Source organism: Buteo buteo, chromosome 2, assembly GCF_964188355.1.
Source record: "Buteo buteo chromosome 2, bButBut1.hap1.1, whole genome shotgun sequence".
Lineage (NCBI taxonomy): Eukaryota > Metazoa > Chordata > Aves > Accipitriformes > Accipitridae > Buteo > Buteo buteo.
In genome coordinates, this window is record NC_134172.1 from 60,126,523 (window position 1) to 60,270,701 (window position 144,179).

General features: G+C 44.2%; 2 protein-coding genes across 8 annotated transcripts; one reads left to right on the forward strand and one right to left on the reverse strand.

The window, feature by feature from the left end:
- The first annotated feature begins 4,948 nt into the window (after nt 1–4,948).
- On the forward strand, nt 4,949–34,130 carry MATCAP2 (microtubule associated tyrosine carboxypeptidase 2). Of its 7 annotated transcripts, XR_012654313.1 has the most exons (9): nt 4,949–5,236; nt 12,342–13,024; nt 23,096–23,239; nt 25,354–25,486; nt 26,688–26,993; nt 27,521–27,618; nt 27,874–27,935; nt 28,606–28,642; nt 32,050–32,074. XR_012654313.1 is itself a non-coding variant. In XM_075056839.1 (8 exons), the coding sequence occupies exons 1-8, from the start codon at nt 5,212–5,214 to the stop codon at nt 32,058–32,060; spliced, it is 1,437 nt and encodes a 478-aa protein (XP_074912940.1). In that variant the 5' UTR covers nt 4,949–5,211; the 3' UTR covers nt 32,061–34,130. The 7 variants fall into 7 exon arrangements, 6 of the variants coding, with proteins under 6 accessions (XP_074912940.1, XP_074912932.1, XP_074912963.1 ...); XM_075056839.1 differs by lacking the exon at nt 27,874–27,935 and having other exon boundaries at nt 32,050–34,130; XM_075056831.1 differs by lacking the exons at nt 27,874–27,935; nt 28,606–28,642 and having other exon boundaries at nt 32,050–34,130.
- A 9,590-nt stretch (nt 34,131–43,720) lies between these two features.
- Nucleotides 43,721–108,818, reverse strand: EEPD1 (endonuclease/exonuclease/phosphatase family domain containing 1). The gene is made up of 7 exons (XM_075056888.1): nt 107,633–108,818; nt 73,116–73,167; nt 54,655–54,765; nt 51,355–51,489; nt 49,999–50,131; nt 44,332–44,526; nt 43,721–44,223 (listed from the first exon to the last, which is right to left on the reverse strand). The coding sequence occupies exons 1-7, from the start codon at nt 108,484–108,486 to the stop codon at nt 44,024–44,026; spliced, it is 1,680 nt and encodes a 559-aa protein (XP_074912989.1). The 5' UTR covers nt 108,487–108,818; the 3' UTR covers nt 43,721–44,023.
- Nucleotides 108,819–144,179: the final 35,361 nt, after the last annotated feature.

The window sequence follows — 144,179 nt, forward strand, 5'->3', positions numbered from 1 at the left end:
AAAGAACTCTGTCTTGGCTTGTGCTTCTCCCAGGCCTGAAGACTATTTCCATCAGCTGAATTTGTCACTAGTACCACTTGAAAAGGATTATTCACCATGGAGTAAATAAACATAGCCCCAGCTGTTTTATAGTCCCATCTAACCCCACAAACTATGCAGGAACCTGCAAGGTAAAGCTAGGTAGCAGTGCCAGGCGTGTACTTGGAAACTGGAAAAGGAGAGTGGGCTTACACCTTGGGTTCTTGCCCCTCGTTGAGTCCAGTTCTTCTCCTTGAAAATGGGATTTACCAGCAGACTACCTTCTCCAGGCCAGGCAAAGCCCCTTCTGCTCTACAGATCCCATCCTAAGTGAGAGGATCTGAATGTACCATGAAATGAAATGCTTTGATGAACAAGTAGATCATCGCTCTTTCCCCAGCTGCTGGGTCTTTGCCCACTGGGATCAACTGCAATGGGTGCTCTGGTCCCAGCACTGGTACTCCAGCTCTAGGACAGTGCTGGCCCCAGCATGCAGGTGAGGCCTCTTTCTTCAAAGCACCATGTAGTCATACCTATCCCTGCACAAGTTGCATCCTGTAAGAAGCTGCTAGGACGGCGTTTTGTGTTTCTTGGATATCCCTGTTTCATTTTCTAAGTCTGTTACACAGCCTGGACCAGTGAAAAACAGGGGATCAGGTAGGCGGTGTGGAAGAGGAAGGGATAAGGAAATGAATGGCAACAGGGAGAGGAACATTGTGCTTTTCTCAGGTTGGTTAAGGAGCAAGTGAATTCCCCACCTGATCAGCCAAAAAGGATGATGCATTACTGTGAAAACATTTGCTTTTCAACTGAAATTATTCCAGTACCACAAAAGAGTTGGCAGACTTCAAAAGGTCCAAAGACAAAGTATAAACATTTAAAAAATTCTCCTTATTTGGGGGCAGATTGTCATTAGCCCTATGCTGCCTGACCTGGTATCTGTGTTGCCACAGCAAGGTGTCTGACTCATCTGCAGGTGTTTGCGGTTCAGCAGACAGTCTGCACTCAGGCTGCCTGCCAGTCCTGCCTGCCACTGCTGACGGCAACATCCTGCCTTTCTCAGAAGAACCCCTGTAGTGACAAGGCATTGCTGCAGAAGTGGGCAGACGGTTAGAGGAGGAAAGGTCAAGAGGGGTGTATTTGTCCATCAGTCCATACTGTAAGCAGGTGCATGCTTTACTGTCACTAATGTATTTATATAACCCAGTTCTCTGCCACAGGAAAGCAGCCTCTTTTTTCTTAGTAGGTATAAGTGCATTTGTGAGTGTACAATAGACATTTTTGATTCTTTTCCCCATATGATAACGGACAATGGTCAACTGCACTTGTAGGTTCACATCACAAGGATCTTAGATTGCTTTCACTTCTCTGAACTTTACTGCAAGGTTTGCCTGCATTTTGTTTTCCCCTGTTGGGCTGAGTTTATGGTATTGAGACTCCTTAGCATAAAGAGGGAACAAATTCAGTGGATAAATCAATCTGAACACTGGAGCTGTATCAAGTTGTGCTCTTCAAGGCATCTTAAAATAGCAATCCCATTGAGTAAGACTATGAGTAAGCAGCTCCCACAAACATGTGCTGCCTTTGCTGTGTACTAGAAATGTACGACCCATCTGGAATCAGATGGCAATCTTAGACATTTCAGAAGGAGTTTCTAGAATGTGTCTGGAAGGATGGTCAGTTGGATCCACTTGGTCAATGAAATTGTTTGGTCAGAAGATATTCAGCCAGCTAAGAATCATTAAGTCAGGGAGGGGAGGCTAACCTTGCCACTCTGATGGCCCTGAAGTTGTGCCAAATTATGCAGAGTTATTTAAGGACTCTCATTCTCAGCTTTCCTAGTTCCTCAGGAATTCTTTCTTGTCAGCACACAAAAGCGGAAGAAAGATGTTGGTGTGAATATGGGGGAGGAACCAAATGAAACCAACGTTAAAACGAGTGCATGTATATATATATGTATAGGCATATTTAAAATCCAGATGCACATATACATATATATATTTATATATGCCTCTGTGTGTGTTTGAATTTTGCAGTGTTAGCTTGTGACAGATGTAGAGACCAATAAAATCTATCCCTGCTCTTCCAGACTGTACATGTTGCAGAGCTTATTGATGCTAATATTCCTATAAAGACACTCTTCTGCATGCAAGACATTGCAGTATATTTGACCGGGTGAATATGAAATTATCTCTGAAGTCATGACCAGGTAAATCTGAAATTATCTCTGGAAGTAATGTTATGTTGAAGCTGAAATACAAGATGCATGTCAGCTTTAATTCTGTCTCCTAACAAGGGATATGTGATACCAAGATATAGAACTATTTGTATTGTGGAACTGGATTATTTAAGCTGTATTCCACAGTGTGGCTCACCTAAACCTTACCATTTGTCCCCATGTGCCCTCACCTTGCTACAATGCGATCCATGCCAGCTGCACTGATAGCCTCCAGGATTTTTTTTTTGTGATAGAGTACCTCATCTTTTTCCCACTCTCCGTCCAGACAGACTTGCAAGCTAAGATGCCTTTGAGGTCAGAACTGCTAGAGGTACATTAAATATATATACACATATAGCATTCTTGTCACATTGAGATACTTAGTAATGTTTTTCTTGACTGAGCTTTCCACATTATGCCTTTAATCAACAAACGTGACGAAGCTTGCTCAGAGCCAAAGCAGAAAACAGGGGCAGGTGGCCTTTCAGCATCCCGCCTTTGTGCCTTCTGCTACTGCCTCTGGCATCCTCCTGCAAGAGCCAGGAGCTAGCATGACCTAACAAAACCGTCAAGCCACACTGCAAAGGAAAGAGACTAGCAGGAAAAGAAAAAATAAGATGGAGGCAGCAGATTCAGGGGTGACTGAATACCCAAGCACTTAGTGAAAAAGGACACACAGACACCAGAGAGAAGTAGGCAGGAGATGAGAAACATGGAGAGAAGGCATCCACTGGAGGGAGCAAGAAGAGGGGATATATGTGTAAAATACACATCAAAAGCTGGAGTTCCCGATTTCATTGTTGTGGCTTCCAAGCATATATGAAGTATCATCCCTAAGAGGACAATTTAGGGTCTACACAGCAAAAACATTGGGAAGTTATGGTAAAACGGTACATTGACTTCACATTGTAGCAGCCATCTATCGTTTCTTCATCAGCTGTGCCGATTATTTGCACTGTTTGAAATGATTCACTGTTTTGTGGTTGGTTTTTTTTTCTGTCATTGCCATGTACCACAAGCAAACTCTTACCCATTAGTGATAGCTTTGCCTCTCTAAATTTAGAAGTGTTTATTCAGTTCCTGCAATTTGAGATTTGGAGACAAGCCTGCAGGTTCCAGATACTACAGTATTAGCGAAGTACTTTAGAGGGTATTTTAGGTTAAACTTAGCATGTTGACAGAGCATATATCTTCTCTGTTCCTCAAAGAATTCAAGTTAAAAGGGACATAAAATTTGTCAGCTAGGTAGAAGTGTGTTTCATCACTAGCTCTTCATTAGCAGACTGAAAAAAAGGACACCTCAGTGTTTTCGTAGCTGGACTTAAGAATGCCTGTCTTTGTGTGTGAAGAAAATATGTGCTTTAAACTCTTTTTTTAATTATTGCCTGTGAAAAGTGCTATGAAAGCAGACAGAACTATCTGATCAGCATCCGCTCAGTCATATGATTGCATACATGCAAATATCTGTAAGAAGGATTCATGAAGGTCAGTAAAACTTTTCCAGGTAGGACACAGAAAGGGGTTCTCAGAAGTATCAACGAGCTGCGATCTGTGGAATTCCCATCCCTGCTACGTGATGATACAGCCAGACCTTATACTTTTTAGGACGATGTTATGGAGACTATCTATGTGTACAGCGCATTGCAGGTACGAATTTATTGATGGGAGGGAAGGTGGCAGACATTTAAGCTATTCAACCAAAGCAGGGCACAACTTCCCAGCTCTCCTCTCCCTGGCAGATCACTACATTCACATAATGTATGTTGAGCACTTCTGTGCTGTTAAGTCACTTTCAATTAAATTTCTTTCTCCGTTAAGTGTTGACCATTTAGAAAAGTAAATGCATTAACACACTAAAATGTATTCTTGTGTAATCTGACTTCAGTCATGCCCTTAAGTCTGCATGAAGAGTACAAAATCTTCCTACACCATGCCTACATTAGTTGGTTACACAACTGTAATTGCTAAGGTAGAATAACTTGTTCCTACTTGATGTTCAATAGGCATTTTAAAATGTGCCGATTACATTTCGAGGAGCGAAAGGTTTCACAGGCAAAGCAACAGATTGCACAAGTAAAGCAACAGGAGGGTGCAAGATAAAGTCTATCTTCTGCTGTAAATTCTATTTATTACTTGTCAATGTATGATAACCTTCCCGATTACTAAAGTCAGTCATTGCCCCAAGCTGTTGCTCTGATGCAATTCCAACCGTCTCTTCAGCGAGAGACAACAGCTCCTTGCCGTGCCCTCCCAGGGTGGCACGTACCCTGCTGAGCACCCCTGTCCCGTGCAGCCCTTTCTCTGCCTGCCTTAGGCCCGGCGGATAATTATCCATCATACCAATTATTAATCAGTTGCAGCAGTGGCGACAGTTGATAACTATCAGCATACTGCAAGGCAGACGCTGGATTCAGTGCAAGTTACGCCTGTGAGGCTCCTGCAACGGATGACGCTGAAAACCCGCCGGTGCTGCCGGCACCCGACGCCGAGCCGTGCCGGTGTGGTAAAGCCGGCTCTTTCGGCGACGTTGTTGGCTGCAGCTCGGCGCCCGCCTTGGCCGGCTGCCATCGCAGGACACCGGCCGGGCCGCCCCGCCGCCGCCCCGTCCCCTGCACTACAGCTCCCAGGATGCAGCTCGCCCCCCCGCCCCCCCGCCCGCTCACGGGCGGCGCAGGCCGTGCCGGGACTTGTAGTCTGCAGGTCCGGGCGGAGCGGCTCCTGCCTGCCGGGCAGGGGCCAGCCGGGCTCCCTCGGCCGCGGCGGCGCCGGGCCGGGCCGGCCTCGGTGAGGCGTCGAGGCCGGCAGAGCCCGCGCCGCGCCCGGCGCCGCTCGCTGCCTCCCTCCCCCCTCCCCACCCGCCTCCCCTCAGGGCTCCCCGCTCCTCCCCGCCGAGGAGGCGGGAGCCCGCCGCCCGCCCCGGCCGAGCCCGCCGCGCAGGGGGAAGCCAGCGGGGCAAGAGCTGCCCGCGGAGCACCATGCTGGAGTCCATCCGTGTCACCGGTGAGTACCGCTCCCGGCTCGGCAGCCTGAGGCGAGACCGGGCGCCGGCTTCGCCTCCGGGGCGGCTGGGGCGTTACCGGCTTGGCCGGGGGCTTGCGGCGGCAGGAGGAGGGGCGAGGTGGGGCCGCTTTCCCCGCGGCCCCTCAGGCGCTCGCCACAGCGCCCGGAGCGCGGGTGCTGAGGCAGGCGGGGTGCTGGTGGCTGCTCCGCCGCGGAAAAAAAAAAAAAAAAGAAAAAAAGAAATCAGCCGAGGGGTTCCCGTGAGAGTACCTGCTCCACGGGGACAGGGCGGGGAGGCGCTTCGCACCTGAGGGAAGGCGGCGAAGCCGGAGCCCCGTCGGTGAACGGGGACGGCAGGGTGTTTACCTGCGGGCCCTGTCCCTTCCCAGGGGCACTGGGGAGCGGGGAGGTGACACCCGCCTGCCTCTCAGCGGAGCGAGGGGCAGGAGATGCAAGTCAGAACGCTAATAAAACTCTTACTAACTACATCTGGTGTCTTTCACTCTTTGGCTCTCCTCTTTGCTGTGTTTTCACAGAAGTTATGTGTATATAAAACCCTGTATTATGACTATATAACGATAATATGGAAAAGTATTTGATACCACACAAAACTATTATCTTCAGTGCTGTGTGTCTGTGGTATGTAGGAAAACCTACAATGCAGTTGCTGCTGCAAAACAAATTTTTCACTCAGATGTGTTTCTTGTTTAAATTTGACGTCATTTCATGTGTCATTACTTCAGCTGCCTCAAGCCAATGTTACTTTGTGATGGGGAAGTCTATCTAGAAGAGATCCGGTGGAGATAGCTTCGTGTCCCTCGTACCATACTGTCACAATCATAATCGATATTTCTTACAGTTACTCTTCTCTGCGTAATTTATATGCTGTTCCGTCTGTGCATGGATATCAGTAGGGTGTTACTTCTGGTAATGGCAGTAGAAATAAAATTCATGGAATCAGACAGAGCATCCCTAGCGATGTACAACAGCAATTGTAATCTTAAAGGATTGAGATTTCTTAAAGGAGAGATAGTTATTTGGGGTCCATACTCCTCCACCAAATATTCCTGAGCACACCCATGCTGCAATAGAGTGAGCTAGAGATCTCCTTGGATAGGAGCTTTGTCCTGTGCAGGTCTGTCTATAAATCAGTGTTTTGTGATTATATCCCAAGTCTATTAAATCAATGGGAGTTTGTTACTTCATTTCATTAGGGCCAAGTCTTCACTTTTACTGATTATTACTGTGCTCATGTAATTTAATTTGAAGAACCTGAATTTGGAGTCACTTACATAATATATTGCAGTGTAGAAACATGCATGCAAGAAATTGCTTACGAGTCAGTTCATACTTTTTAAGGTAGAAAGAGTACATATTAAGTATCATTGTAATTTTAAAGAAGAAAAACCAAACTGCACAGTCCAAAATCATGCCAATGAGTCCTGTAAATGCTGGATGCTTCAGAGTTATTTACAAACACTGGCAGTTAATGAATCAGACCTATAAGTTGGCTCATAGTTGAAACTTGCCCTTGGTTTTGGAGCTCAGAATTAAAGTTGAAGGACAGATAACGCTGTTACAGAAGGAAAGTAAATAGGTGGATATTTGGGGGGGAAAAAAAGTCTTAGGTTAAATGTCAAAATTCACAACATCATACAGGCTGTAGTTAATAACTAATATGCTGTGAAAATAGAAAATAGCTCAATGCCAGTATTTTTACAGGAGCTCGCTGACTAATGCTATAGCTAAACCATTTTCAATCATTATAGACAGAGCTTCCAGTGCTGTCTAGTTCAAGTTGCCTGACACTTTCTGTTCAAAGTTTGAGTGTTTGTAAACCTTAAGGGTGTTTATAGTGGTGAGGAAATAGACCACAGGAATCTGGTCAGATTCTCTTGCGCCACAAACATAAGCCTGTAGTGTTTGAGAGGCAGTGGAACATTATAGATTCATATACAACACGCTCTGTTGCATATTTTTTGCAGAATATTCTTTCTACAGCCCTCTGCACCCACAAACCATACAGTCTAGAGCTCATAAACTACATGTGGTTGTTAATCTATTCATATTATCTGAGTATTGAAGATAAATATTTCTTTGTAATGTAATTGTACATTTGCAAAATGTGTCAAAGGAGAAATCTTACTTGTCACATCCATGTATTTTCTTCTCATCTCTCAAACTTCACTATTTTCACATTAGTTGTAGACAGATCACATACATTATCTGCATTTCTATAAATTTGAAAATTCAAGTCAAGCTATTGGAAGTGGTTTCTGATTTTATACATAAAAATTTCAAGTGTATTCTAACATGGTAATGGTGAACTGAAAACCAAAAGCAGTGGCTCAGACCATTACATTCCTAGGATAGGAGGATCTGCTCCAAGAACATCTTTGCTAAGCACCGTAAGAATCACACCTACAGTTTGGAAAGGATTTGTCCATTATGTGTACATAACCTGAGTGACAGCTGCTCGAAAACCGCAGGAGCTCTCTACTTTGTTTAGAGCAAGGCTAGCTGGACACAGAGATCTGTGCCCACAAATATCTATCATTAACCTCATTCCATCTATGGAACAGGTATTTAAGAAGCTGCTTGGATAGTAGCTACCCAGTAGCCTAGAGGAAGATTTTTCTATAACACTCTCCAAAGTCTGGAAAAAATCTTATGTTGGGATTTTACCACACGTATTATAATAAAAGATCAGCTCAATTCATGAGTTTCTAAAGGATGGAAATAACAATATAACCTACCTCCTGAATATAACATAAAGTCTAACTTGTTTTTCCTAATAAATAACCTCTGACAAGATTAGGCAGTGTCTGCGATACTACAAGATTCACAGCTAGTGACTGGGGTGCAACTTAGACATGGAAAGTATTTAATTAGTGCAGAATTATAGTGAGATTTGTGGTTCCCACATATCCTCTGTTAGCAGTCTTGGGCCACATCCCTTCTCCAGTACTGCTGTGACACTGGAATAGCTACATGTATAGAAAATGAAGTTACACAGGGGTAAAACTCCCCTGTGGGCAAAATCAAGCCTGTGGTATTTTGTGTTGTTCTGTGACACATGGTACATTTGCATCTGCAGGATGGAGTAAGTCCAGTACTGCCAATTCCAGCAAATATCTTGAGAATGATGGGATTTTGGCTACAGCATGACCTGCTCTCACATGAGATGCTTTAGACACACGGGGGAAGTTGCCACTGGCTGGCTGGCTGCCCTGCTAACCCACCTTAAGGGGTAGAAGAAACCAAACACAGTGGCTCCAAAGTGGGGCAGAGCTCTACTCCAGGCCAAGACAGAGCAAGTTTCCATTGAGCAGGAGGGTTTTCTGTCCTTCGGTACCCTAATGATGCCAACATGGGGACAGGCAGCTCTTCTGCCCCCTCCTTGCTTCTTTCTACATCATCACCTTCCACTCCAAACCTGATAGATTGTTTCATTTAGCAATTCAGCCATGTCTCTAGGACCTATGTTTTTATTACTGTGTTGTTGCAGAGAGAAACAAAATATAAATAAGTGGAAGTAAACATGATGGGAAATCTTTCTGGGAGAGACTATGCTAGGTTTTTTGTGTTGTTTTTTTTTTTTATTGCTAGTTTGTTGGGTTTTTTTTTAATTGTTGAAGGACTTGGGGCTTTGTGACTTCGAGTGTTTGGAAGCGAGACCAATGAAGAGAATCTTTGTACATAAATTCCATGGTTTTATGGAGGTTCTCGAAGGTAACTGGAGGTTTGGGCATATGTTCTTTGACAGTATTCTGCTGCAAAACCTGAAATATGTGAAGTCAGGAAATTCAAATTTGTACTTCTCAGAACACATGTGGATGAGATACAAAAGATAAAACCTATATGATATGTAGCGTGATATGCAGCATAGAATTATGCCATAGTACAGTGAGTTTCAATTTGCCTTTCTCAGACCTTTTAGAAGTAATCTGTTGACATCTGTCCTCTGGTATCCAGAGTTTAAAACCTGGAAATCACTGCTGGCCAATCTGTAATTGATGTGGGTTGATAATCCATTCTCTGCCTGGCTACTTTATAGCGGTATGATATCTCAGTACTTCGTGAAACACTGAAGCACGTTTCCAGAACACAGGCTGTGCTATGAATTGTTTTTATATTCAGAATACTAGACCTCTGTTTCAATCACCAGGCATTGCTAATCCTTGGAAACTCTTGGATATGTTTTAATAAGTTGAGTTTCCTAGAAGACAGTGTATTTTTAGTTTGGTTGATGCTGTCTGACTTACAGATGTGAGTTTAAAATGGGAATATTACAGATTAAACAAATGTACTAGATAAAGAACTTTAAAATTTGGTGTTTTGCAACATGATTTTGATGTTGTCTTAAATATTATTTTCTAGTTTATTTTGTAAAAAATAATGATGTTCCCAGGACCAATCCAAAAATTCAGACTGGCAGTTAAATGACTTGTGTGAAAAATGCCGTCTTATCTAATATAATCTTTCAAATCTGCTGGATTATCTGTTGATTCCAGGTTTCCAGAACAAATACGCGTGAAACAGTATCCTTCTTTCATCAGGAGAAAATTAAGGATAGCCATACTCAGTTTGGCAGCTGAAAAACCACTTTGCTATGAGATTGCACATATAAAGTAACTACAGAATTGGGGACAACTATTTTTTATGTCAACCACGTGCATGTGAAACCTGCTAGTGCATGTTCAGCACTTGACCACCATTTGTGACACTTGCAGGAGAATTCTGACTTGTGATGTTCAGAAATTATCCAGATATAAATGCATTTGTTACTGGCCAACTGTACTCTGAAAGCTTACTGTCATGAATTTTTGGTATTGAACTGACAGAAGAGGTTGGGGGCGGCTTAAGGTCATTTTGAGTTGTTTCTTTGAATTCTGTTTCTCTTTGTCATTTCTTAGATACATATGTGGTATTAATTCAGTTTATTCCCTATGTAGTAGCAATTTAAGGCTTCTCTGCTCTTTGTGGCTTTTGAGAATTGATTAGTAGAGAAGGTGAAGTGTTAACGCCGCTAGTGTTACATTATTATCTCATCTGTATTTTAAGTAGCAGCTGTGTAATTTCCAACTTCAATTTTGTCTACACAAGCCAAGTCACATGCTCAGAAATGTAATATTTCTGTGTTCAGACATTCTGGAAACCTTCCTTTTCATTTGCCCTTCTTAAAGGTAAGGATTCTCATACTCTAATACTTGGTACAGGCCTGAAGTCAACCTCAAATACTTGCCAAGAAACAAATACGTGAGACCAGCCATCCTGTTCTGTTATCTAAGAAATGCATCTCATTTTATGGTAGTTGTTTTGATGGTGTTTTACTTGTGATGGGTACTGTGGTTTCTCACCACAACAGCTCATGGTAAAGCAAGATAAGCCATGTAGACAGGTTGTCACGTATGTGATGAGAACAATCTGACAGAATTTGAACAGGAATGCCAAGAAGCATGTTCCTGCACCAAGCATAGAAAGAGGATTTGCAAACTTATTGTGAAACAAAACTGAGCTTGCATAAGATATGCATGCTTTAGTGGAAGAGAATAATCTAATGCTTTTATATCTCTCTCTTTCCAGTGGAGAAAACACCCAGGCTGCAGATTTCCCATCATATGTTCATGCAAGTAGGACCTCTGTCTTTTTACTTTTTAGAACAGCATCTGCAGGAGAACTGAGGAACACAGATTGACCTGGAACTGACAGAGATCCAACAGCATGAAATACATTGTCATGGTGCTTATGTTGGGAGCAAAACCTAAGTTTACTATGAAAATAAAGCTGAAATTAAACTACTACTGATTTTTTTTTTCCCTTGGAGGCATTTAATGATCTCTTGCTAATGTTCCATTCAGAGTATAATTACTCTGTGTAAAGTAATTACAGCTCAGCTATGTATAACTGTGGGCTGAAGCTCAAATCCCTTTTGCGGGCTTTAATCAGGCCCGGGCCATGTCTCCTGTTCCGTGAATCGTTTCTTTTTAGGTGCAGAAGTAGGAAGCATTTCTCTGTGGCAGGATTTATTTGTGCCCTTACTTTTGGCTCACCTAATGTTCTAGGATAAAGTGGTTGGCGAGAGAAGGGGATGGTTAGAACCAGTGAAGAGAGGTCACTTCTCTCTGACAAGCCAGCACAAATATTAAATACAGTTTTAATTCTCAATGACTTTTCCATGCAGCTGCTCTGCAGCAGGGACCTACCTCCCCCGAAGGCTATGCCAGGGGTCAGAGCAAGAAAGGAAGTTTCATTCATTAAAAGAACCTTATTCACTTCTTGCATTCAGTTTTGTTTACAATGTTTCTTCTCAAGCGTTTTCTTAAAGCCAGCTGTTTTTGTAGAACAACTTTGAATAGATGAAATGACAGTGTTGCCTTAAGGATTCTCAGAGGTGTGTTTGTAACTAGCTGATCTCTCTTCTCTCTCCTCTTTATAGCTTACTGACTGTATTAAGAAGGAATATGCGAAACTGAAATCTTTTAAACTTATATTACTATTCATATGGTGTTGTAAATTGTTCACAGTGGCGGGCCCATTCCCATGTTCTTATCCTTTCTGAGAGTAAATTCTGTGAATCGGATTTTGCAGATGAGACCACACCAGACTGCTTATATCACAGCACAGATCCCTGTGGGACTTCACTGTAAATACTGCTCACATACTCCTATACAGTTTCCTATTTTTTAAGTTAGTCTTTATCTATACACAAAACCTTCCTTGCATGATTTTAAAGGTCAATCAGATTTTGCTCAAAACTAAAGATTTATTAATGTAACAGTAAACATTCCTACAGTCCTGCACAGAGTCTTGTTTTAGACAAGTTAGTTCTTAGCTGCCAACGGTGCACTAACGCATGGAGTTGCAAGCATAAAATACTTGTTTAGCTGGATCTTCCAAGTCCCAGTCTAATTGTTCAAAAGTGATATACACACACAATTCTCCCATATGTCTAGAAGTCAAGATTAACTTGATGTGACTCCAGTTAAGACAAGTTCTGTGTTTCATTTATGTTGCAGTTTTGAGTCCTTAAGATTAGTATTGCTGTATGAAACAATCAAATTTTTCCTCAGCTTTTTTTTTTTTTCCCCCCCCCTCAATGCAGAAAAACTTCACTGGCCTAAGACAGAGCTTTCTAAAAAATCAGTCCTGAGTCCAGAAGAACATAAGCTGGACATTAATAATGAAAAAAGCCTCCAGCACCCACCTTCTGGGATCCTTAAGGACATTTTCACAACAGGAACCAGTAGCTACAATGTCCTTCTGCAGAGCAAAGAGGAGAAGAAACACCAGGCTCAAAAGCAGTCATCTGCTCACCACAAGAAACACAGAAAAACTGCGAAGTGTTCTACCAGCTTGCGAAGCAATGAGCACCGCAAAATCAAAGTCCCACTACCCTTGCTCAGCGGTGGGTGGTACTGCACAAACAGACAGCCCTCCATCATTGTCACTGGCCCAGTGTCTACCAGCATGAAGTTTACAAACAGTATTTCGGTTGCAGGGAGCAGCGTAGGACTGCCATCACGACCCAGAAGTAGAACTAAGAGGCATTTTAATCTAACAAAGCCAAAGCAATCCCAGTCCTCAAAAAGCCATGGAAAAGAAAGCGATGTCTCAGGCCAAAAACTCTGTTTACTGACTGCAATCAAGCCTTCCAATGTAGAGAAAGAGAAGATGAAATTCTTCAAGTCAGATTTCGCATACAATCCTCAATTTGAATATGCAAACCCCGCTCTGCCAAGCGTGTTAGCTAAGCACAGCCATGCATCTGACCGATTTCTTAAGCAGGTATAGTTACTTTTTCCCCTCCTTTTCCACTGGTTATTTTTTCCTATGCCTATTAAGGTGGTATTTGGCTTTGTTTCTAGCAAGTTGTTTCTCCTTATCATCCTCCCCTACTGTTTCAAAAATGCACGGAAGATGAGAATACAGTAGTAGAACTGAAAGAACATCCTTTTGATTAAAAAATTAAAGCCTTCCTAATACTTACAGGATTCTATAGGATAAAGGTACAGGTCCTTAAAAATGGGTTTACATGAAACATAATTTAAGACACGAAAGCTTTTTAGGCAATGAAGCAGAGTCCAATACAGGAAAAATACAATGCCTAAACAGGCTTTAATAAACAGAGGAAAAAAGCAGTGTAGAAGTCTTGCCAATCCTCTTGGTGACACAGGGATTGAGAGGGAATAGCGATTATTTGAGGTCATGGTTATTGGATAAGCATATGTTGATGTTCCTTGTTTTAATCAACTTTGAAAGCATATTTGCATATACATTAGGCTCAGCCAGCAGCAGACAATTCCATTCCAGAGAAAGGTAAAATTTAAAAAGACACCCCCCCCTTCCCCCCGCCCCCAATATGCAGCCACACTGGTAACAGAGCTACAGACATTCCCATTTTGTCTAACTACCCTGGCTTCCTGCCTGTCTTTGAGATACAACAAACCCCAAAACAACAACAAAACCCTTGCTTTCAACTTTGACCTAAGTGACAAAAACCAGTGCTTATCTATATAATAACAGAACCAGTCTTCTTCCCACTTTTGCTATTTTAAAATGGTTTAGAAGGATCTTATTTAAGTCTGACAAGCTTTTCTAAATAGAGAATCTCATGTTTAAAGTGATACTTAACTTGGGAATAGATCCTGCCGTTCCACTACCCATTAAGTCATTGTATTGTAAGGCTTGGTCTGCATTTTCACATTAAAAATATCTGTAAATTTTAAAAACTCAGTAGCTGGGTTTTCATTAAGAATTTATTTTCTTATGAGAACAGAGAACAGCCGTTCTGTTCTTAAAATCAGCTTCCATACTTCTAAACAACCAACTAAATCATACTGACACCAAATAAAACTACTCCTTGACTAAAGCTTTTTAGCAAATTTTCCTTTGATTTTTTATAGCAATATTAGCAACATTAATCATAAATTATGGCAAATCAACAATAATTAATTTGCCAAACTGAATTTAATACAAATTATCCCTTTCAGTATGAGGTAGCAGAGCCTTAAAAATTTTTTTATGCATGATGATTTTATGGAGCACACCTATCATTGATTTAACCTTCTTTTAATAAAAAAACCCACACCTAAATAATGAGTGTTTTAACAACGAATGATTCCTCAATATTATTCCAATTTGTAGCTCTACCTTTTTCCCTTTACATACAATGCATGGGAAAATAAAGGCTTTATAAAAACTTTATAAAAAGCAGCGAAGAATTTAATATTCAATTAAGTATGATATTTCTGAAACTTACCAAGGAGGCTGTAAATTGTTTCATAAGATGTAGTTTAAGTTACAGAAGTTCTTAGCAACAAAAACATTACTTCAAAGTTCCGCTCCTAAAAACACTGAACAACAGGATCGCACTTCATATAAATGACCAAAAAAGCAGCTTTAACACATTTCCAAACCCAGCAGGTGGCACTCTCTCTTTTTTATCTACAACTAGCTTTAGAAATTTTCATCTCCATGCAGATTTACTATCCAGAAAAAGCAGCATGAATCAAAATTTTAATCAGCAAATATTGTATGAGCACTTGCTTTTCCCCAGTGCTGTTTTTTTTCCATGCAGATTTTACTTGTCAGAAGAAACATGCAGGTATCTTATAAGAAGTGTTAAGTTCAGGAAAGATGTCTTCAGTTGCAAAAAAAGTACTCACAGTGTCAAAATTCAGGTCAGCTGTAAAAACACAACTGTGTATAGTTGTCCTTTTTCCTGCAACAAGGATAAATTTAATTTTGGGGTTTTTTTAAACATTTTTGGCTTTCATTTGTTACTGTACTTATTTTAGGAAGCTTTGCTTTCTGTGAACAGGAATGGAACTCTTCCTATTTTCTTCTATAAAAGTTGCTTACAGCAACTTAGACTTGCTTGCTTTTCTGTGACTAATATCTCTGTAAAACTAGCTTTTTACTGACAGAACTCACCAATTTTATAGGGGGCTTTTAGGGTAGTTCTGTGAAATGAGCTCAAAACCTGACATTTCAGAATTTTAGATGATTTTTAATGATTTCAAAACTATTTTTACCCACAGCTGTGCATAGTCTGCTAGGATATTAAAACAGATTGTGTTTTCTTATTGCCCTTTCTGCTTTTGTGTGTGTCTGTGGAATTGGTTAATATAGCATTACTGCAACATATCTGGAAGACAAGTCACACCTTGCCACCTTTTTTTTTTTTAAAGGCAAAGAACACTATTAATTTACAAACTATTAACACAGCAGTGCTCCAATGGGGAATGCACAGGCTTAGGAGTACCCACTTCACCCCCCCAGGCCTCTAGTCAAATCAAAGATTTTAAACCTTGGGCACAGCCCAACACTTTTATTGATTGACATTTCACAGACATAGTGTAAACATTTTTTAATTATTAATACATTTGAAAACAGTATTTTTTAATGTCCATCTTCTCATACTTTGTTCTGTTTGTTTCTTTCTTTCTACTTTATCTTGTTTTCTTCCTAATAAGGTTCTTTCATGAGTCACACAATATGTGCTTTTAAGGAAGAGAACTCGAGAATAAAAACCAGTATGCAGACTTGCAGCTTTTCACAGTGATTAACATATCTAATATTACAGAAATTAATTCTCTTAGTGCTGTGTTTCAAGGTCAGTGCAGCAACTGTGTATTCGTAAGTGCTATGCAAGTTTTCTTATTAGCACTCCTTCTGGCTCAAACTACTTGTCCTTCATTGTTAAGTTTTCTTAACATTTAACGTGTTTGTTATTTTTGCACAGTTGCTAGAGGTGGCAATACTTAGCTAGAAGTAATTGTCCGCAGTGTCTGCAAAGCAGATGACTTAACAGTTGCAATTTGCTGAACCAAAATCAGCAAGGAAATTGCAACTTCAAGTAACCTGTGTGTTAACACCTGTTTCTTTGAATTGTATATGAAGGCAGGAAATCTGTTTTTATATACATACATTTTTTTTTTAAATCATCCTTTTGTTGAATGAGTAATCCCCCCATGAAAGAGTTGTTTATTCCTTTTCCCTTGTCCTCCTAAAAATATAGCAGTTTTGAGATAGTAAATAAATGAATCAGTTGTGCCACATTGCAAGTGTTTGTATTACACACCTATTAAGTCATTAATACAAGCAGTCTACAATTAGCAAATTTATCAGATGTTGAAAAAATAGTTAGGTGGAGCTGGAAGGCTAAACAACATGACATTCAACACTGAGTAATCCTTTGCAATGTCCAGGTGATGTCACAGCTTAGGCATGTTGAAGATTCAAGAATGTGTCACTGGCTATGAAGAGCAGTTAATTGTAAAACATCTCATTCTGCACTGGTAGCAAATTCCCTCCTAAAGTAAGGTTTATAGGTAAGGGTGTTAAGACAAAGCATATCAGGCCATCCAAGTAGCGTAAGTTCTCAGAGTTCTACACAAACTTCTCTCTTCCACTGAAAGAGTCTAGGTCACGTCAGATGATACTACAGTAGGAGCATAGGTTTATTTCAGGACACAGTCTCATACAAAAACCAAATGAGTATTAATTTTTAACTCCTTACAAAGTATTTGAAAAGTTTCTCATTAAAAATATTTCTACCAGCTCTAAATTACTTAAACAATGGTCTTTATCACACTGAGAACAAGCATGCAAAAGAAAAAGCCACTGTAAACACTGAATAAAACTCAAAACACTGCAGCCTGAGTAGACTAGCCTCAAAAGTCTGCTCTCACCTCTCTCCTTCCTTTCCACTTGACCCCAAAAAGGAGGGCAGCCACCGTTTTATGGCTGTTGATTAGACTAACAAGTTCCATCTGGTACATCTTCATGTTACCTAAAGATGCACCTGGGAGGCTTCCAGCAAATAAGCTATGTAGGGAGGAAAGTAAAGTGATGGTACATGCAAACCTTGTCTGTCTTGCAAATCTCAACAGAGACTGTAACCTTTTTGTAGCAGGGCTGCTTCTGAACGTAGGATGAGCTGACTGAATGCAGGGGGCTGACGCCTAGGTCACTGAGCCCATTTTCTAACGTGGTTGCCTTAAATGATTCATGAGCATGTGTCTACAATAACTACATGTATCTACAATAACGCTCAAGTAACTAGGCTGTGTTGCTGTACATGGGTGACTTGGGATTCAGAGACCTTCTTGGCTGCAAATAATTTGTTTAAAAAAGCCACTACCATCACAACCTAAACATATCAATTAAGCAGATCCTTGTCTTGCTCTTGGTAGTGCTTCTGTGACATGACTTTCTTGAGTATCAGCAGAGTTTGCTGTGCAAGGGGACTTGTCTTGGGACTGCTGCTTCTTTTGGCACTCTTTGGTAGTGATAAAAGGGATTAAACCAGACCTTTTAGATAATAATGAAAATAACAGGAATTACTACTCCTAACCAGTAAGCTGGCACAGCCGCATAGTCCTTCTTTTTTTCCATTTTTTTACCTGTTGCTGAAGAGTTTACAGTTTGGCCTTAGGAACTCTGGCAATATCAGTACCTTGCTTTCTGCTGGCCCAGAGGCTGGAAAATAAGCTCACAGTTGGATGCTGGAATAGGCAAGAGCTGGCATGCTGGGCTGGATTTTGCCCTTTCCCAGCAAGTTCTTGCAACACCTGACTTTGAGTCATGTCACCTCAGAGACAGGTGCAGAACCCCAAATGAAGGGCTCCGTGTTGCATTCAATGCCTGGGATCCAAAAATATCCCAAACCTTTTCCCCTCAGGAACCACCACCAGCTAGGGTGCTTGTGACAAGAAGTGTCAAAACCAGTGACGTCACTGGCAATGGAGCCCATCTCAGTGCTGGGGCGATCTGCCACTCCCCAGAGATTTGTGTGCTGGTGGCAGTGTGTGTGTGTGATGGCTGTCCCTGTTTCAGTGCTTCCAGAGTCACACCTGCATGGGTTCAATATGCATGGGTTCAAACTTGCAACACCTATTTGGAGGTGGCTGGACTGCCAGGATATATAGGTTACTCAGCATGGCACATAAGGTAGAGGAAGCACCCTTCACTATCCCACCCTTCCTTTTGAAGCTGCAAACACTGCGCCGGGTTGAAATGGGAGAGGCCAGAGTGGGTCTGTGCTTCTTCAGGGGGATGTATCTGAAAACCTTCTATTCATGTTGTGCTGTTGATTAAAGTGTCTCACAGCAATTTAGGAAAAGCTTTAAACTGCCCAGGAAGAGTTCAGGAGGGTGCCTGCAGGCAGGCAGGCAGAGCTAGAACTTGGGCTTCCTGACTCCCAAACTCGTGCTGCCTCCCTTGGCACGCGTAGGTCTCAGCTCCAGGGAATTTGCTGTTACATACAGCCAAGCAGGAAGTTTTAACGCCCGTTCAGTGCTTGTTTTTTCACTGTTTATTGTGGTGAGGTGGTTTTAGAAAATACCTGCACTCTAAGGTAGGAGGGTCCTCTGGGATAACACCACCAAATAAACCTACGTAATGCTGCATCTCATAGGAGTAATGTCTTTATAAACAGCATCAAAACAGAGAACTGGTTAATAAAGTTTACAAGCCTGTCTCAAAACACCCTTATTTTTATGAGCTTTCACATTGAGAAGAAACTGCCGCCTTGCTCTCAAACAGTTTTGGCAGTCCTCTGCTTCATCGAACCTGCTCTCATCCACCCCTGCTCGACTTTGATCAGCACTCTAGATTTATCCTACTCTTTTCAGAAAGTACGTAATGTATCTTTGCTATTCTTCAAGCCTACTTCTTATCTTTTGCTATCTTCATTGGTTTCCTTCAGCCTGTGAATCACACTTGCCTGTTCTTCTCCATCCAAAGGCTTTGCCATCGCATTGTTGGAAAAGCTTTTTTTCATTGTTTGATGTGAAACTGAACTGGACCTGATGTTTGGTTTGCTGAGAGGTGGGATGGGCATCAAAATGTAGTGACCTTGTTCCCACTTCTGTTGGGAAGCCAACAGCCACATGGTCCTTTGTCTATAGCCAGGTGTTGCCTGAGAGAGGACTGTTGGTTCACCTAAGGCAACACTGTGCCTGGGGGCCAACCAACCGTTCAGCTCAATGGATGGACCCCTTCCAGCACTTGAGCCAATATCCTGGTTGTCTTTGATTTACTAGTAGAGAGGTATAGCCTGAGTGCTGGATACTTTCTGAAAGATGCCTTAAAAACCCTTAAAAAGGAAAGGACCAAATCCTGGTGGCTTTTGAAAATAACATCCATCCTTGCATCAGTTCCTGCAGTAAATAACTTCCAGAGAATTTAAAGCCAAATCTTTCTGCCCACAGGATCTACTGTGTTTTAAATCATATTACTGAAAACTTTTGAGGGGAATTGCCATTCTGTACAACTGTACATTTGAACATAGAAAGGCCTATCTCAGAAAGTGAGGGCTTGGGGGACACTGCATAGTGTAGCTCCTCCAGGGTTTGTGGTTCTCTGGTAAGCCCTGTTGCATCTTAATTCTTCATCTCACTGTGATTTTTATAAAATGCTATTAATTATAATGATTTTTTTCCAGAATTTATTACTGGGAGACAAAATTGGCCACAGGAAGAGATGGGGAGAAAAGGAAGAAGTTCAGGAGACGAAATGTGGTGCTGCTGGGCAGCAAGTCTCTTTAGGAATGGAAATCACTGGTGCACATTCAAAGAAACTGAAGTGTCCAAGAATTTAAGTGGGTACTTAGGGTGTTTAATCTAATAGACTTAATTGAAATTTAATATGAACAAGTTGTGAAGACAAATTTCATGCCAGAAGGTTAATTCAGAGATGACTTCTTTCAGAGTGAGCAAATGAAGTTAATTAATTGTTCAGAGAAACCAGATACACCAAACAACTAGTAGATAACATAAGTATCTTAAGGATCTGGCACCTTGCAAAGGAAACAGAAGAACTGTTATCATTAATTACTCAGAACTGCGGGCTGAGAATGAATTTCCTGGGATAGGGGCAGGAATTTTTGGTTGCTTCTTTAACCAAGGATTTTGTGTAAGGCAGGAAAATGCCTCAGCATTTGCAGACACTGAAAAACTTATAAAACAGCCAATGCTTTTAGAAGTTAAAAATTCATATGTAATTTAAAAAAAAAGGAAAAAATCCTTTGGTAAAATATACAAGCTATTAAACAAGAACTAGATTTTGCTCTGATTTGTTCTTTACAGCTAGCCCTTGATCCTAAATTTTGCTAGAAAAAAGTGTCATTAGTCTCCAGAAACATTAGGCCTTGCATGAGGGACTCGTATTCTTTTTTTTAATACTTAGACACTAACCTCGCTTCATTTATCTGAGGTCATTTTTAGGTGACAAGCAATGTTAAGACTTGACACCAAAATCCCATTTACCTCGTAGGTCACCAGTACAGATGTGTAGTTGTCCTTACTCATATTTCTGTGCAATAAGTTAATGGGAGTAACAGCAAAAATAACAGCACTGAACCTCTGTCAAATACCTACAGCAGTGGGTCAGCAAAATGACGCCAGAGCTACCCTGTTTGCACCAGATGAGGGTGTGTCCTCTATTTTTAATACATTCATCTTGAAAAACATGATTTAAGTTGCAGAAGGACATTGCAGTTTTCATAGCAGCAGTCCTATTACCTTTTGTCTTTAGGAGCAGTAGGATTTATTTTCTCTGCAAACAATCGAGCCAAAGGTCAGCAAGGTGCCTACTGATTCTCCTGGGAATTACCTTTGGTGCCAAGCGGGGCTGTGTAACACACAGCATGGAGCTGTGCCACCACGTGTGCTCGTTGCAGTGTTGTAACAGGGAGAGGCAAAGCCAAATCATTTGCGGTGCCTCAGGTGGTGGCACAGCATTCCTCTTTTTGTAATACCTCTCTGCAGACATCCTGACGCCTAATCTTATAAAGAAAACTTGAAAAAGAAAAGAATGTGTTCATTGTTGGTGCCTTTCTTCATAAGAACTGCTTCTCACTCCTAGCTTCAGCAAGTGCAAGGGCACAGCTGCCCAAATGGACCAGATCCTGAGAACCAGCCAAATGTCGCCAGGCTCCCAGGGGGTCCAGTACAAGTCCCTGTGAAGGCTGAAACTACTGCTGGAGTTAGCATGGTGGCTAGGGAGTTTCGGCCGCACAGGAGACAGTGAAAGGAGGCAGGGTTCATGTAACAGCACTGGGTGGCTTTATGGCGAGCCTTTTTCTACCATTCTTGTGAGGCCACGCGCACTGACTTTTTGGCCAAGTTCTGTGAGTAACATACTGCAGTGCTGCTGGGCTGTCCCTGAAGAACCAGTGGTATAGATCTTGGACTTTCCGATTCAGTATTAATGCTCTCCATGTAAATAAAAACTTACTGTGGAGACTCAGGTGCAGTGGCAATAGAGATCACAGCAGTAAGACACAGTAGGTAGGTTCTTTGCTTCTAGACTGCTTAACCCCCCAAAACAACAGCCTTCTTTAAGCTAAACCTTTTTTTTCTTTTAATCTGTGTTAAGGTAGTAATTTATGCTGCTTTCTTCATTCTTGAAAAAGAAATTCAGATTTGACCAGGAGGCCCTTCAAATTTAATAACAAATATTAGAGACAGACAAAGAAATGCTAAACATTAGGTGCAGTATTTCTCTGGCATTCAGGTAAGTGATATTTCTCTCATCAAAGAGCTGCAGAACTTTAAGAATACATCTAGCTAGCATTTATGGCTTTCAGTAGCAATTACTCAGGGTTTCTTAGTTTTGACTTGAAAAAAATTAGAATAGGATTGTTAGTAGCTGTGAGAGGTACAAAATTAATCCTATTTTTATGGACAATAAGCCAATCTGACAACGTCAGAATTACATAACTGGAAACAACAACCATCTTACCAGCTTTGTGCATGGATATAAGTGTACAACGTAAAAAGAGATTCAGTCTGCGAGATTTCCACCTTCATCATTAGTGGTATTTTCTTAGCAAGGACATTCATTTTTTAAGGTAATATCAGTAATATTTTTTTCTCCGTGAGATTCTTGGGAGCTTCTGTTACCATAATCTATGAAAAAAGCCATTCCCTGTAGCTGGGCTATTGCTGGACAAGAAGTTATTCTATACCACATTTTCTTTTAAGGGTGTGAAATGACATGTTGGGGAGTAGATTGCTGGGAATGAACATTTTGCACCCCACCAGTAACATCTTCAACATGCGGAGTTCAGATCACATTATAGGCATTGTGCTCTGCTTTCCACCCACAAGTGACTTCTTCTAGCAGCAATGTGTAAGAGCATTGTTGATGCCACTTTATTTGTCTAAAGAAACATGCCTCCTTCATTTTGGGGGGTTATAAAGAAGTATTGTGATATAAATGAAAGGTTTAAATGAAAGTTCTGTCAATAAAGTTCCTGTTCTCTTTCCTCCTTTCTGAAGCAGACACCCATGGTACAGAGGATTTCGTCGTGAAGAGACATTTTTAGTAGAAATATTACCATAAAAATTATAGTTACACATCTGCTTAATCGTGGTTCAGGATTCCTAAGTTAGAAAATACCAAGAAATGAAGCAAGATGACAGGAATAGTTGATCTTTGTAAAATTCTTTGGAAAGCCATAAAAAGAAACATGCTGACAACTTAAACTGCAAATGTCCTTGTGACCTGTTGTGTCTGATTTACAAGGCAGTTGTACAACATTCCCAAAATTAAAGAGAAAATGGGTATTATTTCACTAGACTGATAATCATCTGTGTCATGCTGATGTATGTGGGTCCAAGATGAGTTGATCAGAATTTTTTTTCAGTACTTTGGCATTAAGGTATGTCTGAAGATGGTATAAATTGATTACAAAGTGTGTCAGCCTGTATCTAATGACTACAGTTTGATAGTGACTCCCAATGAGTAAAAAAAGAAGATTAAAATGAGAGAGAGAGAGAGAATACACGTCAGTCTGACACAGGGGTCTTACTGCATTCATATTTGCTATGCTTTTGTATTTTATAGTCCATTAACATTATGGAGCGGACATTGCAGAAATACGGAAGCTATGAAAAATTTGAACAGGCCACTGGAGGCAGCTTGCTGACCAAAAGTCGCATCTGGAACCACGTCAGGAAATATATGGTGAAAGAAGGCTGTCTTGGTGAGGTAAGTCATACAATGGATCAGGAAAGAAACATTTATGCAGATCTTAGAAATTACCCATGGATGGACCAGAGGAGCCATTTGGGAGGCCTTTCCTCCATAATTACAAGAATATTCCTTGCATCATATTTTTCTCATGGCTGTGCCCAGTCTAATTTTTGAACAATTGAAATGATGCAAATTCCTTGTGAATGCTTCAGCCACCTCTGAGCTTGTTTTCTGATTCATATATGCTTGTTCTTAAACTCACCTCTTTTGGGAGTACCCAAGAACGACACCCTTCCTTCCCTCCTTTTTTCAGCTACTTGGAGACTAGCACATTTCCATTTATTCATCAGTTCTGCCATCCGTTCTCTTGTGTCAGATTATTTACACCAAAGGAAAGAGTTAAGAAAAGGCCAAGAAAAATAAGCAGCAGCCCAAGAGACTGATTTATAAGAAGCAACACAAATGAAAGTGACATAAGTGAATAAAAATGTCTGAAAGAGGTTGGTTTGTTGAGTTGGTTTGAGTGCTGTTTTTTCCTGACTTTAACCAGCTAATTTTTTAGAGCCCCGTGTGAAAATCTTACTTCCTATATTCGGGATTTAAGAAGTCCAGTTTGACTGAGTTACATAGAATTGCTTGGAAGAATCAGATGAAATTGAATGTATAAAAAGAGAATTATTCCAAATGAAAACACCAGCTGACAGAGTCCAAGACTTGGATGAGATCACTGGCAATGAGCAAGAAGAGTCTGGAATGTGAGCTCAAGAGACAAAAATTAGTTTCCCAGAAACTAGGTTTAATTAGTAAACATAATATTATTAGGAGAAACGGTTAAACTTGTCACACCTTTTTGGGAGACTATAATTTGACACTGATACTAGACTTGTGTTTCTAAGAGTGAGGGTATAAAACTACAGTTTAGAGCAAGCAGAAAAAATTATATTTTTGGGTTTTGCTGTGCTTTATCTCCCTTTGCATTCATTATTGTTTTGGTTTGTCTTCATGGAAGCAGGATCCTACACCCTCATCAAACATCCCATGTCCTTCTTAATGAAATGCTTTACTTTTTCTGCAAAAATAGGGGTAATACATCATACTTAGTATGGTCTAAAATATTATGAAAGTACTCTTTCCACTTGAAGAGATGTTAATAAAGCTAAGTGGTACCTGTGCTTTAAATCTAAATGCTTTGGGATTTACCTATCTTTCCTGTGTCTTAAATACAAATTTGATGGGACTGATTGTTTGCTGTTGAACTTGAAGCTGAATGGTGGGTTTTGAATACAGGGAAGTGTCACGTTAATGCCTTTGATCCCTGGGTCCTTTTCTGTTAACTTTGATATTTAAAAAAAAAGATCTCTCTTGTAGGTACTCTCCTTTGTACTCTTCTAAGCAGTACTGTTTCTTTAGGCATTACATGAAGAGGGAAAGGTACTTAGTCTTCAACAAAGAGAGTTTCCCTTCTCCCTCCCGCTCACTTGTTCAAAAAGTCTTTTTAAACTCAAATAACAAAATATATCAATATGCATTAATTTCCTTCTCTGGCAATTTTGGTTTTGATTACCAATTTTCCAAGAGAAAACATGAAAACAAGAACTACATTCCTGTATAAAACAAAACAATACCAGTATTTTAATAATATTTCAAGGCTGCATCATGTATCAGGAAACAAAGTACACAGTACTTCCCCCTCTCATTCATGTGGCTTTAGAATTGCAACTAAAAAGTTAAGCATATGTGTGCTTATCTAATATTTTTCAGTTCTCAGTAATACCAAGATAATTAGACACAGTTCAAAAAACAGAATTTCCTATGATTTACTCTGCATATGATTGCTCCCTGCCCCCTGAATCTAGTCAGTGTTACCATATTAAATTTTGCAGTCTCATGGCTGTCTATCTTAACTCTCATGCTGAGTCCTACTAAAGTCTGAGGTTTTGTCAGCAGCACAGATGACTGGGGTAACTCAGTGGAGTCAGAAGTGTCTCTCGTAGGTGATTGCTGGTAGCAAGGAAGAGTTGTGAAGGGCAAGGGACCAAAGAGAAGTGAAATAATGGAAGGGCCAAAGGAAAAAGCAGGAACAGGAGGGAGAAGAGAGGTCTTTGCTACCTGAACTCTCTCATCTTCAGATTGTGGTCCATCTCACGGAGGACCTGCTATCTCGAGCCTCAATGACAGTGGTGAATGGCCGCCCCACTCTCACTATCAATATCTCCACTGCACGAGAGCACTGGCTGGAAGGGATGCTGAGACATGAAATTGGTATGAGCATGACATCAGTTCTTCAGGCAAAGGGGAGTACTTGCATGCATTCTTACTTATTTTGCAATGATGGGCCAAGCACTGCACATATACAGAAGGAAGGAATGCCCCTGTCTAAAGAACCTATGCTGTAGGTGTGCTGTAGGGAAAGAGAAACCTATTTATCAGTGCAGCAAGCAGTAAAAGGAAGATAATCCACTTGAGGATTTGTAGGGTTTATGTACATTAGCATTCTAGGTCAGATCAGGAGCCAGCTTTTGAAGTGAGTCTACCAGCTAGTCCCATTTACTGCACTGAGGTTCACATGCCAGAGGAACCTTGGAGCAGGCAAAGTGTAACCCTTTCAGATGATGCTAGCCCAGAGGCTATGCTCCAGGGCATACCTTCTGTGCTGTCACTGTTCAGGGACATTTTGCTCATGAGAGCAATTTACAGCTAGTCTGGAGTAAAAAAAGGGAAATGAAAATAGTGTGACCGTTCAACCTCAGCACCAGCCATTACACTTTACAAATTTTCTTCTGTTATGCTGCACTGCTTGGAAATGTAGGCATGCTTTAGGTATGAATAATTTACCCAGCAACCCCTAAACTGGTGTAAGATTGCCTTGATTTTGCATTACACAAGGTTGGCCCAGCCCCGTACGAAATTTCTACAAACTTTTCAGTGAATCTGTTTTAATTAAGTACATCAAAAGTGGATAAACTTGGCTAGTGCCTGAATTTCAACTGAAGAACAAGACCTGCAATTGCCTTGAACCACTGTTACTCACATTGTAAAGGGATATAGCGTCTTCCAAGGGTGCAGTAGGGCTGTTTAATCACCTTCAAGAGGCAACATTTCTGCCTCCTTACTTTGATTCTCCTTCCTTCTGTTCACAATGCCTAGCCTATGCTAAAGGCATTCAGCATGAAAGACCCTTTTGAAAATTCCTTTCCACAGATTTGAGAACTCAAGTCCTGCTGGCATTTGTATTCCTTACGCATTTTCAGAAGTCCCACTTGCAGTCAGCAGGTGAATAATTGCACCATGTATCTAGCTCTGACAAAATTCTCTGTTGTAGACAAGGCTAAAGTTTGCACTTCTCCCAGTGCCCAGTCCTAGCAGTTCAGAGTTCTGAAATGGGCATCTCCTTCCATATTTTATAATTTTTTAAAAATCATTAGATGCTACTGTTCTAAGTCCCATATTCCTTTCTTTTCAGGAACTCATTATTTTCGGGGTTTTAACAACAACAGCCAGCCTTGGTGCAACTGGAATGGACGTAGAAAACACGGGTTAAAACCAATCAACCCTACAGAAGAAGGGCTAGCAAGCATTCACAGTGTCCTGTTCCGCAAAGACCCTTTTCTTTGGAGAGCTGCCCTGCTCTACTACACAGTGTATCAGGCTAGCCAAATGTCCTTCAGTCAGCTTTTCCAGGACGTGGGGAAATTTGTTAAGGACCCCAATACTAGGTGGGATTACTGCGTACGAGCTAAGAGAGGGTGGACTGACACATCACAACCAGGTGGGTTCCCTATTTGTTTTCTCTATTTTTGTACTTCAGGGAGGTTTTCAGAACATATACAGAGCTCCTTCATCATGTCACACAGTAAAACCTTTGCAAAAGGGACAAATGGGACTCCGTGCTTTCTGAAATGAGGTAGCAGGATTTCTGCTCTTGAAAAGAGGGCTGAAAATGTACATCCAAGAGACTTTCAAACTGAATCAGTAATGGATTTTTTTTTTTTTTGTTGGGAGTGGGTATGTAAATTGCAAAATGATGAAAAAGTTCATACTTACAGTTTGACCTCCTTTAATTTTTATTACAAGAGATGTAATGTTGCTGTTGATATTTACAGACACTGTCTTCTGTGTCTGATTTCATTCTCTGGCTAGTGGGTTTAGCCTTCTAGTTAGTTTTTGGGACAGTTTTCAAAGTCTGGGATTTAAATATCTACTTTTTAAAAATAAAATTGTTCTGCTCATAATGGCTTCTGAGAATATGCCTTGAACAAACCCTGATAGAGTGTGATGTATCTTGATTCCTTTTAGGCTGCTTCAATAAGGATCAGGTGTACTTGGATGGCATCCTCCGAATCCTGAGATACAGGGAGTCCATTGATTTCCATCTTCTGACAGCCCTTGGAAAGGTGAGTGGACTCATTCTTACCAAAGGCTACAGTTTTATCATTTCAGCAAGCCTGCCTGTAAAGAGCTATGAGTCATTGTGCTCTGTTTTACTTTGATCTAGAAATCTCTATTCTGTATAGCACCTTGTATTACACAGTGCAAGTTACAAATGTTTTGAGGTCCTAAAAATTTCTACCAGCTTTTTCTTATTCCTTGCTTATCAGATTAAGATTTTATGGACATATTTCTCAGACTTTCCTTTCCTCCCTTTACAGGGTACTGCCTGACTTGCAGTACAACGGACCGCTGTGGGCAAGTGGGACAGGTGCTAGATGAGGTGGTGGTCCTAGTAGAAAACAAAATTAACCATTTGATGCTAATGCATCCCCTTCTACCACAAAGAGTTTTTCATCTCAAATTTCTCTCCCTGGTGGCACCTCTGATGTTTTTCAAATATAAGTTTGGTTTTTTTCCCCCAGAATACATGGTATTACTATATTCACAGAACATATTTTAGGTCCATTCTAACTGTCATTGCTTGTTTGTTCTCAAAATCATACTAAAGCGTGCAGAAACTTTGTCACACTTCCTGAACCAGATCCTTGGATTGCTAAGTTTCCACAGTTCATAAAGCAGGGTTCATATTCACATAAACCAGCATCCAAATTTATGTTGTTATACCTGCATTTAGAGCTGTTATACCAACATTTCTGCCTACTTCGCAATCAATGGATGATAAAGGGAAGTGGCATATTATGCTAGAGGGTTTTGGTCTACATTAAAGAAATTTTGCTATTAGTGTCAGAAACACTGGTGAGCAGAGCTATTTAGGTAACTGAACCAAGTTAGGAAGCTCTGAAAATAAAATCGCACTGTCAAATAAGTCTCTAACTTTATTCTCTAAAACTTCCTTTTGCTCTAAGCCTGGTTAACTCAACACAGCTTCTGTCTGCTAAACTACTGAGCACATACTGTTCCTGCACTGCCTTACCCCTTTCTCTCTTCAGGGAGTCTACAGGATTGTCAAGCCACTTCAAAAACATAGTAAGTCATTCTTCATATAATTACAGAGTCCACTATAATCTACATGGCAAGGCATCCACATTAAGGGTCTACAAGCAATTTAATTCTAGCAGTATGATAATTTAAAAGTGCTTGACTTTACAACTTCTAAAATCAAGGGATCTTAAAGTCTGCTCTGAGTGTTTTTGCTGCACACATCTTCTGCAATCAAACTGGAAATTTGTGTATAAAAGCAGTGCCTGCTGTCAGCATCCCAGATTGGTTGAGATCTGTAGGGTCCTCTCAAGATGATCTAGTCCAACCCCCAAGCTTAAGCAGGGTCAACTAGAGCAGGTTGCCCAGGACCACATCCAGTTTGGCTTTGAATATCTCTCCTGATGGAGACTCTACCACCTCTCTGGGCAGCCTGTGCCAGTGTTTTACCACCCTCACCATAAAAAAAAGTTTTGTGTTCAGACTGAATTTTATGCATTTTAACTGGTGCCCATTGCCTCTTGCCCTGCCAGTGGGCACTGCTAAGAAGAGCCTGACTCCCTTGTCATTCCTTCCCATTGGCGTTGATGCACACTGGTAAGATCCCCCTGAGCCTTCTCATCTCCAGGCTGAACAGTCCCAGCTCTCTCAGCCTGTCCTCGTAGGAGAGATGCTCCAGTGCCTTAATCATCTTAGTGACCCTTCACTGGGCCTGCTCCAATATCCCCATATACTCTCAGGAAAAACAAGTTCTGTGAATGTAGAGAAATATGAAACTTGCACTGAGATCTAGCCTGTGGTTATTATGCATTTATTGCCACTCTAAAGGGTGATTTGTTTGTTTAGGGCGGAATAGGATGAGGTTGTTCCAAAGGGAGTATTAAGCTTGGCTGGAGTATCTTTCAGGTTAGAAGAAAAAGCACAGGATTTAAACACAAGGAAGCCCAGCATTTAGTGGGAAAATTTACATTGCCTTTTGAAGATTCTCAGTGTTGTATTGTAACAAGTGAGCTCATCTTCCCTAGCATGCCTACCTTGGACATATTTTCACTGCCAACACAATAAAGTTATAAACACAATAGGAAACAAAAGCAGTCACCTATATTGCTGACAACAAATTGCTTCTGTGCTTTAGTAGGTAGTTAACACAGTTGTAAAATCAGAGCACTGCTTTCTGATGTGAATGTGCTAGAGATCTGGCTGATGGAGGCAGCCATGCCTTCCTGATGCTTCTGACATTTCTTACAGTGTAGAAGAGAGCGGTGCGTGGAAACAGCACACAAGCAAGCTTTTAGGCGTACCTAGAAGTGACTAAGAAAAGAGCTTGAAGCCTGAGAAAAGATGCTTTTTTAGAAGGAGCAATTTTAAAACTTTGCAGGAAAGAATCAAATTTGGGAAGCACTGCAAAACATTCATGTAATAATTGCATGCAAGTAATATTAAAGAGAAATAGAATGCAGATATTGGTACACTTTAGTATAGCATAACTACCAGAGTTTTAAAAAGCAAAAGCAGCAAACTGTCACCTACTATTGTGTTTCCCAAGAATGTGAACACATTACAAACAGCCTAAGTAAGCCTGGTTTAGCCTCAGTCTTTTTTACCTAGTACAATGATTTTAATTACATGTAGTAAGGAAGACAACCTGTTGCTGCAGTAGGATGAGATTATGTTTTTGATCTCCTCAACATGTCAACTTTTGTCATTTTTTTGCAATTGCAAGGACTGGGGAAATACATCCCATTCAAACCATACCTCAGATCACAGATACTTATTTCTTGGTTGCAGCAGTAACAGAAAACCCTGAAAATAAATACAAGGGGGGAAAGGGTCCTTTTTCTTTCCTTTGTTTGAGAGGAAAAGAGGTAGAATTTCAAGCTGGGACAGGAAGGAAGGTCAGTATTTAATCTCATTTGGTGCTGTGTCTCCAGACTGAGAGGAGATGGTATGATTTTGTATAGCTCCTCTGTATCTACTTCTAAATACGTTAATCAGGTGTAATGTCACACCATCTTCAAACAGCAGTATCTCAGTGACTTGAATAAGCCTCGGCATGGGTGTATGTTCGTTTTTTTAATCAGGATGCATCTTGTCATTGCAGCTAGAAAAGCACACATGTACCCAGCTGCAAATTCATTCTTTTTGTGGACTTTGTTCCCATTATCCTCAGCAAGATATGCACCTATCTCTGACTGCATCTACGGATCAGGTTTAGCAATCTGGATTACATAGTCCTATCTTTCCAGAGAGCCCTTCCATGTCCCTTACACATTGGTGGATCATTCGTGCTCACTTTAATCTTTCCCAAATAGAAACCATCACCTGCAAAGAGGGCAGGCTGTTTCCAGGGAACCCTGACCGTGCAGTGCTCAGCTCCTTAGAAGAAACACGGGGTAAAAAGGTTGGAAGGAGCAGGCTCCATTCTCAAGCCACCTGGCACAAACCTGCTGTGAGGAAATAGGATGTGCCAGTTAGTATGCACAGCCAGGCTCGTGGGTTTTGCCAGTACATATGCTTCTGTCTGTAGGGTGCCCAGAACACGCAGCCTGGAGACAAAGCAGCAACCACATAAATTTCATCATGCTGGACAGCTGCCCAAGGAGTCCTGTTCTGTGCTTGCAGAGCAGCTTGTCTAGCTATTGCACAGCCAAAGCATTCATCCTTTCTGGACTGTCATTCATAGCACCCTGAGCTACTGTGAACTCAAGACTTGAAGTCCTAGCTCATAGAACGATAAGACTATGGAGAAAAATCTCGGCTTTCATTAGAAAACAAGTAGTAGGCCTTGTAGTAGCTGGAAAACATTTGAGAGTGTCACACCTATACCCAGAAGGCTCTGATGCCAAGAGGCAAACCCAATCTCTGCCCTGCTATTGATTGGGAAAAAAAAAAAAATTGGGATGCTTAAGTTGTCCATGCTGCAGTTAATTACTAGAGGTGCATTTTAATTTAGCTTTGCATAAGCTAATGAAAACCTAGTGAAAATGAAAACATCAGAGTTCAGTTCAGCTGGCACCATGCCTTTCCCAAAGCTGGAGCCTGTGCCATGCCTGTCCTGCACTCCCTTTCTGGTTCCTCAATCTTAGGCACAGTGTTTTTTCCATTCTCATGTCAATCTTTCCACCTCTTTGAGGAGAGACTCGAAGACTCACAAGTGCTCCATCCTTTCCCTCTCTATTCCTGAAGCTGCTGTAGGTCATTCTCATTCAGGTTCCTGTGAGTCTGTTCACTGACTGAATCAAAAGCAGAATTGGGAAGTATGGAGGCATTTGCTAAAAATCACATTTTTTTTGCATCTTCCAGTGAGGTACAGTTACTTGTGTTTTCAAAGGACTCTCACAAGCTTTTAAATCCTCCAGCTCTGAAATTTTTTCTCATCAACAAGAGAGAATTTAGAGCCACAGCAGAGAAGTAACAGGACTATAGTGGGAAATTAATCCATGTCTTCCTTACAGATCTCGTATGAGGATGTGGACCGCCTCAAAGGATTAGCTGTGATCGAGAACATGAGGGTACCACACTTTTTGCAAGACCATGCCCGGTATATGGAGCACTTGGAAAAGATCATGGAAGTCAATGAGCTGACTGATGAGGAGCTCCAGGATCTCATAAATTAACAGTATTAGCCCACCATTCACTTACTCTGTGAGGATGTAGAACTGGACTTCCCAGAGCATGCAAAAATGGATTTATGAAGGGTGGGGCAGGAGGGAAGGGTGGCCAGAATATGTGAAATTCCAAAAAAGCCCCTTTATGTTCCTTTTGCATTGTGATTGTATACTGATTATTTTTTAAAGGGGTTATGCATTTTTCAAAACGTGGCTTAGGAATTACTTTGCAATGATCTGTCCAATCATTCACTCTGTTTTGTATGCTAGGTATGGTGCTTGACACTGGCTTTTGTAAGATACTGCCTTTTCCCACCCAGGTTTAGAGGTGGAGAAAAGGAGAAAGGGGAGAAATTCCCCTTAGTTCACTTGTGTTTTCCCTGTCTTTGTTTATAGCTTTCATGGTTCATAGTGATAGAACCGCTGTAGATTATGCTACATCGCTGTCTGCATTACTCTTTCCCATTTGGTCATCATTACAATGAAAAAAGAAAGTTTAAAAACACAGTGCACAGAAGCAGGTCTTTGTGCCATAGGATTGAAGGTCTGTAATGCTATAAAAAGTTTTGGGTTTTTTTTACTGGAAGACTTAGCATTTAAAAAAAAAAAAAAAAAGAGATAGCTATTGCTGTTTTAATGACTGTAAGCAGGTAGCAAAGTTATCCCCCGTTATCCCTCAAAAAGTTACACTGTTCCACATCTTTATCTGTATAGTACATGTTTCAGGCAGCTGAGTTCTGGAAAGGGTCTCCCTCTTGAGGACAAGCATAGCATGCCTGGGAAGTTCAATATGGCAGTGTTTTAGAAGAAGGATCAGGCAGAACTGTGATTTCATTACTTATATGTTTTAAATAAATTCAGGAACACAGGGACATGATTCAGCACAGCAGGCAACACCCAATTCTTCTCTGGGTCACCTTAGCCTACAGAGGGTCAAGTCAACTTTTTGAGCAGTACCTCCATGCTACAGCAAGCTCAAGCTTGCAGAGATCATTGAAGAAACAAGATGTGAATGGGGGGAAAGACGACTCACAAATGCCCTACTCCTGTGTTCCAACAGAAGTGCTGCACCACTCTGAAGCAACCTTACCTCTGTTTTAACTGCCAGTGCTACATCCAGAGCCAAGAAAAGAAAGCACCTTACTGTAAGGCACGGCTAGTCACATGATAAATAGCTTAGAAGACACAGGAGGACTTACTACATAAACTACATTTTCTGATTCCAGAGTATTAGGGAATTATTGATGCAAATTGAGTTTTGCACCTGTAAGCATTCTGACAAAGGGTTTTGTTTTAGTAGCTAGCATTTTACCAGGGCTCCTCTGAAATCCCAGGAAGCAGCTATGGTAGGAGAGGCTGGGCAGGAACTAGCGAGAGCCTTGGACAGGACTTCTTCCATTTCTTCCCCTTCTGCCTTGGCCCACTGGTAACAGGCCTGGCATTGGATAAGGCGAGTAGATGGACCCAAGGTTTCCTCCACACCACATTTGCATGGACCCGAGCCCTGGTATCTCTCCTTCCCTGCTTATCCTGTTCTTTAATGAAACGGATGGAATAACCCTCCCACCTTATTTTACACCCAGGACATTACCAGCCGTGACAGCAAAGTCTTGAGAACACATTTTATGATCCATAGGAAAATCTGTGAGGAAAGCTCTCAGTTGGCTAAGAGGTCTGAAGGGTTTTGAATAATTCCATAAACACAGCTGCTTTTTACATGGTATCGCAGGTGTGTTTGCAGTGGCTGGCTGGCTGACTGCTTCAAAAAAGAAAATGCACTCAACAAGCATAAATTTACTAAATTTGGTTATTTTCAAGGCAGGGACAAAGAACTGCTCACAGCAGCCTTAATTTTGTATTGTCAGTATTGTTCATGAGCTGAAAGCCTTTCAGCCTCTGTATGCTGAAATAAAAGCCCTTTTTCTCTCCTTCCCCCTTCAGGCTGTCTAGTTTGATCAGTGGTAACTTCGCCTGCCCAGCTTTGTTTTAGAGCTGTGCTGACTAGACACCGTGTTGCAGCAGCCTCACAGGAACCATTTGCAGTCACGCACCCACATGCTCCAGGTTTTGGCTCCTTTGCCAGAAGCAGGAGGGAAGCCACACATGGCTGAGGTAGAGTCAAAGACTGCAGTCAAAAGCTGTCTTTGGAGTGAATCGGGCAGAGATCGTTTGAGCTACACCATGGAAGAATCTGGCTCACTTTGCTGACCCAGGGGTATGCAAAGGGGCCAGTCCTTTATGAAAGGGACTGATTTTTCAGTCTGAAACTGATTTTCAGAACTGATTTTTTTCTCACAGGAGAGATCCCTGCCTTCCTTCAGTGACTTCTACATAAGCAAAGTGCTTTTCCTCCTCCCCCAGTAGTAACATCTTATAACCTAAGTGTATGTACATAACGTGTCCTTGAAATCAGGAGGCTGTGCTAGTCACCCTGCTTTGCCACAAAATACCATGCCTACAGCCTGTCATCCAACAGCCAGTTGACTCTTACCACTCTGTAGCCCTAAACGCTACTACAGCCTTTCTGCTTTACTCAAAAACCTGCATCACATTTTCTTCAAAGCAGTAGGTGCCACTGAACTTCTGTTCTTCGTTATTCTAGAAATAGATTTGCCTTGTGTAAGGGTTGGAGTCTGGAAGTGGTCGGTATCAAAGTAATACTTTAGCAATAGATGAAGCTGTCAGCTTCTCGTTTTGGCATCAGATTCATTCTTCGTCCTTTGCAAAAGTGTTTCAAATTTTGAAGTGTAGCTTTTGTAAATTTTCCTGAATTTTTTTTTCCCCACTGTGAAGAGGCTGGTTACTAAGTCATGATACCACAGTTCTGTAATAAAGTGTACGGACAGCAGTGGACGTGAGCTCATGTCACTACACAGTTCATGATGCCAATGATGATGACAGGCTTTCCTAGCAGTCTGGTTCAGTTGCTTTGCTGTGTATCCATGTCTCGCTACTTCTACGTGACTCCTGTACAGAAACCTAGTCAACACTGGAAAAGCCTCCCCGTTTCACCAGACCAATTTTAAAAGGCATTTTATACAACTTTTACAAATAAAGATAAATGAAAGAATGAGAGACTAGAGTACTGAAGTGTTACATTGTGTGGTGTGAGAGTGTTACTCTCTTTCGACAGCATTGGCTCTACAGCTAATTGGACATCCCAAGATGTGCATGGAAGAGATGGGCTTTCTGATGCAGTTTGAAAAACACCACTTGGGGTTGGAGTCATGAAGGCTCTGCTGAAGTCTTACATCGGGTACAGCTCCCTCTGCTCTGTCAGAAGGCCTGGCTGCTCATGAGGAAATTACACACCCTCCCTTTTTCTAGGACACAGTCTGAGGCATCGTTGGAGCCATTTTGCTGCGATGCATTTCTCAGCGCCATCCATGCAGGAAATGGCAACTCCAAGTGCTCTGCTTTAACACTTTGATGCAGCCCCCCTCTTCCCCGCTGCTTCATTTCAGGGCTCTTTGTCCCCTCTCACATTATAAAATGTGCTCGCTTATCTCCAGGGAGTCCTGTCATCTCCTTACGGTTCAGCTCCTCACATGTAAGTAAGGATAACAGTAAAGGGTTGTGGGTTCTTTTTAATGGAAATACTTTAAAAGTCATTAGCTAATCTGCCTTGCAAGATAGCTAAATATTGTTGCGTTACATTCCCCTTCCCTTGCTAGCCAGTTTGGAAAACTCAGCCTGAAATCTCCCCCCTCTGCAGGCTCCCAAATCACCACTCTTCTCCCTCACCTAGTGCATATTAGATACGCCTTCTGCAGTGTCAGCAGCGTGAAACACAATGCTTGAGCTTTGCTGGGCAGGTATATTTCAGTACTGAATAAACTTCACATTTGTTACAGGTGAACTGCAGGACTACTGCAACTCTGAAATCCTTTTTCTGGCACTTGAGTGCCAGGCTTGTGAAGCTGGATGCCCTGCAAGCGGCTTCAGGAGCAACTGGAGCACCAAGGGTCTCAGTGATGCTCCTGCCTACCTGGCGAGGTGGGAAAGCTGGAAATCATTTATGTTGGAAACCAGGATGGAAGTCTGACAACACATGAGTCAGGGTGGAAGTTGAGAGAGGCACTGTCTAAGGCAAGAAAAAGCAAAAGGAAACAGCTGGAACAATTGTTTTTTTTTAGAGAAGTGTGCATTTAAAAGTGTCTTAATAATTTTCATAATATATTAGCACCAAATTAAGAAGTTCTTTGAGTTCTTTTCAGTATACAGTTTAAAATGAGATTGTGTGTCTTTAATAATAGAGGGGAAAATCTATTTTGGCTTCGCTGAACAATTATGGACTTTTCACAACTGAAAGTCTATATTAGGTTAAAACCAGAAAAATCTGGATATTGAATTTTAAACCCATTCATTTACATTGATTCAATAATAAAAAGATGCCATCAGGATTACCCTTCAAGGCACGGCCATACCCTTCCTATTAAAGTTGTCTGAATTCACTTCTCATGGTGCTGCTGAAACATTTTGTATCTTCCCCCCTCTGAGACACTTTATGCCCCTTTTCCTGAATAGTCTACGGACATGCAGGGCAAAGTACAGCATTATTTCAGCTCTTTAGATAACGAGGAAACCAAGGCTGAAGTTAGAACTATGCTGGCCACCATACAGAGCAGGAAAGAACATGGAGGGAGACCACACAGTCAGGGCTCATGCAAGTGAGCAGGATTGGGGTGGATAGAGAGGGTTCTGAAGAGAAAAAAAATGCCTAAGAAAATTCAGCGGTGGGAGAAACACGACCGGTGACACAGGAGCAGCTGGCTCCAGGCCACAGTGCTCCTCTCACGCCACAGGGTCAGAGCAGGGTGGATGCCTCCCCACAGGGACCCTCTCCGCTGGCCTGTGTGATGCTATGGAGCTTCAGAGGAGAAACGGAGGGCACATGCCAACACCAGCCCCCCTGCACAGCTAGTCTAATAGAGCAGAGCTGGGCTCACTTTCACACCCTGTCCTAGCAATGCCCTGAAAACTGTGCTTGGAGGGTTTCATGTATATACATTAGGGCCCAATTTCCATCTCACGCCACATCCCAAACAAGAGACCAGTCAGGCTGTCTCCTCCAGTTTACTTGCTTATTTTTCCTGCTTGGATTTTGTCCTGGTCTCTAACACTCATCCTTCAGGCTTTATTTAATCCCAGTCTTTCACCTTCCTTTTTATCTTAAGAATACATTCACTACCACATCGTCCATCTCTAAGCCTAGAAAGTAAGTCACTTCCAGCCACTAAAAAAAATCCATACGTGATCTATGAGTCACCCTCCTCTCCTTCGTCTCCCCCCAGCAATATTTTAAAGCTGAGGTCCCCTGAATTTTTGACCTTTCTTTACAGCTTTCAGAAAAGAAGCTCTTCCAGGTTTGGGCAAGATTTGTCACCAGACACACAGGACCATGTGGAGAAGCCTCCAGCTGTGATTCACTTCTCCACCTGCTCTCTCACCTCCATCCTTCCTACTTTCCCAGCCCCTCTCTGCCCCACACTCCTCCGGCTCCCAACATCCTTGCTTAGACATTTCTCCACCCTTCTCCTTAGGATCCTCCACGTTGCAGCTATGTCCTAGACACATGTCACTTCAGGGAGCCCCCGTGCCGTTCCTGCCTGTCCGTTGGCATGCTCCCGCTATCCCCCCACTCCCTGTCTGTTTGCAATCTCTCACACATCCCCCCCCCCCCTCAACTCTTTGAGGCTCCTTCAGGGGTCCTCAGCTGTCCCAAGAGCAAAAGAAACATTTTTCCTTCTGTTTTGAAGTGAAAAAATGTGGTTAAGCATAGCTCTGGTCACACCTTCCTGATCCGGAGCCCTGCCTGTTACATTGCTACCTTCCTGCTGCAAACAGAAAGGAGCAATGGCAGGTCTCCAGCCTGGTGGGACAGGCTTATTTCTAAGGATAAAGCAAAGCACTGTGCTACAAGCAGGTGTACTACTCTCTCCATCCCAGAGGTGACAGACAGGGAAAACACGGTGTGTATCAGCTGACCAGTATTGCCACCCTTTGGGTCTCCATATGCCTCCATACAACCCCCTGCCCCCGGCACAGGGCAGAAGGCAGGGAGGAAACCTATCACAAGTGCTTCTCCTCTGGCACCTTCCCGACCCAAGGGAGCACTTGGGTGGATGAGGACAGGGTGAAAAGTCCCTTTAAAGCAGCTGGGGAAACCTCACATGCAAAGGGGAAGAGTAGCATGACCACAAAACTACTAGGAAAATGAATAATAGTCCTACAGTTGAAAGAATCAGCTAAGATTCCCCCAAACGAGAGTATGCAAGAGTACCGAGGTGCCCAGCCAGGCACATGCTGTGAGTGATCTTTGTGGGTGCAGGCTGATAGCCTTGAGCAATAAGAGAAGGGGGACATAAAGTAACCACCCAGCTGCAATGCAGCCCCTCTTGTCTGCCAGCGTGCCAAGGGATGAAGGAGGTGCGAAGGGATGGTGTGGAGAAGGAAGAGCTTCCTTGAAGGCTGCTGCCTACAAACTGGTGGGAAAATGCTCCGAGAGCTCAGTGCTGGTGCTCCTTGGGTCACCTCTTCACACAAAGTTTGAGCAATATTGCAATTCAGGTCAGTGCACATTCCATTTTATTTTCTTTTTAAACAAGGCCCCCTGTGCTTTCACATAGCTGATACAAAGACACCTTTGGGTGTCCCTCAGGCTGGGAACATCTCATCATGCAGGGTTACGAGATGGCCAGCAGGATGGGTCATCAAAGGGTCACCCAGCCACATATTTCCTAAGTGTACATGTAACCCATGGGTACTCTGGACTAAGCCCTTCTAGCTACTTTGATTGTACGCAAGAGCTTTTTTACTTCTGGATATGGAGGTAAAGATTACTTAAAAACCTAAAAAACCCAACCAAACAAAAAGACTTTTGTTATCTTATGTTATAACCTGATGAGAAAAGGGTCTGCTTGGAATGTGCATGTGTCTTTATATTATATACTGTCCTATATACATATGGCCTCCCATAAGAGGCACCTGATCACAGAGTTGCAGCCTCCTGACATTACTTACAACCAAAGCAGTAACCGGCAGCAGCCAACACATTGTTGACAACAGCGAAAGGTTTGTAGCAACACCTCTGCAAGGGTGCCTGCCATTCCCTCCTACAAGGTATGTTCTCAGTCGCTCCAAAGTTACAAGCTGTTAAACCTTATTATCTCCTAAAGTGCTTTAAGGGCAGGGAGGAAACCCAACCCAAACCCACGGGAATGAGCAGAGGAGCTGGTAAGTGGCCAAGGGCTCCATCTGCAATTGCGGTCACGTCCTGCTCTGCGGAACGTGGGACACAGTCCAGAAGCCCTGAGCGGCAACAGTGAGAGCTGTGCAGCCTGCTGGCAAGGTGCTTCAGCCGTGCCCCGAGAGTGGCAGATTCACAAACAGTGGCTGCTACACCTCTTCGGAGGATGAAAAAAGCTGCTGCAGGCTACTTTTCCCACTAGAGGCCTGCTTTGCAGTCAACGTGACTCCTTGCACGGGGGAGAACTTTGCGTTTTGCTTTGGAAAAACAAACACAAGCCTCCTAAGAAGTTTTTCCCATCTAGAAACTCTGTATGAAAAGTGTGAAATCTGGAAAGTCAAAGGCCGGGAAATGCCTGCATGGCTTTGCCTTGCTTCCTGCAGCTAAGGAAAAGCCCGTAACCTAAATACGGGACATTTCCACCCAATTTCTGGTTACTTAAATATATGACCTGAAGTGCCCCCAGGGAACAGTAGCTGCTGCTCTAGCAGCTCAGCTTCCCATTGCGTCCAGTTCCTGCCCATGGCCAGCCTGCTCCTTCAAGGCACCAGTTCTAAAATCAACTTGTTCTCAAAAGGAGGCATTTAGATGTCTGGGAAAACCTTGAAATCCTCTGGGCTGACCCTTTTCTCTCATTTTCTAGGAACACTGAGCCCTGATTCCCACGAGGGCTCAAGAGTGCCAAGACCAAGGCTGGTTACCTTGTGTGATCAAGCTTCCACCCCTGCTGCACCAGGATTCATTCAACCCACTGCTGCCATGACCTGGTTCTGGATCTTAGAAGTTCATTTCCAGGACAGTTATTTAATTGTGTTTGCTCCTCAGAGGGTTGTAGCAGCTCTTTAAATTATTCCTCCTGTATTGCAACTCCTTTTTTCAGACGGTTCGCAGCACTGCTTGGTGCAACAGCGCTGCAAAGCCAAGTGACCAAATGGACATTCGCCAAATAAATCCTCCTAAAAAGCCCACAGGGCACAGCAGAGCCTTTGCCCTGAAGCAAACAGGTCAGAGCAAATAGGAAAGGAGAATAATGTGGCTGTGAATATTTTAAAAGCCTTTACCATGGGGAGCAAAGAGAAGAGGCCAAACACCAGACATGGCCCTCTCAGCCTCAGCAAGCAGGGCACTGCTTTAAGCTTTTATTCCAGCAGGTGCTAAAAGGTTAAAAACTCAACTTGAAAACTCATCCGTGCCCCACCAGGAAGAAGGACAGAGCTCCCCTACAGAAGCCACCGCGGCAGGTCCTCACCAGCCACAGCCACCACAGGGACCACGGGCTGCGCATCAGCTGCCACCATGTCACCTGGCCAGGGGAGGTCCAAGGATGGCATGTGTCAGGAGGAGGGAAGAGGCAGCACTTCGTTGTAAGAAAGCAGCCAGGCTTCACATGCAGTGGGCAGGGAAGAGCTCCACCACCCTTTGCTGTGCACTGGTGAGCTGAATCGCCTTCCAGAAGTGACTATTCTTAAGAAAAAATAAACCTGGACCAAACCAGTCTGTAGCTGTAAGTGATGTTACTTATGAAGCAGGACCCACCCTCCCAAAATTTGGGCTGCTGAGGGGAACCCAAAATGTGCAATGTGTAGAGCCTGTATTAGGCCTTTTGCAAGAAAGGCTCACCATTTCTGTGCTGCCTCCCTTGGCACTGCCAGGGCAATACAGCTACAGAAAGCTGGACTAGCCTAGCTTCTACTATAAGCATCTTGAAATAAAATTGCTATTCAGGTTTGCTTCCGCAGTCACAGGAGGAAGCCAGCCACCACTTCAGCTTCTGAAGCACCATAACATGACAAATGCTCTTGGGAACTCCAAAATCCATCAGACTCACAAGCACCTCATCATCCTCCAAGGGTGTCACACACAAAAAGCAAAGCAAACTTTTTAAAACCAGTGAAACCATCAAGACATGCTGGTTCTCAACATGAAGTAACCAAGCACATACCTCATACTGATGCTCCATGCAAGGCAGAGATACCTGTAAGTATCAAACTCCTCTATCCTCCTTCCTCTGATCCTGTAGGACCCATCTTACTCCAAGGCATCTTTCTATTCACTAAATAATCACCTTTCCAGAGCTCCCCGTTTCCTCCCAGCAGGCTGGGCTGAGCAATCTCTGGGCTACACACCAGCCTCATTAACCTTCCCTACAACTCACACATGGGTTATGAGGGCAGTCCAGCTCATTTCCCCTACCGGCAGCCCATGCTAACAGGCAACTCATCCAAAGCAAGGGCCCCTCCTGCAACTGTGAGTGCTGCTGCTTACTGACCACCACCTGCACAGGAGACTGCAGGTGTTTCTCTAGGCTTTGGTGCCTCAGCATTTATTTACACCTGCAGCAGGTTAAATGGGATCTGGCCCTTTTGAGTTTCATTTCTAGAGCTATAAAGTCACTTCAGCCTCCAAACATATTTGTAGCAGGGAAACACTACCAAACACTAGTTGGTACAAGAGTGTGAGTGTGTTCTTGGGAATTTTACTGCTGCTCACCTCATGTGGTATTCATTTGACTAAGGCAACTCTGTTGCATCCTCACCTGTATTTTGCAGTGGTCCAGTCAGAGTTGCTTGGGGGATCTGGGGCTGCTCAAATTAAGGTGGGGGGGGGCAGCAAAATCGTGCCTGGTGGAAAAGGACAAGGCAGCAGCAAGGGTGCAGAATGAAAGCTGGAGCCAAGCTCTCATGCTGGCTTCTTTAATGACCAGGGACAAGTGCCTGGACCTCCCATTTTCAACAGGGAATGCTGATCACATAAAGATAGATTTTTGGTCTGATGCTCTGAACTCTTAGTCATTCACCTAACCTCTTGAAATGTCAGTGAAACCTCCCTCAGTCTGCGAGTCACACCCAGACTATTCCACGTTCCTCCAGGTTTAGTTTTGTGTATAGTCAGAAAAGCTGTTTGAAATATTCAACTGTGTGTGTTTGCATGTGAATTTATTCAGTTGTTGCAACCTGAAATGAGATGATTATTTCAGAATGTTAAAAGTAATGAAAAAGCTACAAGAATATGAGACTGTTTTGCTCTAAACCCCTCAGGTACAACATCTCCTTTGGTGTGGCACTGCTGTCAGGAGTAGTTTTCCCTTTATAGCCCAATAAGTCATGCCAGAGAGCTTTTCTTTCCACTCAGCAGCAAAATGTGTGGTCATCTGCAGCCCGGAGCAGGCGGCGCTGGGCTAGCGGGCAGCTCAGTGCCTTTCACACTCAACCTATTTCTTTTGCAGATGCTGAATTGCTTTTTCCAGTCCTTAGATGTTTCCCTTCTAGGTCACTGTTTATTAATCGCTACTTGAAAAATTTTATGTAGGTGGCAAATTTAATATTCCATCCCCAGCGCTGTTGTGGCAGCTTGCTGACTGAAGTCCTCCCAGGACATGCACAGAAACAAACCTCCTGAGAAGCAGACCCCATCCCTGCCATATGCATGATGACCATACGCTGTATTCAGACTCCCTGTTGTGATGCCTGGACCAGGCTTATGCAGCAAAACAGCTCAGGAAAGTGATGCGTAACTGCCTGGTCTTCCAGAAGGAGAAATTGAAAACTCCTAAAAAAATCAAGGGGCAGAGGTTGGTGCAACACGTATGTCAGCCTTTGCTGTGATCACATGAATGTGGGCTCGTCTATAGACCTTCCACCAATGTATGACCTATTTCTCCCTGATTTGGAGACCTGCTCAGAACACCTGACTCCTAGACAAAGATTCAGGGCTACATCTCCTCTTTGATGCCAGCTGCAGGGCCAGAGGACAAGGGCTGTTCCTGCGAGATCCCCAACTGGGAACAAAGCAAAGGGTATTGGAGAAGTAGATCAGGTTCTGCAGAGAGACAAGTCGGTGGTTTCCCAGCTCCTGAAGGCTAGTGTGCAGGAAAAAAACAACACTAAATGCTGCATGCCAAACAAAAAGCCAAAGCCAAGCTCCAGGAAGCCCTTCTGGAGCAAAATGCACCCTGCCAGGAGCATAAGGAGAGAGGAAGGGAAGGACAAGAGGTGCCCACATCCACATGGGGCTGCAGAGGAACAGGGCCTCTCCAGGCTGAGCCAGAGGGACCACTCAGGCCTCATTTCGGGTCACGTAGGGACCAGCTCCGGCAGCTTTTGTGAGTGCTGAACGGCATTTGCAACTTGCCAAGAATTTCCACGGTGTCTCTCTTTTTGGGGCCTCACTTATTCCCTCAATTTACAAGGAGGCAAAGGAAAATAACCATCACTCCCACCTCACCCTCACAGCAAAGCCCTGCTTGGCTGCATTTTCGCACAGATCCTGTACAATATTAAAAGTACACTTTATTTTCTGTACAATTCTCATTCAAATCTCCAGGTGTGGAAATGTCCACTGTGTCCCCAGAAAAAAACTGCAGATTGCTCCGCTGCTGTGAGACACCCCACAACTGTCCAGGAGGGGCACAAAGCCAGGGCCACCAAAATCAAGTACTGATGCTTTCTAGGCATGGGGAGGAGAGCGGGAGGGAGGGAGAGGGGGAGGCAGTCCTGCTCCACTGCTGAGCTGTGAGCGAACAGAGCCTTCGACTGCTCCCTGGGGAGCAGAAGAGGCACCCTCAAGTTCACGTCATCGTTCGTGCTTAGCGTGGGAGTCGTTGCGTTCAACCATCACCCCGTTCCCGTTCCGTGTCACCTCCTTCCTGTTCCAGTCCTTTTCCACATAAAATTCAGCAAGCACGGGACAGTGATCCGAAGCCACCCCACCCCAGGACCAGTTATCGGGGATCCATGGGTTTGTAAGACCTTCTCGCACAACTGCCCAGTGGCCTGCATGAAAAAGAATCACAGAGAAAAAGATAAGTAATATTGCCCAAATTTGACACATGCCACTAACCTAACTAAAGGTTATATGACCTCACTAAAAAGCAACTCTACCTGTGAAAACCTTTTTCAAGCTCCGACTGATCCAGATGTTATCCAGTGACTTGGACCCTTGTGGGTTCTTTGTGCTGATGTTGGTGAAGGTGCTGGAAGGGACCAGGTGATGGAACTTCTCCTTCCTCAGGATGTCGTGATCGTTGCTGTCCGGGGCCTGGTTAAAATCTCCAAGGATGATCACGTCTTTTTCTCCTAGAAAACAGAAAAAATAGAAATGAATGGGAGGAATAGACATCCATCACTTAAGTACAAGAGGGAGAGAGGATAAACAGGAGGAGGAAAAATACAAATACTGAGTAGCAAAGCTGACTTTACTCTGAACTCCTGTAAGAAATGCTGTTTAAAGCCTTTTTCTCTGGCTATTTACTCATGGCCATTCTGTCATGACAATAAAAAACAGTCAGTACACATTTCATTTTTTTAAATATCATCTCATTTATATTGGCATGCTTTGCTTGCTATTCACTGATAGCAACAAAGACAAGCAGTTCTGGTCTTCGAGGTTTTTAGAGATCTGTCACTTTGTAAGCTTATTTTTTTCTTTTTCTGCGAGAAACACGTTGGCTTTAACTTGTCCTGACATTGTCTTTTTATAGATTTGCTGTAAGAGTCAAGGACAATTTTGTGAGGATCCCAGGAAGACACAGCCTTATGCTGGTATATACCAGAGTCCCAAAAGTGCAGTGCTTGTTCTAACCCTCTGCATTTAAAAAATCCCAAGGAACAAGCCTGAGGAGCAGCCTGCAAGCCTGATGGCAGAAGATGAATTCACAAACCACACGGACACCGATTACAGCAGCTTTCCTTTGCCTGGCTGACTAAAGGGATACTGCTGAATTTGGGATGTCTTAGATTTTGTCTAGGGCTGAATTTTCAAAGAAACAAAGGGAATGACTTGAAATGCTCATAAAAAAAATCCTGTCTTCATGTGAATAGAAAATGACCTCAGTTACATTTTATTTCCAACCCTAATGAAGTGAAAAAAGAAACTCTGGACCCTAATTTCATATCCACAATGTGTGCTCTCCCAGCTCCACAGCTGCAGACAGAGACATCCCAGCTGTGCACTGGAGTAAGAGGACAACGCATATGTCCCAGTGCCCATCTCAAACCACTGCCAGAAACGTCTGGCAAGAGAAACTCAAGAATGCTGATAGCTAATCAGAGATGTTGCTGCCTTACAGCTTGGTACTGGCAAAGAAGGAAGATGCTAAAAGGAGGCAAAAAAGCACCAAAAATTATCCCAAAGCTGACTTCAGAAAAGAGAACTACGAGAGTGTGTAAGCTTTTTCCTTCCTGGGATTGAAGTGTGGGAGGAGATGGGTTGGATGGACGGATTGCTCTACCATCCCTAGTGCTCATGAATAAACCTCCCGTTTGTGCTGTTGCTGCAGAGGTAGCTAGCCAGGAGAGGGAGTGCAAGTTCAACAACAAAATCTATTCCACTCCTCTCTTGCACTGCATGAGAAGATGAATTGGGGAAGGGCAGGAGAGCAGAGAGATTGATAGTATACAACTTACAAATACTTCAAAACATGCTGCTTGCTAAGATGCAGAGGGGAGATGAAAAGATAGCGAAACATTTTGTGGTTTCTCTACCCTTTGCAAGTCACAGATAATATTGGAAAAGACATGAGGATTAAATATTATTCTATAAAGTGTTCATGACAGTGGCCTTTCCACCTTTAAAAGAAATAAACCCCCCAAATCTTAACCTGAGCTATTTTAAGCTCCATCAGAACCCAAAAAAAAATTAGTGCTTGTCTAATGGGACGACAGCACTTTCTGGGAGCTGGCAGTTTTGCACGCATCTCATCGCAAAAACCCAAGACCGCTCACTTGTCAGGACTGGGAAGCCTGAAATGTGACCACACCATCTCAGTCCTTCAGGACTAATGCTTGCTTAATGGCCGAGGGAGCACTTGGCTCCTTCCATGCTTTCAGCTCAGCCGTGTAAGTGGGGAAAGACCATTACAGAAACCACTGGAGCACATCCTTGGGGGCCGGAATCTTAACAGCAGTATCTTGATCCCCCACAAAATATATATTCTAGTCTAGTCTAGTCTAGTCTAGTCTTAAAATACTTGCACTTCTTTTAGCAAATCCTCAAGCCTATTTCCCTTACATGAGAAATCTATGAAACAAACATACAAGTGAAAATTTTAACTGACTGCTCCATTCTAGACAGTTTAGAAATAGCAAAGGATAAAAGACCCAGCACCTGGACATGTGCTCAGAAGAAGGTAAGCAGTCAGCCTGAGGCAGGCCCAGGGAGGGAATCACTGGGTTCTTCATCTGTTTAAACTTTTGCATGCAGAATAACTAAGCATAAAATCATAATGCAGTGTAAAGTTGATAGACGGAATAGGCTGGGGCATGTCAAAGAAGCTGAAACCCAACTTGCCATCGGGGAAGAAAAGGATTGCTTCTGGTCCCCTCTCACAGGAGCTTCTGGGACTCCCCATGACTGTGTATGACTGGGCAAAAGGGCAGGCAACCCTGTGCTAAGCAGGAAAAGCAGGTGATGCCAATTTTCTAGATAACCACCAACTTCATTTCTCCTTGTCCTGGCTCACTCTCAGCCCTGCTTCTGCATCTGCCAGCTCTTGTGACAGCAAAGCCATGCACAGCAGCACAGCAGTTTCATGTCTTGTCTGCCTCCTGAGACCCTGACGGACCTCAAGCAGCAGGAAGGAAGGAAGCAAACCTGCCTGGATCTTCCTGGGTGCGTGACTGTGCCTAATCAGTCGCACCTGGGTCCCTCAGAAGAGGCAGGGAGCAGAGCCACTACACAGTAGCTGCAGCTCTCAGGGGTCTCATGGATCAGCCCCAACAGCTCTTGGCCAAACTTAGCAAAAGGTCCAGAAGAATTCATGCCCTTGCCCAGAACAAGGGATGATAACTGATCAAAAACTGCAGTCACAATGTCCACAGTTACAATCAGATGGGGGGAAAAAAAGAAAATGGAGATAATGCTACTGGTGCTGTGATGTGATTTTCCTCTTTTGGATGAGACAAGAGTTTGAGACTGGCAGGACTCACTCCTCCACCTCCTCCTCCTCCTCCTCCTTGGGACTGGGCAGCCCAGCCCAGAGGCTCCTCAGCTGATGCGATCCGGTCCTCCTCCTCCCGCAGGACACATCAGCAAGCACTCCCTCACCGACCCAGCTTTTGCTGCAAAGGTCCCTCCCACAGACTACACCGTCCCACGAGGACCCAGAGCCTCTGTCTGGTGGGACGCAGTGGCAGACAGCCTCTGGCAGACAGGCACATCTCCCATTCCCTCTCAGGTGTGCTCCCACGCTATCGCATTGAGACCCATCGGGCTCAAAGCAACCCTGCCCTTGTCAATGGAGAACTCTTTAGGTGAGGAAAAAAATCCAGTCTGTTTCCAAACGCATCTGCAAATTCACTGAAGCACCAGCAACTTTTAGCAGTGTCTGTGGGTGGCTCTCGTCCAGCAAAGCAAAGCACTGCCTTAAATCAGCCCTGTGTCGCAGCAGCTGAGCACCGGTGTGCCAACACAATCAGCTGAGGGACTTTCGGTGCCTGCAGAAAGTCTGCAGTGTTGAAATCCGCTTTCCTGCAGGAACTGGGAAACCCTCCTTTGCTTCGTGGCAGTCCAAAGAGACACCTGTAGGATGCTCTCCCTGATTTCCACATGCCCCGAATGAGTCCCCTCTGAATTAAACAGACCCTTAAGCCCCCAAATAATTCCTGGAGAGAGTGAGAAGCAGGTGATGAGAAGGATGTGATGGTACATGGGCTGCTAAAAGGCTCCCTACCACCTCTTGAAGTTCTTCTAAGCCTAGTGCCTGATGCATGGGTAACCCATGGAATACAGCCAAGCCAGATGGGAGAAGATGACTAAGCCAACACCCCGGTCCCTGGGTCCAAGCACTACCAGTACACCCAACACAGCATCTGTGTGCCACCCATGCTCATCACACTGAAGATGGAACAGGTGGAGTGCTTGAGAGAAGGCAGAAAGGCTGATGCAGAGAGTTAGCTATGAGCAGCCAACAGCCACCGCATCTCTCCGGTACTGCCGAAAGGAAAAGAAAGAGGGGAAAAAAGGAACCAGTACCCACTGGTCTGATGGGAGAAATATAGGGATACTAGTGCTCTGCATTACAGGAGACTGTGGACAGTAACCAAATTCCCTCAGATGCACATGTGCCCCTTTGTAAGAATGAAAGATAACAGAGTAGGTGTCTGTTAGCAAAATGGGAGCAGAAACGCCAATTTACTGCAGTACCCACAGAAAAATCAGTCTCTACTACCCATATTTTATGGATTGATTTGGAAGAAATTGAAGGATGGCAGTAATTTTAAGCATGACATTGATTTTGGCAGGGTAATTCAGCACTTCAAAGTAACACGTGTGCACTACCATTCGTTTAAGAAACACGACCTGCATCCCACAAGTTTGGAGGAATCTGAATCTCTTCTTTTGTGAAAGACTAAGCCAAGAACAAGCATGCTGTGGTAACGTGCCTACCATATGAAAATAAAAACATGAAATAAAGAAAAGCCCTAACACTGACAGTCTAAATTTAGATGCAGCGGAAATGCAACTCCGTTGATTTCGGAAGAGCTACACATTTATCTGTGTCTCAGTTCAGCCTTCGGGGATTAAACAAACAATCCTTTTGTTTACTTCCATCCTTTCCAATTTCAAGGTATGTGGACAAATACTTAAATCAGTAGCACTTAAAAATAGCTCTAAGTTCTTGCAGCTCAAAAGGAAAAACAACAGAACACACATAAAACCTGCAAATACCTCATGTTATACAAGAGGGATATTAATGCTTCCAACTGACCAACCTTGTGAAACTGGGCCAAGCTGAAAATCATGTAACCCTTTTGCATCTTTGTTAAGTAGTAAATGAAGGGATAGATTTTTCCATTCCTATAACAAAATCAGCAACATTTAGAACCTGAAATGTGCTGTTCTGCTTTGCAGGACATTGAATTTAATTTGCAAGCTTCAAAGAAAGAAGCAAATTCTCAGAAATGAGGTAAAGAAATTCAGCTAGCTATTACATTGCTCAAGTTCAGGTCTGAATTCTGGTGTCCCTCATCCTGGTGTAAACCCAGAGTGACTTACTTGAAAGCAACACAATTATCCTGCATATTACATCCAGGTACCAAAGCAGGATTTGGTTGCTGGTCTCTTTTCTCATTAGCAGTCATCTCCTGATTTGCACCGGGTTTTCCAAAGTGCTTCCAATTATCCAAAAGTAAATATATAGAATCTATTTATTTTGAAAAAAGCCATTAAGCTTTGTTCTGATATCATGTAGGTGTCATTTCCACAAAGCACTTAAAATAGGGTCTTTTTTTTTTTGTGTGGCTGAACTTGCTCTTACACTAGCATAAAATCAGAAGGAACTTCATTTGAAAAAATGGTGTCAAAGCCAGTAGGAGCCCCTGTGCTGTTTGTGTTAATTAGGAGAGACTATAAGACAACGAGCAGGGGAAAAGCACATTTGCCAGGCTAGGGATCACTCAAATTCAAATACCAGTAACGACATTGCGAAGCTGACAAGGATATTTGTGAAACCTGAACTGAGACGGATTTTATTATCTTTTTAAAATTCCCTTTGATTAGATAAGATGACCAGTGTGCATGTGATAGCTAGCAGGAAAAAAACGCCGAACCTTTCAGAGTCTCCTGCAAAGTCTGTGCAAAGGCTGCCAGTTTGTGGCTGTTGTGGTTCTTCCCGGTATTCTCTCCTGCTGAGGGTGACAAGGCCAGATGAAGGTTAACCAGCGTTAGATCATTCATCCCAACCTGGGTGAGGAAGGAGGAGAAATCAATGCCATGCAGAGAGGGCACAGAAGGTCACAAAGCAAAACCACGTGCCTGTTCCCAGTACTTTCGCTAGTAGGTCTGGGTGACTAGGACTCACTTCACCATGTGGGGGAAGACATTTTGCAGCTCTGTTTGCAATAACCTGAAACCCTTTCAGTTCTGGGGAAACTGGTTTGCATAAGCAAACAGCTTCTTTCCACCATGGTTGCAGAAAGACGCTGCCTGCTTATGAAAATCAGTTTATGCAAAATGAGTTGTTAATAAGCTGCAAATAACTTTGTGGTCATTACATGGGCTAATTATGACTCTCTTGTGATTAGCTCTGGCCCACCACAGAGACTAACCAAGAAACTTAATGTACCTTGAAAGGGGCTGCTGGCTCCCTGCAATCTTCTGCTTACCTTCTGGGACTCACTTTGTCATGTGGCACAAGTAATACTTGCTCCTAATATTGACCTGTTTACATTATTAATGAATTAATATTAATTATCAATAATAATTACTTTATCTATACTTATTTTATTAATGCTTCTCTCGAAGCATTACCAGAGATGTCGAGTTCCCCAAACTGGACCCCTTCATCACAGCCTGTGCAGAGAAGGGGGCTGTATGCTCACTCAAGCACATGTACGAGAACAGTTTCCAAAATGCATGATTGTTCTTTGAGATGGGTTCAGCCTAGTGAAAAAGCTTTAAAATGGAAACATGTGAGAGATCAGCCAGAGTCTCTCAGAAGTGCTGTGCCTTCTATGTTTATATACATCCATTTTGACTACACTTACCCATCTCCATTCACAATGTGTGGCAGTAACAAGAATCACAGCCCTGTGGCTGGCTGCTGCTGGATATGCACCTTGTTCTTGCTGTGTTAATTTAGTAAAAACAGAACAAGGTGACTGGTGACTTCTGTCACTCTCTCAGGGGCTGTGGATGCTACCAAAGATCCACCGACCCTCATGAGCCCGAATGCTGCCTTGCAGCAGGGTTTGCTCCCACAGGAGCATGGGAAAGGACTGACTCTGGTGATCTGCCATATGTATTAAGGCCCCCTAAGCACCTTTCTATAATTAAGGCATGAGAGAGTGCTGAAGTGATGAGATGGGTTAGAACCTCATGCAAATTTTTATGTTGGAAGACTGTGTCTCTTTCTATCTTACCCAAATTTCTTTTAATAAAAGCTAAACTCTGCAAGGGACAGTTACCTTGAAATGTGCAAGATACGGGTGAGGATATGAGTGCTTCCCATTGCCATTAGTCTGTGCACTCTCCTGAGATGAGGCATCTTTCAGTTCAATGCCAGCTGTTGTATCCCAGAGGAAGCCGGAATATTCAAGTCCCTGGAATTAAAAAAAAGATAAAAGCTAGTAGTAAGAAGGCAAAACCAAAACATTCCGCCCAAATGCAGCCCCCTAGATGAAACTTTCACCCGAAAGTTTCCATACCACTGTTTCTGTTGGCAGTGGTGTACATCACTGCCAAAATATGCAGAGGCAGTGAAAGATGATGCAGGTTTATATCTGGGCCTGGCACCTGCTGAAGGCAGGAAGCGCAACTGACTGTGCCCAAGTGTAAAGGAGAAACAGCATCCTAGGCTATTGGTAGAACATCAAGAGAACGGTGAAAACACTTCTTTATCTCACCCTGGCCAAAACTCCCACCAGATGTGGGAGGAACCCTTCCTTATACAGGTGGAGCACGTTCAGGACCACCGCAGGGGTGAAAGATAAAGATGTCACCTCTTGTGCATGTGTTTGGGCTGATACAGTCGTCGCTTTCTCCTAGTCCAAGCAAGGCATTGGATTCTCCTGAGCGTGGTCAATAACGCGGTAGTTTGTTACCCATAGGATTATTTGTCTAACCCTGAGCTCGGTACTTCGCGGTCTCACTCAGCGACTGCTAGGGCTTGCCGTAGATGATGCTGCGCACAGTTGTTCCTTCTCCCCACGCCATATGCCATCTCACAGACTTCTGTTGCCCGCAAGCTAAAAATATCTGGGCTTCTTCCGTCTCTTGGCATGAAATCTGGTCTAGACCTCTCAGCCCTGTCAATCTTCTTTCTTCCAGCTCGAATGTTTCATGCTCAGCTCTCTGCTCTTTTCAGCTCTGTTTCTATCACCCTGCATGGGTTTTTTTGATTACTTTGGGATGTGGAATTGACATTTTCAGAAAGCTGCCTGCCCCAGTCGCACCAGCAGCAGTATCTAATTCAAAGCCTGTCAGCCTCTCCTGCCATCACCCAGACACCGTTTTCCTTGGTATCATTCAAACCTGCTTCCCTTAGCAAATCGTAGTTAAATCCATTGCAAGGAAGAGTTTTTTCCATTTCAGCTGAAATAAACAAGTGTTATCTGCTCTGCTGACTTCCCATGAGCCTTGAAAGAAAGTCTTAAGGTTGGCTAAAATCCTTTGGTAGCTCCTTTAGGTAACTCACCTTTAAAATACTGACAAAATTATTCCACCAGTTGGAAATCTAAGGTCTGAAAACTGCTATAAGAAAAGATGTGGAAGAATAAAACTGCTGTCAACAGCTGTTCACTATTTTTCCTGGCTCCAGTTTTCACATTAACATGGTGGTCAAAAGTCATTGCTTGGTTGAAGGCCAAACGCCAGGGACATGTGGAAGCACGAGCCTGAAGCACCATCCACCATTTTGCATTATTTAGCCCTGTAGCATGTCCTGAGACCAGCTTGTGCCAAAGATGCTATATACTCAGGGTGACACTGTGTTCCTTCACTGTATTGCATTGGTGTACACAGTGTTCAAACTTGACGGACTCATTAACTAACCCAAGGGGTAGAAGAGACTTTTTGGCTTAGTGGAGGGTTCTGCAGCACAGCCAGATTTCTGTTAAAGCAGCTAAAAGGAAGAGTCAGTAGGTAACATTTCTATTCTTGGCTTGGCCACAGACTTCTCCCATAATTTTGGGAACCATTCATCCTTATGTCCCTACCAGTAAAACAAGTTAGACGATGATTTTTATTTACTCAGCCCATAGTCAAAACTTTCACTGTTATCTTTGGAAATACAGCTCAAGAAAGAACTGACTCAAGACTCTGGATTTAACATAGAAACTCTGAGGCAATTATTAATAATTCTTGGGAAAAAAGAAAAAGTGGAGGGAACAACTTCAACAGCTTTGCACAACTTTTAAAATTCAGTGTTTTAATGATCTGGCCTAACAAGAGATCCCAAAGGAAAACTCCAGCCAGGAATAAAAATGTCCTGAAGGGGATTTGCACTCTGCATCAGAATTAAGTGTGAACTGTGTTAAACCTTGGACACATTCAGACCCTCCATCTCTATCTAGTGGTAGCTAGACTCCAATCCCTGTGCTGCTCAGGTGCTGGGTTTTGGGTTGGGGTTTGTGGTTTTTTCCCTCATTCTTGGGTTTTACTCAGAAGGGTAATAAAAGGAGGTGCACCTCCCAAAACATCAGTCCAAAAACAGTGAACAGTGATGCAACCCAATTTGGAAAAGCCAAATTAAGGAAACATGGATTCTAAACAGTGTGATTATGGGATACAACTGCAGCCACATATTTAATAATGACAGCGCTCAGAAGAGATGAAGACAGCCCTATGTACTGCTAGGCACCATTCATTACATGACAGGTCTCGGTTCCTGCTTCTACCCCACAACAACATCCACGCTGCAATAACTGCATCATGAGAATGATCCCGTTCAGCAACAACAGGTTTGAGCCCGAAGAGGACCTTGCTCTGAAAACTCATTAGTGCCCTTAAAGGGAAAAAAGAGAGATTTCCCTTGGGAGAGGCTGCTTTTGGGCACCGTTAGTGGTGTCCAGCCCAATGTAGCTATACCTTGAATACTGTCAAGGGTAGCAGGTGCAGCTGTCACCATCTTATAAATTAGTACCTCGCTGCAGTACATACATATACTCCCATGGCAGAAGATGCTGCAGGGAAAAGCACAGTGCAGCACAGTGCAGATTTCAGACAGAGTCCACAGCATTTTAAACACCTGTGCAGAGCACTTTGGGGAACGCATGAAACAAGCTCCTCTTCCAGCTGAGGATAGCAGGCTGCACAGTCCCTCTGCGGGGTCTTCACTTGCAAACCAGGAAAATGGGGAGCCCTTCTGAATGCCAGCCAGTGCTGTGCTAGGGAACAAGCTCAGGTGACTAGCTCAAAAAAATTCAGAAGTACTACAGCCTGTCAGGGGCAAAACCAAGGACTCTTTCCTTGCCCTAATATTTAGCCTTTCTTCTATATTTCTATACTGTTTTTATCCACCATACCCACCCCAAACACACACACCTTCCTCCTTACAAGTGTGCCACAGGCTGAGGAAAACAATTCTTCCAAAAAATCAATCGTACAGTCGAAGTGAAAGCTATAGGAAGAGTCAGCTTAAAAAACAAGAGATACAAACCTTGCCAAAAACGATTTGCGAAATGTTTTGCCTTAAACATTCCAAATATGTCCTTGGTTAGAGAGGAAAAAAAAGCAAAGCCAAAGTTCAGACTTAGGGATTAATGTACCTTCTGTAGCTGGCCTGAAGGTTTTTCGGAAACAACACCCTTCCAACATCCTCTAGGGCCCTTCCACTTGCGGATGTTTGGCAGCGTCGGCTGGTTTAGCTCCATACAAAACTAGAGAGAGAGGAAAGGGATTAAAAAAAAAAAGATCAGCTTTGTAGGGTTTTAGAAAAATTGTAAAATAAAGCATGTAGCGAGGCATTGGTAAGAGACACCGTGGAGGACAGGCTGTGCTCTCTGCCCTCCCTGAAGGCACGCAAAAGAGGTGGTCTGGGCCACATCCCAGGCTGACTCACCCCTGACTGGACATTACTTGGAGAAAAATAAAAATTAAAATAACTCAGTGCAAATTCTGCGAGTAGAACGTTTCTCCCTTGGACTCTTTTTTTTTTCCAAAGCTACTTGTTTGACTGGAAAGGAGTTTCCTCTGCACCGTCTCCAAAGATGCTGACTGCACCATATCCCACGCCCCAGGGGGCTTCACGGACAGCTGCCGAATCCTCCTGGGGGGCAGGAAGCCCCCGTAGCATGGCTGACTCCACTTCAACACCAAGGCCACCGGCACAATGCAAGAGGGAAGGTACGGGCCAAGCTCAATAGCTGGCGTTTTGGGGTTAAGGCTCCTCTGACTTTACGCCAGGGACACACGCTTGAGAATTCCCGTGCACGAAGGGATCAGCTGCACACTTGCACACAGCATATCCTTCTGATGCTCCCCACAGGCTTCCTGGACACTGCTGTACAGCCACAGCACTCGGATACCTTTATGTGTCCAAGCATACGGTCAGAGCTATAGAGGCTGTGCCCTAATGCCCAATAGATCAGGGATACTGTAACTGTGGACACCATGGAAAGCCTCCAAGTCCACCTGGCTAACATCTTGAGATTGAAATAAAATAATAAAAAAAAAAAGTAAAAAAAAAAACCTCACCCTGAAAAATCTGGAATCTGAAAGCCCTTGATGTGGACAATATGGAATAATTCTTGCCAGGAGTTTCAAAATGAAGCTTAATAGGAGGAGCTACAGCCCTTTGCAAAGCTGATGTGAGGTCCAGGCAGACTTAGGCTGGAGGCTGGCAGGGAAAGGAAGCAGCCCAACACCCTGGCCAGGCAGATGAGTCTGCACACAGCAGCTCTGGCCGTGGGGAAAGGGGTTAATAAAAAGCAATCACTGTGAAAGAGCAACAGGGACTTTCACTGCGCATCATTTAGTTATATCTGACACTGGAGAAACTGGGTTGAAATGCAGAGATTTTCACAGTGAAAGAGTATCCTCCGACAAAATCTTGTATCCATAATGTCCCTCCAAATCAAGCAGCAATTTAATGAAGAAGGATTTTCAAGGCAAACAATAACTTCCTGTATACACTGACTCTTTGCAGTGGGACATGCCAGAGTTTGAAAAGCTACAGTGATAAACTGCAGGGATATAAGTGTTTCCTACGTGGGTATCAGCAAAATGGTGGGACAGCTACTCTCATGTTTATTTTATCTTTTGATTCAAAAATAAAAATCAAACCCTGCTCTTTCACTAAGTGCCTTGTCTGCAAGTTCAGCATCCTGGAGGCTCAAGCTGTAAGCACTGACTTCTCAGATACACACAACCCAGCAACCCTTTTTTGCCTTGGAGGGCTGAGAGTCATTTTGGTTGCGCACCCAAAGCAAAAATGCTTGGCACACCTTTTAAAACAGTTTTCTGAAATGCAGAGATTGGCTGGGGCTTCTTATTCAAGATGCTGCATTAACATACTGCATTATTGTCTATTATATACCTTCATGCAGCACTAGGGCTGGCCTGATTTATTAAACGAGGAGGCACGCAGGGTGTTTGCATGGCCTGGGAACAGAGCTCTGCTCTCAGCTGATTGCCAGGTGCTACCCTAATAAACACAGCAAATCACGGCAGCAACAGTTACTCATTCCTGATGTCATTCTGTTGACTTTAAACAGTGTGAATTTGGTGAATGAGTTTTCTAACATTTAAATAGTTTAAATCAGCAAAAAAGAATTGCTGAAATTAGGAGTTCAACTGTAACCTGACAAGAGAGTTAACTTATCTCTGGGTCGCAGCTGCCTATGAAGTCCAGCCAGCTCAAAGTATACGACAGGGCTGAATAAATCCTACAGCAACCATCACTTTATTAAAAAGAGCATCTGCAATCAACTAGTTGGAATATTTTGTTCCCTCAAAATTGATTTATTTTTTTTTCAAGGCCTTGATTTAACTTTGCTGAAACTAAAAAGATGATAAATAAGATTACACGGTTTGTTCAGAAAAAAGCTGTCAGCCTGTTCTGGGTACAGTTGCAGCAACAGAGAACTTGGCCTACAGCAGCTGACTTTAATCTGTGCCCATTTTCCAGGCCTTACAGGCACACAGATTTTGAAGCTGTGACAGCATACTTGCTTAGGTCATGGGTTTTTTACTGAAGTGAGAAGGGCATTTCTCAGATCATGTTGTTCTGCCACAAAACCCAACATCAAACAACATTAAGCTTTCTCTTGTACAGTAAAAATACACAGGCAACTCCTAGCCTACATTGGGAATGAAAAAAATGCCTTTCCCCCTTTGCAAAACTCAGTTAGAGCTACACCGATCCCTTTGAGGAGCAGTTCTTCAAGTGGTAAAGAAAAATCAAAATTAAAATCTCAGTCAATCAGAACAACTTTTTTTTTTTCCAAAATCCTCCTAAGGAAAAATGTTCTAGTTTTGTTTCTCTCTAGAGCCTTTCAGGCTGCACGGTTCCTGAAATTCAGTCAGCTTCTTCATTAAATCCTACACATACCGAGTCAAAACTCATGCACATACCATAATACCAACAGCACCAGGGTTTATTTACAAGGATGCCCTGTATGACACCTATGCTGCCGCGGTCTCTCTTCCAGCTGGGTACTGGTTTTTGTGGGACAGGCAGTGCTGCCAGGGAACAGGAACAGAGCGGCACCAGGCTCCAGGCATGCTCTAGGCAAGGAGCAGCCTGTGCTCTTGAGAGGTCAACCCCCTTGTGCCAGGGACCTGCCCATTGCCCCCATTTGGCACGCAAAATGCCAACAAGGGCCACAGCCCCAGGAACTGGGACAAACCCTGTTGCCTTTGCTCATCAGCAACACGTTATTTTCCCAAGAAGGGAGGATCCAAAGACGTAATTGCTCTTTGTCCACTCTGATATGGAGCAAGTGCCTGTTGCTTCCAGCCCCTCCAGAAGCAAAGATGGGTGAAGGAATGAGCTTATGACTGACACTGGAAAAGAACAGAGGGCAGTTGGAAGAAGCTGGGGAAATGCACATTTGAGGAGGGACCGGAGACAGGAAGGCAAGGGGTCTTGGACTAATTTGGGAGCAGGTAGAAGAACATATGCTGGGCTGGCACATTCTTGAGATCATAAGGGAGTTACAGACTCCCCAACACACCTACCTGCCTCCCCAAGACACTCCAAGCACTGCCAGCAAGAGCATCTAACTTGTGCATTAAGTTAAATCTCTTCCAGTGCAGTAACTGTGCACACCAGGAGAGCTGCCAGCGAGCACCCTGCACTAGCCCGTGAGCAGATCTCACCACCTCTTGTTCAGGATGCCCTGGTTAATCTTTGTTTTCTTTTAGGGTGCTATTTGTGCAGCTAGTCCCAAACCAGGCACAGCAGGGTCATCTTTTCCAGAGGATGACATCACTCCGTGCTGAACAGCTTTGCCTGTCAAGTGTTACTCCTGTAATACCAGCACTGGAGACTGCACTGAGTCAGCAACCATCCTCGAGGTGAGCATCTTTTGCTTGAAAAGAGGGTGCACTGCTCCTAAACCCTGAGGAAACTAAACGTGACCCAGGAAAAGAATGTCTTAGGGCTTAATAAATTACACATTTTTTATTAGCCGCTGATTTCTCTTTGGAGGACACTTTCATTTCAGACCTGGAGTCAGAGCAGAGGCTGTAAGGAGGGCAAGGAGAGAAGGAACAGTGAGGAGGAGCTTCCAGGGTAAGCCTGTTGTTACGGCACGATACGTCTCAGTGCAGTAACCACCGCTTGAACTTTAGAAAGGCCCTCAAAGCAATTAACCGTCTGTTTTGGTTAATTACTACAGAAGCTTTCAGGCCAAAAGGGCACTGCAGTAAACAACAAAGCAAAGGTTATTTTGGTTCCCTTTAACCAAGAGGAGAGTTGAGAGCTAGGGAATAAATATTCCATTTCTAAATGTCACATATACACAGTTCCTTTATTTTTAACAGGCACTAGAGGGAGCAGCTTTAATCAGTACCAGAGATGCGTATGAAACTTCTATCAATTCCTTAACATTTCAGCTATGTTGAGGTGTCACATTAGTAAAGATTTGACATCATCATGGTGAAAGACACTTGGAGTTTGAGTGTAGGAGCTGGCAAGAGTTGAAAAGGAGACCGTGACCAGCAAAAAAAGATGTTAAACTATATTATTAGGTCAAAATTCACCACCTTTTTTCAAATTATAGATCCTGGATAAATCTTGAAGTAGAAATCTGTACCTGTGCATGAAAAACTTAAGTCTTCCAGTAGTGGGCTCACTTTCCTGTTACTTTGGAGGGAGCTCTTACTAGTAGTTCGTGGACCACAAGAATCTGCAGGTCATGGACTGGAAAACACCAAGGTAAGGGCTGTTCTGTGCTACAGAGCATCTCCCAGTGATGAACTTGGTGTTTCAGGAAAGGGTGAACAGAAGAGCTCTAAGGTACACCTTGTAAATTGTGCAGTGGCACTTGAGGAGAAGCCCCCCACCCTCTCCAATAGAAGTCCCATCCTGAAACATGATCTCATATTTCTGATAGAAGATACAACAAAATTGACAGTGGCTTCATGAGACCACCTGGCACTGCTCGTTTTTTAATCCATCCTTTGATATATGTATGCCTTCCCTGCTCCATCACTGGGTACTGCATAAGCTAAAAATCATGTTCCTGGAATTACTGTATTTAATGTTCATTAATTAAATACACATTATCCTTTCTTTTCTTTATTCATCCGACTAGACTGTACTTTTATTTCCAATTGAAAAAGCAGTCTCGAAGACCTGTAATCTTAATCCAATATACCACGTACAGGACACAGCTACAGTTGGTGCACCCTAATGAAGCCTGACCTAGAGAGCCAGGAGCAGAAAAGTTACAAATATTTCTGAGAACTTGAAATCAACACCTTTGGTGTTCAAGTTAAGCATCCTGATTTGACACCGATGCTCCAGAAGAAGAAGAGTGTTTCGTTAGATCATGTTTGCGAGGAGGAAGAGGCAGAGTTAGGGGGTGCAGAGATTTGAGGGTGTTGCGTTTCAGTGAACTGTCTATTGAGGTAGGGGTAAGGAAAGGTCGAAAGCTTCAGGGCTGTTGTCCTGGTGCAGCCACATGTGGCAGCGCAAGACAAGTCAAGAGGGCATGCAAGATGCAGCGGGGCCAGGATGCTCAGCGCACTCCTGCAGCCGAGTAACACTGCATCCACTTCCCACAGGCAGGAGCAATTAAGGAAGGGGACACAGAGGAACATCAGGCCTTTCGGTTACATCTGGATTCTCCTATAACCAAACGTAACAGCAGGGAAGGAAGCGTTATTATGGCTAAAGCCTGAAACAGAGACTCAATGTTGGATCCCATTTCCCACTGACAACACTGTTGTCTCAGGCCTTCTCTGCTTGTTTGCCTTTCCCTGGAGCGTATCCCCTTCCTGTTTGCAAAAGTAGCCAAAAAATACACACACAAGAAATAGATGTATCCAGTGGCATGGGGGATGCACTCACAAACTCTTTTCAGAGGAACCGTATAAATAACACAAGGGAAAGTCAGGGTGGCTCTATGTTAAGATACAACATTTTTGACATGCTCATTCAACTAGTCCCTTCTAGGAAGGCTTCATTAAAGATTGCATAATATTTATTGCTTGTGTTGTTCAAGTATTGATATTACATAAAGACAAATAAAACTTGGCAGGCAGATGGGGGTCTGACAGACAGATATTTATGAGTGTTTTCAAAGGACAGCAACACCCGTCAAGGGAACCAGTTTCAGTCTCAGCCATATCTATACGTTAGTGTTGTAAGAAGTTTTGTACTTCTCCCTCTTGTACATAATTGTACATAATTCTACAATGAAGTTAGAGCTGAAGAAATAATAAAAAAATTATAAAGTTTAGGAGAAGAATTCTAGGATTAAAAAAAAAAGATAAGGAACCAATCTACTGAAAGTACAGCAGCCACAGAATTACTCCTGGAAAGCTTATTTGCCCCTTCTGCCATGCTAGCATGTCCTGCTTGCACTGGGTCATTGAGACCTGGGGCAATACCTTCCCATCCTTTATGTGCTGGTTTGTTGTTCCTAGAGCTAAACCAAAACATCCAGATTGATGATCGAATAAATCCTTGCCGTCCTCCATGTTCTTCACAAACGTTATTTAATCACATCCTTCAAAGAGCTCTATAAACTCATTGCAAGCAGTAAAACTGAGGCAGAATCCTTCAGCCCAGCCAAATCCTCAACCAGTGTCTTTCTTCAGAAATAATACAGCACCTATAGGCACAGTCATCACCTCTGCATGCCTTTACATGCTATGGACATACAAAGCTCATTTGCCAGGATAACGTGCATCCATATTGGGGTCCCAAGTCCTCCTCCATCTGAAGGCACCTACGGCTTTTTCATCCACTTGATCAGGATTCATTTTTTTCCTGGAAAATGTGCTGCTTCTGCTTCTTAAAGAGCATCCCAGTACTTCAGACAGAGACCCACAGAGAAAGGATTTCCTTCCTCTGAGAATCAGATTCTCATTCAGCTCTGAAATCAGTGCTCCAGGCACCATGTTATGGCCCAGAGAGCAAACATTGACCACACTGCAGCCTCACCACCCCACAGCCACATGGCGACCCAAATTCCCGGCTTTGCTGCAAAGACCACTTCTAAGCTTAATACTTAAGAATGGAAACCTCTGGGACTGAGCTCCTCAGAGGAGATAGGATGAGGAAGGCTCATTTTTCAAGCCCAACTATACATAGGCTAGAAATGAAGTTGTCCAAGTCTGCTCTGCCTGCTTCAGGCAGGGGTAATTCTGGGTCTGCAGAGAGGCACCATGCCGCTTACCTGAGGAGCATGAAAGCAAAGCATCAGAGGACTCCATCATTTAGGCACCCCTGGGGTTAGGGAGCAGCTAAAGGATTGGAAAGTTTTTCAAAGTGAAGGCATAGTTTCCTGTGTGTCAGGTATCTGAGCCCCTTCATGAGCCTGGCCCTGGTTTGAACTGGCCCGTGGATGTGAATCCAGCTGGACACGTGCCTCTCTCCTGCCACTGCTGTGTTACTCACCCATTGTACTTCATGAATGTGTGGGAAATAATTATGCTGATAAGCTTAACATTATCTTAATTATCAAAAGTGTGTAATGATTTGTTTCCATACACAAACCTGTTTGAATCAAATCAGATTTTTTTCTAAAGTCAGGCTTTACAGGATCAGTTGGGGAGTGGTAGGAGCCTAAGCTTGCACTCCCAAGTTATTTGCTTTCCTTTTCAAGTATTTATTTTGGAAAAATTTAGCAGTGAGTTTCTACACTGCCCTCCCAGATGAATTACAGCTCAACACAGTCACCCAACTGCTTAATTCTTTGTAATATCTAAGAGGAAATTACTTTCTTTATCTTTGAATATATGACAAAAAAAACAGACTGTAGCCCATAAAACCAGTTCTATGCTCGCCTTTAATCATAGTGTTCCCTGGACAACAATGCAGATCACTCACTGGCATGTGCTCCTACCTTCATCCTAAAAAAAGTGATTATTTATATAAACAATGTCTTTTTATAGATCTTCAAAAGGAAGACATGGAAACCTTTGGTGTGGAGCAGTGAAACAACAACAACTGAAAGACGCAATGCAGTAACTCCCCTAAGACATTTTAAGAGCTGGGCCCACTGTTGAACAATTATGGGATGCTTAACTACCTATTGTCAAAATGGGATATGTAACATCTTTCAGCCAGTTTGCCATTTAATGGGAAGCTGTCTTCACAGATGCTTGGTGGAAACCTATGCTGCCCTTTCGCTATGGAAGAGAATACCCATATTTGCCAACCTCCTCGTGGGTTCGTATTTTCTCATGTTTCCATTCACAAGCTGAGCTTTTTCCTCATACTTTATGGGACAGACTCATTTTGCAGAAGACATTTCCTGACTACTTCTTTTCGTACCCGTAAGGACTTTTTAAGTTTTTGAACATAATACAGGAATTAAGGCTCAAGGATGGTCACAAATCTTTGCAATTTATTCTTGAAGCCTTTACAAGAGAGTGTTTTATTCTGCATAAGTAGGCAGTATAATCATTAACAGCAATAATGACATGCTAAGGAAACTGATGTGATATAAAGAATAAAAAGAAGCCCTCATGACTATAAGGCTATCTTTTTCATCAAGCTGCTTTTACAAGAGATGAGTGGTTGAGTTCAAACATTTTCACTACATCGTCATAAAACAATCTGCTCAACCGGTTAGCTGTGCTAAAGTCATAGACACCCCATGACTGAATTATTTACTTATTACTATGTTGTCTGCTGTAAATATTCAGGTCCTTTTCCACTTTTTTTTCACCAACTCATTATTTCCAAATGAAGAAAACAAGTTTCATTTTGCTGCCACTTCTGCCACCAGAAATACACCTCTCTGGGAACACGGATGTAACGCTTAGGGAAGGTATCCTTGAGATTATTAGAGCAATGCAGCATCAGCTATTTTAGAAATACTACTTCAAGTGTATTACTACAGCTACTGCTTCAAGCAGTGACCGGCACAAAGAGATCCAAGTCTTGCACAAAGTGAGCTACTGCCCGGCCATGGAATGTGTAGCAGATGTGCGGAGACCTAAGCTGCATGCTCATTTGGACTAGATATAAGGCACTGGGCAACCAGGAGTCAGTGGCTTCCTGAGAACCCCTCTTATGTTTGGGGTTTTTGTTTTGTTTAATCCCTGGGTCGATTGTTTTTGCATGCAACATGAAACTCAGGAATCGATTTCTGCGGTGCAGTGTAAAACCATAGCACCAAGTACAACCCAGTAACTACTGCGACTACACTAGGTGAAAATCAATTTATCAGAACCTAGCCCTTAATATGGAAAGCAAACAGAAAATCATCCTATGAAACATGAGACCCAAAAGTGGTAAGAGATGGGTTCTTGTTCACCAATTAAAAAAAAAAACAAACAAACAAGCCAACCAGTGAGCTATATAGATTTCCCATGATCTGAATCTCCTTACCTGCACGTTGCCTTCACCCAGAGGAAAAGAGGAGGGGAAAAAAATGTGATAATACAAAAGAAGAACAAACAAAACCAAAAGGGAAAAGGGTAATCACAGTTTTGAATGTTATTAATCAAGGAAAGCTGCTTAAGCATGTAAGATAACTAGGTCTCTCTCCATTCCCATGATAAAAATTTACTCATTTCCAGAGGTGTTAGCAAGTGAATTGGGGTTTTTTTGTGTTTTTTTTAATTTAAAAAATTGTGCCTTTCTGGCATAGACATGGTGGTAAAGACAGTCGGGACTGTGCTGATGTGCAGGATGAGAAGGAATAAAAGCAGTGTGTTAAGAAAACTGCTGTGACACAAGGAAAAAGGCACAGCCCTCATTTTTACAAGGTCACAGTTTGGCCACCTCTACAGAGCCTTGCATCAAAAATAGTTATTCACTGGGCATTTTACTTCCATCCATTTCTTTCCTACTGTTAGTATTACTGTTTTCCCCAACTGATTTACATCTCTGCTTAGAGCAGCATTCTTTCCCATGGTAAGAACACAAAAACAAGGAAGAGAAAAATATATAATATGACTCACAACCATTGCCAGCCTCAAATATTTATTCTTCCTTCAGGCATTGATTACACCACTGTACAGAACACTGTGCCACCTTCTGTAAAGTTATTTAAATCTGTCTCACATCCTATTCCATTACTTTTTTTTTTTTTGGATGCTTATTATTAGGAGGATCTCTTCCAGACTGCTAGCATTAGGACATGTCATCTCACCTTTTAAAAAAAAAAATCTCACATGCTTCTTACATTCTTTTTCACACCTCTAGCCCTTAATTTAAAAGAGCCCAATCTGACACTGATTCCTCTCTGAAATAGCACATTCTTTATTTATAGGTTTGCATGAGTAATAGATGGTTTTCTGTCCTTACTCACTAGCACACCCTCTGCAGAGTCTACGGGACTGCCCTCCAACCCTGACCAAAGTTCTGCTCTAACAGATGCAATGGACTCTGGCTTCCCATAGAGAGCATGTGCATTACTTAACCCACATGAACTACCAAAAAATGATTTGGGCTGACATTAAAACACTCTTGCTGCTATGTCAATCTATTACAAAGGAAAAAACCTCTACCCTTCCCCAAAATCGCTGACTATTCAGAACCGGTCCTGTTCTATGAACTTGCTTTGCCTTCTGCCATCTTGTAGAAGAAAGCCAGGAAAAAGGACTAAGGACCCCTAGTACTTCTACCACTCACAAAAAAACCCACCTTAAAACACATGCCAGCCTTTGTAAACACTTATTTTCTGTTTCTCCTTGTTCTGGAAGTGTAGAGAATCATTTTACTAATGGGTAAGTTTGGCTTCTGTTCAGGGATAAGACTAGATGCCTCACAAAAGTATGCCAAGCTAGTATAACAATTAATCTCCATACCACCACTTCTCAGAGAGGCACTGCCATGCTCTAGGGGATAAGAGGACACCTCTTAAAGGACAGCATTTTAAGAGCAACCTGTGTTCTCCATGGCTCCCTGTGATGTGTATAGCATGGCTTCTAGTGTTTTGTTTATTGAAGTCCACTGATCATCAGAAAGTAGATGGGCAATGCAACTAAAGTGAAAAAAAATCCAGCCAAGATCAAAGATGCCAGAGATACTAGTAGATGAGAACCTGTGTTTCCAATGTTGCTGACCACTTGACAACAGTTTGCAGTACAGGGGCCTGGAAAAACAAAGTAGTCATAGATCTCCTCCAGAGAGCTACTGAAATCATCATGGAACTGGCCAGAGCCATAAGGTCCACCAATACATCTCTTTAAACTTCTAGCCATCTAGATCCCTCCTAGAGGACAGAAACGAAGAAAAGAAGTGAAAGGCCAGAGGCAAACACTGTATAGCTGCAGGGTTCCTATGTCAATTTAGTGGATGGGATAATCCCAAGGAAGCCTCCCCTATTGCAAGAAACGGTGTCAACATCGTTTCCAGCTCCACTAAGCCAAAAATGGTTCCTTCACAATAACAGCTATACTTCCCTTCACTCTGAGATTTCTTGACCCCAGGAGGTGAAGTCTAAAAAAAAGACTTTGCACCCCTGTGTATTACCTGCACTCAGATAAACGAGCAAGACAAGGGAAAGAGAGAGGGAGAAATATAGGAAGGGTGTGGGAGAGCAAAAGGGTCAATAATAGGGAATAAGGTGAGAAAAAGAATTAAAATAAAATCAGTTGGGCTATTTGGAATTATCCCCTTTTACTCTGAGTGGTCAATCATTGACTCCACAGTGGCTCTGAAGGAACAGAGCAGGAGGACTTATTTCAGCTGATTAATTATGCAGAAGTCCATCCCAAGGCTGAATTAGGCCAAGGATATTGTAATAGACTTGACTCCCCTCTCCTCTCTAGAAATCGGGAACAGAAAAATGAGGCAGCAACAGGGCTGGAAGAGACTGATCAAAGCTCCCGACTGAGTCAGTGGCCAAGTCTGCATCTCCCTTTTCCTGTTCTCTGAAAGCGAGACTGCTGTTTCCTTATCTGACTCTAGAGTACATCCAAAGGTACTTAAGTTTCAGAGGGGTCAACCTCTTTCTGGGAAGGATAGTTCTAAGAACAAGCAGTAAATATAACTCATTTACAGCAACTAATTAATTCGTTGCCCATTGCCTTATAATCTTTTTTAACCAGCAGTTCCAAAGCAAAACAAGATTGCAAGGCAGGGCTCACAATGTACAGGAGGATTATGGTAGTTAAAAATTTGCACACAAAGACTCAGTCCTGAGCTAACTGCGTTTCTGGGGTACACGTCTGCTGCAGTAAAAAAAATTCACATCAAAGAGGAAGGACTGTCTTGGCATTAGAAGAGTGCCTGGGACTCAGGAGACTGAGGTTCACTTCCTGACTCTGTTCGGAGTCGGTCATATTAGGTGAGTCTGCCAAAATCACGCAATTTCCTTGTAACTTCAGCACGCCTCCATGAATCAAGGATAACAACAATTCTTCCCTACCTCTCTGGGACTGCTGCGTGATTGCACTCTCCAAAAAACTGAACAGCAGCAACAGTGGAGGACATTTTGGCTGAGCAGGCAACAGATACATTCCAGGTGATCCAACAGTGGTAGACCCTCACCCTGCAGAGGGGGTGTCAACGGCGCTGCCCTGCTCTTCCTTCAGGAGACATTGATGGTGGCTCCCATGCCAGTGCCAGCTTATACACAAGGAATAATGTTTGCCTGCAAGGGCAGCATTGACTCCATGACCAGCCACTTAGTACTTTTACCAAAGAAATGGTGACCGGCCAGAAAAATGGCCTTGGGTGACCAGCTGCTCCATGCCAAGGCATATTATAGGTCACTTCCAACTGCCCTAGCAAATGCACACACAAACATATTTATATCCTCACCACAGCAAGAAGTGATGTGTCTATGCTTAGCCCTGCAAATGGAAAACAGCACTTCTCTTTCAAACACCAAAAAGCTCTTAGGGATAACCTTTCACAAATAAACAACCTGCTCTGCTCCGAGAGGGATTTTATAAAGAACAGAGATTACAATGGGCTTAATCATGATTAAACACTGATCTGGCTCAATCTACTCAAAAGCAGACAAAAGATAAATAAAAACCTCCAGCAGATGCATTTCATACTGGAAATTCTGGAACCTCAATTGACGTCATACTTTTTATGTTCAGATAATATCTGGAGGAAACAGTACAGTGGATCAAGAAAACAAAAGCAAATTTCTAGTTAAAATTCTCCGTGTGTTGTGTAGAAAGGAGAGGGCTACAGCAGGGAATGCACAGGGCAGCTCAGCATTTTACAAACCCATTTTTGACTGTAGCTGAAATTGCACTATTAGAGTGATGCCACTAGAAAGAAACAAGCACTCCCTTTTGTCCCCATCTCCTGGGTCTCACCCTGCAAATGTGGGCAACATTAGTCATTGCATTTCCCCTGAGACAAAAGCTGCTTCTAATCAATGACAGGCAGGTTAATTTTCTTTCACTAAAACAATGCCACCTCCTCAGTATCACCCCAATTGTTCTTCATTGATTCCTCAGGCACAGTATGAAAATTCTGCATGATGGGAAAGGGTTGCATCTAGTGAACATCTCCCAAATACAGACATCTAGTCTTTCCTATGGGTGAGGAAACCCACGAAACAGATTTCATATCATGGAAGAGAACTCCAGCCATTAGTACTGCTGAGGGAGGTGGAAAAAGTAAAAAAATGAGCACAGATCTTAGGATTGCTTGCTTACAGTGCTAAGCTTTCCATTTTATTCAACAGGGTAAAGATGTTCTCTTTGAGGAAAGAGAAATAACTCGGGGGGTGGGGGGGGCAAGCAGAATATGTATCTGGAGGGGAAGGCTTATCAGTTTTCTCATTCTATCATCTCAACTCTTCATGTCCACACCAGCAGAAATGCCCAATGGATGACCACGTAACATTTGGCTAGCAGACAGAAGAGATCCCTTCCCGTAGTAAGATGGCTAGAAGCTACGCCACTGCCTCTCCTGGGGCCTAGTGAATGTATGCTGTGCTTCACAGCTACAGGACCTCTACTTCCGAACACCAGGTGAAAGACTTTCAATCCCTTTTGATTTGTGACCTCCAAAACTTTTCCAGTGAAGGTGAAAATCCCCATACAGGCAATGTAAGCCTACTGATAATTACTTTGTTCTTCTCACTTTCTTTTCACCGACGTCTTGGATGTAGCTCACAGTGCATAAATTTGCCATCACTGGCACAGACAGACCTTGATAGTAAAACCTGTGTTACTTATCCTGATTTTTAAGCTGCAAGTCAACTTATCATCAACTTCAAGAACACCATCCCTGAACAAAATCACAATTCTCACCCCAACTCCTACCGTGCTTCAGCCCACACAGCATATCTCTCATGCCAGATCACTTCCAACTTCAAGCAGAATAATCATCACGTTGCAGATGAATTCCACGCTTCCACAAACTGCAGATCAGAGTTACACGATTTACATTTCCTAGATGAGAAGCCAACAAACTGCTCTGTCTCTGCACTCAAGTGGACAGTCCTTTCTCATCCCAAGTAATAGCAGGTGCACTTGCTCATTAATATGCAAATAGGAAAATAATGGGTTACTGTTACTTGTTCCCAAAGCAGGCTTATCTTATAAAAAGCTGTCAGGGTGTACTAAATATAACGTTGTTGTACAGATTATTTAATTTTCCTCAGTAACCTACCTCTGAAGGAGAAATGAGCTCAAAAGCCCGTGTTAACACCTGAAAGGTGCAGGGGGGAATATTTGACAGAATGCAAAGAATATTTTTCTTACAACATGGATGACTCTTCCTGCACATCCTACTGGCTTCAAGCACCAATGAGAACAATTGTTCTGGCATACTTGTTGTCAATGGAAAAGGTCTACAGATTTAAAGGCTAAACCAGCAACCAATGTGAAATGTCACCTGCTTAACTACTTTAACAGATTTATTTTTCAGGAGAATTATTTTTTCCCCCTCCCCAAATAAATACAATTAACATTTGCCAAGTAGAATTATTCCATCTGCAATTAAGGACTTCCAAAAATTAGACCAAGTAAAGTACTCAAAAACACGTTGGGGCAAGAGTGTCTCTGGGGGGTCTCTCCCAGAGCTGTGCTGCTGGAAGAGGAAGAGATGCTTCCTAAAGGACGCCAACAAACCTGCGTGCCTGAGATACTTCTTTCGAAAGCCTGAGTGGCCTTGAACCCTTGTGGGGATGAGGCTGCCATGACCACAAGCCTTCCCTTGGCATCTTGCCGCCTGCGTTCGTTACTGCCCCTGGCAAACAGCAGCAGCACTTCTAAGCAAAGGCATGCCAGCAACACAATCCCACGGCAGCCCGGACAAGCTCAGCGAGGAGGCAGGGGAAGAAAACAGATCGATTTGAAGGTTCAAGGTAAGTCAAAATGCAAGTAAGCACGCGCTTAGTTTTAAGCTGCTGGTGAGACTGCTCACGTGAAGTACGTGCTGGAACGGGTTTGATATGCTACGGCCAAAACAAACACAAACAAACCCACCTCTGACCCAGAATTTTCTCCAGGTAAAGACTCTTGTTCTTCTTTCGTGACCTGGTCCTGTTTCACTGAGATAAATTACTATCTTCCCGTTCCTTTTAATGACAGCAAGCATGGTGCTGGGGTCCAGCTCCACAAGCAGCACCCCCTTCTGCAGTGCTTACAGGTGCCCGTGGCACCTCAGAGAAACAAACCAGCTGATGAGCAGCATCCAAGGGTCAGACAAGCTTGACCCGAGCCAGAATGAGCTGTAATTACACCCAGCCAATCATCTGTTCTGTCTCAGCAACCCTAGGCATAAATGCAGCCAAGCGTGGTAGATCTTTGGCTTAAAGGGTCAGTTTGGCCAAATTTGGTGAAACATTAGGGTTTAGGAAATTAAACAAATATAGTCTTTACATAACACAAAACTTCTCACAGTGTGAACAATTTATTTTCAATGGCCAAGCTAGGAAAAACATTTGAAGTATCTAAGATAGTCAGAACAGCATTAAACCCTTTTGCTGTAAGCAACCAGTAAATAACTGATGTGCAGCAGCTTTTGAAGCTCAGCAGCGCTCCACTACATGAGGACAAAGCTTTCCACAACATACCTGCAGGGGGTTCCCATCTTCTCAAGACCCCAGTGGTTCAAATAGGTTCTCCCAGCCTGTTCTGACAGCCTGCTGCTTCGTGTGCCTCACCTCCCAGACTGTCATCTCGTTCCAAAAAGGTGATGGTAAACTGTGTTTTGCAGCACCAGATAATCTTCTGATACTGGCTCAAGGCCCTGGTTCTCAAGAGACTTGCTACACATGCACTTAACTTCAATGTGATTTGATTTAATGGAGCTAGCCTGCAGCACGAACACTAGTGTGTGCCCGTAAGTCTTTTCAGGGGGCACTGCTGTTCACCAGCATGCTTCTACTCACTCTGGGTTTCCATGCAAGTGTCAAAAATATATAACAACACTTTCAAAGCTGAGCATTGCATTTTAGAAATAATAAGGTTACAAAAGTTCAAAGCCATCTACGACAGACTAGAAGGTGTCCTATAGGAAAAACACTTTTAAGTTATCATGTCCACAGCTATCTTAAAACTTCCCTTCAAAAACCAGAAAACTCAATCTTGCAATGAATATTAAAATATTATCATTTCATAACATTCTGTATCCCTGCAATATAATGTGATAAATAATGATTTACAAGTACAAAACTCAGCATGTGTTCTCAAAACCTGACTCTGCAAGCAGGCAGGACAAGGGATTTTATTCTAGTCTGGTTTTTTTTTCCCCTTCCTGTATTTAAAAAATAAAGACAGCAAACTTCTTTGAACTTACATAATTCCACCCTGTTATTTTCCAGAGGGCTAAACGGGCCTTTTAAATTCTTTAAGCTTGGCATTGTATGAAAGCAGATATCAAATATTCAGAGAGCTTAATTTAGAAAGATCATTTTTCTGAGGCTGAGCCTTTCTGAAGAGCTTCCTGCAGAGTTCCAGACAATGCCTCAAACAGCCATTCCCACTAGGCTGAGGTCACCTGCCCTTGTCAAGCCGTGTTTTAGGAGGCGTTGGGCCAAAGGGAAGCGTAGGCCCGACAGAAAGGTGGGAAGTCTACAAGGTGCAAGGTGCCAGAGAAGCCCACTGCTGCAAACGATGACAATTTGTGAATGTTAACCTGTTTTGCACAATGAGTGGTTGAGAACCGTGTCTTCTGCGCATGCAAAAAACTACAGTATCACCTGCCTAGCCCTCTGTCGCTGCCTTTTAACAAAATCCACCTCTTTGGGTCAAAATCAGAGTTCACCAAAGCCAATGAAGAGAGGCCCCTCTTGAATTAACTGGGTTGTACGAAAGACCTCTGTGAAATGCATCTCCAGTCAGTGGCAAAGCACAAGGCTGAAGCACCTGCTGGCACCGGATTTCATTTTACCCAGTATTTCTAGAGTACCTGGCAGATGCAGCCTTAACACAGTGCTGGAGAACCTTCTCCTTCACAGAGACAGGATCTGCTTGAGGCAGGAGAAGGCTTCCTCTTTCCTCACCGAGCCTTACCAGGTCACTCATAGGCACAGAGGGGCTGCTTGGGTCAGCACCAGCTCAATGCCTGCCGTCAGGCCGCAGTCTTCCCAGCAGGGCTATGAATCTAGTTGTTTTCTTTGAATCCTACCAAGTCTCTCATATTTCCACACTGCCTCCCAGCTGGCGCCTTGGTCCTCTAGACGAAGGAGCTGGTGCAGAACATGAAGGGAACCCACTGGTCCCAGCGTGGGCACTTGGAGCCCAGTCCTACCCTCCAGGCCAGCAAAACCATAAACCAGTAAATACAACATTTGGTTCTTCACGCAGAAGGAAATGATCTATAGGGTACTGCTGTGTTTGCAATACCCTTGGCTGAGGAGAAACACTAGGTGCTGTTATTTACAAACCCTCTGGCCTTTTGTGGCTACTGGTTTTGCTGCGGCTCTGCAGGTGGGATCTCAGGCCTCTGAGGCACCGGTGCCTTGGCTAAACCGATGGGGTCTGACGCACTGGACGGGGGGGCTTTGCCCCCTGAACAGGACCACGTTGCTTGGACGGGGAAAGCCATCAGCTCCGCACAGCTACTCCTCTCTGCCCCCGACGCAGCAGAGCGCAGGCTGTTTGCAAACCCCACCATCCCTGGGGCACGTCCCTCAGCTCCTTGGAAGGCCAGGCTTAAAAGCAGGCCTATCCCTGCAAGAAGTAGACAGGAGGAGAGCTCAGGCGAACCATATACTTGTCTGGTGGTGTTAGGGCTCATGTTGAGCAGCTAGCCGCTTTGATCCCTTCATCACTAAATTAAACCACGTTTCTGCCAAGGCACGTCCTGCCATTCTCCTGAGCTGGATGTTCAAAAGGGGCTCCTCAGGACACTCTTTCTGCTTCAGACATTCATCTTTGTGGGTTCAAATCATCTACTTATCCCCAGCTGTTAGCAAGGAACTGATTTGGGGAAAGCTAACGTGGGCAGGCTAGAGGCATTGCTTACCCCAGGTCCACTGTAAAATCAGAAAACACCAAAAGCATGCAGTCAACTTGGACAAAACATCGCCCCTCTGACTTCATGTACTATGTAGCCAGGAAGATGTCCTATTTTATGCTGCATGATTTTCCATGAAGCTAGGAAGCCCAGCTAATACAGAGAGCTTTAAGAGCTTAAATGTATTATGACAGAGTTATCAGATATATTTTTAAATACCTTTTCCAGCGCTTCTCTATCGACCAGCTCCTGCACAGCCAAAAGCTTGATACTGTAAGAAAAAACAGAGAGAAAAAAGAATGAATCACACTATCGCAAGCATTACAGAAACACAAGTAAGAGCAGAACTGAAGCTCTTTTTATCTTCTCACTTCACAAAAGAGTGTACAGAGGTACAGATACAAAAACTGTTCAGGATAGAATAAACCAAAGCAAAAGAGAACCAGTGTTACTTTGCTTGCTTTGAACTAGCTGTCCTAAACAGATTTTTCTGGTTTCTGACCTACAAGCGTATCTGAACTCACCTTACAGAGAAACTGCATTAATCATTACATTTTTAATAACCTAAATTAACACTGAAGGATCTTCTGAACAACAAACACAGAGAAAGATTCTAAACGTTTCTATTGGGTTTAGTCAGCTTTGTTCTTCAGTATCAACAGGTTTCTGGGAGTCCCAAAGTCATTCCCAGGGATTTACAATATTATATATGAGGTACAGTAACTAAGACAACCAAGCTCAAGACATTTGAGGGAGATGTGAGGGAAATGTGCATAACTGTTTGAAAGTAGGGTAGAGAGATAATCCATAATTATTATTCTTGTAATGCCATTTGCTAATCAACCCCAAATTTCTTCACCTACTGAATCTTTTCTAAGTTTACCTCTCAGGGCTAAATCCCGCTCACCGAATTTCATGCACTTCAACAAAATTATGAGAGTTACTCAAGCAGGATTCTGCCCTGTAAGACAGGTAAAATCACAGCTAAATCAAGGTATACAAGAGAACCTTGTACAACACCTATACTTTCATAATTGGTTTAACGAGTAATTAGAAATTACCCATCCTCATTCAACTTCAGTTACTTGCGTGCGTCCCCATGTACTGCAAAAGCCCAATCCTTTCCACATTAAGGAATTTCAGGAAGAGATCTTGTTGCATCCCCACCAAGCTGCAGGGCTCACAGGACAGGTATGAACCTGAAAAGTATTGGCAAATCATTGCCAGCAGGTCGAAGGAGGTGATCCTGATCCTTCCCCTCTACGCAGCACTGGTGAGGCCACACCTCACACCTCCCCATCCCTGGGCACTCGCCATCAGCAGCCCACAGCAGCTGCCTTGGCCGGAGAGTAGAAGGGATCAACAACACGTCCACTTACAGAGCCAGACACCTACTTTAGGATGGCATGGTTACGATTCAGCCCACCTAAACTTTAGCTCTCTCCAGCTTTGGTGCCTAATTGAAGCTAACATTTAGATTCGCTATATGGTCAGTGAAATGAGAGAGGAACCTCACTCCCCCAGGGCAGTTCAACCCACTTATCCTGGCGTCATCCCCTATGTTCTCCCACAGGAGCAGAAGCTGCTGTTACGCTACACTGCCCCAAGTCAGGCTTGCAGCAAGCTGGCAGGCTTTTCACCTGTGGAGTAGACCAGTATTGCAACTCTGACTGCTCACCTTCCTTACCCAGTCCTAAAACCAGTCGCTTAATATATTATCCTTGGACTCCAGAGGATAATTTCCTTTACCCAGGGATACAAAAACATTTGCATGGCAGTGGAAGAATCAAACGATGCGTACTAATATTGTTTAAATGACTCTCACAACTCTGTAGACAGACACAGCAAAGAGCCAGTACAGTTAAAAGCTCATATTCAAGACTGTGCAAATAGTCAACGTAGAAGTCTGCCAAAGGATATAATTCGCCATGTACTACAAGAAGTTTTATTACCCTTTCAAAACCTTAGAGTAATGTTGCGTAATTCTTGAATGTCCATTGACATCTTATATATTAATTATGTACATCCATCCTGTAACAGCAGCTGGCAAAACATAGCTTTAGTCCTGTCCTTCTACTGTGTTACAATGCTTTCTACTACAGGTATTCACAGCCTAACCCCTAAACACGAATGTGCTTTCACTTTAATGTACTTCTAGTTTTCAGATGTCTTCAAAGCATCATAAAAAGCCTATATCCAATGAATTATAAAAGAGCCCCAGACCACACATTTCCAGTCTGTAGAGGCTATTATTACTAAGACAGAGAGGGTGCAGATGGTTCAGAAAACAATGGGATAGTCAGGAAAAAGAAAAAGGTATTCCATGAAAGCCCAATCACTACAGTAGCAGGGGGCACATGACTTTTTGCTACCGCTTGGTGAACACATTAGGCCGCACACAAGCATGCACCCAAACTGAAAGGTAAGTACACAGCCAATACAAGGTATTTTTTGACATCATTTTCCTTGCAATTCAGCCAGCAAGCAAAACAAAGATAGGCCAGGCACTGAGCAAAGAAGGCACCTCCATTTAAAAAACACTGCAGTGTTGTGTCCAGCCCTGAACTTCAGAAGGAGCCTAGGCTGATGCATCTTGGAGAGAAAAGTCCAATAGCATGGGCAGTAGCAATGCAGCCACAATCAAGACCTGCCTCGGAATTCAGGGCTCACCTCAGTTTTGGGTAAGCCGCCTCTGTTGCAGTGCACTTCAGAAAAACACAGGACAGGTGAGAGGGAGGTAGTCTAACACACATGTGGAGGCATCCAGGATGCTCACAGCCAGTTGGGCTGCTGCAAAGACTGCTTCAAGTCTGTGTGTACGTAGTAAAATGGAACATTTTGCCATTCCTTTCAGCAAGCTGTACAACAATGTGGTTTTTGTTATGCAAATTACTTTTGTCTTTTTCCTTTTGAAGCCAGAGACTTTTCAATCACTTAATCACCAAAAGGTAGAATTTATCAATCAAGGCTGCTGGTGCTTCTACCAATTGACTGATTTATTTCTAGAATGTTAATTGTGGATTATCTGACACTCAATAGCTGCAGAAGACAGACATAGACTGCCCCAAACGCAAGTACTGTTTTCATTACAGATCATCGTCTTACTGTACAAACCTACTCTCCTTCCCATTTACACTAGTAAAGCCCCACAAGCACTCCTTCAGCTGGTATGCTTTTATTTAAAACAAAGTATACAGAGTTACACAGAAGTAAGTAATAAAACAGGGAGCAGGAATCTTTTTACTTTATCTCATTGTATTTACAGGGATGCTACACTCTTGTTCAGAGATGAAGAATCCATACAAAATGTTTATGTGCTGCAGAGATACTGCATGTGCAGGACCAGAAGAAAATCTGAATTCAACATTGTTACATGATTTGCAACAACATTGGTTTGACTCTTGGCGAGAAAAAGACTTCCCTCTACTGTTATAAATTTACAGAGCTCAATGGTTGCCCAGTACTTTACTCTTTCCTCCCCAGGTGACACCAGGTATTTTTTCTGGGTCAAAAGGAATCAGCAAATGCAAATATCAGCCTTCATATAACCAGCTGCAAGACGCTTCTTTCCTTGAAGCACCATCACAGGTGCTGTCTCTGCGCACTGGATTACAGTCCACTACCTGGAAAATTGTTCTTGATAGCCAGTTATTTACTGCTATTTCTTCCAGGAATTCCAAACAACATTAGTATGTGCTACTTTATGCAATATCAACTTGGAAATGCAGCTTCTTTCAAGGCTGCTGCTTGGGGGGGTTTGACGCTTTGAAAAAAAATCACGCTGCTTATCTAGGCACTACATCAGCAATCCTACAAACACTGAAAGCAGCTCATAACTACATATGCTGTTTGTAGCTTATGTGTTTGCCAAGGATTTCAGAGTAGATGGAAACATAATAAGTAACTGAGCTGGGGGGAGGGGGAAACTCTCTAATAAAGTGGAAATGCAAAGAGAGTTACCAAAAGCCAATGCTGAAGCCCAAGCTCTTGCTGTCTACAACACAAGACTTAAGTACTCTGTTTATACACCATTGCATCATTTCTTTCATACTCACCTGCAGTACACAAACACTAACTCATTAATAAAGTCGTAGAAAAATCATATTTCCTGAAGAAACCTTTTGGTTCCTGGAGCACCTGCTCTAACCTATGAGCTTTAAAGTATACTGGTAAGAAAACTGTAACACAAGTAACTACACCAACTTGATGAAAATGGCCCTACTTGTATCTGAAACCCTATTAAAAATAGTCACTGACTCAATTACTTACATGATCTATTTAAACAAAGCTATTGAAATTAATATCCTGGCACCCCAGGCACACTCAAAATACTTGAAAACATGCAGTGATCAGGATGAAGGACTCTCCTCCAGCAGTAAAAATATGCAAACATGATGTGCTGTCAAGGAAACACATGACTCCCTCTTTTTTTGGCTGCGGGTGACGCACGGCATTCTCCTCTAAGGGAATTCCTTTTGGTTTCCAGAAGATTAGTCACAGTGCTGAGCAAATGCCTATAGCTACAGCACATTTCTACTCCTCGGGGTAGCGTTGCAATCCTTTCCTCAAAGTCTTCTTACTTAAAACCACGTAACATTAGGTTCCTCTCTCTAATCCCACGTACCCAGGAATAATTTAAGCCTTTTCAGCAACCTTTTGCAATACTGCAAACTTGCCAATAGGTCCCTTGCTGGTTGGTGCATTCCTATTCACCATGAGCCATCATCCCGTTTCATTTGCATTAAGCTTCACTTCCCAGCTTGAGTTCGCATTGCTCACAAAATCCCATCTGCTCTTGCAATAGGGGATGTCAGGGCCTTCTTAAGACCCACCGCAGGGTCATCTGCCTGCAAACCAGCAAACCTATGGCTCCACAGCAAGGCAGATGGGATAGACAGAAACCGCTGTGCAAGGCAGATCCAAGATCCATCCATCCAGAATGCACCTGAGGTCTTCACCTGAGGAAGAGAAGCTGCTTCCTCCAAAACTAGCTTGAAGGGTGCTCTAGCACAGGGGTAGAGAGGATTTAGGATTACAGCCAGTTTCTGGACCATCCCTGCACAGCACTAGAATTGCAGCCATTATGGACACAGATCACTTGGCTGCCACTGTCACGGGAGAAGCTCTCCAGAGCAGAGCCCTGCATCAACAAGCACAGTGACCTGCATCTGCTGAGCCGACCCCAGAGTGGAGCTGAGGTTCCCATTCAGTGCAGAACCTGGTGGTTTTGAGAAAAAGAGAATGAGAAGGAAGTGAGGAAAAGGTGAAGCATTAAGTTCAATGATCAGAGAGTCAGCAAAGCATTTAAACAAACACTTGGCCTCACAATGGCGTCCTAGAGAAGCTGCTAGGTGCTGTGATGCAGGGCGGCTGTGAAGGTAGAGCAGCAAGAACCCACCTGGAAGCTGGCACTCCCGGTGCCTGCACCTTAGCTTTCCACACCTTGTTAGCCTGCAAACAGCTGGTGCACGGTGACTCTCCAGGCATGCCAGCACAGCTGGATTTAGTACCATTTTGCTTTTCCTTCCCAGTAGCCAGCGACTCTTCCTCCTCAGCCTGGAAGAGCAGAGCTCCCCAGACAGCCGGCACTGCCCGTCTCCTGCCTGCGGGTAAGTAGGGCATGTGGCTCATAGCCAGTCATCACCGACCCGGGTTCGTCATCCAGCGGCAACGTGAACTGAGGACTGGTCTCAATTTGCTTTGCAAGCTTATACATCTTTGCTCGGAGCCTGAGCTTTTCCAAAAACCTCATGCTTTCTATTAGTCACTGCATAAGCCTGACTAAAGTTTAACAACATCAAGAAATGCCATTTGACTTCTCTTAGTTTTCTGGCTCCTTCTTTAGCATGCAGCTGCACTGAATCATGCTTCAGCTAGACTCACAGACATTATTATAAATAGCCTATGCAAAAACCACTCAATCCCAAAGCATTATTCTGAGCATGATTAAATCTTTCCCTCCTCCCTCCCTTTCAGTCTATAAACTTTTCCCCTTTGTTCTTGAGATAAGATCCCCATAACCATGTTAGGGCCCACAGTGAAGTTTTATGGATGACTTACATATCCAAGAGTAGAGCATGGATGCACGTAACAGAAGTGCTTGATGACAAACTCACATTGGAGTTAGTTAACAGAAAGAAAAGGACAAGACCCCTTGGGTCATCAAATTTGTATGCTAAAATTGTATTTGCATATCTACACAAACTGACCTCACTCATAAATCAGTTCTGCTCTAAGAGATGGCATGAAACATGAGAGTTGGAAGAAAAAAAGCCAAAAAAAAAAAAAAAAAAATGCAGCTGAGCTGTTCTAATTGCCCTTGGTACCTGGGAGGGAGCACTCCCCATCAGCTGCCTGCTCTCCCCATCCATACCGACCTGAGTCCCCAGCTCTCCTGCCGAAAGGACACGCTCTGTTTCATCACCATTCACATCGCAGCCCGCAGCCCCTATTTTTCTTTTGGCATTTGCCAGATGACAGGGTGAGGAACGATAAAGGATGGGGAAGTGGCCGTTGCAGGTATGTGTTCACTGCGAGGGCTGTGGTGCGTCCCCGCTGCAGCCGGCTGTCGACAGTCTGAGGTTAAGGGCCACGATTAACTGTTTTCTAATTGTTTTAAGCGCAGGCAGAAGCTTAGGCACCAAGCCCATGCTGCTTTAGGAAATACATGGCGGGTGGGGAATGATAACAGCCAAAACGTGACAAAAACACAAAAACATTTATCTTGCTGCTTAAGCAAATACGGGGGGGGGGGGGGGGGGGGAGTACTTAGGATGGAGGTTTTTGGGGTTTTTTTTAGTTAGCTGGTTGTTTTAAATACAGAGCTGCTGGTGACACATTTGGAGTTGTCCCTTGCTGCTAATGTCTAATGAGAGCTGAGGCTTGGTTTCTTGACTCTGCCTGCCACAGTGATGATTACCTTGCACAAAGGCAGGTGAAGGAATGGCGGGCTCCCACCCACAGTACGGCGGACTGTGCTTAACACGGTGAGATGACTGGGGAGCAAGTCTCTGAGCACTGACTCGAGCTCCAGCCCTGGGGGGCTGCAGAGCGATCTGTGCTGCTCCCTCCTTGGGGCTGCCCATGCTGACCGGGGGAACGGCTGACCTACATGTGGTGCCTTTACAGTGAATGAGTAAATTTTAAGATGTTCATCAGTGCATGCAATGTGAAAAAACATCTCATTTTTGCTGGCATATCCCGTTTGCAAAGTTGTCTTCCCCCCCCCCCCAGACCCTGTTCACTCAAACCCCAGTAAAAACGAAAGCAGACAGAAGAAAGAAAAAAAGCACGCTTAATGACTTTCAGCCTCATAAACTTCCTCCATCTACCCCTATGAAGTCTGACAAGGAAATAAAATCAGTTTCTTCTTTTCCACTAAAAGCATCTGCATCTTCTCAATCACTCCTTAAATGGAAGGAAAAATCACGTCTGCTGCCACGTCTTAACGGCTGCTGGAAGCCACGGGAGAGCTTATGAAGTAAGCTGATGGGCTTGGATGAGAATACCATGCCATATTGCTTTGGGACTAGCTGCCAGCTAATGACACAACAAAATGATTTGGAAGATTCTCAGGAAAAATGTATCTACAGTAAGTAGAAATTAAGATAAAATCAGGGAGCTGCATTTCCTTTAAAAAAAATAAATGTATATTTACTTTATATATATACCTATATTATAGCATAGTATGTATTTATATAAATACATTATATATATACTTACATATTAAATAGCTATTATAAATTTTATACATAATTTCACAAACATTTTTATATTTTTTTTATCTCTCTCTCTCCTCTCTCTCAATATATATACATGTAAATTTATTTAGGGCTACTTTTTTGCAGTTTCCCAGTTCAGATGAAAGCAGCTGTTCTTCAATGTCTAGTCATCACTGATTTGCCTGCAGAATGGTTTGAAACCGAAAAGCAGATCAAGACACTGCAGCTGGGAAGGGAACCAGGAGTAAATAGAAGGAGCAGAGGAGTTGAAATCCATCAAGCAAATTGGTGGTGTAACACAGGCCAGACAAACACTGTTCCCCCGATGTTTGCATTCACAGATCCTATTACATTATGTGAGTGATTGGAGTATTTGTCATGGGGAGAAAGGAAACTGTAATGGAACTAAAAGGGGGAAAACATGAATTATGGATGGTTACTACTGAGAGTTGAAGGGGGGAAACAGCAGCATTACCCAAGCTAAGAGGCAGGAGGCAACTGAATTAGTTCACTCCTTTCTTTTTCCATTTCAGAAGTTCCCTGGGTCCAGGGATGCTCTCTCAATCCTCTCTCACACACAGCTCTCTCCTTGCTGTTCTCTTTCCTATACCTGTGGCAAAGCCATCATTTTGCAGGACCTACGAACTTTACATTGAGGATCTGATGTTCAGCTGATGCTGTGGTTTCAGCACAGCTATATCACAGCAGGAACAGAACGCTGATTCATAAACCCTGGACATTATGCATTCCCAAGGCATGAGTGCAAAACCAGAAAGGGAGGTTGCAAGAACAGCAAACTTCTCCCTAGCACTCTGGAAGGGAGGAAGACGTGCTCACAAAATAACCCAAACCACAACCAGCAGCAGAAAGCACATGAATGCCCAAGTATAATGAGACCTGGAAGGCTTCTTGACCTCCTCCTTGGGAACACTCATTCCAGGCTCTTTCCAAAGGGACGAAATCCATGCTGCTGCTGTGCATACAGACATTTCCTATGTCAGTAAGCAGAGTAGGTCATGCACAGTGAAATTAAGAGGGGAGCTTATCAAAACTCCCAGACTCTCTATGATGCTAAAGAAACATCATTCTTTTCTTGTCCATCTACCCAGAAAAGATGACTCCTGAGTTGTGAGGCACTGATGCTTGGACAACACTTCTGCAAATTCTGGGGGTTTCTATCATAGAGAGGATTAAGAGCAGCATGGAAGCGTCCTATTTACCTCCCCCTCCACATAGAAAATCACATCTCAGGCCTGATTCTTCCATTTTTCAGCAAAGGGGGAAGAAGACTGGACATTGTCTACTCATTTCCACTTGCATAAAGTCTCTCTTTCTGAGGATTCCCTCAAACTTTTAAACCATAGGAAGTTGCAGAAGGGACTTCCTTTTGGATGCATGCAGGGTGTGCGTAAATACTCTCCATTCATTCATTATTACGTTCACAGAAATTTGCCAACCCATCTCAATTTGTGTTGCAGAATACTGAAGACACAAGCCCTGAGCTAACTGCACTGTTTAGAAACACTTCGCTAAGTTATAGGCCATCCTATGCCCTTTTCTTTTGCTGTCCTCATATTATTCTTTCCTATCCTTCTACAAGTCTATCTCTGCAAACAGGTGCAATGTCAAGAAAGTGGCAGCAGTTAGGGAAGGAAGAGTAATGGAAGACTTCCAGGGTCCTCAGAAGAAATGTTGGTTATTAAGGGCTGGGATACACTGCACTTGATGGAACAGAACCAAAGCTGATTCCTGAGAGTCAAAGGTTAATTAGACAAATGGCTCAAAAGGATCAATCTGTTCTAACTCATTATTTGTTGATTTTTTATTTTTTTTAATTTTAAAAGAGAGTTTAAAATAGACTAGGTAGCTGAAAATAACCCCCAAATTCTCAAACGCATGATATGAAACCACGGAGGGCCTGAGACTGCCAGTAACATAATGATTACAGAGTAGTAGCCTAATGAATAAAGAAGCAGCAAATCAAATACCTGTATTAAATTATATTGAGCGCAGCAATCTTGTCTGAATATATCTACTAACAGGGACCAGGTCCAGGCAGCAGCAATGCAGCTTAACTTCCGACATCGTTCAAAACTTGGGGTGACAATCCAGGAGACTTCTCTGTCACCACTTCCACCTACTCCTTCACTGATTACTCCTGTGCCAAACACTTCACAATAATGCAGGCAGCAGAAAGGAATACTACTGGGGGGACAGGGATGGGGATGGGGGGACAGGAAACAATCTGATGACAGTTACATTTACTCACAAAAACCGCACGAGTTGTTTCAACTCACTTCTGACAGACAGCAAACCAAAACCAGTCGCCCGTATTTAAAACAGGGGGGAGCTGGCTTTTAGGTTCATTTGTATCACGATAACATGTATTTTCCTTCATCCACACTGCATTTCTTACTATATTTAGCTAAGAGTAATAACATCTCCCTTCAAACCGGTTCACCTCACGTCAAGTGGTTTTGAAATCAGAGAAAATGGTCTGTGTAATGTTCACAGTCTTAGGATTTTTATTTTTTATTTTTTATTTTTCAAAGGATGCCTGTTTCCTTATAATTCTGCAGGAAGAGAGGTTCACAAAGAGTGTTGTGATTGCGGCAACATTGATTTCTTCTGAGTCATTAAAACTGGACATGGGCAAGTTATTTAACTTGCACTGAATTATTCAAATCTGTCCAACAAGGGAGGAGACCAAGACTGAAAACAAAAATTTAGATGGTCATAAAAATCAAAGGTGACTTACAGCTTCCAAATATAGGCATTATGTTATAGTGTAAGTGGTCTCTGACATTTGGTTCTTTTTCCAGATTTTCTGAATCATTCCCTGCTGGGGTAGAGCTTCTTAGTTCCAGAAATGGCACCTTCGTCAATCCAATGCTGCCGTACTGCGGCAATGGAAAAACTGAGTTGTCCTTAATTAAACTGAATGGGCATGTTTGGGAAAGGGCATACCATCACACTATCGTTCTGCCATGAAGAACAAAACTACCAATAAAATTATGGGGCCCTGGGAGGCAAAGTGATTAATAGGGACTCTACTTGAATTTACCTCTGTGTCCCTGCAAAACAGACTTGAACTTGGGAAGTGACAAAACGTGATTTGCAATAGTTTGCTTTCCTTTCTCCGTCAGGTATGTGAACCATATACTATCAAGCTCTTATGTGAAAGCTCCTCGTGTCCCCTTATTCATTCTCAGAAACTGAATGCATTATTACCTTGGCATACACGCACATCCTCCTCTCAGAGAAATGGGTTTGCCCAGTTAAAAACCTTACAAAGGAATACAGTGGAAGCCAGTTCATTTTGTTAAATGCAGGCCTCAAGAGTAACACTGCAGTTTGGTGGCAGGAGAACTACAATCAGCTGGTGGCATCCGAATGCCAGTAAAATTTAGCCTGCCATTATGCAAAGAGTATTGAAGCTTTCTGGCTGAATCCGGATACAGACTTCAAAGTCTTCTATAGTATGCTCTTAACAAAGAGATTGACTCTCAAAAGTTGGCTCTTACTTTGAAGACGCTGGCAGAGCACCATAGCAATTGTGCGTTTTGTATAAGCATATTCTGCAAAACACTTCATGCCAAAGTGGAATTGTTTAAACAGCAGAGGAGGCTGAACACCGGGGATTAATTTAGGAGAACGTACACAAGAGGTGCTCAGAGAGATGCTATGAAATTGCTGAGGAGATGCACTGCTGTAGGAGCACTACAGAAATCAAGAGTGGTGCTTTGGTCAAGTGTACCTTTCCCTATGGCTCTTTCACGAGCAGCTTATGTCATTGTACAAATTTAAAGACATTTCAACAGAAAGGATAAAATGAAGTGCATCATTACAATAGGTAGAGAATAAAGCAGAAACTGTAGTAGGAGACAGCCTGTACGTTTTAAGGACTTCCCACTGCGTGGCTAGAAGCCAACCCAACCGTGTTTCTAGAGTGGAGCTCAGGAAGCTGGTGACAAGACCTTGATGCTGTGGTGCCCTGCAAGGGCAAGGGGCAGGTGTCAAAGGATGAAGAAAAGACTTTGCCAAGGTGACTGAGGCCTTGTCACCATGAGGGTGAAAAAAGGGGCGGGTTGAAAAGATAACATTTCTGCGCTACTACTTCAGCATAAGCCTCCAGCGCAGGCCTAGCCTAACACTATCGAGTTTGCACATCAACAGAGCTGAGCGTGTCAGCCAGCACAGACATCTATAGCACCACAAACAGGAATGGCGGCAGGATCCACTGCCAACAACCATGCCATTCTCTTTATAGCATCTATACCATATGGTGAAGGAAAGGCTGCGGTAGATGAGACTTCCTCAAAACTGTCACTTGGCTAGCCCACTTAAAGGTTACAGAAACCAGAATAATTTGGTACCCAGGCTCTGAATGAATATGAACATACATCCATCTTCCTAAAACTGAGGTCAATCACACATTCCAAAATGTGAAGTAAAGAAATGGAAAACTGTGAAAAGAAGCAGGCCAGAGGGAGCAAAGGCAGAAAACCTGAGTTTTGCATACTAATGAAGATGGCATTCCTCCGTCTTGCATCCACCCGAGCCTTTAACTGTCAGAAACGCCGCTGTAGACAACTGAGTGAGGCTACTCACATGTGGAGTTGAAGTCAAGCCATAAAGAATTTTGTTTATGCGGATGCTACACTCTTAGGTCACCAGAAATGCACAGAATATTGTAGTCAGAAAATAGTAATCAGCCAATACTGAGGTTACATCTGCAAGAGCCCACAGAAAGCACAAATTAGATAAGAAAACCACCTGTCACATAAGGGTAAAAAGTTAAAAGCCTCCTTTGAAAAGCTAATTACAGAAGTATTCTACCAGCTTCATCTACAACATCACGTGATACTGCACTAGAATAGGGAATTTAGCTTATGGGGCATTTGGAGTGCCATTTATATAACTTTAAACCAAATAGCAGATCAGACAGTCTTTCTATCAGTCCAGTTGTTTTTTACTTTAATAATGACTTTGAAGTGCGATGGCGGCTACATGAAGCTTAAGCCTCTGGTTAGCCAAAAGCTACAACCTCATATAGCCTTTGCTCTGAGTATCAGAGTAACACGGAAAGGTTTTGATTTAAACCTCCAGGGGATGCGTCACATAGCTGCAACTCTAATCTGGGAGAGAAGAGAACGTAATCCTTCCTCAATTCTCAAAGTCAGAAAAACTGTCTGAGTTGGCACTCTCCCAGCCAGCTGCTGTCCTTGAATCAGCCTCTGCTCGGTTTGCTGGCAGAATTTTCCAGCAGAGCTATACTAAGCAGAAGGGACAGACCACTCAAAAAGAAAGTATGCAACATATATAGCAGAGCAGACTACGGCCTATTTCCACAGGCTGCTACCATTCACTTTTTCAACTGCATCCCCGAAAATTCCTAGAGACTGTGTGTGGTAAAGAGAAGAATCCTTCATCACCAAATCCTGGGTGTCTTGTCTCCAAGAGTACTAAAGAACCAAAAATACAGAGATGTTGGTCAAAACCAACCATCTGATGCAACAACCCCCTCAACATGGGACTATCATGAGGTCAGCTGTGGCTTCACCCAGCTAAGTCTTGAAAACCTCCAAAAACACTGACTCCATGGCCTTGAGATAACCTCTTCCAGTGCTGCACCAACTTCTGAGGAAGCTTCTTCCAATGTCTGTTCTGAAGATCCTGAACCAGCCAATTGCCCACTTGTACTAAAGCAAGGGGTTATTTTACCTGCAGTGCTAGGCTATGTGCTTTCCTTTTGAACTTCATAAGGCTTCTGCTGACCTAGCTGAGCTTCTCCAGGATCTTCTGGATTGAAGGGCTACCATCTGCCACAGCAACCACTCCCCCAAATTATGTACTGTTATAGAGCATAATAACTTATTACCTATCATAAAAGATAATTGCCCTGTGTAGCAAATACATACTACCACAGTGGTCTTTGTTGACAGAGGAATAGGTTTATCTCATTAGTCACACGGGTCAAGTAATGTTTTCTTTCTCCCACCCCAACAACAGCTTGTGCCAGACTCTTCAGAGGACAGAGCAAGACACACAGTAAAGAAGGCAAACAGCTTCTCTGCTTTTCCCCCCACTCTCATCTCACATAACGGGATGTCACACTGTCCACATAAGCGTCTCATCTGGTGGTTCCCAAGCTTTCTGGGCTGCAAGCTGTCAAGATTGAAGCTGCTCTCCATAGAAGATTACACGCTGTTGTGAAACATTTGGCCAAAAGATACTATAGAAGGGATTTCTCACCCACCACGAAACCACAGTCACATCAGTCACACCTCAGGAATGGGGGAGGTGGAGGGCAACTAATCCTTTATTTGAGCTTCTGCTGAGCTCCTAACCAGTGTGGCATTTTCTGTCATGGGCTTATTAATGTGCCATGTTAAAAATACCCTTGAAGCAAGCACAGCAGAAGGTTTTTCCCTTATTCTAATACGTACTGGAAAACAGCACAGTTGAGTTATTTTACATTCACCTATCACAGCAGCCTTTTTGTTCTATTATCTCATGACTTTGAGATCAGAACAAACCTCATCAGTTAAGGAACCTCATTAAAATGATCTATTTCTTCTACAGAAGAGGAGAAATCTGAGGTTTCTACCATGGAAGATATCACTGAAAGTTTTAAATTGTGGAATACTTATACATAGAATAACAAATTTCAGATCAAGAGTGTCGTATGGGTACATACACGAAACCTTATGTCACTAGCAATAACAGGCACCATTACAAAAGCAGATTAACCATCTTTCAGTTAATGTCTGCAAAAATCCTGTGTACAATGGGACACCCAGTAAATGCTTCCCTGCAGCTGAGAACTGTACACAGGAGCAAGGCAGCTCACAGTTTCTCCTCGGTCACAAGGAAAAGAGATGTGCTGTGGAAGCTCAAGACTACCATTAAAGTGGAGCCTCCTGAACCTCGAGGCGAATGGGCAGAATAGCCATGAAGCCAGGATCCCATGTCATTTCTACAACAATTTGTGCAAGTTCAAGGGCATCAGTCATGACTTTCCCACTTCTTTATGACAAATACAACCACTGCATTTGTCAGAGTAATAAAAACACCCAAATGCACCATACTGTCAGTCTCCAAGTGCTCCGATTTGATAAGGAACAGCGCGGCGTGGCTGGACATCGTCAGGCAGAGCAGCATCACGCTGAAACACTACAGCACTGTGCAGGCACCCTGCTCCCAGCGCCAGCACCACAACCGTGCTGGCTGCATCCACCCTCCTGGGATGGCTGTCTGGCAGAGCTCCGTCCCCTCCGACGGGCAGCAGCACTGACCAGACGTCAGAGGTGACCACCTGGTGAACCTCTCCCCATGCCACATCCCCCCTACATGGCAGCTCTCCCACCTGTGTATTTTAAAGTTGGGGTATTCATACCCTCTTCCTCGCAGACCTCCACGTCCTTCACAGAGGCAGCAAATGGCACTACCCCCAACACGTACAGCCAGGGCATAGACTGGCTTTCTCTTGCACCTGCAGATAAGGTGGTTTGAGCAGTCACCGCTCCTGTTCAGCAAGCCACGTTCTGCAGCTGTTTAAGTGAAGCCAGTTTACTTGGCAGACAAGAAGCTCCCAGATTAACCTCAATCAGCTCTGGGTGCTGAGAAAAAGTAACAAGCAGCGAGCAGGAGGATCTCAGAAACACGTGTTTCTTAAGTGGCAATGAGAATCCACCTGAAGCTGCAGAGAAGTGGCAACACGCATCCAACATGATGTCAGAGAAGGAGATGGGACAGAGCCATGGTGGCTACAGTCCACAGCCACAGCCTTCTCCTCTTAGGCCACCTCACTTCTTAATGCCTCATTTAGACATTTTACAGTGCACAAAAGCATACGTATTATGTAAGTGCTGATTATATAGTTTAAAGGGCTCCTACTTCAGATTTAAGGAAAGCATTAATGCCTTATTCATTACTTCAGCAGTTACTCTTTGCTGTTTGGATCACTGCTCTGATTTTTGTAGCACACACCCCCTTTTTTATCTTTTTTTTTTTTTTTCATTTGGCCAAATAGTTCTAGCTATAATTTTTATTACAATTTGCAAATGCTGTTTTGTGAAGGATTAATTATGGTTGGAGGCAGGAGAAAAACCTGGTGGATGACCAGTGCTAGTTTAGAAGCACAGGACAGCAACGGGAAGTGTCACAGTCGTCTTCTCAGCAAGGCTCTGTCAAGCAGCAGAAGTTTTAGGCTGCTTCTTTCTCAAAGAGCGTCAAATAAATTCCCAAACACAGAACAGCTACAGCTTAGTCTTAAATGGCTATAGGTTATTTTAAAAAAATTTAAAATAAATAAAAATACAAACCAAAAGCAGAGCACCTAAAGAATCACACAGGCTGGGAAGATGGAAAGGGACATTAATTTCATTACAAGGCTCTCATTAAACACAGTTGCCTGCAAACTGCCACAACTGTCACAGTACACAGCCAGTGCGCAGGTACAAAACCAGTTACTACAGAAAGTTTTAGAAATAACCATTACATAAATTGCAGAGGGCTGCATCTATGGAGGAATTTTCTTTAACCAGCCTGCTAGTATCCACTAAGCTCTAAAGCAAGGTTTAAGGTCTAAAGCAAGGAGGACTTGTGATATCTGCTTCACCAGATGCATAACATGGGACAATAAACATGATTCTGCTGTGTCAGCTCCGTCACCAAAGGTTTTCCTTTAGAGAGGACACAGGTAAATTTAAAAGCAAAACCTCAAATCCTTCTGATTTTAAAAGTTTGTGAGCTTGTGGGGGATTTAAAAAAAAAATCTTTTTAACACCTTTCAAAGAGACATGAAAAGGAGATTTTGTTAAACACATGATTCTCACCATCATCTTATTTGTGCTACGCAGTGTGCGTAGGGCAAACATTTACGGTGCTTTGCCTGTGAGTGGATGCAGCCTGCCATGAGCTGCGGGCAGCGTGAACTCCCTGAACTGAAGTAACCCTGTGCAGGCAGGGATCCAGCCAGACGTCTTAGGGGTTACTAGGATTCACATTTGAAGAGGAGAAACACTGACTCTCGCTCGCTCGCTAATAAAAATAAAAATTGCCAAAGGCAGATGTCTCCGCATGCTTAAATTCAGTCGGATATTATGTGGTTGGGATTGCATCACCACAGGATTTAATAAGAGGAAGTTCTCTTATCTCCCTTGGTTAGGCAAAAAAAGATGTCTTTTCAGCTTTATAGAGAAAAATTGCATCCACCCCATAGCCTCTGTACTAGTGTAAGAGGGGGAAAAAAATGTTCCTGACATTATGCAAGTCCTAGCAGTCTAAGAAAGTTTAATAGAGTTTATTGAACTTCTAATAGGGAATAACTCTAGCATTTCTTCACATCCCATACAGATCAAAAAGGTGATTTCATTTGTTTTCTTGCTTATTCCTCCATGACTAAACTCAAGGCCTCTGCCTCCAAGCCCATTCTCCTTTCTAAGCCAACGACCAGCTCCCCTCACCACTCACCCTGATGAAGCGGAGCAGTTTTAGGCAGCTGTGCAGCAATTGTAAGGGTACTGGAGCTTATAGACACAGCACCACATTAATTCCTCTGACAAGACTGATTTTGGTTTGCAATCCAGGTGGCCAGGATATTCAGCAAGAAGGAAAGCCTCCACACCTTCTCCTGATGAAGGGGAGTCCACGATCTCCCAGCGTGGTACCAACCAGGCATCTGGGACTTCCAGAACATGGCAGCAGCTTTGTCCTACAACAGACCTGCCTATGGCCCCTTGGATGCTCACCAATCTTTCACTAGTTTAAGCAATGAAATACTATTCAAATGATAACTCTACTATGCCCTATACGTATAAGATGATAAAGAGAATCATCCCCTCCCCTATGCTGCAAACCCCAATACTCAGGAAAGACCAGCCACGTCATAGAGAATGAAAAGAAAGCAGGTATGGCAGCATTCACCAGCACTTCACTGAAGAAAAAAGCTGAACACAAGATTGCAATTTAGCATCTCACTCTCAATAAGGTCACCGTGAAGCAGCACCATCCGCAAGGGAATGAGCTCAGGGAAAGAAAAAGGGAGTCCTAATGGAGTGCAGGAGTATGATGGGTCTCTGGGTGACACCGTAGAGCAAAGTCAATCTGTTATCAAGACTCCAGGGTGCTCAGGGAGGCAATGAAAGTAAGCTCCCCGGCCATGCATGAACTCAGGCAATCCCACCCGGGATAGCACCGCTCGTGCAAATGACCATGTAGTGACACAGGAGGATGAGAAAAGCTCTACACTTGTGGAGGGAAGGCTACAAACAAGTAGAAGTGGCAGTCAGCCCTTCCTCTTTTAGGAGAGCATGGGGAGGAGATGACAAAATACGTAACACCTCATGATACAACCACACAAAAAAATGCTAAGGACAGCTTTCCCAAGAAAAGCAGGGTAGAAGAAAGGAGCAGAAAGGACAATTTCAAATTTTCCTTCCCCTCTTCAGAAAAAAACCACAAACAATTCAAGCAAAAACTGTACTGATAGGGCTGAAGTACAATTTAATAGTCAGGTTGGACAGACAGAGCAGCGCATGGAAAAAGAGGATGAGCAATCACTGGAGCAGATCCGCAGCAGAGATGCTCCTCCCTTCACTGCAAACGGATGGCCCCAGGCTGGGTGCCAGCATCCTCTTCCCATAGCCCCAAAGAGCAGAGAAAGGGTCACTACAAAACCTCCCACCCTCCCACCAGCTGAAGTCTGACAGACCACGCAGGAGGACCAGAGGCATGCAGTTATCAGTAAATGACATACCTTCTGCCTACACAAAGAAATCCGGGTTATTGGATACCAGTTGCTACTTTTTGAAAGACAAAGACAACGCAGTTTTCTTTCCAGCCTTGTAAGAAGCTGTTATCCATGTGCATACACAGTAACAACAGTGGAATTTCTGCTCAGTCATAAAACACCCAAATAAACGCACGTTGCCCTGACACACAGCAAGAAAGCCAGCACTGGGGAGACAACCTCTTCTGATGAGTAAGCAGGGCTGACACGTGCCTGCACAGATGCGAAGACAGTGTGCGCAGGGAGCCGGGTAACACCACGAGGTGAGCCAACACTTTGTTGGGATCAAACAACCCCCACCCCCCACCCCCCTGGCAGGAAAAAACTGCTATCACGAATTAGTCAACATTGCCACAAACCACCTCACCACCAGCTCTGCACTGATGAAATCTCTCACGTGGTAGGCAAACTATCTGATTTCTTAAGCCAGCAGAGCCAGGGTGTTGGGCCTTGCCTTCCTCTCTCCCCCACCCCCATCCCAAAACACAATAACGCTCCGAAACACTCTTTCAAGAAGGGAAACACCCATTGTGTCTACAGGATGTGAAACGCAAAAGGGATGTGGGTTGTTAGCTGGAGGACGTGCAGCAACACGCCTCTGACTGCTGTGCTCTTCAAGTCGTACCAGGACATGCCCCAAAGCTCACGGCAGACAGCAGCACATCTTGTGTATCAATGTGGGACCTAGCTGTTAAGCATCCTACCCACGTCCCATTTTAGCTTTCCTTTCTCCGGGACAGAATGCAGCCTTTTCCACAGGGCACAGCTCTGAGGGATGAACGCAAAAGGTGTGAGATTATGGATCACAAAATTTGTAACTGTAGCTCTGAGTTAATCCTGTTACTTATTTAGAGACTATCTTAATGATTTTTGAACCTTCAGAACAGGCAGTACTTGAAGGTTAGGGCCCGACCCTGCAAAGGGGACTCCTACATCTGTATGACATTAATTCAGGCATCCCAGTTGAGCTGGCTGGTGCTCACAGGTAAAGCTGTTTACAGGTTCTAATAATTAGGAGACACCCTGAAGAAAAACCAAACTATCAAACTGCTCATATGGGCTCCTCTAGCACACCTCAGTGCACCTCAGACCTCAGCTTTAATTCCACCCCAGCTTCCCTCTCCTCAGATCAACTCCTTCAGCACTCCAAACACCCACAGCTAATAATACCAGAAGGGGCAGCAGAGCAAACAGAAGCACAGCCGGGTGTACCAGGAGAAGTTCTCACTTCACGTGAGCTCCTGCCTTGCTAGAAGGCAGGAAAAGGTGAAATAAGTGAGCCGGAAAAAATTTCCTTTTCGACCTGTATTTGCTGAGTCTCCTTAGGTCTGCAAATGCCTAGAGAGCTGCGTGAAGTCTCCTGGAGCAGCACCTTCAGGTATCAGGTGGGTTGACCTCAAGGCCACCATTATGCAATCCAAACCTCCAAGGTCAAATCCCTCCACTGAAAGATGTCCTTGTAAAGGCATTTGAATATGTATTCATTACTTTGTCCTCTCTCTCTCCTTGCACCTGTCTTTGGGAAGAAAAAAGGTCACTTCAGTAGAAAGAACCCTCCTCCCTGTCCCGTTAACCTGCTTTTATTTCCCCTGGCTACCTGCACACAAAAAGAAACAGCAAACCAGTAGCAAATCACCCCCCGAGCGACTGCAAGCAGGGTTGAGAGGGAGGTGTCGTTTCTTCCTGCTGAAAGCCAGGAGCCCTGCCGCGCTGAACATTTGTGCTTCTTGACGGCAGGCCAGTGAGCAGATAAGTGGAGCACCGCCATGAGCCGGCCCGGCTAGCTAGGCATCCTCGCTAGCACGCCGTAGAGCTGAGCACTTGTACTCATACCACCGTCACGCCATATAGCCGCCCTCCACCTTGGCTCATCGCTAATTCGGGGTTACGTTATTCCCATGAACCGCTGCTTGACTTCCCACTGTGGAAAGCCTACGAGGAAACATGCTAGCCTCCCAAAAAACCATACTCTGCGAGGTGGAGGGGATTACGAGGGAACAATGTCAGAGTGTCTTCAGTGAGCTGGAAGCAATCCCAGCTTCCAGCTGCACAATGACACACAGGAAGGAGTTTTGAAAGCTTCCCAGTCACAGACTACCCCTGTGTGCCAGACTCGGAGACGTCTGGACATAAGAATGGTCTTTAAAGCATAAGGATACAAGAGGACTGCAGAGCCTCGCATGCAGACGGGCCCTGGCAGAGTGGGGAATGGTGGCTCGAGCTTAGCTTTGTTTTTTTTTCCTGGCACTGGGTGCTAATTGTGTAGTCCAGATCCTTAACCTCATTCAGGTCAGAGGCTGCAACACAAAACAGTCTTAGAAACACCAGTCTTCCGTGGGAATGAGAAAGCCTGCTCGTCCCAACCCAGAGCTCTCCAAATATTGGAGCTGAATTGCAATCATATGTTAGAAAGGGATGACAGGAGGAGATTGTGTTTGATGGGCTGCATGCAGTGGTGTGAAATTATGCCTCATGCAGCTTTATACATGATTTGCATGGTTTGTAACAAGCTCCAACGCAGATAAAGCAGCTCTTAACAAACTACGTGCAGGGCATGAAACAGGATCGTGCAGATGCTCACGAAGACCTTCCCCATCGGTTCGTCCTGATGCCCTGCCAGCCCGTGCGATGCCATGCCTTTCTCCAGTCTGCCAGAGATCTCCTCCAGCTTGAACAGGTGATAACCCCCCAAACTAGTGGAGAAACGGTGAAGGTGGCAACGCGGGCACCCCCAGGGAGCAAGAGCGAGAACATTGCATGCCGAGCCCCAGTGACTATTTTATTGGATTCAATATTGGACATAAAGCAACATGAAGAGGGCTCCAGTGATTCTTCTCAACGGGGCTTACGCGCCTGCAGGCCTACAAAGTCCATGGAGCAGAAATTATAACCCTTTCACAACACGGATCTCATTCCCATTTCTTGATTATTCTGAGGCTAAAATAATCATTGCTCCATGGAAAGCATTTCAGGTTATTTGAAGAGGTGTGCCTCACACAGGTTTTGTTAACATGACTGCTTTCTAAAATTGTGTCACAGAAACAATCTATAAAAACAATCAAACCAATGATTTAATACCTATAGGCAATAATACAGTACTAAAATATCAAGCTTGCCATTCATTGCCCCCATAAGGCAAAATGTCAGTATGAAGGACAGGGTGTAAAAATAGGGTGACAGGGAAACATGCAGAAGTGTTTGACTGGATGCAGCATCCAGGAGGATGGAAACAAGGAATAAACTGTCAAAAATGTAACCACCAACTCAGTGGGAACAAACTTCTGGATTTGGCAGCATTTCCAGGAGAACTGGGAGGTGAAACTCAAGTCAAGCACTGGGAATAATAAAATGGAAGCAACAATCTCTGTGCTTTCTTTGAATGGTAGATTCAAGCTGTTGTATGACCCTTGCTCCCCAATAACATTAAATTGCCCTGCAGCAGATAAATACACATGCAAAGTTTATGGACAATATCTGATCAAGTCTTTAGCTTATAATGACCCTGGGAAGATCTCATGAGCATGAAAAAACAAAAAAATCCCCCCAAACCCCAGAATGACAGTATAGCCATCTGGCAAATCTCTGCTCCAGAAGAACTGAAGTTTTCAGACCATCATACTTACGTTCGTAGCAAAAAACACACTTATGTACTAACAGAGCACCCACGCCTAGTGCTGATCTGGCTGTAGACTCCAAACAATCCCCCAAAACATACCAGTAAGTACTTTAAAAACTGGGGCACAGGGAGTCTTGTATGGACAACTCAGGCTTTCTCCTACAAATACCAGGGTTTAGCCAAATCAAGCTGTACCTAGGCACTGAAGACAAATGACACCACCATGACAAAGCTGATACTCCTCCAGTGCTTTCTATTTTTAAGAATATTCTGAACACTGCGCCATGTTGAAGAGCTGCTAGACAAAAAGATTCTTCTGATATAAATTCACCAGTCTCTCCTCACAGAGCTGACATCTCCAGACACTATCTTTAGGAAGATAAGATGCATATGGAAGAGGAATCGTAAACTGTTGGTGCAACATGCACCCATACAGCATAATCAGATAGGCTCAAGTGAAGATAGGAAAAAAATGCTGAGCACTTGTGCTGCTAAGCTCCTAACGTACATACAAACTCCTTTTAAACAACTGCTCTTGCAAGTTAAAAATAATTCCACATCCAACATATCAGGAAGTTAACAAGGTATTTTTCTGCAGAGCTTTAAGTACCTCTGAGGAACAGAAATCAAAAACATACTTTTTTCCTTTAAAGCAATGGTAGAGGAGCCTCCTTGATTTGCAAGAATTCATAACACCCCCTGAAATAAAAGGCAAGACTGCAGTTTTCAAGCAGGTTTTGCCTGAAACTTGAGATATCCCAAAAGGTACTGATTTTCAAACTGCCTAGCAAGAGGCTTCAGCGGAGGAGAAAGAAATGCTGCAGCACATCTTGGAAAGATAAGACGGCATTAGACCGATTTGGGGGGAAATATCATGGATGATCCAAGGAAACTTAAGTCCTCAGCCTCGTAGGTGGGAGATGATACCATTCAACCTTCACGGTGTGAAAGCAAAGGCTTGATCAAGAAGCACTTGCAATAACTGGAAGCGCCCAAGGTGTGGCAAGACAATTTAAAAGCCAAGTGAAGCCAGTGAAAAGGCTTTAGGTTCCACAGGACTGGAGAGAGGACAAGGAAGGGGGTCATGTTCAGGTTACAAGAACAAGCTTCAAAGGTCCGGTCAAAGATAGAGGCAGGTTTATGAGGCAATTTCCTTTCAACCTGTGGACAATCAATATCCAGGAATCTGCTCATCTTCTTATTTTCACTTCCTTTTTGCCAAATTTGAGTGCACAGCTGGGAGATATAGAGGGCCACCACCATCCTTGCACACAGCTCCTCCAAAAAGCTCCTGTACTTTACGCACACATAAAAAAAAAAAAGGTCAAAAAGAATGGAGAAGCAAGTCAAACCACAGCCAAGTCCAAGTGGTCTCAGTTTAAAAAAGAAATAGGAAACACCACACGCTTAGAGGTGGCTTTTGCTTGTGCAGCACAACCTTCATCTACCGGCAACGCTTCCAGAATTTTTACTGCCAATAGCTCTGCGTGGAAATTGTCCAAATATCTATTAAATCCACAAGCTGCTGACTGAGGACTGTTCAATCCCTGAACCTTTATCTTGTCCTTTAAGCCAGTTTCCTTTTCTGCGGTGCTGCTTTGCACCAGAGAACTCAGAAGCAATTAAACCAAGAAATCGTGGGGATTTTTTTGGTAACCAAAGGGTAATCTTTACCAAGAAATCCCTCTGAGGCTTGTTGGAAATAAGGCTGAGCTATCTGCCAGCGGTACCAACCCCTTTGCCCTCACCCAGGCCACATGCTGCACATTGCTCAATGCCGGGTTTTCAGGAGAGCGGCCAGCACGGAGGACAGCGGGCAGCGCTGGTAGTGCAGTCTCCATTGATTATGAAAGCAGAGTGTAAACACAGCTAGAGATAAGAGAAGGAGCTGTACAAAGGACTAGCAGGAAGATATAGACAGACAAATAGATAGCCAAAAATTGCACTACCGCTGCTGCCAAAATCATAGGTAAACTTGGGCTGGTCAGTATAAAGGTTGCAAAGGGTAGTCAGGTACCACTGCGGCATTTTCCTGCCAATAACATTTATTTTAACAATTCAGCGGCAGCTCTGATGTTTTATACACGGTGGGGATCTCTTGCAGACACAGCGTACTTCCTCTCCCGTGTATTGCGGTGCCGGTATGTGACTCACCATCAGTCCCACATGCCACGAGAGGGAAACAACTCAAAGACTTCCCTAAGGTGGTACTTGTGCAGGTGGGACCCCACCACTGCCTCCAGTGGAAGAGCCCACATCTGCCTATGTTAGCTCAAGATGGTATTACCACTGGGAAATTGCTGCCTTGTTTAAAATGCAAACTGTTTTAAATCAAGTTATATGGGTCCTTCCCACCTAGGACTATCCTCCCTGACGGGGGTTCACGCTTCTCCATATTTTTGTCTGCTTAGAAGGAGAAAAAAGAGAAGTAAAGTAGTTATTTTATACACTATGAGCAGTAGGTTTGACTGCAAACCTATGGAACTGACCTTGCATGCATAAAAGCAACAAACTTGCCTATTTTTACAGCTCATTTTTCAATACCAAATTAGAGTTGCTTCTGCCACAACACCCTGCAATTCAGTGGCATTGAGCAGGAGCTGCGCTTGGTCTTATTTGCTTAAATAGAATAAATAAAGAAACCAAACACAAGGTTTCTAAGTTAACATCCAGTGCATATCCAACAGCACACTGCTTCCAGTTTGGCAGAAAGCTGGCTAACCTTTACGCCAGCCGAGCCCGGGCAAGGGAGGGAGGGAGGGCACTGACCGGCAATTACCCTGAGCAAGGCTGGAGCGAGCCCTCGGCAGCCGACGGGTGAGTGCCTGCGCCTCCACACCCACGGGCCTGTGACGGACGGACCGACAAGGAAGCAGAAGGGAAAAACAGCTATAAATATAAAGGAGTCGAAGGAGAGGTCTGAAAGCAAAAGCAACAGCCTCTTTAGGCTGTAGCCGGGAGAGGTTTGTGCTGTCCCCTGCCTTGTTAAGCAACGGGCGCAGCAGTTTTACAGGACTGGCAGCGTGTCACGAGCGTGAGGGATTTAGGGCAGGAAGGCTGCCGCCACAGCGCACGGCAAAAGCCTGGTTGATCAATTAGCTGTTCAGTAACCCATTAAAAACCCGTTCAGCTGTGAACGGCTTGGACAGCTGTTGTAGCTAAATTTGCACAGGAGCTCGAGCACATTACCTGAAACACCTATAAAAACAGAGCAAAAAACAGCAACGCAGAAGGTGAAGGAAATTTTCCAATTCCTCCTCCTCGTCTGTATCCATAAACCTACAGCACGAACTGCTCCCAGGAATAGCTTTGCCCCGTGGGCTGTTCCGCACAAAAAGCGGGAGGGCATTACTGTGCTCTCCCCGCCATTCCGTGACAGACACAGAGACAGGATGGACAGACAGACAGCCTGCCTAGCCACGAGGCTCCCTCCCAGACGGGAGGTGCCAGGCAGAGTCAGACAGAGGGACTCCAACCTGCTCTGTGTGAGCTGGCTGCATTTATTCCACTGCAAACACAGCAAGCCTAGTAACCCCAGTATTCCTGACCTCCCATAGTGTAGATCACAATATGATCCCAAATGTCTTTTTCCATAAGAATTAACTTTTTTTTTTAATGATATTTTTATACACAGTTCAGCTTCTGGAACATGCACATGCGTGGGGCACAAGCAGGGTAAATGTATTTCTCTTACTCACTAGCCTCTAATAATTTTACCACAGGCACTGAAAGTAACAGCTCAGCACCAATGCTGGGCTCCTGCCTGCACAAACCCCCCAGAAGCGGGGATGGAAACGAGGTCAGCAGCGCTGATCCTCCCCGACGGCGACCAAGCAGTTTAAAACACTTGTGCCATTTGAAAATGCCACACAGCTTGACTGGGATGTGGACGTGCTGCATATGCCGAGGGTGAGATGAAAAGGTTTCTTGACAGAAAACATCTTTTTTATCACAGCTGCATACTCTCTTCACTGTTCATCTGCTGTTGACATGATGCCCACTCTGCTCTCAGCACCTTATAGGGCATTTCAGAACCCACCGTGAATCACCCAGGCTGGAGACGAGGGAGGGGACCAGACCGAAGGCTGGTGGAAAGCACATCCACTCCTCCAACACAGGAGACGAGGTCTTCAGTAGGTTCACCCTCCACTTAGCAAAGCCACCATGTGCTTTTATCCTCCGATAAATCAGTGGGGATTGCCACCTATTATTCAAAGAAAGCGAAGTCCCTCATGTAAAATAATAAATAAAAAAATCTGGAAATGAAGGAGCTACTGAGTTCCTATTTTTAAGCAGTTATTAATAATGTGCCACGGTTTTTGTCTCCATCACCACACCATATAATAGTGTTGAGAAATTACTGCAGCATATTGTAATTATTTCAGTAAGGACACTGTGCCTCTGTCTGCCAGCTTACACCTGCATTGCAATGAAGAACAATGTGACTTAAAAATAAGTTACATGCACACTGTAATCTGTGTCCTACCAACTTTTCTCTGCTCATCCGGCCAAGCCTCGAAATCATTATTTGGGCAAGACTCCCAGAGAAATCCTAATAGAGACTGAAGAAGCAGGGTCCTCCTAACAACGCAGCTGTAGGAAACATGCTGAAGCCCAACTCCATCAAGAAGGGTGCAGCTAAATCTGTAAAACCAGATTCTCTCTTAAATGTCCCTGTTTAACACAGCTGGAGACCCATGTTCACAGTGAGCCAGACCAGCACTTGGTTGCAGAGACAGTGTTTTCTTCTAGTTAAGTGGGAATGACCAAGTTTCTGCTCACACCTTCTCAGGAACTTGGAGTATTTAATTCCCATCATTGTAGTCCCTTGGTCTTTATTTCCTGTTAAGAACAGCAGCAGCAGCATCTTTCGCCTTCAGGAACGGTCCTATTGCTCTTCTTAAAGCCAAAGCTAGAAAACCACTCTTCCTGCAGCTGTATCGTGAGCCCCCAAACTGCAGAAGAATCACAGAGCATTAAAAGTTTTTGTTTACAGGATGGAGCCCTATGTGTAGATACTTAGTCTGTTTTCTACAGTCGTGTGGCACAAGCTTTCTGAGAAGTCTAGCAGGATGAGGTTATAGCCTTGTGGCCTCTGCTCATGATTCAGGAGCAGGCAGTAAAGCATCGCTTACTAATTCACTGAGTTATTACCATAAATCAGCCCACCCATTTAAGCTTTGCGACATGAAATACAGCAAACCCTGCAGGACCTGCAGGAGTAAGCTGGCAACTCGTTTACCAAAATACCTGTGATCTGCAACATGAATCCAGTGACATGAAATAAATGTGCAGAATAGCCCAGCAGGCATGGATTGAAACTATGCAGCCATTAAGTGCTGCCAGATGTATCAAGTACACATGTTGGGAGAAAAAATAATATATGAACAAACGCTTTCCACACTGATCTGTTCCATTTTAGTCAGGCTTTATGGCACAAGTAACAGTGGCAGGGTATGATTATAATTTTAAAAAGGAGAAGAATAAGGTTTATTTTATATGGATAAACTGACCTTTAACTATACCATTTTCCAGTCACATTCTCAACTTTAAAGCAGATAAAAATGGCTGGTTAGGTACAGCCTCTCAGATGTTCAAGGAATACACTGAGGCAGTTGTTCAAAGTCAACAAGATGCCCAGATCTCCCTTTAAAAGAGAAAATCCCTGGGAAGGTTGCTCAGGGGTGATCTCAAGGGCCTGTCCTACATTCCCGTGTCATGTCTGAGGGAGGAAAGCTGCAGGGGCTGTGGCAAACCCACCAGATCCACAGCTATCAACAGAGATCAAGCAGGATCAGACAGCTCAGTGCATCCGCCCCCGAGATCTCTGGCAGCACGCATGGCTCCAGATGCCTTCCCCAAGAGTCTGGACAGGGGGATGGTGTGATCTCTCCCCCTTCATGATCTTGCTGTGAGTCCACCCGCTGCTTTTGATCTCTCCTGCAAAGACTCCGGAGCTGCAAAGTATCTTGAGCGAGTGACCCACCTCCTGCAGGAGGAGCAGGCAATGCCTGTATAGAGGGTCTTGGTACTGCACCCATATGAAGCAGAGGTTTGGAAATGGAATTAATTGACATCACCTGTTCCCCCAGCAGCAGCACTGAAAGGGGCTGGGATCCCTACCCAAGATGGGAGCAGTACTGCAGAGGAGCCCTAACCCCCAGGGACACAGTCATGCTTTTTAGCCCTGAGCTCTACCGCCTTCACGTGATTCGACACAGACAAAGGAATGGGCCAAATCCTGAACAGGAGGAAATCAGTAGAGTTTCATTTGACTGGAAAAATGATGTAACTCAGGGTCTGACCTGAGAAGATCTTGCTGCTTTCCCCTGCCAGATGGTATGCAGAAGGCAGTTTCAGTCTCCCACTAGTCTGCAGCAAGTAAAATATTGTTGATCTCATATAGGTAGAGGCCAAATAAACAACAAAAAAGCCAACCCAAAAAACCCCAAACACAACAGCTCTTCCATCACCCCATTTTTTTGTCCTCAGAGGTATTAGAAAGTGCAAATTAATGGTGGCTTTACAGGCATCTCTATTTCTAGTGCTCATAAAAATCCCTTTGTGAAGTGCACATAGAAGATATCATCTAACAATTCCTTTTTTCTCAAGTTTTTCCAGAACTTGCAGGAGGCAGGATTTCCTCCCTATTACATAAGGAGGAGAGGGTGTATTTGTTCTTTTGGCATTTAAGGCTTATTAGCACGGTCAGGTTACTCAAGCCAGGCCCTCTTTCCTGATCTTTTCTTGCAAGGGAATTATTGTTGGCAAGGCTCCAACCTAGTATTAACCCAATGGAGAAAAACCAAGCAGCTGTATAAAGACAGAAACATAAAATAGATGCACCTCAGGGCTTTTCTAGGCCACCGAGAGCTGCAGCGACAGAGTAGAAATAACAAATACAAGCTGGTGCTGAGCCTCCAAAGCATGCAAGTACAACCATCACTACTACGATGTCCGTTGGGGGGGGCGTGGTGTGTGTGTGATCCCTTTTCCGCCATCCTGCCAGCAAACACAGCTACAAAGCAGCAGGCAAGGTAGCACACTGCAGCCCTCCCCAAACAACGCATTGAGCCCCAGTAGTAAATAACTGTCCCTTGTAATGACCCTACCTCTCAGCCCAGACTAAGAGATTGGAGAGGAAAACAAAACCCCCACCCTATTATTTAATGTAGGGGAGTGATGGGAAAGTGGTTCTCCTGCCTCCAGCACCTCGGGCGGGGACCTGAACGAGACGGCTTTTTCCTCATCTCTTAATAGAAAGAGGCTCCTCCAGAGAGTGGCTCAGGAACTTGCCTTTTTTTAGGTGATGAGAAGATGTGCTGAGGGTGACCACTCCCCTGGGACACCCACCTGGGGTAGGCAGGAGTAGGAAGAAGAGCTTCTGAGTATGGTGGCATGGTGAGGGTTACCCAAGGAGTGGCTGTCCACCTGCTACCCCCCAGGAGGCAATTCTGGGCTGAGGTTTACCTACCCTTCCCCCAGCAGGAACACCAGTTTGGGTCTCTGAGCCATGGAAATTGAGGTTAATTTCTTACCTTTGAGAGACCTCTACACTTCTATCTAACCAAAGTGAAAACAGCTAATTGGTTACAAGGCTGGGGGAGGAAGAGGGGCTGACATGTTCCTAAAGGGTAAGCATGGAGGCTTGCTGTCTGAGAAACTAAGCCAAGAAAAGAAAAAAAAAAATCATTAGTGCTAAGTACAAACCCTATATTGGTACTTGTATTTGTTACTCTACAGACATATAAGAAAGAAATTTTTACAGTGAGAACAGTCAATCACTGGAACAACCTTCCCAGGGATGCAGAAGAGCCCCCATCGCTGGAGGTTTTCAAGGTGCGACTGGACAGGGTGCTAGGTAATTGCATCCTTCCCACCAAAGGTTGGACCAGATGATCTTTTGAGGTCCTTCCAACCTAGGTTCTTCTATGGTTCTCTGATTTTTGCAACAGGTGTTAAGGCTTTATTACTTATACTTTTTGCATCTAGAAGATGTAACCTCACCAAGAAGCTGACCAAAGGAAGCAGCAGAGGGAAAAAGCAGGCTGAACTGCTTGACATCTGGAAGGAAACAGAGCTGGGCTCCGTGGACCTGAGCCTCAATCTTGGTACCTCACCACACACACTCTCTTCCCCCCCTCTCTTTTTTTAAATTTTTCTTTTTGAGAGAGTGCAAATTCTGGCTTTCAGACTCTCTCTCAATTTTCATATACTCAACTGCAAAGTGTGCTTACAAGAAAAAAAAATATTAAGAGGTCTTCACAAAGTTACTGCTCAGTATTATAAAGTGTAATGAAAACCAGTTGGAAAACCTCCACTGCAAACCATGCTGAGAAAGCTGCACAACTGATCGCTGCCCTCAACCACTAGCAAACTTTCAAGCAAGCAATTAAACTAGAGGCTGCACCTTTACCATGCTCTGTGTATCGGTCAGTGTTGCACACACCTGCGTCATCCCTCTTGATGTGGTTACCCAGTGGTTACCCTAGCACATAACAGCTGGAGAGTCAGCTGTGAGGTGTCATGGGAGTCACGAGCTCAGTTTATGGCCAGGAAGGACAGGCCTGAGGCAGGTATGGATGAATAGTGGAAAGAGTGCCCTTCCCTATGGACCTGGAGTACACAACAGCTCTGGGGTACCTCCAGTGACCTTGGCCAGAGGAAACATATCCACTGGGGCCACTTACGCTCCCCATGAAAACACTTGCTGCCTTTCACCTGAACTCACTCGCCCTTTTTATCATGCTACCCTAACCCTACATTTTTCCCTTTTTTTTTGGTGAGAAGCTGCTGTTGGTTTCTTCATCCCCCTGAGAATGGGGAGGACATGGAGGTCAGCTGAAGGGGATGACCTGCATCCCCAGAGACAGGCCAGCTCTGACCCCCTGTCAACAAATCTCAGATTTGCCGAACCATGCCTGCAAGAAACATTGCAGGTTTGGGCAAATTCACCCCACATTTGATACTTTAATCCAATTATGCGTCACGCTCGCCTCCACATTCATCATGTTAATCTCTTCTAAAGTTACCCTCTAGTCCTCTGAATGAAAACACCTCGTTCCTCCACTCCAAATACTGTGATAAACATAGATCCTTGTAATACGAGAAAGAGGGTGAGGACCTTGCTGTATTTCATTATTTTTGTACTGCAGCAATGAATTTCAAAATAGCTTAGCAGTAGTAGTCATGCTTACTGATTTGGTATACATTCCCTTTGCTGTTCTTCAAAAATTTAGAACTTCTGGGCATGACTGTGAAGGTTTTGGATTGGTTTTTTCCCCTCCCCCCTTCAGCAGATTACTCTACATGATGACATTTTCTTGCTTTTTGTTTGTTTTGAAAGAAGGCATGGCCCTCTTTCCTTCCTGCACAACTGTTCCCTCAGTGCAAAGGCTATGCAGGACTGGAAGACAGGAGGACCTTCTTCTTGTAGCCTCACCTGGAAATGAGCAGTAATTTTCCTGATTGTTAATGCCTGAAAGAACAAGGCCAAGGGGTCTCAAAGCTACTTGCTATGAGCTGGGCATGAAAAACAAAAAACAAAACAAACCCCAAAGCAAATCCCAAACCAGCCTTTCAACTGGCATGAAAGTCCCTGAGATCTCCAATTAAGATTCTTTACTGTTATTTACACAGTTTTAATAGTCTTCTTGACTTACTGTGCTTTATTCCTGGACTTTAAAAGCTAGGTGAGGCAGGCCCTCCAGCAGGACTCCAGCTCCTGAGACCACCCCAGACTACGAGGGACTGGCATGCAGGAGCACGCTTACGTACGTGATGGAGGCTGTGCACAAAGTACATCAGCAAGCAGGTGCCCATCAGCATAGCTCGTGAGAGCATCTGCCTACTGTCGGACTAAATAGCCTTCAGATCCGCCAGGCAACAGCTTGGGTCATAGGTGGAGACTTCAGCAACACGTGTGGGACATCTGCTGAGCACGCAGAGCACCTTGAAGACACACCCCATAGATTTCAGGAGGCTGAAGTGCTGGTGAGCCCTGTGCAGCGGTGTATTCTTGCTTGCAGAAGCAAGAGATTATTTTCTCCAGCTGATTATCAACTGAAGTTAATTTACCTGGGCAAAGGTTAGTTTGCAAAGCATTTTATCAGTTCCCAGGGCACACAACTGAAGTGGAGAGGGAGACCGTGGAGTTCACATACAGAAAGGCAGGTTTTGGCCTCAGCTAAGGCTATTTTACAGCTGCAAAGCTCCACTGACCTCAGCAATGCTAGCACAAGCAAAAGGAAATTCCTCCCCGAGGTGCTGAGTATGACTTTTCCCAACATATACTTTTTTCCTGCATTGTGTTGATTTTATTCCTGTTCCCACATTTTTTTCCCAGGAAAGCTTTGCAGGCTGATGCACGTTACTCTAATTTCTTTCCAGCTTCTCACATTACCACAAATAGGATCAAGTACGGAAAACAATTGCATCGTACTCTCCCTGTGTCATTGATGGCACATATACATGCAATAAAATAGAATAAAACCAAGTATTTATATGAGGCTCCTTTTAAACTTCAAAGTGTCAGGCAGTCCCTTCGACACCCAGTACAACTGAGTACCTGTTTGCTAAGCTGGATGGAAACAAAGTACCATGCAGTTTAAGAGCAAAATAAAACAAACTGCTAGGGTCACACTCTGCATAGGCAGTGGCCAGCCTGAGCGAACACAGGCTTATTTTGTAAGTCACTTTCTCTGCCTAGCTTTTGTAACAGGTGGACTGTTTTGGGTGGGGTTTTTTTTCCCCCTAAATGCTGATGATGCAGAAGTGACAGTTAACACTTCACTGGATGAGGTCCTTAAAAACCCCATTATATATATATATATATGTATGTAAATAAATATAAATAAATCACCAAAGTAACTTTTCTTCCAAAACTGGTTTATTAGAATAATCCTGAGACTAGTAATAATCAGAGATGTTTCTTTCCTCAGCAGGTCTGTCCACCTCTGCCCCTGACCCCAATGCCCAACCCCATGAGACTTTATCCTAAGGTCCACTCCAGCCAACCAATGCTCACAAAAGAACAAGAGCAGTGGCAAAGGGGGAAGCATGGGATACCTGAACTAGCAGAGCAGTCGAGGAATACCAAAAGCTGAAGCCATCAGTGTAACATCTGAATATCCCCGCTGGGCTATCACCTCCATTTTGGCTATCAAACAGCAATGGCTGTGAAATGACAGATGTTTCCTATGTGGCAGCATCAGGCTCCCAAGCGGTTCACGGCAGAGGTATCCCCAACTCCAAATACCGTACCGCAGCGCAGGACACTACATCGCTGTCACCATCCTCCTCGCATGCCTGACCTCCACAAGCACACTGACAAGAGCCATTATTCAGCATATTACTGGAAAAGGACAGAGTTCTCAGCCACTGCCAGAGATAACAGTTCATCAGCACTTCCCCTACCCACAATACCCCTTTTGCAGAGTCCAAGAGTCCCCAGCCCTATTCATTTCCAGCTGGAAGTTTGAATAGAAGCCAGAAAGAAAAGTTAGTTCCCTAATGTCGTAAACTACATGCCAGACCAGCTGGGACAGATTTCACACATGGAGAGCAAAGGGTGAGAGTTATTTCAAAATCCTTATTGCATTCTTACATTTTTGTATCAAGCAGAAAATTTAGCAAGAGACACATTCCCAGCACTGTTGCCTGATTACCTTACCAAAAAAAAAAAGCATACAGCACTCAGCTTCTCAACCATTAACACCAGAAGTACCATCCCACTTGACCACACCACACAAACAGACCTTGCTCTGTGCCCAGTAGCTCAGTGAAATCAGAGGCCAGCCTGGCGCAGGGGACAGCACAGCCTCCGCAGGCAGCTGTCCAAGGATGTCTCACACCCCCAAGGATGAGCAGTCCCTCCAGCTAAGCAGATGCCCCATGACCACTCATTAACGAGCTGTGTCACTGTTGCGGGACAAGCCATGCCATTCCACGCTTGTTACACAGCCCAAACCAACGTGACTGTGCTCTGAAGCCTTTTTGATTTGAGAAGAGGATCCGAGGGAGAGCAGACTACAGCCCTAAGGCTGACATTAAGGAGGTCACCACCCAAACAAGACTTTCTGGAGAAGGGGCACTAGAAGGTCTCAGCTTGGCAGCTCAGAGAGGTGGATGTAGCACTGCATCCTGCCTCCCAAAGTGGCAGTAAGATGCTCTGGGAAACACAATACATACAGAGCAGCCCTTCCCCTGCTATTCCCCCCCCAGTTTCTGGCAGGAAAGACAGTCCTCCGTGACTTGTTCAAAAGGCTCTTGATGGAGAAACAATCCTTGACCAACCATTAACAGGCCCAACGTGACTGACCGTAACAGCTCAGTCTTCCCCGCACATATGTGTGTACACACATACCCCCTCAGGAGGTCCACCACCTTTCAAGGACTATAGCGGCTTTATCAAGGGACAGTCACTACAGTCCCAGCATTAAGACTCAACCAGGGTTCCATGCAAGAAGTTGGAAACATTTAATAATCCTGGGAAAGAGGGAGTCCCACTAGGATCACGGGGGGACTCTAGAGTCCCCAAACCCCAAAGGCATTAACCTACAATCCTGCATGGAGCTGGGCCCATGGGTCAGGTGCTGCCTCTTACCTGTTCTCCAGCAGCGTCATGCACACGACCTCCCGCACACCTGGGTTGTTGGCTTTCTCAATGGAGCAGCTTTGCAGGTTCCAGGTAGCCAGCCTCAGGACGGGTCTGCCGTCTCTCACGCCCCCAAACATCTCCACAGAGGGGCGAGTGGATATGATCTGGGTTGGACCCCCAGGAGGAAAGTCCAAGTCCTCGCTCTGGAGGCTCAGAGAAGTGGGGCTGGGGTGAGGCTTGGCAGTAAAGTTGAGGCCACCGTTGGTGTTCGTTGAAGGGGGCCGGGACCGCTCTGCAAAAATCTGATGCCTGATTTTGTCCAGAAAGGAGGAATTGATGCAGTCCATCCTCACCAGGTCCTCGATACTTTTGAAGGGCCCGTGCTCTTTACGATAGTCCACGATGCTGTTGGCGATCTTCTCGGTGATGCCGCGGATGCTCATGAGCTGGGCCGGGGTGGCGGTGTTAATGTTGATCTTGGTGGCAGAGAGGTGGTGCTCGGAGGCCGGGTCCTTGCGCAGGGAGCTGGGCGAGTGCTGCGCCGAGCTGCCCTTGCTGCTCACGCAGATCTCGAACTTCACCTGCTCCAGCTTGGCCGCCCCCACCCCGCTCACCAGCGCCAGGTCCTCCACTTTCTTGAAGCCGCCGATGTACTCCCGGTACTCCACGATGTTCTGGGCCACCACCCGGGTGACCCCGGGCAGGGTCATCAGCTCCTCCTCCGTGGCCGTGTTGATGTTGAGCCTCTCCTGGTTGACGAGGATGTTGCTGAAGTTGCACGCCGCGCTGAACTTGCGGCTGTGGCACAGGTCCGCCGGGTCGCGGGGGATGGAGCGGTGGCAGCCCAGGCTGCCCCCCATCTCACCGCCTCCGCCGCGCCGGGCCGCCGGGGGAGCGGGCGAGGGCCGCTGCCGGGGCTGCCCGCCCGCGACTCATGGACCCCGGCGGGAGGCCGGCGACGCCCCGCGGCTCCGCGCCAGGGGACCCCGGCGGCTGCAGGGCACCCTGCAGACAGACACCACGCCACGCCACACGCCCGGTCAGGCGGACCCCCGCGACCCGCCGCCCTTCTCCTCCTCCCGGGGACACCCCCGCTCCCTTGACGCCGGAGGTGGCTCCGCTCCGGCCCGGCCCGGCCCGCGGCAGCGCTCACGGCGGTTCCTGCCGCTGCCCCGCCGGCGGTAGTAGTAGCTCGGCGGGAGCTCCCGCCCCCTCAGCCCTGCCGAGGCGGGGCCAGGGCCGCCGCCACCGCCTCCCGGGGCGTCACCTGCGCCGCCCCCGCCCCCGCCCTCGCCCCCGCCCGGTGGAGGCGGCGGGGACCGGCCGGGACTGCGGGAGGGGCGGCCGGTCGCCCCGACGGGGCTGCCCCTGGGACCCCGGCCCCGGCCCCGGCCCCGGCTCCGTGCCGAGCGCCTGCGCGGGGCGGGGGGGGCTGACCTCCTCCTTCGCGGCCCGGCCACTCGCCCCGGAAAGGTGGGGTCGGGCTCGCAGGGCCCAGGGCGACCCAAAACGGCCCCACTGCTGTCAGCTTGCCCTTAAGGGCAGGCTTCGCTCTTCCTCCGGGCGAAGGGCAGGCCGGGCTCTCAGGTGCTCGGACGCTCGCCGCGCCACTCCCGGCCCTGAAGTTCCCCGAGCTCGCCTCTAGGCAGCTGGCAGGGCGTAAGTGTGTTTTAAAACCCCACGAAAGCCTCATCAGTCATCTCCGCTGGCTTTTTTTTTTTTTTGCTTTTGCAGGCGCTATGTTTTTATACATCTGGGTAAAGTCTGCTTTTTTTTTTTTTTTTTGCTTTTTCCTCCCCCACACGCATCTCGAGCAATGGCGAGAGCACTCGACAAACTGAAACTCCCTGCAGAATGATGCTTTTGGGCATATTAGATCTGCATGCTAGGTCTGTTTCAGCCCATGGCCCCTGGTCTACCGTGTTACCTAACCTTTCCCTGAGACAGAGTACCACCATTCTGCACCAAAATCGTGGTTGTGTACCACCCGTGCACCTGAGCTGCCTTTAACATAGGTCGTTTGTGTCCTGAGAGCTGTGGCAGCCCACCACAGTCCATGTTGGTAAAGCCGCTGAAGTATTTACCCAGCTTGTACTGCATCGAGTCCTATGCTGCGCTGTCTGCAATGCTATCTGTAGCCAAATTAGCTCATCTGAAACTAGCCTGATTATGCCCACACAGGAGTGACTGCAATGTCAATGAATCCGAAATATAATCGGTGGGTGTAATTGAAAGGAAGGAGAAAAACCAAAAGAAAGAGCAACATATGCTTGCAGATGACAGCTGTGCACCCTGATGCTGCCTGATGCTGCCAGGATACATATATTTCTTTTAACTGGACAAAATATGGTGCACGTATATTTTCAACAACAAGACTCTTGGTTGGCCCTCTAATGAAAATTAAGCAGCTTGTAATAGCGGCTTATACATGTATTTTTCATGGCAAGTTGATGGAAATTATTTGGGTTCACCTAAAATAAAAGATTGAATTTGTTCAGCTTCTTGGGGAAGGAGAATGCAATGTGCATAGGGGAGTATAGACTGCACAGGGCTTTCAGATTGCACGGGGCACAGCTGCTTTAACATTTGCACTAGATCTTCTGCTGCAGATCACACATTTCTCTTCTGTTCGCCTGAGCAATAGAGTCAGCAAATTATCATTACGGGAATGGGTACTGGCTGCATTAGGGTATTGGCTCTCTGCTGACTGTTGGAGTGGGGAAAGTGCTCACTTAGGTGATTAAATGCTTCCACGTCTACTGGAAAGTGCTCTGTGCGCTGCGATAACAGCAACCAATGCAGCAGAAGTCATGCTGGGCCTAATCCTGCTGGGATGATACCAGCACAGAGCTGGAAACAATTAACCATTGAAACAAGTATTCTTCAGGAGGCAGTATTATTACGGTAATAGCTCCACAAGCTGTTATCTCAATGGAGAACATACTCTTCTGCTTTCTACAGCAGGTTGTTTCGAATTGATCTAGGCTCATTAAATAAGTTTTGAAGCTGCAAATCACCAAAATCCATCTGAGGCATCATCTATGTTGCAGGCAGCACTAGGTTTTCCGTGTTTCAGAGAGAAGGCAGGAGCATGTCCGGAAAGAAGATAACAGACGTCCCTCTCGTCCAGCGCTTTCTGCTGTCAGCAACTACTCAACATTTTTTTAATCTGCAGCACCAAGATAACTTGCAAGACTGGATGCAGCTGAGGAAGCAGAGCTCAGAGGGATGCAATGAGTATCCCACCACCTAATCCAGAGTATGACCCGTGCTAATGTGAAGTGCAGGTGGCAGAAAGGGAGTTATCACTCCATTAGCCCCTTACCCTTATTTTTTTGGTCAACACTATGAAAATGACAGTTACAGCGAGCTTATTGAGCTCTGAGTCAACTTTTGACACATCTTGGTATTTTGGGGAAGTGCCAAAAGTTGTGAAAAGGTGCAGGTTTCATTTGTATTTTAAAAGGTCAGAAAAAGAAAAAAAAAAGTCGACTGGCTTGACGTCAGTGTTAGGAAATCCATTAACATGAGAAACCTAAAAATGGGGTGCAGTCAGTAAATGACTGAAAAAACAAAGGCAAAGTTATTGACAGCCAGTGTAGGCAACAGAAAACAAATCTTGTAAAACCCAGGTAGATACTACATTTTATCTTTGATCCAATCCCAAGCTCAGTGTATTTAAACTTATTCAAGAAGTGATTGATCGTGATCTGCTGGTGCTCACTGGCTGGCAGGTAGGCTCCCCGGGCTGCTCAGTACCTAACATGGCAAGTGGCCACAATTCCAAGATTCCTGGATCTCTGTCAGCCCCAACAGGTTAGAGGGCTCTGATATGCTGTGGGTGGCTTATTCCTCAGGATCAGCTCGCTGCCTACCAACCAGCTGGCTGCCTGCCAGGGCTGGCTTAAAAACCTCTCAGCGTAGGCAAAATTGACTTTTGTCGCTCTGAGGGTGTGAATTTGGGGAGGACCTCGCAGGGCCAGGCAGGCTTCGGCAGTGAGAGGAAAGGGGACGACACCTGCAAAAGGCCCTCAGGAGCAGCCATCGCCCATTGCGCAGAGTTTTTTCATGTATCACTATATAGGGTTATGAAGCAAGCAGCTAGAGGCCAATGGTTTTATCACTACCCAGCAGCCATTTGTTGATCTTGGACTTGCTTTGCCACTGTCTAGAGCCCTCCTAGGCTGAACAACTTGCACCCTGTCCCACCAAGCATCTAGTGAAACAGGTTCCTGGACAGCTGAGTAGCACCAGGACAAGCAGCCGGCCGCGTGAGAGATGCAGAGGTAGGGTAGTGTCATCTGCTTGCCAGCTCTGGAGGTCTCAAACTCCTCTTCCCTGCAGGAATTATTCAAAGAGGAAAGAACAAAACTGAACTTTTTCCATAGGAAGGAGGTTCTGCAGCACTTAAAGCCTTTAAATGCAATGTTTAAGGAGGATATGGAATTGCTTGAACCCATAATGATGGGGTAGGTGCAGATACTGCTGAGCAATGTCCTTTGGCTTAAGTCATGCAAAGAATCAGCCTAGAGGCCACTACATTTTAAGGGCATAACTTCCCAGCATTTTAAGATGGTCTTAAAAAAATCTATTAATCTATTTTCACATTTTCCAAAATGCACCATCTACATTGCAGAGACTCTAAACAAATAAACTCTGTATCATGGTGATGGCTTAGAAGGAGCCAGGAGATGTTGCTCAACAGAATACCACAGAGTTTGCTTTCAGTCTTCAGGCAGCAATTGCAATTCCTACCAGCCCACCACATGATAGCAGCGCCTTTCCCAGCTCTCACTTGCACAGCTTTTGGGAGCAGGGCGCTTGGTGCTGAGAAGCGGTCACGCTCCCAGGGACCACATTTTCAGATCTGCTGCACGGAGGTCTTAATGGGCAAGGACTCGAAAAGGCAGCTGATTAACTGCAGTGCCTGTATTTTTATTTAAAGGAGCTATTAAAATAATTGTTTTCCTTCCGAGAGAACATCTTCAGTAACACTTGTAGCAGATGCCTGAGGCAGAAGTCAGGCAGTGTTTTTATGAAGACGAGTAATAACAAGTAGGAGTTAGCAATTTCATGAGCAGAGGGACTTACAAAGTCTGATTTCTGATGGCTCTTTCCTCTGCTGATTTTCCGATGTATCATAATAATGCTGAGTATCTATTAGTCTCTTAGTGGGGTCATCAATTTGGATGTCTCTGTTCTATATGGCCATCAATTATTGTGGTACTCGTAGGACCTCTGTATTTTTGAGACATTTAACCTCTGTCAAATTTGTTTGAAATTATCCCACACGCTAATAAAATCCCTGGGGAGGGGATAACGAGCAGAATAGCAGAGTACACAATCACATGAGCTTTTTCTTAGGAATCCAGTGTCTATGGTGTGAGCTCTTTTTCCTGTAAGGCATTTTATATGGCTGCCAAACTTGTTGCAAAAAGATTAAGTGATGTCACTGGTTCTGGGTTGCCAAGTTACGAGTGTCACATCCTACAGAGAGATACACTCAGAAGGGTGAGCAGCAGTGACTCATCCTTATACCTTGATTAAGGCTCCATTTTGGTTGGTGTTGGGTCTGAAATCCAGACCTTTCTTTCCCACAGGAGACCCCAGCCACTTGCCCACAGTTCTGTCTCATCAGCCCATGGTGAGACAGCTCGTCCTGGAGGGAAAAGAGAGGAACCCACACCAGAGGAGACGTTCTCCAGCAGAGCTTGGGATGTGGTTTCCAGTTTCCTTAGACAGCCAGGGTACTCTTCCCCCACATCTGAGGTGACACTTAATTACTCAGATAACCCTTGGGTCACAGGGCTGGAAAGGAATTAAAAAATCTAGTCCTTCCTTCACCTCGGGCAGAGTCACTGAGGCCATGCATACAGAAACAGAAGCTTCCCTGCTCCAGGCCTCCAGTGGTGGCATCTCCTGAACTTCCCAGTTGAGAAATATGGCAGGGGACCTGTATCACAACTAATGTTTCCTTTAAGGCCTAGTCTGGAAAGCCTCTAGTAAAAATGCCTGCAAATCACTGCTTTGTGAATTTGGCAGGAGGGAAGAGTCAGAATTTGTGACTTGGTGAGCTAGGTGTCTAAGCTGTCACCCTGGGCAAGCTTTCTGCAGTTCCACCCAGAAGCAAGCATCAAGTGTATTTTTGTGAAAAAGATATGAGCGATAAGGTTTTAGGCACCTCGATAGCCAAGCAAAAGGAGAGGGAAGGTAAGCAGAGATGCTGGAAAGGGACATTCAGTGTAATGTTCAGCACTTCACAGTGCTTTGGTTATCAACAGCTGCACAGCCAGCCTGTCAAACATTGCCTCTCCCATAGACCTCTTACCCTTCAAATGTCTTTAGGTGATGCCTTTTGCTAACAGATAGGGATTTAAAATGCAAGCAAGTCAGCTCACTAATTTATAGTGAACTGGGGACTTCATAGGGAGTTTCATTAGTCCCTTCTAAACATCTGCATTTCAAAAGCAGGGTAACTTGTGGATGTTCAGTGCCAGAAATAATGATAAATATTGCAGCCTGTCTCCTGATCATTCTGTTGTTTCACTGCATAAATTATTATTTTGCATTATTTGTCATTTATACCTTACTTGTTGTTACTAGGTTACCTTCTACTACATGAAGAGTTAAATACAATTAATAGTTTTGTTAACAAATTTTAAAGATATTTTTTAAAAAATTCATGTTTACTTTTGACTTTTCAAAGAGTTTCATGAACATTAGTTAACTCATGCATACAGCTTTTTTAACTCAAAGTGATTCTGCAGTTACTGTAGCAGCCAATGCAACTCCGCTCAGACTTATATATTACTTACAACTTCTGCTATTCAGGGATTTTGCTTTTGGGATTTTTTTTGGTATAAAAACTTAAGAGCTCAGGCTCTACTTCTCATTCACATGGACAGTTCTGCTTCAGACCCTGAAATTATTCAGAGAGACAAAACCTGGACTCTTAGTTCTCCTAATTTTCTCAGGTGTAAGGAGAGGTCAGTCAGGTCTCTGTGTTGTTTACTTGTGCTAAGATTTATTTGTTTCCTGTCTTTGCCTCTTCGTGTATAAACTTCTGTTTGTTAAGAAGAAAATAAACCACAAAGTAGAGTCAAATTTTCCCTTAGCCCTAAATTCTCAGAGATCTGCAGAGGACAGAGCCTCAGTATAAAGCCAGAGCTCTGTTGAGGATCAGGTCATTGGTTTAAGAAACAGTAAATGTTTTGTTTAAGACTTTTCACACAAAACATAGTATCTTGCGTAAATTAGTATCTCCACACTACTCTCTTGAGAAAATCTGTCTCTTGGATTTCAAGTCCTGCACCAACAATTTAATATGGTTTCATGGCCTCAGCCACTCCCAGCAGACTTTGAACTTCTCTGAGGAACCTCCCTGACAAGCACACCTAGCTCCCTAATTATTACAACATCTTCTGTGAAGGTTTGATCCAATTCCCATAAAGACAGAGGAAGGATGCCCAGAATGACTCAAAATGGTGCTCTGCCAAGTTACGCGAGCAGGCGGACCTGTGCTGTTGATGGAATTGACTCGCATGGTTGTCCATCTGAAAGCCAGGTTTGTTCAAATGAAAGAATGAAGGAGGTAAGAAAGCAGGACAGTATAGAGGTCTTCCTCTAGAACCAGGTCCTGTAGGATGGCTGCTTGGAGAAGGCAGGAGAACTCAGGTCAGCAGCGTCTGGGGGAATGGGCAGCAGAGCATCTGAGCAATACTGGACCAGTGGAGGACAAGCAAGTTCCTAAGCACCTGGAGATGAACAGCACTGAGCTATTTAAAACCAAAAATGAAGGACCCATTAAAACTAGCTTTGATCCCTGGGAAGACCCTGGCACAAATAAGGATTTTACGTTCTTGACAGATAATTAGGTGTTCAAAAATCCCACCAGCGTGGCTTTACCAAAGTCACTTTTTTCTTTGATGGGGAGACTGGCTTGAGGGATAGGACAGAAACAGCTGATAATGACAGAGGGGGTGGAAGAGAGTATACTTACAAAGCTTGTGGGTGGCACCGAGCTGGAGGGCCTGCAAGGACTTGGGCAGGTGGGATCAAAATTCAAAAGAGTCTTCACAGATCAGAGGGATGTGCCAAAACTGACAAGGTGAGTTTTGGTAGTGACTTAGGGAGGAGAAATCCACAGTATCTATTCAAACTGAGGAATAACTGAGCCACAGATGGGGCAGGAAAGGCTCGACAATGTAAACAGGAATCAGCAGGGTGGCCTATTAGGTAAAGGCTGTTTCTAGCTGATCTCATGAATCCTAACAACATGATTTAGGAAGATAGGTATGCAATGACACAATTACAGTCAAGAACATGAGGCTTAGAGCCACCATACCAAAGTATTGATGAATTACTGCCAGATGTTGTACAAGTTGCAAAAACCAAACAGTTCCCCCAAAACAAGACGCACAGCCCTGAAGTTTTAAGCCTAGATACTAGTCCTTGCTTATGCTGAGTAATATATACTCTGATAAAAAGCTTAATTTGAATCGCAGGGACTATGAAGTACTGTTGGACAGGAATAAACCTTGCATAGCCCAGGTTGAGGAGTTTGCTGCCTAAATAAGGGCTTAAATTACATGAGATATCAGAGCGTTCTTTTCACTGTATGTGATGTTATGGCTGAGGTCATGTCCACAGCTCCAAACCCTATTCTAGCCAGGTATCATCTGCTTTGAAGAGGCTTTTCCAAAGTTTGAAGAGCCATGAGGAAAAATAGCTGTCACGATCTTACACAAGCTTTTGCATTGTTAGCAGTACAAGCTCCCCACACTCTGCAGGACGTTCATTCCTATTCACCTGGTGTACTTGTTAGCATGACTCAACATGAAAACAACACAGGAGATATTGGTTGGCTGTAATTTCTATGCAAACATTGTTCTGAATATTGTGGGACTTTGGTTTTTCCTGTGATGGATTTTCAGGCTTTGCCGTGGTTTAGGAACCTCCTCCTTCAAAACCAATCTCACTATGTAACCTGAAATCAGATTTTCATACTTCTCCTAAGTATCCTGAAACATGCAGTTGATTAATTTTGATCTCATGCCGCAGATAGCCATGTCACATACGGACATGCTTGCCAGCTGGTACTTAAGCCACATTCTTCCCGCGTTAGTCATGGAGCATGCCTGCCTTTAACCTACACAGTGGCAGATGATTATGGGACACAGGGTGCTCCTCCTGTGACTCAGGAGACGTTCTCGTTTCCTGATGCTGCAAGGTGCCAGGCATCCCTATCCTCCCACCTACCAAGTGACGTCAGGGGATGCTGGTATCTCACCAGCATGACTCCTAAGATAGGACAGAAGGAAGACAGGACACTCAGTGGGGACAATAAGCTCAGAGAAATGGTTGGATGAATGACTCGCTTAAGCTGACTAAGGTGCCATCCCAGAGGTGCCAGTTGCTGAATCTTTCTCATGCACACACACATGCAAGCTGTGGCAGTCAGACACCTTGGGGAAGACAAACGCTGCTTCTTCAGTATGTATACCATACTGCCATCCCAAACTGGATGTGAACTCACTCCACTCTTAGCATAGGGCTGATTGCATGGCGACCTTCATGCCTTGGGCTTCAGGGTGTCAGGTACCTCTTTTGGATATGCCAATTCCCTTGGCCTGCCTGACATCCAGCACTCATAGGCAAAGTTGTCAGGCTGCCCACAGTTCACCTCTCAGGCCATTACATTTGTCAGGGATGAGTTACCCAAACTACGCAAGCAGTTGCTATTAGGTGCACTGTCACCTTCATGTTGCACAGGGATGGGGAGACTGATTTTCTGCGAACCAAGGCATCGCTCATACTATTTATTTTTTTTCCCTGCAGCTTTTTCCATTGCATTTCACTGCTTGCAGGCATTACTCCTAATAGCATAGGACAGTAGGGTTTTAGAAAGGCAGGTTAAAAGAGAACCCGGAATGGTTTCCATTTATTTTAGACAAATTCAATATAGTCATTATCTATCATATCAATAGGGGTTTGCAGGTTTCTAATGGCTCTTGGCCCAGCTCTGTGAGGTCTTTGGACCTGAGCCCACCGTTGCATGCTGTGCATGAGGATCTGCCATCTGCACTGCCCTCATTGAATCCAACTTTCTCTAGTGTGATAATGACTAGCTGGAGTGTAGGGGATTGCCCAGCAATGAGGAAGGGTGTCAGCACATGGCCTGCCCAGAGTGTGTTTGAGATAGGCAGCCGTGCACGCTAACAGTTGGCAGGGACACTAAATTGTATTCACATCAATTGATCTTGATACCATCTGGTTCTGAAAGGGCTGATTCTGCAAAGACAAACACTTGAGGGTTCTCGATGTCTTTGCAGTAAATTGAAAAGAAACGGGGAAGGAGTTTTTCTCTGTCTGTATTCTTTTGTCCTCGCTGCTTTTAGGTAAGGTGAGACAAATTTGCAGATTCCCTTTGGATTGAAGCTGGTAGTTGTTTAAGGCACAATGATGACTGTATCACAAGAACAAATCATGAAAGAAACATTGTTAGAGAAGAAATCTCTCGAATCAGGGAAGGTACTGTATTTTCACCTTCATTAAGCTCTGAATTTCATTTGGTTTTGCCGGGCAGAGGCTCTGGCAGGTGTAATGTGGGATGCGCTGCCCAGCAGAAACATTCCACCAACTTACTGCAGGATCATAAGCTGAAGTAAATACTCAGACACAAGTTCTCTGAGGTGTTTGCAAGTCCCTCAGCAGTGCCAGGGGCATTCTTCCCCTTGGATTTCAGGGAGGGTTAGAGACTCCCAGATCAGGCCAGGCACAGTGCGTGAAAACAAAAAGGCAAGACAAGAATTGGTGTTACCTTAAATCAAGTGGGGAAAAAAATCAACCAAAAAAGAAAAAAAAAACCAAAACAACCAAACAACAATAAAAAACAACACCTGGTTATATAAAGGCCAAAATAGGTCTCTTTCCCATGCTCCAGGAAGATCTCAATGCATTCTCTAACTCACATTTTTAAATCAAAACGTTCAAAAAGATTGTATCAAGTAGTTTAACTTTCCAGAACTGGAACATTCAATAAAAAGTCAACTATAATCTTGATTTTAAATATTGAGTTAAGATTTAAGAAAAAAAAAAAAATCTTAGAAAAATATCCCGACAAAATTTCCTTGATTAGAAAATGCCCTCTTGCTAAAAGTTTCAGACATTTGCAATGTCAAACAAGCTCACTGTTAAAAAGAAAACAAAACAACCCCCAAACTTTTAAGGTTTTTTTCAGAAAGGCTTGAAAAATCTGTAATATTTGACTGATCTATGTTGTTAAAGGAACCAGCTGTAAAGGGGTTTACCTCACTATACTGTGTCAACTTTGTTGGGTCAGATATTTAATGCTTGCATATTTTAATCTTTGGATAAAGCACAGAGGCTGCCCACAGATAAGATATCCAACACTTTCCATGCTGTCTTCTAAGTTGCCTATGGCTTCACTTAACAGCTCGCTGACTCATGTGATGCCATCCCAAGAGGCTCATTGTCAGGCTCGCTGAGAGACATTTAAGATCCAGGAGCAAATTATCCAGGAGAAGCTATTTTCTTTGCTTCCCACCTTCTGTGCCACCTACTTGCCTTTCTCTTGGCATCTACTCCTGCTCTTTAGAGCTGTTTATGACTTGGAGCAAGCGGCAGAGGAGCAGCAACAAAGGCTGAGCTGGGTGAGGAAGCACGGGATGGTGCAAGGGTTTCTCTTGGCACCTCAGCAACCTCGCAGTTTTATCTCCTCTTCACAGTTCTGCTCGCAAGGCTCTGCCAGCCCACTGCTGTGGGTTTTTTGTTCTCCCTGTCAACCAAGAGACCCTTGGCCATGCCTCTGAAACATTAAAGCTGTGTTAAGATCAAAACTTAGTGCTAGGATTGCTGAGGTAGAAGAGAGGGGCTCTCATATCTGGATGCAAGAGAAGAAAATCTGTCACTCCTAACCACGGCCTAGTTATTATTATTAGGACTAATAAAACTAATTTTAGTTATATTAAACTCTTGAAATGTATTCAATTTCAGCAGAAATTTCTGAGCAATCTTCCCCCACCAAATATCCCCACGAAAGTGGTGCAGCCCTGGGACAGGAGTCCAGAGAAGCTGAGGAATTGCCATCCTTGGAGATATTTAAAACTCAATTGTACATGGTCCTGAGCAACTTTGACCAGGACATCAAACTAGATGATCTCCCTTCCAACCTAAATTATTCTGCAGCTTTGTAGAAGATGGTGGTCCTGAACTTGTTGCCTTGGCAAATAGGACCTGGGGGAGGATTTGGTGAGCTGCAGACAGCATCACTATGAAAGAGGGAGAGGAAGGGAATAGAGGATGAGTAGTATGGGACTGGTAGTTTCATATCCATTCTTGGCAGATCCATGGGGATAACCATCCCATTTTAAACTGATGAAGTAGCCTAACATTGTATGTTATTTTTTGATGGTTAAAGAAGATACATGTTCTAAACTGGATCAGAAAAACCAAGCAAAAATCCTCATCCATCTGCTCTCAAATAATTAACTTTTTTTTTTTTTGATTCTGCAGGAATGGAGATAGTGGTTTGTTAATACTGTACAAGTAAATCCACGAGTCCTGAGTCAAAGCTCTGTTGAAGTGGTCCAGCAGAGAGACTCCCTAGTCAAGAAGAGGTACCTTCTCTAGGGAAGAAGAAACACAGCAGCCTTCAACCAGCAACATCACAGAGCTTTTATTCTGCTGTCACTCTGCATGATATATGGGGTTAATTTTAGGAGAGAAAAAACTGGCAGGCTTTTTTTTGCCAAATAGGGAGAACTTCAGTCACTTTGGAACAACAGAAGCAAAGACAACTCAAGGGAATTACTCATGTTGTAAATGGAATTTGATTTTCTAATGCAAATAGCAGGCTTTAATTACAACAAGTTGAAACAGTAGAACATTTCCTTACTAAAAAGTTTGAGGGATTTTTTTATTGCTGGGACTCCTAAGCACACACATCCCCTTCACATAGGAGTCCTAACAATGATAGTAGGGTTTAACTTCAGCCAAATACTTTGTTAAAATTACCATAATTGACAACAGGAATGTTTTCCCTTAACTTACTTCTCTTAAGGACCAACCACAGATACCATGATGTGCACATAGTCATTGTGTGATATACTATGTAGACACAGAAAGGGACAATTACCTCTGCTTTGGGAAAGGGAACATTTCTTCATTTGAGAGCACGGCCCAGAAGAGAAGTAACACAAATGGATCTCCATCTTCCACAGTAAATAGGATCTGCCATCCCTCAGAAGAAAGACATCAAATACTAAAGTCACATTAAGATTCTGCTCAGTACTGGATGAAACAGGCCTTGCTAGCTTGCAGTCATTATATTTGATAGCATCTATAATAAATAATCAGATTATGACTAATTGCATTAATAGGATAGCCCAGGGATCAACGCACATGATACGAAAGATCACTCTGGCCAGGTTTTCAGGCTTAAAATTTCCACAGTTTATTCTATAGCTACACTCTTCTTCACTTCCATGGTCACATCATGGGCTGGGGACACATGTACTGGTTCTTGGCATCACTTTTGGAAGTAGAGGTTCCAAAACTTGAGGAAACTGAAGGAAAAGAAGGAAAAGCTCCCACACTCCTGTGAGGCTTTCTGAGTATGAACAAAAATGCATGCTGTGTTTGTTAGAGGCTGCAGTCAAATTAGCATTTAATTACATTAACATTTAATGCTTAAAAATGTCAGGAAAGGACTGGGGGGGGGGGGGAATCAGAACTCAGAATAGAGACAGACGAGATACACACAAGTTTAAATGCCTGATTTGGATTCCCACTGAAGAACCATCTCCATTTTTCTTGCTTCATGCCATACTGTAAACAAAAATTTAGTGTGTTTGATCTTAAAATACCCGCGCCTCCAGCTTTCTAAACTAGTTGAAGCTAATCAAATTTAACTACCGCTTCCAATTATTTTTTTTTCCCTGGAATGTTGTTTGATAATGAAAATTGTGATGGGGATAAAACAGATCATGCTCTCCTGAGGTCTCAGGACTATGAACCATGCTCCATTTAACCTTAGCACTTGTCTGAGCAGGAGCTTCAATCTTTTGTGGGGAGTAGATGCACTCGGGGCTGATGTAGCAACTAATGCTGTGCCTGCACACCAAGGAGCGACTGTAGAGAGCTGCTGCTCATGTCCAGCACCTTGTTTCTTGAGCCGTGTAGCTCAGAAGCTTGCACCTTTGGGAGACTAGCAATCTGTCCAATTGAGAAGAGACTAGACATATAGTCAGTGCATCCAGCTGAGAGAATACAGAAGCTGGATGCATGGACAGTCCCTGTTAATGGATGAAGTCCTAGGCTGTCATCCTTTTAATCATGAGATTTCTTCAAGCAGCAGCTGTACAGAAAACTCTGGTCCTGGTTTTCTCCTACATAAAGGCCAGATGGAGTATTTTTCAAGGCTCTTCTTGAAGATTTTTTTTTAAAATTATTATTATCCCCTCAAATCCCAGTGGGGATTCCTACCAAGTTTAAACTGTGCAGTCCTAGAGGGTTCAGTAAAAGCCCGTGCCTTTGTGTTGCTTGGGGAATGATACTCTAGCGGGATCACATTGCCAAGAACTTGGGATTTCATAGCAAAGGTGAAATTACACATAGAAAAGAATATTCATAAGATACATTCATTTTTAATGAAGACATTAAACACTCAGAGCTTTGTCGCTTCACTTCTGTGCCCAGCCTACTGTCTCTGTAATGAGACCCCCAGCCTTGGAAGAACAGGGATGCCTCAGTGTCTCGCTGCTAGAGAGATTTCAGGTTTTCAGTCTCTTCACTTAAGAAATTACATGACAGTAATGGGTAATAATGAAACTAAACTGCCTGGAAGATTTTAGAATAAATGTTTTTCTGAGTGGAGCTAAGAACTGCATGGTCTCAGCGAGTCTTCTCACCATACAGAAAGCCCCAAGAAGGATCTCTCACAGACTGTGGCAAGCAGGGCAGTGTCCAGGGGGCTGAGGCAAATGAAACAAGGGATGATGGATCTCTGAAAAGGCCAGAAGGGTTAATACAGCATCACACAAAGCATTTCATCTCTTCTCCTTTCTCCGAACAGTGAGGTTCTGACCTACAACATGTCTCCTGTACTTCCAGGATAGGACTTGCAGAGAGGAAACCCTTTGGGAAAATACCAGTGAAGGCATTTCCCTGGAGAATTCTGATGATCCTAGGTCACAAAACAAAAAGCTCAGAGGTACTTGCTCTGCCACACTTTAAAAGGAGCAGGTCTGAAAAACAGAGAACGAACAATGTGGGATTGGAAGTCATCTGCTGAAGTCCTTTCCCCAGTCTTTGTCATCAAAGCACCTCAGGAACGTCACAGAAATCTTTCCTCATAGCATCTTTGTTACAGCTGGAAGTGCCATTAACCTCTTTTTACAACTGAAAAACCAGGGAATAAAGTGAAATGCCTGAAATCACAGAGCCTGATCCGTCCCAGGCTTTCCCCTTGCCCCTGGAACTACCGCATTGCACATGCAACATGCAGACAATCCTGTAAAGTCAAACAAGACAGGATGGAAAATTGGGAGAGCAATTTGTTTTGAGAAACATCATCCAGATGCTGCATTTATCCTGCATGAGTCAAAGCAAATATTTTCTTCCTTTAGTACCCTCTCCTGCCAGCTCCTCAGTTTTCCAAGGCAATATACATAGACTGGAATTTCTGTATGGACATGAAAATGAAACATAACTGTACTGTAATGGCTTTTGGCATGGACATATATTGCATTTGAATCATTGCTCATGATGTTTTTATTTCTGAACTGTGAAATCTTGGCCACCTGACTCTTAGATTTATATATTAACAAGATAAAGCTATATACCATAAGGCTTCTTAGATAAAAAGCTTAGCTATGCGAGGACTTCCTATTATCCTTTTTACCCTTCACTGTGTCAGAGTGAATTGTAGCATCTAACTCTTCAGCTAAAACCCCTATTCAATACTTAATGCTCAACAGATAGGATAATATTTATTTTATTTTGGAGTTTAATTTTAGATGAAGTGGCACGCAACAGAATGGAGCACAGACACTGGAAAATGGTCTCCTGCAGTGTGATAAATGACAGAGTACAACTGAGTAATACAGAGGCAATTAAAAAAGGAATATAGCCCTGGAAGTTGGCACCCTATAACCCCCTGACTGAGTAGCCAAGCAACCAAGTGAATGCCAACATCCTCAGCTATATTTCTGCAGTATGCTGCTCACATCTAACCATACTGCAGAGCATGAGGGGGAGTAGTCCAAACGAGGAGAACTTCGGGCTAGTTCTGCGGCAGTGGTTATTTTTCTGCACAACGCAAAAGGACCCTCTATACACCAGCCTTCCCTTCTTGTGCCGTTAGCCGTGAAGTCACTCAAGATCATGCAGTGCAGCTGAATAAGTTGGAAGACCTTGTCTTAGATGAGACATCATGCTGCATGAGCTCAGCAGCATGACCTACTGCGTTACAGGAGCTGGGATTTTCACCACTGTACTTTAAGCCGAGCAACGCATGCGACAGTTGTTGGCACTGTACTCTGGGAGAGATGGTCTATGCTGCAGCTACAAAAGGCAGCGAGAGCTGGGGATTAAAATAAATATGAATTTTTAAATGGCCATGATGATAGAGCAGGGAAAATGTTAAATCTCCTCCTAGCTTATACTGCACGGTGGAAAAGACATTTGGCAAAGTCCTTTTCAGAAACACACAAAGAGCTAAGATAGGCCTAACTCTGAGTTTCCTATCTGTTGCCAAGGCATTGTATAGTCTTAACTCTAACAGCATCTAAGTTATCACACCAAGGCACTGAAATTAGTCATAAAACAGAGCCCTATAATTCATACCGTCAAAGCTATTTTTGTTCACTTGGAGCTGTTTCTACAGACTGACATAATTAGACAACAGGTATGACAAGACTTCACTGTGATGTTACCTTCACTGAGCCAGAGACTTTGTTGTAGGAGGGGATGGAAAAACAGGGCTCTGCCAAACAACACAGCATGGAGAAAGCCTGCTTAACCCAGGGCAATCAGGAGGCCACATCTTTCTTTCTCTGCAGCTAATACCAGTCCCACCAAAGCTACCTCATTGTAAGACTCAAGAACTGTAATGATGTTTCGTGCTGGCAATTTCCTAGATACCAGTTAGAAACAGAAGACAAGAGTAATAGGAGGGGGAGGAAAGAGAAGAAAAGAAGAAAAAAGAAAAAAAAATACCACAACATATTTCTGATCTAAATATTCACCTTTCTGCAAGCTCCTGCCCTAGGCAGCTGGCTTCTGTTTCCTCATTCCCCTTCACAATCCCACCTGCAGACCTGACCATATACAGCGGCACATCTTCAGAGCACATGGGGCGTTAGGTACCAGCATACTGGGATACATTCACCCCTTTACCTTATCACCAAAGGAGCACATATGACAGCCCCCACAGCTCACCTTTACTGAGCCAAGCAATACCCCAAAAGAACAAGAACTTGTCCCTGTACTTCATCAGTATAAGTATGCTTTAGTAGTAACTTTTTCATACTGCTTCCCACCTTGCAGACAGACTGTATTCTTGTATTGCCCTCCTTATGGAAATCGTTAACATTTAGCATCATCTCACCAAATGGGCAGCTCCAGCAGAGAAATTAACGTAGAGCTCTGTGGCCAGACAAGGCTACAAACTCTGCTTGGCACAATAGACTGTGTCTTGGCAAAGCAGCACCTACATAGGCATAAGACAACCAAAACAAAATGAACTGTTTACCTCCTCCTGACTTCAGCCTGGTCTGTGCTAAAAAAGCCTTTGCAAACCATTCCCAGCTTTGCTCTCAGAGGCTCTGCTCAAAAGCAGCTGACAGCTGAGGCTTAAAACCACATTGATTAGAGATGGCCTGTGCTGAGTTAGAAAACCTGGTGCTTAAAAAAGGCAGCAAGTAGCTAGCATCCCATGTCATTAGGAGATATTTTACCCATAGTGCCTAACGAGCTGGCACAGCGTTGGCTTTCAGTGGGAGCTCCTCATCGTGCTATTGCCTGACAAGCTTCCCCGAGCACAGGCTACTTCTTTGTCATCCTTCCTGCAGTGTTTAGCCCTGGCTAAGAATAACAGAGGCTGCTATAATATGAATAAGAGAAAAAAAAAAAATCCCACTGTGCTGCTGACACCAGGAGAGCTCATTGCCTTGTGGCAAACAAGGCAATAATAATTCTTCTAGTCCTGATGGGGCTCACTGAAATGTCAAGGCTGGTAGCTGCCCTTTCCCTTCTGACATGATAGTTAGTCCCTGGGAAGGAAATAAATTACTGAGCCACTTAACACCTCATTAAGAGTTAAAACTATATATTCAGCATCTCCAAGTAGATTTTTAAAGCAGCTTGGGTGTTTAACAGCAAGCTGTGAAGTTAGCTCTGATGGTATACAGCACCATTTCCTTAAGGGAAGCTTTTCCTTTAAATGACTCCAAATTCCAGGCAAATAATTGTTTCCATTCTCACTGTTTAGCTGTCCTGGTTTGGGTTGTATAGTCTGTCTGTATTTATAAATAACCCACTTTGTTTACCAAATATTTTAAGTATTTTCAGGAAAGGGAAGGAAGAAAACTCTCAGAATATTGCAATTGCCTGTCTGCCCTCATTAGCCCAGTAATTATTTCACTGTAATTCAATTGTTTCTTGTACTCAGTTTGAGATAAGAAGACTGCAGCGGCAATAATAGCTTAAGAAGTTCCTTTTCTCTAAGGCTGTTCATCCCTGCCTCTGCATCACTGCTCCCTCCTAGTTATGAGATATGGGGGGTTTGCTGCTGTGTATTGAATTGGAGCCAAAAATACTTACCTTCCTTTCTTTTTTGTAGGTTTTCATTGTTTTTAAACCCAGATGGGTTGGCATTTGCATGGTGTGTACATTGTAAAAGCTAAATAAGATTTATCTTACTTTATTCAAGTTAATAAAATCTGCAAACATGGTGTGACCTATTACTGAAAGCTAAGATATTTTAATACCCGAATCCGTGAAGACTCAAGACTGCGTCAAAGCAAATGCTTTGAACTAAACACCCACTTTTGATGCTCTTTACTGTAGCAATGGAAGTAGGAGGCAGAAATATAGATCCCATGTGTACAAGTCTTCCTGTCAGAGATATGAATGGTGCAAAATATTCACATAAGTGTGGAGTTTCTGGATGGGACTAGCTTCCTTCTGCTTGGGGCTTGGACTCGCTGGGTGAGATGAACAGACAACCTGGGCTGCTCTGCATCGAGGTAGTGTTTTAGGCTGACCATCACCTGCCATCTTCGTGGATTTGCTGTGACCAGAGGTACAACCACAGTGGCCCCTCTGAGGCAGAGGGCGCAGAGCTCTTCTCCACTGTGGGTTCACCCCAATGTCTCGGCCATCCTCTCCCATAACCCCAAGGCTTTGGCTTGATTATGAAAACACAGTTGTCATGTAAGGAGCTGTGAACTTTGCTCGAGTTTCTCAAAACGTCCATGCGTTTATCTTGTTCATCAGTGTGGCCCTTCTCAGAGAAGCCAGGATGTTTTGGGAACAGCACAAGAAGGGGAAACTTCCTATCTGATCTCACTGATGTCTCCCAGACAGGAACAACGTGCATTTTGGTGGCCCATCAAGGCTTTCTGATTTGCCAAATGGCGACTACCTTACCTCTCAAACACTCCAGATCCAAAGGGGTGGAGGAAGGAGGAGGAAAAGATAAGGAAAAACTGGGGGAAAAAAAAGACTGGGAGGCCTCTCCAGCTCCCAAGAGTGAATAAGAACTGGTTTATGATAATCAGTCTCTGTGCCAAATCTTCCATTAGCCTCCCTCTCCCCAGAGACTTTTCTGGGGGGTTATTTTTAACTCCCGTCACTGTTATGGACAGGGAATCCGTGTCCTCACAAGCAGTGTTACCAGCCCCACTAAGAGGCCATGGGGGAAGTGTAACCCAGAAGAGGAAGGGGGGATGGTGGATTCTGCTGGGCCTGGAGGGACATCCGAAAGGGGGTGGAAACGCCTCTTTAAGAGAGTATTTGGAAACTACCAGGAACCTCTGAGACAGCCTCAGCCCTAACTCTGTGCATCTGCATCCAACATCAAGGTCTCTTCTAAGCAGTGCATGTGTCTTATTGCTGCATTGCTTCGGGTGCAATATGTAGCTCTCCTCAGTGCTAGGTATTTTCTTAAGGGAAGGACTGGACTTTGTCAGCACATTGCAGTTATTCTTTGACACCGTGTTTCCAGAAGGAGTTAACACCCAGCATCAGGAATGGCTTATCTTCCAAGGCTGGGGGGGAGTCAGTCCCATTCAGCTCTTTGCTTTTAGTCCTGCCTTGGCAATAGTGAAGGAAATTATTCTTCATGTTCTGAAACTGCAAACGTCGACTTAGTTTGCAGATTTTCCTTCATGCTTGGCGGCAAGCACCAAGGTCCGGCATGAAGAAGAGAAACTAGCGCCAATGGCAGCAGCCCGTGCCTTTGAAGCAGGGAGAGCTGCTTTTCCCCATCTGTCACCGGTGACTTTCTGAATGACCTTGGCATGCAGTGGTGTGACAACCATTAAGACCCAGCTGACTGGTTTGCTACAGCAATGTCGTTTCCAGATTTACTGCAAGGAAATCAGAGAAGTCCAACACGACATCCTTCCCAGAGGGGGGGTGGCTAAAGCACGCACTCCCAGCAGCACTATTGCTGCTGATTTTCCTGTGCATGGACTGTCTCCATTTAATACATCCCCAGTTCTGTCCTCAGTCCTGCAAGCGTGCCCCCTCTCCAGCAGGAGCCTGTAGCATTTGCAGTACATCCAGCAATGTTGCAGAGCAGCAGGATTATCCTGTAGGGATGGGTGAACTTGTTTGACCTCATTTCAGATCCCCTCAGGTATGATGGATTGGAAAGTTTGGCTCAGATTCATGCATTTCTAGGTGTGGAATAAAAAAAGTAAGAAAATAAAAAAAGGGAGAAAAGAATGCAGGGGAAAATGGTACTCAGCCTATGAAGCAAACAATATGAAAATGATTATGAAATTAGAAGCCGAGAGGGGAAAGAGAAACAGCCTAATAAACTCCTAACTGCCTGTGCCTTGTGGAAAACATATTGGCTCTCAGGAGAAGGGAAGGTTATTTCACCCCTGGATCATCGTCTGTCCTCTAGCTAGAGCATGCTTTCAATCTAGATTAATGAACCACCATAGAAACCGTAATATATAACATTTTGAAAGCCAGGTATATTGGCAAACCTCTTCAAAAAGCATGTTGAGCAGTTTGTAAAGCCCTGTGTTCCTAAATATCTACTTTCAGTACCAGGATTTTGGGAGACCGCAGCAGATGAAACCATGCTGTCACCATAGATGACTTACTTCTTTTTTTTCATTGTTATTTTTTAATCAGTCTTTCCGAGACTATTCCCCAGCAACATCCACAGTCCTGGGCCAGCCTGCTTCCCCACAGTGTCCGGAGTCAGGGCAGTGCTGGCTGCTTACCCACTCTCAAGTCACAGGTACCTTCTGGGCAGTTCTTCATGATGCAAAACTCGGTCAGGTAGGTTTTGCAGGTGGAAAACTGAGTTATGGGGAAGTGAAACTACTTGCCTAAAGATACACAGCTGGTCAGGGACAGAACTGGATGTCAAATTCCAGGCTTTTCAAGTCCAGGTCAGCACTTTCTGCTCTGAAATGGAACTTGCCCCAGGAGAGCCAGCCACATACATGCCTCTGCTTGGGACCCTTCAGCAGGGACCCCACGGGAACGCAGCCATTCCCCTCTCACACCAACCCCAGGGCCAGACAACCCATGCAGGGATGGAGAGGGACCTCAGAGCTTCTTCTCTCTCCCAAAGCCACGATCTAGCCTCCGCTGATACCCTGGCACAAGACCCTCTCATCTGCTGGTGCGGAAAAGAAAAATGCTATTTTACGTTCCTGGATAGTGGGAAACTTGCACACTGCCAAAATCACCAGTGTGGTACGGCACCAGCCAGCTCCTGTCACAGGAGATGCTCCACAGCCGCAGTGAGATGCGCTGTCCAGGACTGCATGGTGGCTTTCGGCGAGGCTATGATGATGGGCTTTAGTGGTTCCCCAAAGCTCCTCCTCTGAGGACTGAAGCTGAGGAGAAGAAACCTGCTTGTTCTGTTCAAAGACATGCATTAAATTCCCATTTAAAAATGTCTTCAGACGTAATTCAGCATTATCTGTAAACATGGATTACTGAATTTGTGAATATTTTATGATTTCTATTAGTCATCTATATTTTTAGAAACATAGGCCATAAAAAATTGAAGTCATTTTGCTTGAGTTCTGCCATTCCAGAGATCTTTTTCTCCAAAATATATTTTGTTAGAGCCTTGTATGTCTGATGAAAGAAATTGGAATGAAGTTAAAAGAGAGGTCTGTCTGGTCTCTAACGCTTCTCTGAAATATGGGTCTACCTGGGCAGATGGCAGTGTATAAAGTTTCATTAGGCAGGTAGGAAATTCTTCTCTCCCAATCCGCTTTCAGCACTAACTGTCCTAAATAACTCCCTTTTCACCCAGTTAATTTCCCTGGGGCTTAACCTTTTCCTAGATGAAAACATACCGTTTAATTTTAAGCCATACATTTGTGCTCTGTTATATTTAAAGTCCTACTTGCTTTTCTAATGACCCACAGTGCTCTGATGGCTAAATGTGTCCTCCTGCAGCCACCCGTAGCCTTATGCTTGGCCCAAGGGCTCCTAACACCGCTTCAGCCCTGGGGAACGGAGCAGGACCGCAGGCTGCCTTCCCCCTACGTGAGCACGATGCCCAGCAGCTCCTACAGGGAGTGAAAGAAGCCATCCTGCCTCTGGGTACAGGCTCTGAAGGGCTATAGGGGTTGGGTTGTGACTTGGGGAGCTCAGCAACAAACCGAAGAGCAGGACTAGGCTCTCTGGAGACAGGATGATCCTTTAGCGCATCTCTCTCCAGCACCTGATCAGCTAGATTTTGATGATGATAAGCTCTGAGCAAAAGGATGACCTGTGGCTGTCAGCTTCTGGGTTGGCTGTGGCTCTGGGCAGATAACGTTGTCCAAAAAGTGCAAGCAGCATTAACGATGGAGGCTGAGGGCACAGCATGCCCCTGTGCAAGCACTGGGGGTGAGCTACATTTGAGCCCACTTTAATGTCCTCAACACCAGAAACATTCACACTAAATAAAATAAAGCCCTGCATTATCCATGGCTGGCAGTTGGATGGGGTTGGGACTGATGCTGCCCGTCACTTGCCGTGACAGGAGTGGGGAGGGTTTGAAAAGCAGGAGCAGAGGGTATTGCTGCATGGGGCTGTGGGTTTGCTTCCAGCTTTCAGGCAAACCAGACTGATTGTTTTCATCATGCAGATGCTACTCAAATACAATTTATCATGGTTTAAAAGATTTTATTTTTTTCTCCATGGGAAGTTATAAAATTCAGTACTGGCTTTTTGCAGCTAGTGATCTGCTAGATGGGTTTTTTTAATTTATTCCACCACCACCCCACCCCCCCGCCCCAGCCCAGAGCCATTCCTTTGCAGCTAGGGTTTGGTTCCTCAGAGATCTTGGGCTCCTAACGCCATTTGGGATCCCAGCGCTCATGGTCATCTCAGGCATAGTAGTGGTCATGAGATCACCACAGACCTGGCCCCAACCTGCCAGACTGACATCCCCCCAAAATACACATATCTCCTTTTTATGTTAGTATTTTGCCTCCTGAAATTTTAAGGTATGGCAGGTCACAGTGGGAACTGAAAACTTGCTTTCCAAGAGGGGAAAAAACCCAATGCCACTAAAGTTGTCCTAAAATTCATTAAGCAAAGATGTGAGAATGGGCTCAGCACAGAACTGCAGCAGCAGCAGCAAACTTTGCTGATGTCCCTGCTCCAGAGGCAGAGACTTTCCAGCAGCAATTCTTTGTGGGGAGCGGGGGGGTGGACACTTTTGGCAGCACGTGGCTGTACATTGTTAATACATCCTGCAAATTTCTAGCTGGCCACTCTGATGTAAAAAATTTTGGAGCTGCTGCCATTTGTACCCTGGCTGTTCAAAAGCACCGTGCCACCACAGGCAAGCTGGAACCCATTAGGTCATTTTTTCCCCCGTATAATATAATTACTCACAGCTGCTGGGAGTGCATATACTCTGATTTCCAAATATAGAAAGCTGGGTGGCTTCCACCTCACTCCTGTTTTTACACAGCTTGCTTTATATCTTCCAGACCCGCATTCTTCTTTGAGCTTTACATGAGTTTCTGAACCCAGCTGAAAGACCCAGGAGGCCTGTCATGGAAAGCCACCACTTCTTAAGCTCAGCATGTGTAAGGTGAAGGAAGATTCAAACCACTGCCAGTCATTCCCCTGGAGTGCTTCTGTTCCTTTCATTTGGCACTGGTAGCCCAGTGAAAGTGACTGAAAGGGAAAAATGTTTAACATAGGAACAAAGGGAAATTAAAAAAATCACTGGGTTATAAATCTTTGCTGGCTTTGCCCGATCTGGCAGATTCTCTCCTTTTTAAAACTCTTTATGGCTTACCCTGTTTTAAAGGGAACCTGATCTACAAACTGTGGAATCGCAGCTTATTTTAAGACTCGTGTTCAGCCTGTAGACCTTAACCTCATGGTGCAGCACTTAAGGGATCAAAGACAGCCCAGAGATATGGGCAAGTTGAGATTTCCAGCCACACATCTCTGCCTCCTGCAACTCCAAGGACCAGACTGAGAAACGTGCCAAAATGTGGAAAGCCCTACACCACTGATGTCTTTGCAGTCCTTTTTCTATGAAGCCACATCAAGTGACCTCCCAAGGCAGATATTGGTCCTGTTATACAACTACAGCAGTGAGACAAGAAGGGAGAAATAATTAGTCATTGATGTCAACACTGTGGGGCAGATGCTGTGTGACCATCCTCACAGCCCTGGGTGCATTTTTCAACTCTCTACCTGCTCTCCTTTGCACATTTTTATAGTTAGAAGAGACAAGACAGGGCAAGAAAGCTACTCTATTTTTTTTGGTTTTTAATCTCCTGCATACTGCCCCATGCATCCATGAACAAGATTTTACAAATTTCCTTACGTCTGACAGAAACAACACAAAAAATATCCCTGTGCTTAATGAGATGCCTGAATGCTGCTTTCCTATCAAAGAGCTGAAAAGTATCAGCTGGTTTTCCTGCGCTCAAGTTTACTCCCATTATTTGTGCCAAAAAATCTAGTTTGAAGCCATTGAAGTTAGCTGGTCAAAGCCACAGGGTCAGTCCTTCCAGCCTCTGTCACTCAAAGTCTCTGCCAGTAAAGGTCAGTCTGATAACAGAGTTTCTCCATGTTCTTCTTTTCATCATAGTTTCACTAGTGCCCCAAAACATTAATGTGTCAGCTTTGAATAAAAAAAAAAAACCACCAAACTGAAGGGCAGCCTTGGGGACGAATACGCCAAAGGCTCAGCTCTCTGGGAAAGTTTTGCTACTTATGTTAAATATGTTCAATTTTATGCATAAAAGTTATATTGGTGTAACTGTGGAAGAATACTTATTCTATGTGTTTTAGAGCAGCCCAGATATGGTTTATCTTAACCCCCTTCCAAAACAACACAGACCGGAAAAAAGCAGTCTTAATTACATACCAAAGTAAGCCTACGTATGTACCTACATAAGCATGCACATCGCTTCCCTCCAAAGATGAAATCTGAGAATTGTACTAAATAAGGTCCAGGAAGAAAGTGCAAAGCTTATGGAATCTGCGTGGATGGAAAGGCTTGGATCATATAGGACTTGGGACAAAAGGACACAATCAATACACACTAAGCCCAAATCATTGCTTGCATAAAGTGGCAAAACTCCCCTGGAGCTGAAGTAGCAGTAGCTGCGTACACAAGAGATTTGATCCAGTGGGTCAGATGGGTAAAATTTAACAGTAATTTTCTAGCTGCAAAAAACAAGCTGTATTTCATGATTCAGCTGGGCATAAAGGCATCCCAGACCATCCCAGTGCTGGTGTGCCTTTCCCTCCCTCTCGGGCTGAAGCGGGAGGAAGATGTCTCAGCTTCCTGTGGTGGTGGGTCTGGGGCTGCCCAGGGCTGCAGGGGCACAGGCATTAGGGCTCCTTCCCCTTAAGGCATGTTCATTTTGCCCACCTCATGCTCATTCGCCCTTTTTTTTAAAGGAAAACCGAAGACCTTTCTCATTTTTATCCAATGTTTATTAATTCCTTAAACACTTAGTTTTAATTTTCCTTGTTGCTTCATTTTTCATTAGGACCTTCCTTTAATTCTCCAAATATTTTGTAAAATATTAAAAATGATAATTCTATTTTTTTTGTTTTTAATTAAGTCCGCTTGCCCCATAACAGCTCACTTTCCACCCGAGCAAACCCAAACCCTTCTCCTCCACCACAGCCCACAACAGCCATCAGGGATTACCCCATTTGGGCTGATGGAGTGCTCCTTCTCCCTGAACTTCAGCAGCAAAAAGATCTCACCAGAAACTTTTAGCTCCTTGAAGAAGGAGTTACTAGATTACTAGAGGGTAAATTCATGACGAGGCAAACTGCTGCTGCTACCAGGCAGAAATCTCAAAGCTTTTTCTCTCTGAATCTGTCCATTGGAGTATTTTGGTGTATGCTGGATACATCCCACACCCAGAGCCCCTGTGTACCGCATGGGACCCCATATCCTGCCTGGCATGAGGCTCAGGTGGGACTGCTAAGCCCTGCAACATTTGTCCCAAGGTTATATTTTCCAGATGCATATGATAGCCTTTTCTGTGCCCGTGGGACTGTCCTTACTCTTACCTTTCCCTCACCGTCTCACAAAGCTGCACAATGGAAGTGGGAAGCATCTAACGGAGCTGGAGCTGCTGTGTTGGCCCCACTAAAACCATCTGGAGGGCCTTGGTCAAAATTCATTGCCTTGTCTTGCTTCAAAGGAGAAAGTATCAGAGAAACCACCTTCTGTTCCCGATTCCTACATCTGCTCCATGACCTTAGCAAAGGCATTTCACCTTTTACTGCCTCTGTGTCCACATCTGCAAAGATAAATGGTAAAGAAATTCATGGCGTATGAACGCAGAGTGCTGTAGGAAACTTAAATATCACATCAGGGAGGCACTAGTGATATCAATCAGCAAATGAAGGCTGAACAAGGAGTGACTGTCTCTGCAGGACTGTTACATTTTGCAATGCTGCTATGTTCTTTTTCTTCTCCTCTTCCTGCATTTTCTCTCCCAAGCAGTTCTGCTTCTAGTGGGGAAATTTGCAGCCCTCCCCCAGCCCACCCCTCTCCCTGCCTTTCCCAGAGAGAAATTACACATTTCCAGCAGCAGCCCGGAGCTGCAACAGGCAGGAGGCTCGTATTTCACTCTGTGCCTGCATGACCTTTAAAAATATAATCTGCCAGTGATGGGAAACAGGTAAAGGAGAAATGTGTTTAACTCAAAGCACAGGTTTTCATAGCAGCGCAACCTTTGTGGGGCACAGGTGGTGGTGACCAAGCATGGAGGGGCTACCAAGACAAGCGATAAGAACAGCTGTGCTGCATGCCCGCAGCTGGAGAGACACCCCGATGCAGACCCTGAGGGTGCAGAGTACAAACACCCTCACGGCCTTCCCCGTCATGCAGGTCACTGGTCAGATCTGCCTTGATGGACAGCCCGTTATAAAAGAGGATCAGCAACGGGTGGGGTGGCATTAGTCAGAAATTACTGAGCAGGAAGAGGGAACATTCAATCACATACCGAAGCGGAGCCAGCCTGGGGACCTGGATTTACAGCTAATAACATCACCTACAATTAATCCCCACACTGCGCAGGAGAGGTTTTAGCAGAGAAATCCACCACATTGTAGGACTTTCATCTGATGTCTTCTCTGCTGCATTCAACAGCAGTGGATAAAAATAGGAAGGAGGTACGAGAGAGATAATTAGCACTGTTAACTTTTGATACAATCAGTTAGGACGAGCAACAACTGCTTCGTTCATTTAAAACAACATCTTTTAGGAAAGAAACTTAACTCAAAGCCTGACTAATGAGGAAAACCAGAAGGATAAGCAGACCATAATTCTTCCGATGTCCTCCAAGCCACACTCAGGGAATTGCAATAAACAGCCACGTGGCCCAATCCACGATTCCCAGTGGTATTATCTATTTCAGTAGAAGTTATAATGCTTTTGAGAATCCCAGCAGCCACTTTTTTTTGCAAGTGCAAGATCCTCAAGCCCTAGAAAAGCTGTCCTTTAATCATGGGCTTCTGCTTTTCTCTCTTCACCAGTGGGTGCTACGAGAATTAATTTGGGAAAGTATCTGTCTGGACAGTGCTCAAGCTGCGATGGGCAGAGCAGCTGGATACCAACCAGCTATTTTATTCCAATGCACCAGAGGAGAAGGATGTTAGGAAATTAATTCAATTTTCTTCTGGCTCAGTACATACCCATTTAACCAGGAATGCTGGAGATGTTTTAATCCAACAAGAACAACATTTTCCACTTACCAAAAAATCCGATTTCACACTACATGAAAAATTTTGGAATAAAACTTAAAACACCTTGAGTGTTTTCACAAATTATTTGGGAGGGTTTGATTTTGAAAGGAGACATTTTTAAGAAACAAGATGTAGCATGAAAAATTCAAATAATTTGTAATTGAATATAGCAGTGGGGACGGATACAAAACCTTAGAAAGAACTTGCCAAATATGTGTATCCTATTACATTTTCAGTTCATTGCTAGCACATTTTAGAAATGGAAAGCAAGCAATTACTACAGTTGTATTTGGCAAACAATACTTGTGAGATGTAAATTAACAATGCCTGTTTCTGGGATCTGCATTCTTCTTATGCCATTTTATAATGCAGGGGGAGCACATCTTGTTCAATGCTGGCAATGAAATATTAAGATGCACCCAGTGGAAAATTGACTTGTCTCATCTTTCAGCTTTGGCTCTGGATTAGACGCTAGCAGGAGAAGCTAATTTTCCTGACAGGGCCAGTCTAGAGAGCCCAACTTGGTTATTGACAGCAAAAGAAAGCATCGCTTTGAAATCTGTTGAGCCACATGAGCCATGCAGCCCCTTCACTACTTTTTTCTGGATGTTAAGTGAAGGTGGCAGGTTTAAAATAAAGAGGTGGTTCTCCCCCTGTACTCCACTCTCATGAGATCCCACCTGCAGTACTGCATTCAGCTTAGTTGGGCCCCCAACGTAAGAAGGACATGGACCAGTTGGAGCAAGTCCAGAGGAGGCCAACAAAATGATCAGAGGACTGGAGCACCTCTCCTGTGAAGAAAGGCTGAGAGAGTTGGGGTTTTTCAGCCTGGAGAAGAGAAGGCTCTGGGAACACCCTATAGCAGCCTTCCAGTATCTAAAGGGGGCCTACAGGAAAGCCAGAGAGGGACTTTTGACAAGGACATGTAGTGGTGGGACAAGGGGTAATGGCTTTAAACTGAAATAATTTAGATTAGATGTAAGGAGGAAGTTCTTCACTGTGAGGGTGGTGAGGCACTGGAACAGGTTGCCTAGAGAAGTTGTGGATGCCCCATCCCGGGATGTGTTCAAGGCCAGGTTGGACAGGGCTTTGAGCAACCTGGTCTAGTGGAAGGTGTCCCTGCCCATGGCAGGGGGGTGGAACTAGATGATCTTTGAGGTCCCTTCCAACCCAAACCATTCTGTGATTCTATGAAAAAGCAGCAGTCCTTCATGCAAAGCCTCATAAAGCTACGTTCCCTCTTGGCACCTAATGGTACAGACCCCATTGGTTCACAAGGATTCAAGGGATGGCTAGATAGCCCATAAGACAGATCAGTTGAGAGCCATGAACTCCACAGAAAATGCCTGTGCATACCCTGTCCCTCGTTGATGGGCACTTACACCAGAGATGGGGCAGTACAAATGGGGACCATGCTGTCAGCCAGCCACTGGCGTGGGAACAAGGAGAGCAGGACAAACCTGTCACCAAAATGCACACAGCAAGACATAAATGGTTAAATGGGTGCCAAAACTGCATGCAGAGCAGCCCTGAGCTTGTCAGGGGTACAAGAGCTGCCAGGCAGCCGTGGCTCCAGGGACTGTTCAGGCCAGAGTGACACTGACCGAAAAGATATTTGATTGAATTTTGCCTGATTCAGTGACCTGATTACCTAACTGCAGCCCAGCTTTTGATGTCTTATCAGTCTTTCTCAAGCCAAAAGGGAAACGATGACCCATGGCCAAAAAAAAAACCAAAAAGAGGGGAGACATTGTTTTGGGCAGGCATAAAAAAATAATTAAATATATAAATATATTAAAAGAGTCTGAAGCTACTGGATTAAAGAGACCAGAGGGCTTTCATATTTAATTGAAGCACTTCCATATTATCTGAGTGACAAACAGGTGGATGCTGTATCAGGATTACCCTGTGATTTCCAGTCTAATTTCAATGTTTTACTGCTGCCTTCAGCTGGTAAAGAGATAAAGGCATCAGCCAAGCACCGTGATTCTTCTCTGCAGAAGTGGGTATAGGATCAGTACCCAGGTTTTTGACCACCCAAAAAGGAAAAAAAATCCTCAGAGTGTTTCTTCATAAAAAAATAAAGCCTACAAAGCAAAACCAGTTCAAATCGTAGCACGTGCTCCGCTGCAGACGATACCTGTGCCCAGGTACAGGCTTCTCCCTCTTTGGGGGACCTGGTGTGGGGCATCCCCTGAGCTCCAAACCCCGCTTCAGGCACTGCTGTGAAACCATTTGGTCAAACCCAAGAATCAATCTCCCCAGGGCACATCATTTCCATAGCCCAGAAAGTGGGACTTACAGAAAACTTAGGGAAAAACTTTCCATTTCCTGTAGCATCTTACTCTGCACACACAGGGATTAAACTTCTCTAGGGGTTCATGGCTCTCTGCAGGTGACATTGCATATACCAGTAAGTTTTTACCCCCAGATAAGCTCTTAGAGGTACAAGCCATCTTTTTCTTCTGCTTGCTGAGGGCCCTGACACAGTTCCGACATCCTACTGTGACACATGCAATAAATAATAAACCTCGGAATTTTTAAGTAGTAACTTATTACTTGCTTGGGAGTTTCCTTGGATCCTGTGAAAAAGATATGCTCTGGTGCAGCATGCACCCCCTGCGAGGGATGCCTTTGCCCCTGCTGCAGGGATCTCTCTGCAGAGTATGCACCCTACACCAGCATTAGGGCCCCTTGTTTCACCTTTTGCTAACGTAACTCCTTGTCAGCAAACATCAGAGCATATCTGAAAAGTGCATTCAGCCCAGGTAGCACTTCAGCACTTTTTTCTTTTTTTTTTTCGCTATTTTTTTTACCCCCAATGATTCTAATTTCTCTAATCCCTGGGGATGCTCAGGTGAACAAGGTGTGCTGCCAGAAAACAGACTTGAGTGGGGAAGACTAAAGTGCACAGCTAATGTCCCAAATGGGTCCTTCCCTCACAAAGCATTTAATGCAATTAGAGACCTCATCTTCAGAGCAGCCAGAGATGGAGTTGCAACTGCCGAATTTCCTCCAGCATGTGCCCTGTAGGGCACCATTCATCTCTCTTCCTATGCAGTTTGCTTCACTTGCCTACATTACAGTTTGTCTCCTGATTTTTGCAAATGTTGTACAGGGTCAAAATAAGAAGCTATTTAGAGAACAACAGATCTGTTGTGCTGGATTTATAGATCAGTATTGATATGAGCACTAACAAGTACCGATTTCAGAAGTCATTTGGCATTAGATGATGCGCGTGTATATAGATACATTTTGCTTGTATCATTTATAAACTCTTAAGAGACATATTTATCTGTGTGCATCTGTAGGTGTGTCTATATATAATTCTCTGCATATATCTGTCTACTTGGCACCTCCATTAGCCTCTTTTTAAAAGCAGGGTAGGCAGCTCCAAGGTTCCCATTTCTTTATCCTCCCACCACATCTCCTCCTTTTCGCTTCACCTACCTGTCCTCATCCCCCAGTTTCTCTCATCCCCTTCATCCCTGCCTAGGCTCCCATCTACTCACCTTTTGTACCCATTTGCATACAACCCTCAGTGATGTTGTGTGCCCAAAAGCAGCTTCCTACACCTGTGGCAGAGGCAGCAGCCACAGAAGAAAGGGAAAATAAAGCTATTGCCTCTTGCCAGCTTGCCACAGCAGCTAACCTGCTTCTCACTGGTTGGGTCAAAGCACAGGCTCTCCTGTCTGGTTCAGAAACCCTAGGGAAAACTCCATTTTGCTGTTAATTTTTCCCTCTGTGTACCAGGCATGTATTCTCAGACAGGCCAACAAAAGCAGACCAGACAAGCATGGACTTTCTAAGCCAAGACAAAAATACAGTTAAGCCGCATAAACCCCCAAACCCAACAACAACATAAGGAATAGTTATATTATTTTTTCTTCAATCATTATAAATTTAAAATGCCTTCCATCATTTTTAATAAAAAAACACAGATCAACCTGTGTGGGTAAACCGAAGAGAAAGAACGTGTCTATTATTGGCAGGCAGCTTTGACTTCAACTATAGAAGAGCTTGCTTCTCTTCCTAACATCTCCCAAAACAGTCACCAAGGGCGCTGAGAAGGGGGGCAGTGAAACAGCTCTGGATTTGCTTGCACATGACTCACTCACTGTTGAATTTCTCCCCCTACACCCACTCCTGTACCAGCAGTGGTGGGGATGTGTCGTCTCCCTTTGTGTCATTGCTTCCCTGTGAACCTCTTCAGGCACCCCAAAAGCCACATCCCAGGGAGAAGCAGGGTATGTAGGAGGGCAACACAGCTTCAGTCTTTGCTTCTGAAACTGAAACTTGGCAAGCTTTGACTGTAACAGGACTTTGCTGGCATAGTGCAGCAGGAGCCAGCTGTGTGCTAGGATGAAGTCCTGGCACTCAATGGTAACAGACACCAGTAAACCTTACTAGCGGCTTGCTGGGAGGACTGGCATAGCTCAGCAGGGCAGGGCAGGAAAGGTCTGCTTCCCGGCTATAATTAGCAAGTAATTCAGCATGATAGGAATGGGTCAATGGACCAAAGCAGCTGGTGCCCCCGTGCTGTAAGCAGTTCAGAGGTTTTATTTCAGATGAGGTCTGATCTGGTCCCCCAGACTGTGTGCCCCTGCCACAAGGGCTGAGAATTGGTCTGGGCCACCCCAGACAGGGCCAGATTGGTTTTGATGTGTATGCAGAGGCAGCTTCTGGTTTGGTTTCCTTCCCAAGTGCCTGGGTCACATATGCCAAAGCACCCAGCCAGCACATCCAGTGCTCGCATCCAAACACACAGCTGCTCTGAACCACAGGAAGGTGAGGAGGCACAGCCCCAAGGCTCTCTGGCTTGCATCTCTGTGCTGGAGGAAAATGAGAGTCGAGCACAAAGACAGCGGCCCTGGCTCCATCCTGTTGCTAATACACAGCATGGGCAGAAAATGGTGCCTGCATCCACCATTAAACTGCAGGCACAGATTTGCCCTCTCCCAGCAGCTGGTCCCTCACCCTCACCATGTCCCAGACAGAGCAGGTCTCATTGGGGTGGTCCTGCAGCTCTCCGCACCCCACATGCATGAAACCAGCTGACGTTATTGGTACACAGATGGGGATTGCTACAGGCCGTCACATCCTTAAACTGGAACTGGGAGAAGGAAAAAGAAGAGGCAGGCAAACTGCGCACTGCATTACAAATCTAGGACTTGCTGTTGACGTTTACCAGGGAAATGTCACAGCTCTGGATAGCCTCACACCCGAGGTGACAAATGGACCTATTCATCACAGCTTGTGGCATTGCTTGACCTTTGGGGGAGGCTTGGGGGAATTTTCTTTCCTTTTTTTCTTCTTCTTGCTTATCTGCATGGGAGGGTTTTAATTAGCTCTGAAATGCCATTAAGAAATAAAGCAGGCCAAGTTCATCAAGGGGGTAAGTCTCCTGGAGTCAGCTGTGTTACTCAAGGGGTCAATATTCTCCTTCATGGTTTTCGTGGTCATGTTATGAAATATGCAGAGCAACAAATAGATGGTTTAACTGGAAATAGATTTCACTGAGGAAACATTCCCCAATTTTAGCACTCATTTGGCCTAGGACAAAACCAGTAGCAGCCACAGCTCCCTGTCAGCCACAGAGCAAAGCAAAGTCTGAGAAAATTCTTGTAGCAGTTTGCATAGCTGAAGCCCCAGATGGCCATCGCCATCCCTGTGCTATTAATAAGGACTGTTTTGGAACAAATGATCATTTCGCAAGTGACCAGTCTATTTATTAGCCTTATTATCCTTACCACCAGCTGCAAGGTGTTTCAAATCCCTCGTGCATTGCAGATGTAGCCTGACCAAGAGACACGATGGTGCAAGCAAGGGTGACAAGCTGGCCTCTTTGTGCAGTTCTGGCATTGGAAAGCTGATGGCACCTGTCTGCCTGCTTGGCTCTTTACAGTAATGACCTGAAGCAGCTATTTTTCATTGCTAGTAGCAAAAGAGACAGTGCTGTTCAAATTATCTGGGTTAGTCCCCTCAGGTATTGCTGCTTCCCTTCCTGGTGCATGCTCCGCAAAAGGAGTTTGATAACTCGGAGTGGCAGAGCTGTTCCCAGCTGAGGCAAGGCTTCAGCGTACTTGTTGTTTTTTATAGATGAAGCTCTTGCAAAATAATGTATTCTGCATGTTGAAGAATAAAACCACATAAAAAAAAAAAAAGGAAAGCAGGAAGGATGATGAGGCAGTGTCAGCCCAGTACAGTACCCTGAAGGGATCCCTGCTTGGAAGCGCTGTCCTGAAACTTTTACTCCTTCAACTTTCTCTCACATGAAAAGGCAACAAAGGGTCAGGATTTTTATGGGTGGGTTTTTTTTTTTTTTGCTATATGCTTTGGATTAAATGCTAATGCTGTCATTGACTTCTACTCCCAATTAGGTGTCTTCTACAAAAGGTTCTTCTGGCCCACCTGCCTCTTAGTCCTTTTCAGCAGTATTAGAAGGACAAAAGTAGGACAAAAATCTTTGGTAGGACAAAGTGCAATTTTCAGGCAAGTTTTTCTCCCATCATGGTTCTGCACAGCAAGGGGTGTAACATGGGACAGGCAAAACCCATCCCTCGTTCCAGTACCAAGCAGCTCTTCCCAGCCAAGGTGGCCAGCAGCAGTCGGTCCCCAGTCCAGCAGCCCCCAGGAAGGCACACACAAGGGCATGATGCTCCCCATAATTGGGCTGCTCCAGGCACCCCACTTCAAAATTTAGCTACTGGAAGCAAAGCAACTCCCATACACCCACCCCTTTATCCTAAAGGCTGCCTACCTATGGATTTTGCAGCTTCTACGAAGTCTGTCACAGTTTTGGGGAGAAGCCAAAAAGCAAACTTATAATGGAAACTCAACCACAGCCTCCAGTGTAGTTTGGCAGCTCCAATCCTATAATAAAGCCAAAGCACACGTGAGTCTGCAAAACAGTGAGGTGAATTCTCTATTCCTGTCCACAGTACTTTTAGCAACCAGGGTAATTTTTAGCTTGGTTTGTTGTTTGGTTTTGGTGGTTTGTTTTTTTTTCTTTTGGTGTAGAAATGTTGTCAAAATATAGGCATTGCTCACAGTGCAAGCAGCAGTCAATCAATTCAGACAGACATGCCTGACATTTCAAAACAAGAAATGTTCAGCAATCAAATTCTTGGCATGCTATAAAATGCAAAAATGTGAAACTGTTACCTATGGCAAACATTTCTCCATCCGATGTATCACAGGACCACAGTGAGGAAATCAGTGGAAGAGGAGGAAAAAAGACAGTTTGTGTCTTGCAGATAGCTTAAGGGAAAGGAAACCTAAATCTTGAGCAAATGTTTGGCTTTGCATTGTGGCAAAAGTGTTTGTTTCCTTAACACAGGGTGATTTCAATGCAATCTGCATTTTTGTTCATAAATACTTCTCCCGCTGTCTGGGCTGCAGCATAAAAAGGATGCACTGAAATGTCAGCCCATACACGGGCTCTGCCATGGCAGCCGCATGCAGGGAACCAATGCGCTCGCGCTCACATGTGACCTGCTTCCCCCAAAATAGATCTCTGTTACCCTTAGAGTCATCGTTGTCTGATTTCAGTTTGCCAGGCATTGGGAAACGGGGGGAAGGGTGACTCAATGGTTGTAGTTAGTGGGACCAAAGGCAAAAGCTGGGGTATGAGCGTGGGGGATGCACAGCCAGAGCCAAGCTGTGCAGGAAGGGGTCCTCAGCAAGGAGCCCAAACCTCACTGCCTGTGTTACCTCCCCTCCCCATGCCATCAGATTAAACCCATCCTGGCTGGCTCGCAGCAGTTACCAGTAGCTGGCTGCCTGTGCAGAGTTAGCTGACATGGGGCTGGTCCCTTCCTTAGGTGACTCGCCACCATAAATGTCAGGAAGAGACCAAGATGTTTGTCTTCAGCTACTATTCATGAGTACAAACTTAAGAAATAGCTAGGGACTGTCTTATTTGTTAATTTTTCTCCATTAAAAAAGACAGGAATCCTGCAAACCCCTCGGGCACAGTCCTTGCCAGCCTCTAGGCAACAGTGAAAAGACTGGTGGTTTCCCAGGATCAAGTAAATTAAAATTTACACAGTGAAATGCTACTAGTGCTGCCTCCAACTCTTTCTCTTCTGCT

Bases quoted from the DNA above. Each gene is read 5' to 3' on its own strand.
- MATCAP2 (XM_075056831.1), top strand. From the start codon at position 5,212: ATGCTGGAGTCCATCCGTGTCACCG. The intron at 5,237-12,341 runs GTGAGTACCGCT...CCCTCAATGCAG, and splicing joins GGAGTCCATCCGTGTCACCG to AAAAACTTCACTGGCCTAAG. The intron at 25,487-26,687 runs GTATGAGCATGA...CTTTCTTTTCAG, and splicing joins GATGCTGAGACATGAAATTG to GAACTCATTATTTTCGGGGT.
- EEPD1 (XM_075056888.1), bottom strand. From the start codon at position 108,486: ATGGGGGGCAGCCTGGGCTGCCACCGCTCCATCCCCCGCGACCCGGCG. The intron at 54,766-73,115 runs GTATTTAAAAAT...CTCTCTCTCTAG, and splicing joins ATAGAGAAGCGCTGGAAAAG to TTTTGTATGGAGCTAAACCA. The intron at 50,132-51,354 runs GTAACTGTCCCT...TTCCTCACCCAG, and splicing joins CGTATCTTGCACATTTCAAG to GTTGGGATGAATGATCTAAC.